This window comes from Lipophrys pholis, assembly GCF_963383615.2.
Source record: "Lipophrys pholis genome assembly, chromosome: 1".
Lineage (NCBI taxonomy): Eukaryota > Metazoa > Chordata > Actinopteri > Blenniiformes > Blenniidae > Lipophrys > Lipophrys pholis.
The window spans coordinates 17,293,157-17,437,335 of NC_137635.1; the positions used below are offsets into that span (position 1 = coordinate 17,293,157).

The following is a 144,179-nucleotide window of genomic DNA, read 5'->3' on the forward strand; positions in this document are numbered from 1 at the left end:
GTTTGTTTTGCTCAGGTTTCACAGAATGTGACTTTGTGTTTTATTCTTTAGGCTCTCATCGGTTTTCAGATGTCTCGGCCGGCTGTTTCATTCAGACAACTCAGATAAATCCCCTCCATGTGAGGAAATAAAGCCGATTGGTAAAGACGGCAAATAAATGCAGAGTTTCACTGCGGAAGACATGAATGTTTCCCTCAGGAGCTGGTAGAGACAAAAACAGAGTGAACTTGAGGCCAAAAAACTACACTCTGATAAATGCTGAAGCTTCTCAATGCGTGCTGATTTTTGAAAGTTCACACCATTTGAAAGGGAAAATTTGGACTGTGTTTATGAATTGCTGCATTTTCGAAAGATATAAAATGGAAAAGTTTGACCTTTGTGTACGTTCGGTTTAGACTTTCATGGAACGTGGGCTTTCAGACATCGGAAATGTTCGTAAAAATACAAAAGGACAAAAAGCACCCGGATTTGATGTGTGCGTCGTCCCAGGTAGGGCTGGAGATAAAGGGGCACATGTGAAGATGATGAGCAACGTGGCCTTCTCTCACACTCAATTGTTGCTAAGCAGCTTGAAGTGTGTCATCGAAATGAGTCAGCAGAATTCAACACTCATTAGACCAGGCAACAGTTTTATAGTCTTCCAGTAAATTGTAGGATAAATTTGTGTTCGGATTTTAACCTACTCTGTCTTCTTCCAGGTTCAACAAGTGTGTTAAAAAAAATGTATTGCATTTACAAGTTAATATTAAAGTTACCTTTATGTCTACTGGAACCGGTCTGGACGTCCTCCCTTGACATCTTCAAGGTATTCCTCACTAATTTCCAAACTTTTCACTTTTATGCCCACCTTGATCCCGCTCGGGAGTTTAAGCTCCCTCTGAAGAGTTTGGAGCGCTTCTCTGGTTTGTTCCCATTTTTAAGCCTTCGGCCTACTCAATACTCTTTTACTCTACATTATGCATTGTACTAGATAGGAATGTTTGTTCCTACATGTGTAAAAGCATTAGGGTTGCGTTATCATTTCATTTGTCAAAGTGCTATGGGGAATATTATATATATATATATATATATATATATATATATATATATATATATATACAAAATGATGTGGCTGATCAGTGTTAAAAGCAGTATTAAAGACAGAAAACCAGAAATATGCCAGTTTCTCTTGATGACTTTTAAAGCCGTGGAGATGCAGTAGATCTTTGAAGGAACGCTGTCGACACAAATGCGCAATGACATTTTCCCCCTTATACTGTGATGTACTAATTACGCCATTAAGTGGTTCACTCATTCTGAGGGTAAAAAGTACATAGGTGGCTGCAAGATTCACTACACCCATTATAGAGATTGCTTCTGAAATATCAGATTTGACAAGGAGACTAATGGATGAACAGACATTGATTGGAGAAGAGAAAAACGAGGGTGAGAGTTTGAAAGTGTCATGTAATTGAGGTGTAAAACTCATCAGACAGTACCTAATGTTTTTCTCTTTTTTTTTTTTTAAAGAACGTGGACTCGTCTGTACCTCAGCCGGTCCGTGTCCCTCGCTGATAACGCCCAGGCGTGGTAATCTGATGGAGAGGCTGCTATTCCCTCCAGTGTCTCCCGTCAGGCAGAGCAGGAGGCTAATTGACTGATTGAGATTAACCGAGCTCTCATTAACTCATCGTTTGCACTGCTTCACCCTCGCCCAGCAGGCAATGAAGATATATGGGAGGTATTTACGCCGTGGAAAAGTGTTGGCGGGGATTTGTTGTGATAAAGGAACCCACACATATGGTTTTATATAGAAGGAAATATGACCCTGGAGCATTTCAGAGCACTGCACCTGGGGATTTTAATGTTTTCAGTTCAGTGGACTGGGCATTTTTGGTTTTCCATCAATCCCAATTTCATAGTTGGGGTTAAAAAAAAAGAGATTGAGGACAACCCCCTTGTTGCTGTTTTATTAATGACATAAGCCATATAGAGAGGAAAAAAGTATTAAGGGGTAAAACTGAATTTTAGTTGGGGAAAGCTTGGGTGAAAGGGGGATAATGTCATTGAGAAGACATGTGTTCAAGTCTTGCGCTAATAAGACAGTAACTTAGTAACAAGGAGTTGTGACAGTAACTTATAGCTTATGTAAGTAACTTCTTTAATCTCACCTAATATAACAACAGTGATCTAACCCAGCCATTGTGCTGGTAAACCAATGAGTGACTGTTTTACAGTTCATGGCTATGCATCTTCTAAATGCATAATTCCAGAAACCCACAGCCTCTATATACAGTCTTTCTCTACAGTATAAATAATAAAGGTCTATTGAGGTATCCTGGAGGTAGAAGTGGTTCTGATTGATAAAAAAAACAAAAAAACAATAGCAGCTTTTCAAATGGACCGTTACCACTCAATGCAGACGGATAGAAATTTGAGTCTTACCTGCAGCTTCACCTTAACAGCATCAATGGTCATGACTTTATTCTGGAAGAAAAAAAAGATAATAAAACATCGCTTAAAATTATGCTTCAGATTACAGAAGAATTACGGTCACATGCAATGATACTTTCAGCTGGAGGCCTAATGTGTAAATCTGGGCAAACACGTGAAGGCTGATGTGTTCTGATGGGCTTTTGTTAAGCACATGAGGTGCAACAAGGGGTTGGCCTCTTATGTGACACTAGATATTAGCATTGCAATGGTGTTGGCACTGTGCTACTGCAAGCCGCACACCTTTTGTGAGGATGAAGGCCTTTGTTTCAGACAGTTGCATCATATACCAGTACCTCGGTTGCCCAGCTGTTTTGGCATAGGCCATCCACACACAAAGCACCTTGTGGCTGGTGTTGTTCTACAAGAACACATACATTTAATCATGATAAATCGAGTCCTACATTGTTATGCCTTACTCTATAATTTGGATCATAAACATATATCTTGTCATCCTGATGGTCTACATGTGATCTATCAGCTCAAACATATCACTGACTCCGAGCTAACTGCTTGTTATGCACCTGATGTAATGCTCGAGCTTTGATGATGAGCTCTTCAAACTTCATATATTTGCTCCCTACTTGCAGTCATCTCGCTCAACCTGCCCCCCGCCCCGAGGACAAAGGGGGCAAAATGTGCCGGTACAGTTTCTGCATGCAAATTCAAAGGATGCTCACACTCTGCTCTGCCTCCGATGATGAGGCAACAGAATTTGGTATTCATTGACATGCTCTGGGGTCTCTGCGGGGTGAAACCTCTGTGGGGCTTTTCTTACTGCACAAGCAGAAGCCGGTGGAGTTCTATTTTTGCAACAAAAACAAGAAAAAACTATTTCCACAGTGAATTACTCAGAGACGTAAACCATTCCGAAATGGAAAAAAAGAAGAGGCATTCAAGAAGTTGCTCCATTCACGCCAGCGCTATCAAAAGCTTGACAAGGGATTTCAAACTCAGGGAATAAAGCTGAAAGGTTAAATCAAAGGTCTATTTACTTTCTAGCTCAAGGTCAAGAAACACTCCACAAAAGGCATGGCTGAGAAGATATCCCCCCCATGGATTGGAGGTTGTATTTCAATTATCCACATAGAGATCAAACACCAGAACAAGTGAATGGAGTTTGATGACCATTTAAACGCCATTTAAACGTCACTCCACTCTAAATCAAAACACCAGACAAATATCAAGAGGGAAAAGTGGTGTCCTTTTCTGATGTAGATAATGAGATGGAGGCACAATCAGAGGCAACGTTGCCAGTAGTCTGTAAGTATCATCTTGAAGTGTCACACAGCCTATACGCACTTCTTTCACTTCTTATTCACTTCTAATCTCAACGGTTACTTTTGGTACTGCTTCACTGGCCTCTATCCTGGATGTGACATATTTCCATATTCTTTTCTCAAGTCAACCATGAATGAGCCTTCTTGTTTCTCAAAAGACAGATAGAAAGCATACTATAGTAATCCCCTTTGGGAAATTCCCTTTCCCACATTTACCCATCCCATTTCTAGGAAGCGATGGGCAGCCACATTACTACAGTCCAGAGAGCTGATGGGGTTCAAGGGTCTTAACAGGAAGCCACAGTGGTGACCTGTCTACTGTGGGATTTCAACCTGTGAACTGCTCAGGCCGAGGCCACCAATGTCCAATCAGAAGACGGGACAGGCATCATTGCTTGTTTAGTGGTGAAGTGTTTTCTTTTCTTCGCCAATGCATTTCTGCATGTGAAAGTGGCAATTTCATGATGGTCTTTGTCAGAAAAATAATGGCAGGATTGGCCGGGATCTTTCTACAGATAATATAGTGAATGTATCATTTCTTCCTTTCAGATCAGCATGCAGAAACTGAAAACTCCCCCAAAAAAACAAAAACAGCTGAGCTCAAGATACCTTTATCTCTAGTTACTTTCACCACTGTTTAGCAAAACCAACCACAGGTTAACAATGGATCATGGTGTAGACGTGCCCAAGTAGTTCATGGGAGTGAGGGACAGTAATCTGTTTGTTTTTTGTAAATACACACAGCATGAGTAATTTAAAAATGGGTATAACCCATTTGAACGATGCACTGAACAATCCATCATTACAACAGTAAAGGTGACCTTAAATCAAAATGAACCCTGGCTCCAGGTTCTGTGCTAATTTGTAAAAAAAATACCCATTTGACCAGTTGCAAATAGTTAGAAATACACTGACCTACATGACCTATTTTTAGAGTAGTTTCTCCCTGTACTGCCTGTTGCAATAAACCAGTATAAAGAATATGTTAAGAATGAAAAAAACATAGATTTTTATTATTGTGCAAACGTGTTCATAACACAATTTTGTGGATGTGATTCAGTGTCACTTGAACACAATGTCCGTGACTGCAATGAGGTCAGACAACGGAGTCATGGCTCTGCAAACACATTGGAGGTGACCGTTGACGACAGCAAGCGTAAAGGAGTGCGGGAGTTTTTCGAGTTCTATAAAGTGGGCCTTATTTGGACGACAGGCCCGTTTGCCAAGAATCCAAGGCAAAGTGTCTGCCACCAACATGTTCAGGATCCCCGAGGATTCAGCCACAGCACAAAGAGTGGGCCAAATAAACAAGGAACCTTAATGTTACAGTAAAGTCTTGTTTGCGTCTGTACAGTTAAAGAAATAGTTTGCCGTGTGGTGTCAGAGTCATCGCAGACCAGTAGAGGTTTTAATGAAACTGACGGCTGTTTTAGTTTGTACTATATAACTCACTTTTCACTATCTCATTACTTCCTGCGATCTGAAACAGCTTTGATAAATATATATTACAAACAACTGTGCAAAAAAGGAATGTTATGGATGTTGTTTCATTTGTTTTATGCACTTTTGCCACCGTTTCCCATTACCTTTACTGGATTATGACAATGGAGCTCTCCCTGCTGACGGGGAATAAGTTGTCAAGATGCACTTAGAAAATGAGAAGGAAAACATTCTTGTTTCAACTCGGAAGGTCAGAAATGTGACAAAATACTCAAGAACACACCATGAAGATGAGCCCATCTGATAAAATTGGTGTCATTTTTGCCTGGGTTATTAATATTGTGATAACATCAGTATTATAATACCTTTGGTCCACAATAACAAGTGAAAACCTGATATGGTGCCACTTGCAGACTTTTGCTGCCTCCCCAACGGATCAGCCGATTCAAAACAAACCACTGTTACGATTCGAGTCCAAATAAATGTTTGCAAACATTTGAGGTTCAAGCTGTGGGCATGGGGTGAATCTCAACTAAGCCTTTAGCTTTTTAACAACAACAACCACCTCAAAAATATCATTCAGAGGAAAAATGCATGTAAAGATTCCAGTTGATGGACCCCGAATAGCAGAATATGTGTGACTCCTGAGAAAAAGCTAAACGGCAGAAAGATTTGATCAGTTGGCCTTTTATTAGTGGCAGGGAAGTTATAGCTGCTTTACATAGGTAGATAAAAAGCCATTTTTCATTGAGGCGGTTGCCGGGATAGTATTTGAGAAGAGAATTCCGCATGCTGATGAAAGAAAGGCAGTAAATACAGAAGAACAGCAATCCTTCTGACGTGATAAAAGCATACCAACATGTGCAATACACAAAATATTAGTCTCCATTCAACAGACCTGCATGTCTGCTCGGCTCGGCCAAAGTTAATTGGCCGATGAGTCACATATCACAGGCTGGAGCAGCTATGTAGGCAGCCACTTCAATGAGTGGCTTACAGCGATGTTAAATTAGGTTAATCACAAGAACAAATGAGGCTAAACACAGAGTTCTCCTCCACTTAATGCTGCCCCGCCTGCACTAAAAGTTTCTTTTAGTCTAAATAAGTGTATCTAGAAACCAAGAGAAACTGAACCATTCAATAACATACAGTACTTCCCTTCATTCTTAATGCATTTCATCCATATTGTATGGCGTGTTGGGGTGATGGTTTGTTTACTTTACAAATGGGAAACACTTACCAGCTTCTAAGCTTCATTTCGGTGGCAGTAAAGAGCTTGGGAAGAGCGGAAGCTCAAGGACTGAAAGCAAACAACGAGCTTATGCAGTGCAGAACTGCTTGAGCTCAAAGAGGTTGGCAGGGGTCTTCCGGTGTTGATTTGTGCTGGCAGCAGATCACACATTGTCCCCTTAATTACTTGTCAAACACTTTTTCCAAGGCTACCTCCATTATGGCTGCCAAACAGCTCAATGAAATTTACATGAACATTTTCTGCAACCGAGAAAGGCCCATTCATCTTTGTTTGAGCAGCGCTGACGGGCCCGGTTCATGGCAATTCTCGGTTTTGGACCAGTGCAAATGGTAATGTGGCAGTAGAATTGGGCTACCAGGCCCTTAACCAGATCGTCCAATCGGCACCCTCTAATTTATTTGTCGAAATGCTGCAAATTAACGGAGAAGTCAAGTTGGAAAAACTTTAGGTGTTCACTGAGAGCAATTTCGCTTGTGATAAAATAACAAAAGACAACCACTGTTTCCATTTTTTCCTCATCTTTTGATCCCCCTCACTGTCCCGACTCCACCCGGCCAACACTGACTGTCGTTGTACATTCATCAGTGGGTATGCAGGCAGATTTGTCAAAGACTCGATATGATTCAGCAGAGTCCTTTCAAAGGAGTTCAGGGAACCATTGAGGGAAAACGTAAGACTAATGTACAGCCACAGCTCTTTGACCCACCTGCCATGAGATTGAGGGTCAGGGTGTTTCCATTTCAGGAGTTTGAGTGGAGTAATAGGTTTCAAGGGGGCTAAAGGTCGATAGGAAATTTGTCTTGGAGAGTGAACGAAAATGGTCGTCTGTGTCTCTGCAGCTGCTGTGTGAGTGACTGTGTTTCAGCTATCGCAAGCTGGGGACACTTACAACCTTCTCACTGCTCAAAGTTGGACAAAGTAGTCTAAAAGATGGAAGATTTCATTTCGCCTCAAAAAGACAAAGTTGATTTCAGCTGAATCTTTACAACGAAACCGATGGTGTTGAAATGAGATTGTGTTTGAATCCAGCAATGACAGATTGAGTACTTTATTCAAGCATTGAAGGCCACTAAGCAAGTGGAAAACATTGGCGAAGAAAAGAATTGAAGCGTTGCTGGTCAAACTGTGCATTTTTCTTCTCTCCCTGCTGAGGTCCAGGGCCTGTTGTTAGTTTGGCTGTCCAGCAGATTGAGAGTTTTAAACATTTATAGGTAACCAGTAATGGTTTTGTACAGTCAGCGGATATTCGTTGCAACTCTAACCTCACACGGGTTTTTCTTTATTCCAAAATCCGCCGCAGTAATATCTGTGGTGACGTCTGATTACTGTGAGACTAACAGGGATCATGGTAGAGATGTGACTCACAGTGTTACTAATGGCTTTTTTTTTTTTTTTTTTACTTTACTAGAGTAAAGATGTTAGCAGCACTGTGTGTAGGCTGGGTGTTTACATAACTGTGAGTCCACAACACCATCCTGCAGAGTGCTGAAAGCCTTACAGCGTTCCATGATGTAGAAATGCGAAGCAGCTTTTAAGGAAATTGCAGGTGAATGAAAACATGCATTTTATGAATATGCTTGTTTTAGTGTATCTGGAGGACAACTGTGGGTCGACATGTTACATGTACATAGAACAGATTCATCCTTTCTTTCGCCTGCCCTTCCGTTTTCCAGTTTTCATTTTCAATTTGGGATTGATGATGTGGTCTTTTATGGACAGCATGTTTTACTGAATGCAGAAAAGGCTTATGTCATTTAACTTCAGTATTTCCAACTTACATACAAGTTATTGTGTGATCAGAAAACATGCAAGGCTGATCATTATAGCGGAAGAATACAGAATTGTCTATAGCGTGCTACCTTGACTACTTTGCTTCGAGTCATTTGTCCATTCTTTTCTGCATTACAGAATCATTGTTTCTGCGAGAGTCCGTATTTTCTTCTGGCAGTCCGAGTTTCTAAATGTATCAACGCTAACAGCCACATCTCTGCATATCAAACGGTGAATGTTAAAGGATTTCTTTAACTGAACTTACATCAATGTTAACTTCAAAACTAAAGCGAGTTGCAGAAACCCTGTGGCATGAAATCTGAAGATCCAATCCTCCAGTCGTTCCGCCAGGTTGTCGGCCTTCCTCCGAATGTGAAATTATTTAATACAAATGAAGGAACATTTCCGCAAAGTGACTTCTTGAAAAAAGAAAAAAAAAAAGACTCAATGTAAATGTGAGGGTTTTATCATTCTGGAGAGGTTTGTTTCATGAGCTGGGCAGTCGATTCCAGAAGCACATCATTCATACTTAAAGAATTCCTCAAAGTAACTGTTACTGACCAACTTGTGGTTCGTAAATCCTGAGGTAGAAGGCGTTTGTCAGGTGTAAAACTGGAATTCTTTGAGGTACCATGGAAGATTATAACAGCTTTGGAGGTGACTGTCGACGTGCTTCTGACTCATGGTGGGAAGAGTGAAGCATTAGTTCATTGTTATTGGATTGAGAAGCCATTTGTTCTACATGTTACATGCACGTCACCTCAGGTTTTCAAAGACACACACACACACACACACACACACACACACACACACACACACACACACACACACACACACACACACACACACACACACACACACACACACACACACACACACACACACACACACACACACACACACACACACACACACACACACACACACACACTTTGCAGACTCCACTGACTCATCTCAACAACCAACCATTTCATCGTTTTCTCTTCAGGGTGGCAGAGAATGTGGGTGACGACAACACCTTGGGAGCACTTTCTTTGTTTCCAAAGGGACGCCAGTTTATGATTGCCTTTTTTGTTTCAGTCGAATCAGAACACGAGCACTCACACAAGTATCTGTTCAAAGATTGACGGCTTATAGATGGTATTGATTATCCAATGCTGGGCGTGCTTTGTTGCATATTCTGGAAAATGAGTCTTTGTCTGTTGGTTTATAGAAATAAAAAAATAAAGATTCTTGGCAGTGAGGGTTCCAAAGAAAAAGTTTTAGAACTACTGCTTTCGTGAAAACTGTTTACGGAAGCAATTTCTTATTACACCAAATGTGTTCTTCTGCTGGAGCTCCCAGAAGAACCACTTGTAGTTTCAGTTGGCAACTTGTATTTGCTCGTTTGATGAATGTTGGCCCAGTTCTTACATATTTTCCTCACTTCTTTCAAGCATAATAACATTTTTTTTTTTGCCAAAATCCCTCAAAACATTTGTTAAGACTCAGAATTGCCTATTCAAACAGACCATTGTGTTACCTCCATTTAACATTCCAGCATACACCACTGATTTTTAATTTTCATTGTAATCCTGGTTAATTTATTCAACATCCATTAAAATTAAGTGATTTTTTTTTTCTTTTTTTCAGAAAAAAAGTTGAAAGCCAATTTGGCTTCTATTCTTTGGGGGGGAAAAAAAACAAACCCTCCAACAACTGAAGTACAGTACAACACACACTCCGTTGCTTGTAGGCAATAATCTGCATGGCTGCACCGGTAATGATTTTTCACCAACCCGAGGCTCCAATCCCGTCTCGTCTCTCCTTCTCGCCCTGACTCTTCCACCCCCATGAACTTTTCCCCTACCTGCTGTTTCTCCCTCTCGCTTCACTCTTGTTTAAGTCCCATTATATTGTGATCAGGTCTGTTTGAGCTATCCAATAACCAATGCCAGGAAGGTAGAATACAGGAGTGCAAAAACTTCAAACTAAGCAAAAAAAAAAAAAAGGTGTGAAACAAGAACTTTCTTTGTGAGATTGAGTGAACTCGTTATTTTCCTCGCGGAGTCTGATATCTCGGTTCATGGCGACTCCTCTTCTCTCTGACTTCAACACTCTTGTGAAACAAACTGCCATCTGGTACACCAGAAAAACTACCATCTCCGAGGGGGACACTGCTGGAGGAACTCGTACATATCTCAGGCGATAACAAGCCCTCTGGACAGACCAGAAAAACCCAAAGTGCTCCGTGACAGCTTCGAGGACCTTGATTCAAACACAAGCTACACTGATGTGGGTCAAAGAGATCCAATTTATTCCAATAAAAAGAGCAACGTTACTAAACTTTTACTAAAGGTCTGAGTTCGTCTTTTTTTTTTGTGTCCGGATTGTTCAATCGGATGTGATTCACTACAACTGTGTTCAGTTTGGCTTAAGGCAGATCTTTTGAAATCTAATCTGTTCATTTTGGAGGCTGCAGCTCGCAGTGGTCTTAATGTTGACTAGCAAGTAGTGTATGCTCATAGCCAAACACGGCAGCGGTGCAGTGCAGCAAAATATGTCCCTGGTTTGGTTTTAGGCTTCGAGGCTTTTCAGTTTGAGCCCACAACACACGATATGTGCGGGTGTGTGGTGTGTATTTGCTCATTGTCACATCGTTTTGGTGTAATTTATCAGTTGTCAATATTTGTCCTCTTATGATTGGCTCATCAGCCCTCATCCTGCATGATAAGTAACCATAGGTATTAACCAAATGAGTAAATGCAGCGAGCACTAACTAATTAGAGGCAGAGTATATCGTTTGACATTAATGATCACAAAGGCTTAATTTGAAAAAAAATACTTAGTTTTATATATGCAATCCTGCTATGAAAGGATAGTTTGAAAGCCAAAACATGATATTGACATAAAGTGAGGAGAAAACAACACCTATAGTGTTCTTTGCACTCATTTCATTGATAATTACACAAAATGTCAAGTGACAATCCTACAAACATCTCGCATTGTCTGACATTTTAGCAGCGTTAACCAGAATCAGCACCACAATCCAGCAGTGGAAAGTGAAAGAGCTGCATACCGATATCCAGCACTGAAGTGCCCTTGAGCAAGGACTTTATACTCCCACTGCTCGAGCAGAGGTGATCAGCTCTCAATGTTGCAAAAAGGGATTTTATATTTTTTTTTTGCAAAAGAGTGCTATAGACTCCACAAAGCCTGGCTCTTTGAACAAAGGCTTTAAAAAAAATATGACATTAAAGCTTTTCAATGGCTTTTTATCAAGTCTTTGCTTGGATGTTTGTAATAAAACCTTCACCTGATTGATGATTTCTGAGGTTTTACTGGAGTGCCAGAAGAAGGCTGGAAACGTTATATCATCTTACCAGACATAGACCAGCCTATGTAAACTCCTTAAAAGCTATTTTCACAAACTTTCCCACAAGTACATTTACCAATTTATCGTACTGAAGGTCACACGGATAGAAAATACTGAATATATCAACACTTCCAGGTTTTTCGAGTCTGTTTCTTAGGTACTCCACAGCGGTAGGATTGAATGAAAACCAAATGCAGGTAGAAGAAATTTCTCAACATTTCTTTCCTTTCCATTTAAATGGAACGGTTACTGTTGATCACAGCGTCACTTTGACTTGAATACCTACGTTGGTTAAGTGTTTAGCGCCCTTCTTCCCGGTCTGTCTATGCGTCTTTGCTGGTCTGCTTGTTTATCATCCTTGTCTCTGGTATATTCATCTTTAATTCTTCATTTTGTCCCATTGTGGTTGAGCTTTCTTGGCCATTTGCCTTTTTGGATCCCGCCGCTTATTTGGTTTATTACATTTTACACCATCTTCACTTCCTGAGCAACATCTCGTGAATGAGCTACCATCACCCATCATCGGGAGTGTTGGGTCTCCAACATCAGACCCCAACTTGCTTCCAACCAGCAACCCACGGACCAGCCCTCGTAAGCCAAAACCACCTTCTTGGCTTTCTGTGTGACTTCAGTTTCAGCTCGGATAACCACTCTTGCTTCCTCTACAGAGTGAGCTTCCTGGAAAGCCCATGCGGCTCACTTCCTTGGCCTTTACTCGTACCTTTGTGCTTCTCATTGGTGAAACTGAAGACAGCCTACAGTTTGGAACCTGATCTGCGTTCAGCCCCTCTGTTCACGCTCCCTGACACAGTCTTGATAGGTTCTCATAATGACCTGTAAACATCCAATAAACGACATCCTTGCAGTTGACATTTCACATTTTACCCTTGTTATCTGTGAGCTTACAGTTTGGGATCTAATGAAAGGCATTTGGAGTCCTCGGTAAAAGCCGTGACCAAGTTTGATTAAATAAAATGTCAGCCTTTTAGAATGGAGCAGCCGATTTCCATGTTGGTGCCTCAACTCTCCCACTCAGTTCAGGGGGGGAAAAAAAGCTCCTTATTTTCTAAAGTGTAACCAAGACGCATGACTGTGGCAGATTTAAGAATTGGCTGTGACAGACTGGGAAAGGTTTGTTTTAGCTGTGCAGTGGAGGACTCACTCACACAAAGAGACGGTCACACAAGTGCATTTGCAAAGCCAATAATCATGTCAAACGACAGTCATAAAAGGGGAATCGCCATGAATGTTAATGTGTGCTCCACCTGCCCAAACAACTCCAAACAGAAAGACAAAACCATGGGTTAAAAGTCAAACACCAACACAGCCATTGACAAATGACCATTATTATTCAACAGGAGCCACACGAATCAGCCAGCCTGGAGCGACGTGTCAATCAACCTGCTAGCCATGCCAGGCCCCGCTTTGAATATTGATGAGCTCGCGGAACAACCAGGTAGTCCTCTGACCCGAGTAATGGAGAGCGATAGTGAAACTCTTCCACTGGGAGACCGATCAATAAGAGCGGCCAAATGATAAGCAAGACTTTGCTGCTTCTTCAGAGCAGTAAAAAAAAAAAAAATCACATCAGATGATGCCATGTCCTGTTCCCACTCAGGTTTTCCACCGCTTACACGACAACATTTCGAGTGGAAACGCATTGTTTTTGTCATTTCGTTTATGAAAAGTTTTGTGTTTGCGTGGCAGAAATGCAAACACGAAACACTGAAAACGATGTAGTTAGTAAGTAGGGCAAATACTGGGAGCTGTGGGTTTACGGACATTCGTATGGACAAAGAAGTTGTATTGCCATTACAGCAACTCTCAACTATGAAACCACTAAATCCCAGGAGAATATGGACTGGGAGTTACGACACCGGAGGCCGCCATTGTCATTGTTATTGACCATCTACTCGCGTATGTGCGGGCGAACTGTTTACTGTGGGCGTAGAGCGCATGCAAAGTGGCAGCGTTTCAGAAACAAAGCCTTTTACCCCAGCTACACGGAGACAACGTCAGAGCATTTTCAAAAAGTGGCATTTTCAGTGGCTCAGAGTACCGTTGTTGTGCCAATAGACACCCAAACACAACAAAGGTTTTAAGTTTTCACCCGAACATGTGTAAACAGAGCCTTAGCACTGTCTGACTTTCCCCATCAATCATGGTTTTTGTGTCCAAAACAAATTTGTTTTCCCTCACTGTCATGTATGAACAAGGAAAAATCTCAGCAACCTGCTGACTAACGCCAACCAACCTGCGGTAAAAGCTGCTCTGATACTACATGGCCCTCCCTCCAGTTGGCATTTTCTTGTTGCTTTCAGCACATCTGAAGTGATGCGTTTAGCGTAGCGACTCTTTTTCTCAAAGCAAGAAAGATGCCCTCCATGCCCCCGGTTATATGTTAACTCTGTTTTTTTGTCCACGAGCAGGGAATTACCCCATACGTTCAAACGGCAGTGAAATCTACCAACCAGCTCAATTTTAATAAGAAACAAACTTAGAGTGAAGTTTAACTGCCACCAGATGGTGTTTGAGATGACACAATTAGCAAAATGTGCAATTCTGAATACATTTACATCATGTAAAGTTATAAATATTGACACCATCTAATTAAAAGAATAGTTCTGTACAAAAATAAAGTAATTTGTGACTTCAGTCATTTCACTTCCAAAACATGTTAATTCCTTTGTAAATTTGGAAGTTGTTAAACACAGCAAAATCCTGTCCTGGTTCTTTTTAAGCCACAAATGTTAAAATGAACTTGGAATACACACATTCTTTGTGGGTCTCAAGATGATAAAGACTCATTTGATGTGTCTTGTCTCATATGACACGAAGTACAGACGTGCTCAGGTATTTGTGTGATATTTAAATTGATGAGCTGCTAAAACAAGCTATTATGCAATAACAACTTGGGCTGCAAAATATATTGAAAATCTGTCGTTTTCCGTATTTCAGCTGGCACAGTATGAAAACTCAAAAGACCCTCCGGTCTGCAGTAAATGGTAAGTTCCCGCCTGCACACACAGTACAACACACAGTATTTGGCCAATCGGATTGAGCGCCACTACCGTCGATGCTCCGCCCACCAGTGGAAAAAAACAAAACACCAACATAATCTAGTACATCTTTATCATGATCACAAATCATATTGTAACTGCAAAAATTCTACAACACATTCAATTTTGGGGCTTTTCTAACGCACCCGCCCACTTGTCAGTTTGAGTCCAACAAACAGCCGGGTGGTTTTCAGCAAAGTAGCACGTCAGAAAAACTTGTCAGACACAACGAAAAGTGCAAGTATTTGGCTTTCAGCCGCTGTTAACCCCAAACCCCCCCCCCCCCCCCGGGAGAAACAGGAGAAACAGCCAGCGAGCTCCAGCAGGATTTTACAACAAACACACTCTCACATTACTCATGCATGCCTCAACAGCGCTCTCGCTAATTAGTCCAGACTTAATGAGAGTCAATTATCTCAGCTTGCTGGCTCCTCAAGTTTTCAGGAGCAAACGAGAGCTCAGGTAACGACGAATTAGGAGGGAGAAAAATAAAACAAAAAACAAAAAACAAAAAAAACTTGGAGTGGTTCAACGAGAGATGAATGCAGAAGCTATTCTCGGGCAAAGCCTGACAGTGACAGATGGTCTCATAGTGGTTACTGAAATCAAAAGTTTAGAAATACAAGGACATCGAAGAAAGTTATTTCCTTTCGCTGGCCCTGGGTTCAAATAAAGCACTGTTGCATGAACACCCACTTTTCTGGACTGTCAAATAAATGAGGCTCCGACACAGACGGCACTTAATGAAGGAACCGCCGCACTGAGGAGAGGAAGATGAAATCAATGAAACCTTCGGCTCACACGCGGCGTAATCGGCTGAATATGCTCCACTGACTTTGACTGACGGGGAGATGGACTTTATCCTCTGAGAAGACTCTTTGTGGCGCTGAACTTCATATTAAAATAACTCACATCATCTTGATGATCCACCCGGTCGCTCCTGATTTCAAACGGATTGGAAGTTATTAGACTCTCTGGGCTTCACTAAAAAGATAACAAAATGTTGAAGAGATGATAAAAAAAATGTTACGTTCGTGCAATCCCACAATTCAATACATCGAATCAACTTTCGTAGCATTCATTCAGAGTAGGTTGATGACTCTAAAATGGACATTAGTTGTGAATTTGAGTGCGACCGCCGCTCTTGTTTGTCCCGTGATGAACGACAGTCGTTACCTGTCCAGTGCGTAACCTGCCTAACGGCGCCCAACGGACCCGAATCCGATACAGCAGCGTGGAAAATGGATGGCAGTTCATCGAAAGTAACAAAATTAAGTCTGGGAAAAAAAACCCCAAAAAAACCCTCTATAAACAAAATAGAAAGTATGGGAGAAAACAAATCATTTGTGAGCCCGTTCCAGTGAGTTTGACGAATAAAGCTCGGGCGTAACTGAAACAGCAGAGGTCTTTTTGTAACTGATCAGTGTCACAGTGAGTCATCTAGTTCTCATTTACTGCTAAATCAGATTCTTGCGGTCGGATTCATGAATCTCAAGCGCGTCCTGCTGCTTTTTGTGCGTGTTCGGTGGAACTCTCGGCTACACAACCACGTTACTACACATATAGCATCACAGCGGCCTGGAAGTTAAAAGGTTTCAGGTTCTGGAGGGATGAGCAGTCTCCGCAGAGCCGGATTGATCCTTTTCAGTTCTCACGCTGCATGTTCTCTCTCGGGAGTTTTGTACTTCCTGCTCTTGACACGGGCAAACTATCGGCAATAAAAAGAACTCCTCTGATGTGACTTAAGCCTAATTTATAAGCCATAAGCAAACAGTTCGTGAAGGCTATGCACCTGTCGGCTTTAAAACAAGTCCAACAACACAGGCCGTCCTTAAAGGCCAACGAGAAAGTGCATTCAAGGCGAAAGCACTTAATCTAAACGCAGACCGTATGTGTTTGTTTTCAGGTTTATCATTAACGGGGAGATTGCGTCAACTCTTTCCAGAGTTTGAAGTTCTGGCAGCTCTGAAAGTGTTTGTCAGCCGTCTCCCCTGACAGACCGACGTGGAGCAAGACGCTTTATGGGAGACGGCCGAAGCCTGATTCACGAGGCCGTAACACCATTCCCAGGTAAACGCTGAGACCAGATCTGTCCCGTGGCTCGATCAGACGCACCCTCCTCACTCTTATTGCGGCGGTTCAGCAGTGGAAAGCTCACACCCTGCATCTGCCAATAAGACCGGCTAATCCCGGATTTGTCACCCCTTCTGACTCTCTTCTCCACGTCCTCCTCCGCCTCTGTTCTTTATCCCATTTTCGGTCCCGTACATGCCTTTTAACTCGCCTTTTTTAGTGAAGCGCCCTCCAACCAGTGCTTTTCTTCGAAGATTTCCCTGCTCAGCCGCTTTTCTCCCTTCACTCATTCCCTGGCGCGGTGGCCTGCTGCGACCTCAGCCCCCCCACCCGTCCATCAAGTCTCCAAATCTTTAACCTCATGTTGCTTCCTGCAGATCAAACTCCCGGTACGAGATGCTCCACATGCCCCTTTCACTTCTCACGAAAGACCACCTTAGCTCTGCCTTCGATATGAAAAACGCCTCTCTGTCCAGCTCTCAGAAGTGTTGCTGCGAGGGGCTCACGGGGGCTTTATCGCTTCTTTCCCGCCGTCTCGCTGTCACAAATCTTGGATTTAGATTAGGGGGCAGCCAACCACAGTAAGTCTGACTTGTCCACCTTTTTAAGGCTGCCTGTCTTCCTGTCTCAGGAGGCGGCTTTAGCGTTCACTGAAACTTCTGTTTTTGCTCGGCTACTTACTTGTTGAAGAGGCAGAACAAAATTGTGATCGTCTTTGACGGGTTTCCATCACAGTGTCTTTCTTTTCATCTATTTGCTCTTAAAAAAACAACAATTTCTTTTATGATTAAAGGTAGATAATTAAGGTAAAAGCGAAGTGCGCTTGGTGATTAGCTACATTACTGAATAACACTGCCATTTTTACTCAGCAATATGCTTTTCTCATGGTAATACCTTCAATTTCCACTCTCAGATGTTTGGCTCTCTTTGTCTGATAATGTGGGGGGAATTATCAGATTATCAGACCCTTGTAGTCACTTTGTTTGTTGGATGGATGCTAATGGCACTCTTTATGGAGACTGAGTGTTTTTTCTTTTTCCTTCTCGTCTTCAGGTACTTCAAGCTTCCAGGCTCCTACAACAATAATAGTTTGAGTAACTGACCTTTAAAACTATAGTCTGAGTCGAGGTGTTTTGGTTTTTTTTTGTTGTCGTTTTTTGTTTCACCGGTGTAATACTGCAGCTTAATTAGGGAATTATGAGACGCTTGTTGTCGCAGTGGTTTGCAATATATAGTGGCTGCACCGTTCCAGGTCCTTCTTGTCCTGACTTTTGACTTCAAGCTTCCTCCCACGACCCAAAGACACGATACTTTGGATAACAGACAATTCTAAATTGTAAAACCTTTTTTTTTTTAACCCACAAATTTTGAAAATCCAAAGTGATATTGTGACAAGACTGAACTCTTGTTCGTGAACTAATCACTAACCCTTGGTTCTCAAAGGACTCTGACGACTTCAAAATCATCCAAAGTCTTCCTCGGTCGCTTTAACTGTGACTCTAAATCACCAATCAGCATGAATGTGTATGTAGCTGATTGTATATCTTTCTGTGTAACCACCTAAAAATGGTCTGGAACCTCAAAAGATGTCCTTCAAAATAAAAATGACAGGTTATATACCTTCATATACAGTTATCATAAATCAGAACTAGAGTTTAAGATGCAGTCATTCAACTTTCAATTCAACTTTATTTATCCAGCACCAAATACAACACAGTCATTTCTAGGTGCTTTTAACAGAGAGAAACCCAACAAAATTCATGAGAAATAAGAGTTGAGATGAATGGATTTTGATATTTTGAGGGGATTTAAATTGATCCATGGTGATCTAACGAAGGGGTCAGAATGTCATCATTGATTACCCGTGTCGAAAGGGATTTTTTTTGTAAAAGCACACAGTGCGACACTGTTCCTGCTGTTTCCTCTCAACCAGTACAACCTGCCACATTACACATAATCGTTTTCTCCGCTCGCTTGTAAAATTATTGATTAGCCCGACTTTAAGAGTTCACTTAGACAATTATTTAGTTCAATGAAGCAGTTGCGGGAAAAACAAACTCGTCCCCGGAGGAACTTATCTGCCGCCAGCTCCGTCTGAGCATGAAAATAGACCTCCGCCAAAACTCTTATTTAAAGTGTGCAGCATGTAATGCCTTATAAACCGCTCAATCCGTGCCCCCGATGTAATAGAATTATCCAAACAATAGGGTGGAAATCCTATTAGTTCTCCCAAATAAGTCCTGCAAGGCTTTGAAACTTTTGCATCTGACCGAGTGTTATCGTTGCATTTTAAACGACAGTTTGCAAGCTCCTTTTCGGAGGATCCGGCGAGCCTCCCCCAACACGTGATTCTGCAGCAGTTTGATGAGGCTTTGATTATCGTTGAGCAAAAGGAAGTAGAGGACGACAGCTTGATGAATAGCCACTGTGTATCTCTGCCGTCTGACGAAGACGAGGGCGCTCTCCTGAAGGCTGCCGTTTTCGAGACGCGCTCCTCGGCTTGTAGGTGTAGGAGGGGAGACGTTAATCAAAAGCTGGAGAGTAAATTAGTTTCACGTCTTGCCGTTACTTCCTCCTGCCTTTGTTTTCAAGGGAACCGGACTTTGATTATCTTGATTACCGAGTTGTGCTGGCATTTTTCATGGCGGTGGCGGATGGGGCGAGGAATGGTCGGAAAGAGAAAGAGGGAGTTAGAGATTACAGCCTGGTGATTGAAAGAAGTGAAAATACAAAGCAACAAGATGGAAACGAGGCCTCGTTGCGTCAGGAATCTTCATTTTGTGTGTGCAGTCACGCAGCTGGTTGGATTCTTTAGTGTGTACACAGTGGGTGTACATGTTTCTGTGTGTGTAACGCACTGCAAACCCCCCACAGCGTCCCTCCTCTCGTTCATCAGTCACTGTCCTGGCTCAGTGGTGCACTGTTGCTCTGGGATGAAGGAGAAGCCATTGCATAGCCAGCGCCCGCACAAACACTTTGTGTTTGATCAACTGCGTGATTTTTGTATCCGATGCAGTTTTGTTCATTTTCCTAGAGCCAGTTCTTCAATCGCGACTATGTTTTTAGAGAAGGAGCAGATTTCCTGACTCATTACTCTGCGGCTCGATACCGATACCGGATCGGCCCCATCCCTAAGTCCAACATGATAATGCATATCATAGTCATAAAAGAAATTGTAAATACACTAAAACCATGTTGTTTGTTCAAAAAATATAGCTGTTTGAGTTATGATACCTTCAATTCCCACTTGCCTTGGTTTCAGTAATAAACACTGCATTATTCCAGTTTGGTTCCATCCAGTTATACTAGACCAATATAATACCTTTTGTTTCACTCAGCTGGAACATAATTAACTGGCTTAAAATCTGAGATTTACTCCCTTTTAAGTTGTGCAACTGATGTATTTTCACCTAAAGTCTGACTGGCTGTATTTCCAGGATAAATGCATGCTGTGGCATGTCATTATCTTTCCCCAATACATTTGATAAAGCTACATCAAGACTCTTTTCCAGATGTATCATCCATAAGTGAAACACAAATTAAAGGGTACATGGGGTGTTGCTATAGCCACGGAGCAATGAGAGACAGATCCCGGTTGTATTAGCCTCAAAATAGAAAAGCTCCAACACAGAGCAAACTATTTTCAGCAGGATGTTGATGTGCTTGTCAGAGCTTTCAGCTTCAGTTCTTGTTGTTCAGATCAAATATCTTCCCCGTGTGCTCGGTCTGCACATATTTACACGCTGCCGTTACCTTACTGAAAGTTTACTATTTGCTGATAAAATACAAGTTGGCTGTTACGATGTGACGGGTGATGATACCACACAGTCATCATCATGTAATTGTACAGAAAAGAGCACCGGGTGTGAGGAAATGGTGCAGAAATGTTTCATTTTCCTGTCATCGTTCGTGTTTGGCGTCCTCCTTCGTGAAATCAGCGTCAGCCGCACTTCAAACACTGCAAAATAAGCTATTTCCTGCTCCCTGTCGCTGTTATTGCAGCACCATAACCTCCAGAAGACCCCGGGTGAATGAATGGGAGGATGTCAAGGCTGTTTTAACCCATTATCAGGCAGGTGGTACTTAGAAACGTTCTCATTGTAACACATCTCTGGCAAGTTAACGGTATAAAATAGTCAATAAACATGTGACGGAATTGTTGAAAGGTTATAAAAGATTTGACATTTGTTTCATTCCAAACATAGTTATAAAAACTTGTTGCTCCTTTGCTTTGACTAAGTACCTATAATGTGGTTTGAAAAATACTTTATAAAAACTGAGCATGTCCACTGTGTATATACTATGTCTAGTATGTCACATCGATAAAACCCAGCAAATTGTTCAACTTAATTTTTGTGAATGGTAAATGTTCTTGAGAATTTAAGAATTGTATTAGATTTAATTGAATTCAGCAATTCATTCTGAAATCAAGACTGAATTTAGTCAGTTTGACACTTTAAAGCTGATTTTATTACATAGTAATGCCCTAAAATAGCATTTTTACAAACTCAAAAAGTTAAGAAGTGAGAAAAAAGTTGATAGTGATTCATTTATTCTCATAAATATTCAAGGAGTCTCCTAAAATGTAATACAAAATTTTGATATTTGTCCAAAAAGGTACAATAAAATGCAATAACAACTGAGTTGCCAGCGGCTGGCTCATTTAAATGGAAGATGTACTTTGGTCTAAAGTAAAAATATCCTGTTACAGACTTGCACATGAACATATATTTTGTTGCTGAGAACTGAATGAAATTAAATACTGGCAACAAATACACATAAATCCTGGAGACCTATTGCTTACGGCCCTCAATATTGATACATATTTACAAAAAAGTGCAATGAACTCAGCATTGAACTCAGAAACCAACAAAGAGCAGTTTATTATTAATGTTGCGGATATAGTTAATTATAAAGATGAACATAGTTAGACATAGTTAAATTTGATATATTTTGATCCTCTGAAAAATGGAAAAACCTTCTGAGCTGCCTACATGCACTAACACTCATGCTGCTCAAAACCCTGAACAAACAAGTATTTCAGTAGTTTTCCGGGTTTTTGCGCTGCATTCCGCCAATGAAAATTAAGATTAGTAAAAATTACGACCCTGCTGTGGCCTTCAGCGAAAACTCGTACGCCACTATGATTTGTGAACATCACTGTTTGGGGATTGGGGTTGATTCATTATGGCCAGAACACCGAAGCGAAGAGGCAACTCCTTCATTCTCACTTTATTCTGCCTCGAGGGAACATGAATTGATCACCCTGGCACCATCTTGTCCCTCCACCACTTTAATAATAACAATTTATAAGGTGGAGGCTTGATCTATGACATGAGATGGAGCGAGACGAACAACACACACACATACACTTGTGTTATTTACATATTACCCTGCTCATTTGACGTCCTTTCAAAACCCCCTGCCGCACAATACCAGGTTAACCTTAGATTAAAACAAGGTAATGTTGTCGAGTATCGTGATGACAATATGATTCCAGATGAATACACTTAACTCGTGTCCTGGCATACTAATTACATTCTTTTCAAACGTCCTACGATGTAAATGCACATTGTTTTCAAAACATTGCTCTGTAGACGCAAAACTTTTCTTACACAAAAACACAAAAATGGTGCCTTTTCAAAATGCTGCTATGTAAATGGGGCCTCGGTATGAATGAATTTCTATATAAACACTTACATTGGCTTCAAATGACCCAAGAGTTTGTCGAATCGCTGACGTATTGATCTGGGATGTGACCTGAAGACCACTCAGATTGATGGATAAAGGTTGGTCAACCAGGGGTGACGCACAGTGACAAAAAGTGACAGCGTATTCGCCAGTAAAGCTCTTTAGTACTCTTTTCCCACAGATATCCGACTCCTCGGACTCTCATCTTTTGTATATGTGACATCATAACCACTAAATTGGAATGGCTGTAAACTGCAACATTGTTAGAAAAAGTGCTGTTCAAAGAAATTATGAAATAAATATGACTGGATGAAGTTTGTGGGTGTTCCGAATGAGATACAATAAAACCTCTGAACCAGGGGATCGCTGATTCACGACACTCAACTTGAAAACCAGAAACATCTGCTTCTACCAGTCTCTGAATATGCATGATCGCTATATGCATACCCCTCCGAACAAACCTGCCAGTGTTGTGTTTAATCTTCATATGCTAATTTGCGCATTCCGGGGTTGACTGAAGATCCTCAAAAGCTTGAGTTCTGAAAGTTAATTAAAGTCAAGATTTTTTTTCAGTTGAGTTCTTGTGAAGAAAACTTGGTCTTCGGAAGACAAGAAAATTTCAAACTGCCGCTTCACAAAGCCAACAAGCAAATGAAACAAAGCTTTTTCTTCTTTATGGCCATTGTGGACGTGCAAATTAATACAAATTATAGTGTGACTGATGGGAATTTTCCACCGATGTTCAGATCGAACATGACAGATTAAGGTTTACGTTTTTTGCAATAATATGCTGCACCATGTGTCCCAGTCTTTCTAGTGAAGTACATTTGAAAAAAGGCCCCGTCCGCACGGGCAGAAAACAATCTTCTTTCTCCTCGGTGTTCTCAAAAAAAAAAAAATAAATAAATAAATAATCCATTCACACGTCACTGTGAACACGGCTCAACACGAAGCCTAAGGGCATGTAGTACATATGCCAGGCCTTTAGGGGTGACTCACCAAATACACAAAAAAATGCAGAAGAAGACATGGAGAACATAGAAATATAGAAGTTGACTCCTGCTCACAGACTCAGAGTTATATATGTCTAGGCTCCTGCTCCTCCAGGTACTCGACAAATCCAACATATCACTTTATCATACCGACTCGTATCAGTAGCTTCTGACACCGCGGTGGGGGGGGGGAGAGGGGGCGATGACATCATCGTTTTCTGCAGATGTGTGCCTTGTCCGTCTATACCTCACAGCCGAGCCAGCGTTTTAGAATTTTGTTATTCATTGTGACACACACACAGACACACCCGGTGTAGACGATCAGCCAAAAATGCGTTTACATGAAATGGCGTTTTCATGTGGACAGGCTCCAAGTCTCAAAGGACTTGGCTTCATTCTGGCAGGCTTGATGACCTGCATAGTAGTTTGTTGGTTTGCACTCTCACCTCTAAGCAAGATGGCACCGGGTTTGAGGCCCCAATTGGGCCTCTAGAATTACTAGTAGCCTTTGCCCATAATCAGTTTGGATAAGCTTCACCGCACCGCAGTGACTAATTAGATAAAAGATTGGGTGGTGAGGCGTGATGAGCGTGGGAGTTCAAATTACAGGGATCAAATGTGAGTCCAAGTGTATTCTATATCTAATCCTGACATTCCTCATAAGAATGCTTTCACCTTTGACAGGCTACCAACCCATCGTAGGGCAAAAAGAGACGGATCGACAAACCTAATTACACCTATGTGTGGTTTACAGACAATTAAATACCTGAACAATGATGTATTTCACAATAACAAAGCTGTGTACAAGACGAACAGATGGATTTCCTTGCATCATAAGAGGTACCTTGACAAAACCCACTTGAAACACTGGACAGAACTAGTCAGTTCGGCTCTCAGAGTGGAACTTTTCAAAAACGTTCCATCTCCGTGGAAACGCTTGTTTCAAACTAGAACCTGCCTGCTGGGAGAGGCTTCAGACCCGCATCAACCATGTTTGAAAAAAAAAAAAAGCAGGTATAGAGAATGAATTCTCCTTATCGTGTCTTTTCAGTCAAATCTTTTATGTACTGAGGTAATAATCAGTATGCGGATGCCTCATTCTCTGCGGTCCCTTGCCATTTCTTCACAATCTAAGATCAATTTCTCTGTGAGATGATTTACAAACCCGACTTTTGCTTGTGATTTCTTACAGTTTACTCACTGGTGGCGTTTCGGAAAAAGCCAAGAAATCCCACACTGTTTCAAGCAGTCTGGAAGTGTTTTCCTCAATATGTGAGAATTTCTACTGCCGGCGCGAACACCATTTGCCGGGACCAAATGCGAGCGGCGTTGTGTAAAGTTGCGCTCGGGTGACACTCGGCGATAAATTTAGACGCGACACGGATCCATATGGAGGGACTAGAAGTGACTGCAGCTGCATTGTGATTTCTCATAAGCGTGACAAATTGCGGAGAGATTCCTCCCTCACAGCTTGAGATGAAGCCGTTTGGTTTACACCCTAATCCGTCCATCCATCTCGCACTCGTTCACTGACACCGGCACACAAACTGAACTGCTTCCTCACGTTGGAGGAAGTTGCAGATAATGCAGCTCTCTCCGAGTCTGGGGAAAAAGCGATTTCGGAACTCCACCTGCTCGCTGCAGAATTTCTAATAATAAATGACACCAATAACCTGGGGGCCAGAATTGGAGTTCTTATAGGGAAATAAAAGCATTTATATCATAAAGTGTGACGTAGCTGGTGGAGGTAAAATATGTCAAAGGTATGTTGTAAGAACCTTTGTGCCTGAAGAGTGTGAAAATTAAGCTTTGGTTTCCCAAACGTGGCAAAAGATTGTGAATGTGTCGCCACAAGCGTGTGGTTGAGCTCCGACGTGTCCGGGTGACAACCTCCGTTGACCCCGACGGGGTCTGAAGAAGCCACCTGCCGTCCTCGAGAGCAGTTATCACCCGTTCATTTCGGTGCTTTGTTGTTCCCGGTCCATAACAACCGTCTCCTGGGAACCCAACCTGCACTCGAAGAGGCAATGACGCAGAAGGGAAAAAAGGAAAGGTGAAGCCCGACAGACTGACCAGCTGGACGTCACTGCTTATCTGTACCTACGTCTTCAGTTTGTGTCCAAAATTCAAACCCAGAGAAAAGACACTTTATAGGGATGACATCAAAAAAAAAAAAAAAAAAAAAAAGGCCGTGAAAACCTTCAGGATTAGAGTGAAGAGGAAGAGTGCGTTATATAAGAGGACCAAAACAAAAATTTGGCTTTGCACCGTTTTCTGATGCCGCCGTCCCGTCGTGGCTTATTTGCATTTGAGAGCGCTTCATCATTTCGCTTATTCATGAATGGCAGAGTTCATCTACATACGGCTTATTTTCAGCCGACGCTGCAGGAGGAGAGCAGACTGCGATGCTGCAGACTGGCGAGGAAGCGTCTGACAGTTATGACGGTGATGATCCATTTACCTTCGATCTACTCCGTCGTTTTCATCCTGGTGTTTATTATCATGTCATTCAACCAAACCATCAAATGTTGTTTTGTAAATAAGAAGATTTGACGTCACGCAAAAGTCAATAATCAATTTTAACCCACCGTATGTCCCAAAAGATGCCTTTATATCATTTTTATTGTTGAAGAATTGGCCCGAGATGAATTCTGAGGACATGGCGTGAGCCCTGATTTTGAAAGTTTGATTGTTTTTAATGAAAGTTTTGGTAAAAACGCAAGTTGCATTTTCTTCTCATGCATTTTGAAAGTTTTTTTTTTATTATTTATTTATTATTTTTTTTTATTATCATACATTGCTCCTATTTTCTTAAATATTTTTGTGTCCACAAAATGGAATCTTTTCATTATTATTTTTGAATGAAAAGAAATTCAATTAAACTCTTTGGTTCTACGTCCATATGAGGAGACGCCGAGTTCCTCTGTGAACCAATTGCAAATCTCTGGGTATTAAAGATGCGATAAATCCTTTCTCTGTTGTTGCAGAGGCCATTAGGTCATTAGCAATGTTGCTTGTTGTTTGGTTGACTAAACTTGAAAGTGGGTGTAAGTGTGGTTCAGCTTCATTGGTATTTACACGCCTATCTATGCGTTGGTTTTCTAAGCGGTCTTGAACTGTGCTTTGATCTGTAGAACGAGTCGACTGAAACCAAACCTGGAAATGCTTCTTGAATCGACAAAAACTTTTGCAGGACTTTGGGATAAACGCACGCCTCTAAAGAGGAGCTCCTGAACCTTTTGCACAGGACTGCATATCAAGTAGTATTCTCACCGACCGAAACCTTCCCACGCGTACTCCATTTTATGGAAATACAATAGAAGGATATATTCAAATGAGGTTACAGTGAACGCCGCCATCATCCCTGAAAGCTCTGCTTTGTAGGAACGAATATATCAAACTCACAGTACTGACGGGAACTCATCAAGTGCCACACAAAAGTGCCACTGTATCAAGAGATTCTCCGTAACTGAGGTTATAGACATCTGAGCTTATATAAGCTTACATGTACAGCAAGGCCATGGTTTGTTTAAATCCAAGGTGAACGATATTAGATAAGGACAGATGTGTCCTTAAGTGTGCAATAAGTAATTAAAAGGGCTGAAGTGTGTGTGTGTGTGTGTGTGTGTGTGTGTGTGTGTGTGTGTGTGTGGCAATGTGGACGTTGGTTTGCGAGTATCCGAGCCGGAGAATGCATAATGCATGCCGCCTTTCACCCATTTCATATACTGGACTGAAAACTGCCTTCGGTGTACCTGTGCATCGTTACCACGGCAACCAAAATTGTCCTGTGTGGTCAGTGGGAAATCACAAAAAGGACTGTCAAGCATCCAGATCATGTCATATTTTTTTTTTTTTTTTTTTTTTTTATGCTATGAGTTGCCTGTGGTTTTAATTTCTCAGTCTTTACCAGAGAGATTAAAATTCACAGCCACATGAGGGGTAAAGAAGAAGAAAGAAATCAATGGACGGCGTCTGGGAGCCTGACAGGCAAATGAGGGACTGTGATCATCACTATCAGTCCTCCTTCGCTGCAAGAGCAGCATGTTCTCACATAGAAGCTTCATTTTGCTGGAAAATGCACACGCGCACCAAAACATGCAGCAACAAAAATCACTCTTATTTTTAATTCAGTGCAAAAGACAAGTTATGGCTGCAGGGAGCAATACCCCTCCAAAAATGAAGGGGGTAAAAAATATATTAAAAAAATGAAAAAATCAAATTAGCTGATTTAATTAGTGAGATTGTAGCCAGGAGATGTTGCTTCTTTCTCACAGCACTGCCAGTTCTAAAATTAAACACATCTCCCATGAACACTGTTGCTTTCCAGTCTTGGTAAATCGTGCTTAATCTCACAAGCTCAATGCAACAGTTTCAACTGTCCACCGAGCATCGACTGGAGCCAAAGGAGAAGCTACGGGTGATGACAACAGCAGGCAACTGATCCTCTCACATCTCGCTAATCTCACGGAAACAAACTTCCAACGGAGGCATCGTCTTTGTCTCCCGTGCCTTCGCAATCCTCCCATCACCGGCGATCTACATCAATTTTAAGATCCCAGGCTCCATTTGCTCTGGAGGAACAGCAATCTCTTCCAGTTTTGCATCATAAAGCAAATGAGGTGCAATCAAAAAAGTTTGGAGGCTGTGTGCGAGTCATTCATATGGGGCCTGCATCTCTGCAAGAAGTTGACTCAACTTTCTTGTTGAGCGATATCACGGACACTGTCCTCGTGTGCCTTCAGCCCCATGAGAACGGACGAGGGTGCTCGTTTGGTGCGGCTCAAAATTCTATTACGATGTGTCGCAGCTTGGGCCACGCATCTTTCTAAACGCTGCCCCAACTGACCACCCCCACATGGTTAATGTGTTTAAATGGCTACCAGCCGGATTAACGAAGCTATGAAGTATAAGCACAGATTAACAACGGCGGGAAAAACATGCAGTTTCTTCAATTCTGTAATGATTTTGCATTCTATTTAGTGTAAAAATGTGCAAAAATATTGATGCATCGGATGCTGGTATCCACACAACTGATCACCACACAACTATGAAGTATTCATGAGATGGAGACACCAAAAAACTCAAAGGTAGTTTATGGCGATGGCTTGCTTAAGCATAGCTCATTAGCCCCTATAGCTCGGGCCTTGTTTACACAACAAGTTGTGTGCTTTTGTTTCAGAAAAGTTTTGCATTTACACAGTAACATCTTGAAAACGATGTCCAGTAGAAATGGCCGCAACGCCGAAAACGATTGAAATGTTATATATATATATATATATATATATATATATATATAAGAACTACACACACATGCGCGCAGAGAACAACATGCTATAAACATAAACAATGGCGAGTACACAGACAATTCCTATGGACAGACGAAGGACACTCTGGATTTTGCCATTGTTGTTATTGTCCCTCTACCTGCAGCGAAGTGCTTCGGATCCACAATTCAAAGGGGGTCGAACTAGAAATGGCAGGTGTGGAAGTAACTCTAATGCAACTCTGAGGCTTGATTCAGGATTTTACCTTACGGTGACGCAACAATAAAGGCATGTTGTTTCAGGGCAAATGGCACTTCCTGTTTGTGATTCCAACCTTCCTCTCTAAATAACTTGGAAGGTGATGTGACGCTGCAGAGTCACAGGTGGTCGCGTGGCTTTCACATGGCAGGGGCGTGAAATTCCACATATTTCCTGGAGTTTTTGTGTTGGAGTATTTTCTTACAAAACGCAAGTATAGTGTAGGGAAAAAGTAGCATGGCAGGTCCCCCCCCCCAGAAAGAGACATTTTGTGAGATGTTACTGCATAAATGAATTCATAAAGTCACGGAGCTTCAGCACCTGTGCGAGGTAGCGACACCCCTCTCGCTCTCTTTTTTGTTGTTGTTGTTGTTGTTGTTGTTGAAAAATGGAACGCACTCACGATCCTGATCCTTTCCAGTGAGGAGAAACACAAAATTATTCTGACCAGATGTTTCAATCGTCGCGTTTCCCCAAGAGCTTCTCAAACCGTTTTCACATGGTGCTAAAAACTTCTACCAACACAGGCATAATAAGCCATTTTCATTCGGAAGAATTTTGTATTTTCAGAGCTCATAAAAGTCGATTAACTGAATGATTTGCTGTATTTCACTGAATCCTAACAGACATTTAAACACGATGACGTGTTTGACCCAAACGACAAATGCATGACGTACATAACACATTTGCAGAATTTCAACTTAAGGAAAACAGACTTCATCGAGTCACACGCAATTTTGACCGATCTGACCATTTATAGCCGATACCGTAGCACATCTTTATGTCTGAATCCATTTCCTTGGAGGGTCAGCAAAACCCACACAATTTTACCGGGGAGGCGGTCATAATGTTGTTGCTGATTTGGTGTGTCGTGTCAGCCACAACACACGATCAGAACTCCATCACCTAAACTACAACGGTTGTTAGGAGACATGATTTCATTCAGTCGTGTTTTCCACAGCTCCTCCTACCTCGGAGGTGATGCATGTAAACGAGCACATGTGCAGAACCGAGTCACATGGCAATTAGCTCTTAAAGGCCGGCGAGGGTGGTCACCATTATCCTCCTGTCATGCTCCAGCACACCGTCGCTGGCCCCACACACACACACACACACACACACACACACACACACACACACACACACACACACACACACACACACACACACACACACACACACACACACACACACACACACACACACACACACACACACACACACACACACACACACACACACACACACACACACACACACACACACACACACACACACACACACACACACACACACACACACACACACACACACACACACACACACAGAGAGAAAGCCATCTGTGCCAGCGCGGTGCTGTTTAATGATTAAGCGCTCCAACTGCCGCGCCACATCGTTTTTCAGAGCGAACGGGCGGCGAAGAGGAGGAGGAGGAGGAGGAAGAGGAAAGCCACACTACGGAGATGAGCGGGAGCACGCGCAATTAAGCGCAGACGCACACTAATCACAGACAGTACGGAGGAGGTGCGGCGGGGAAACGCAGCCTGCCGTCTCTCCACCCGTGGAAACATAAACCTCATCAGCAATTCAAAGTAAGAAGAGGGGAACGAGGAGGAGCGAGCGGCGTTTGAAGTTTGATTTCTGACTCATCTTTTTTTGGGAGCAGGAGGAATATAAATAGACATAAAAAAATTTTTTTAAAAAAAGCAGAAAGAAATCTGGCTGCTCCCTCCTCCGAGTATGCCCCCCCCCCCGACGGGGAGCTGACTCCTATTGCTCATTATCTTGAATGGAAAAGGTCACATTGCTTCACATTCCCGACAAAACCACAAGAATAAATCAACTTTTTGCTTCATAGCAGCACATCACAACATGTTTACCTGCTTTTGTGTGTTCTCAGCCCTGCAAATGCTTTTATATACACTTTTCAAAGAGGTGTGTGATGGAAACATTTACAAGCTCGGCTTGAGTGAGAATGAACAACCTTGGTGGGTTTTTTTTTTTTTTTTTTTAGTCCTGCTTATATATAATTCAGTATTCCTGGAAACTACTTTTTATTATCATGTAAATAAAGCCTTTTACGAAGGAAGTACATAGAAGTGTTAGCAATGTAAACTAAAGGGGACATATTGTGTATTTTCTACATCGTCACCAGCGTCCAGCTGGACAAAACCTTCAACATTTATTTGGAATTTGTTCCAAATTATACAGGCAAAAACAATGTTTATAACCAAAGCATGGCAGGATGAGGGAGGACTGCTCATGCTGCTGTTGTGGAGTTACTCTATATGGCTGTTTATGGGACGTTGCACACAGTTGGAGAAACAAATAACGTCTGCCAGTAATGTAATAATGTAAAATGATCATATTATTAAATTGAATTCATAAAAATCAGTACAGAGGGGGGAAAAAATAAATAAATGTACTCATACTCATCGAAAGTAAAAGTAATACAGCACATTCTGATTTCTAACTTCTAAGTGACCGTTGAAAGTAGCACAATATGCAACTTTGAAAGAAACTTCATTTCAAATCAAGCCTGGGGGTGAGAGCCACGGCGTCCTGTCAATTATTAATTACATCTCTTGAAGAGCCTGAACGGAGTCAATTAAAGATATTTAAACAGCCGTGGTCTTTGGGGTCTTGTGAAGCCATAAGACACTAAAAATCACCCATGTGTCCTTGGAGATAACACGCTGTGGGGCTCTGAGCTAACATTTCAAACGCAAGGCTGACAGCTTTATCCAAAGTGGGCGGGGTGAGGCGCAGGCATCTTGTTAATGGCATGTGTAATTAGGTCTCCCTTTTAATTAACTCCACAGTGGTAATGTAGCCGGGGTTTATCGTGCATGGGTGAGATGCAACATTCCCCATGTGGTGTATTTCATCTTGCTGGAAAGGGGGCAGTCAAGTCAATGTTTGAAGGGCTGTGTGGGGTACTTGTTGAAAATCGATGAAAACCTCGAGTAGATCCATGAATCTATCTTTTATACCCAATTTAGCCAACATGGAGCAGGGTATAACCTGGACTGATTACACAACAACTCATATCCATCTTGTTCTTGGATTGCGGGATGAAGCCGGAAAAGAAAAAGGCCTCATTGGACAGAAAGTTAGAAACGAGGATCCATTTTGGCTTGAAGGTTTTAAAAGCTAGAACAACAGACTATCGTCCAAACCGCCATTTCACTGTTTCCGAGCTTTACTTTGTCATGCGACAGTCATTCACGAAGTCTAAAAACGCAGATGGCTTCCTTCAGAATGACGGTCGGGTGCCAGTAGAGCGTCGCGCCGATCGATTAGTTATAGTTTGTCTCCAGTGAGCCATTCGTTTTTGTTGTTAGCAGCAACCGAAAAAAAAAGTTTTGCCAAGCTTCCGAGCGACGTGCGTGTCAAAGTGTTCACGATTCAGGCTGACAGAGCTTTGAAGGGACCGTCAAAGTGAGTTTCTTGCAGTATTTGGCCCAGATTTTCAAGCTGCTAATAATACATCTGCGACAGGATGACGTAGACTTTAAAAATAGATCTGCAAGACGAGGAGAGAAGGGCTCAAGTTTATCATGCTCTCAGCTTGTTGATAAGTATGAAACCTTGACCGCGACTATACTTGGCTCACTGTCGTCATTGTAAGAAACTTTCACAAACATGTGTGGCCACAATGAAGAAGACTGTGCTCTACGTTTGTAATGGGCATTAAGCAAGAATCCAAAGTATTGTACTCTTGTGAATGAGAAAGACAATACCGTAACACTGCGGCCATTAGCAACAGGTGACAGCCTTTTCAGACGGTGTCGGGAGTCACCACATGCAGGCCTGGACCGAATTCGCTCAGGAGAAAAACAAATTCTAAATTACTGACTGACGAAAAAAAAAGATGTGAAGCTTGAACGGCTCTGAACGACCCAATAAAGAATTCATCCCAATAATGTGGAGGACAGACGGCTCCAATGCGAACAAGTGATAATGAGGGTGGAAGCACGCAAAGCATTCTCATTCTACAACCATAGCTCGGCTTTTTTCAGGCAAACAATGACATAAAAGGCTTCTTTTTTTTTTTTTTTTTCCCCGTTCTTTTTTTTCGAGGTGGGCTCTATTGGGTTTGTTTAGGGAACTGATAATGACCGATTCTGCCCACCGCACAATCTCTCTTCCACAAACGCAGATAAAAGACCTTTTTATCTATTTTTACCTCCGTTGCCTGAATGGACCACGCCGCTGTCTTGAAACACAATCGGGGCCGTGTGATGCTGCATTTCCAAGAACCGCTGTCCTGTTGTTTCACTCGGAGAAGCATTAAGTTACAAAGTCGGGGGCTGATTTCGCCTTCAATTCTCATTGGAGCTCAACGATAATGACATGCAGTTCAACCAAGTTCCTTATGTCTTCAGTTTGTTCATAACTGCATTGCTTTTTCAGGCAATTCATTTTCTTTAAAAGAAATACAGTACATTTCACATGTTTCGACGACGGGTTAAATTTTAACAACTTTAAAGGGTAAAGAAGCAAAATTTGTTTCAGAGAGGGGGGGGGGGGGACATGAAGGGCTCGTCATCATGAAATCCTCCTATGTTCACGCTATATATAAAAAAAAGAAAAAAAAGAAGCCAAAACAACAGAAATGAAGCCAGGAGTTTTATACTTTAACTGCTTCTGTTAGCTCAGCACGTTTCCCCATCTCTGCAAAGAGTGTCAATTAATCCCCATCGCAGCAGACCCCGCTGAGACGCACTCAGCTCGCACACGTCTCCGCCTGCCATCCAAAGTCGTTCTACTGTCTTACACTTGTTCTGATGAGCGGGTAAAATGAAAAAAATAAATAAATAAATAAAAAAATAAAAGCTGCTCTGGCTGACAGCGTCGGTGAAACCGAGGCTCTGAACGCCTCCTCGAGGGGGGAGGCTTCCTGCAAACTGGCTGTGTCAGATTCTGCAGTTACAGGGATCAAGAGAGTAAAAAGAGTGAAACAGGTCAGTGCTTCGAGTCGGCGGCACTGACAATTTCACTGTTTTTCTTCTGTTCCCGCGCCGTGTGGCTGTGGCTCCCCCCCCCCCCCAGCACACAGAGCAGGGCACGTCGCAGCGACCATTACGCGTCAAAGAAGTCAAAAGAAAGATTAATACCAAAACTCAATTTAAATTTCACTTTTAATTAAGAGGACCAACACTTTCACTTTTAAAGCCTTGAAGTTCCAATATTTTTTTTGAGGGGGGGGGGGGGGCTCTAGCTCCCATTGACTGCTTCCATCACCCAGTAATCAATTCACAGCCTGGAGGAGGCGTTCAGGCTTTAAGGAGGTGGTGCTTTTACAGGTGAAGGTCAGCAGACTCCTGGAGGAGAGCACAGCTGAGCTGCTGAAAACAGCCGAAAACACTTTAAAAGTAGCACCGACACCGTCACCGTGATTTAACCTCCACACGTCTCCGCTGTGACAGAAAACCATCATTCTGAAGTCATAAACTAGGATTAATGTGGTAGAAAACCTGTCGTAGGTTTAATATATATTGACATTTTGGTAGGATTGAAAGAAAAAAAAGAAAAAATATGAAAAATTTGACACCAGCTGCTCTGATGTGATGATTGAACTCTTTGTGATCGAGAGACGAGATTGTACCGTCTCTATGAACATGATCAGCTTGAGGTGCAAGTACAAAGAAAATGTGCCAAGAAGATCATCCTCATCAGTCGGCATGGTCGGGTGAAAAGTTGCATTTTTCCCCACCGTTTCCACGAAGAGTCGGAGAGTTTTCTCAAAGTTGCATTTAGTTGCAGCATGCAAACTTGCAGAGGTTCACCCTGGTAATGTATTGGGAAATATTTAGATATTTGTGACTGATTGACTTCTTTTATTTCTTTTTTTTTCTATGAGAAACTAGGTTTGGCTTGATAAGAAAAGTAAACTCTCTGATCTAAAAACATGATTCCGATAAGTAAATGTTCAGTTTATGACAAGTTAGTTTGTTCCAAGTTTTGACGAAACGCAACTAAAACATCCTGAAAATGTGAAATTAATTAATGTTTTGTAATATTTTTTTCCATATAGGAGGTTGTGATTTGACTTTAAGAAAAAATGGCTGAAGCTGGATCACAACACTGACACCTAGTGGCTAAGAAGAGAAGTACTTCTTAGTCGGACACAAATTTACACTGTTCGGAGTCAAAGTCTCAGTTTACCTCAATAAATTTTCAGTATTGCAATATACTGCGATGCACACAAACACAAAACCCTGGACAATATGCCCGATACTGCCGGATTCTTAAAAAGAAAAAGAAAAAAAAAAGAAAAAAGAAGAGAATCTGCGTGCAGCTTACCCTGAAGTCGATGCCCACGGTGGAGATGAAGCTGCCGGCTAGAAAGGCTCCATCTTTAAAACGAACCAGCAGGCAGGTCTTCCCCACACCTGAATCCCCCACCAGCATCACCTGACAGAGGGCGGGAGGAAGGATTTTATTGGCCGATAACATTCAAAGCGGTGTGGGTTGGTGTGTCTGTTATTTGAGGGAATGGAAAGAGGGAAAAGTTCAGGCGAGAACTTATCTCCAAATACACAGGGGGGTTCAAGCAACTTACTCGCCATCAATAGAGGAAACTGCTTTTCTGCTCGGCAGAGCAGTACAGCCTACAGTTTGCTTCCTTCTGACTCACTATTTGTTTCATTTGTGTGTCCCCGCAACATAATGTAATATTTAAGCTCATCGAACTAAATCGACCGCAGGGTTGTTTTTGCTTTTCTAAACTAAGTCAAAGTGGAGCAGCGGTGCCGGTCGGACCCGCTGCCGGAGCGTTCGGTAACCGGACTGAGAAATGACTTCCTGCTGCCACCCACATGACGGGAGCGTGGATTGGCATATGCTCGGCGCAGATCGTCATCGTCAGTCTTCTTCATCTCCGTCTCAATGATTTAATTACGGATGCCGTGTGTCAGCGCTGAGTCATTATTTATCACTCAGCCCACAGAAACCAAAAAAAAAAAAGTGAAGTCCTTGAACGTTTCGATAAAATGACAGTTTAAAACCTCAGACGTAGAAAAGTTTAGACTTTACACAACGTGTTGAAAACGATGTCTGTTTTTTGGATGCCACTTTCAGGGACAATTTTCCCAAAGTGATACATTTTCTTTTATTTGCAGTATCGCAGTTGCTCGTGATATATATCACATGGAAATTCAGGCACCGAGATAAGTTTCCCTTGACCAGACTTTCCCCAATAGATCGTAAGGTCTTCTAAAATGTTCTAAAAACAACAATGATGTTGTCTTGTTGACTTGTATGGACAAAGACTTCTCGAGGAAATGTAAAGCCAATGTAACAGCCAGAATGAGGAGATGCAGAACCCGGTACAAAACCCGCTAATCAGACCTGCAGGAGACATTAAAAATTAATGCAACGGATGGTGCAGCGTCTGTGGTTTTTTGTTTTTTTTTCTAATTCATTCGATCAGAAAACATAAACATCAAACTCACTCATCTGGATTACTGGGTTACTATTAAAATGCGTCATCTTGATTTTCTGCAATTAATCCAAAAGTAAATTACCATTTGGTTGACTAACAACAATTACAACTGATAAGATCAATTTAAATAGCTCCAGTCTTAGTCCAGAGCCATGCATACCACATCGATTCAAGAATATACTGTTTTGCCCCAATGGACAAACGTCAGACAAGTTGTGGCGGTCTTGTATCTGCGATCTAATGCCACTTTCACGCTGAAACTCACCTGCTAAGCCAATGCTGCATGCAGTCAGAGTCCTTTCTGCAACACAACTGGCTGACGCGTGTTTAAATCACAAGAGGCGTGCCGCATCCTAACGTGAAGTCACGTCGCTGTAACCCTCTTTTTCTTCGCCACACATTTATTACAAGGAGACTCACTGACTGCTGCTGCCTGTCAAAAGCTGATGTATCAACGCGTCCAACATGGTGTGTTCACTTTTTAAACAAGGACGAGTTTTCATGCAGTTTGGTTTTGTTCCAAACAGCAGATGTGAGGTTAATATGGAGAAAGCTTTGATACCAACATATATTTATCTATTTGACACCACAGCTCTGCCAAGTGGATGTGTACAGTATATATATATATATATATATATATATATATATATATGAATCCACAAGTTGTATTCTTATAACATACTGCTTTATTGTTGATTGTGTTTATTTCTCTCTCTCTCTCACGCCACAAACAAAAAGCAGATAATTGGAGGTCAAACCCACAAAGAGCTGTTTGGCACAGGTGAGTTAATAACTGTGATTTAATATGCAGCCTCGGTTTGTGAAACACAGACACTCCAGGCATTAAATGATGGTTCTCGACTCCAAATTGTGTTTCTTTATGAACTCCACAATCAATTTTATGGCATCCCTATCATAAGACGCTGGATGTTGCTTAATAGCTGCTCAAAAGGCTCCAGATGCTTGTTTGGAGCACCCTTGCCCCAAACAATATCTGATAAGGAATGAGAGAAAAAAAAAGACACACGGAAGAAGAGAATCTGGTTCATCGAGTGGTCGGGACCAAAAACTGAAATCCCTCCCATTTAGCGGACATGGAGAAACAATAAAACGTGATTGTTGTTGGGATGTATGGAGAGTCGACCATCAGTCTGAGATCACTTGTTTGTTCTGCACCAGAGCGTAGAGAAGCGTTCCCACTCGCACAAACGAAGCGGTCTGTCCGAGAACGTGAACTGGTAGGACTGTGCCGATGTGAAAGAGTCCTTAGGCCCAACCTGAGGGTTCCTGTGGGTTCAGACAGGCATGGCACTGATCCGAGGACGGTATTGTTCAACATCTCCTACAACTGGTTTGTGTCTATATGTGAATCCAGAGCCAATGAGCGACAGTCTAGAAAGGTGTTGCCCAAATTAAAAGTCCAATTTAAGCCGTGAAATAAAGTTTCTTTTAAGTTTATGTGGCAGCTCTTGGTGGAGTTGGCCGCTTCTCAGTCGGCAGACGTCTCATAATTCGAACCCCCAATATGTGAGAATGTGTACGGATGTGACCAACTATGTAAAGCACTTTCCTCATACAAGTGAAACTAATTTCAGTCTTCTTGGTATCCTGCTTTTAACAGGTTTTTACATGGGCATTTTAGAGGTTGTTGTATTCATCTACTTTGATCTTAATCCTGTCGGTGAGTACCGGTCAATGTCTATGCTGTTTTAACTGCAATGTGTCTGTATGAATTGTGGGATGCCCTCTCCAGCTACTGCAGAAAATAAATATACTGTACCTACGAGTACAATAAAGTCACCTTGACCATTTATGGCACTGAGAACTTCCGTCTCTTCGATTTGAAACTCTTGAAAGCCGAAGTTTGGTCTGCTTCGACAAAGGTTGACAGAGGAGGTTGACAACGAGTCCACGGCGCACCGACAAAAGGCACGCCGCGGCTTCTGAAGCGGTGACTTCACTGCTTGGTTGATGAGTCATAGAGTGACGACGTTCCTCCAGCAAAGAGCATGTGGAGGAGAACTGAATGTTTACCCACAACACGGTGCCGTTTCTGCTTTATCCTTCACACGGTGGTGGACTGAGTAAATAGAGACTGACGATGCAAAGACCGGAACTTGTACAATGAAAACGTCTTCTATGGAGTTAATTCGCAGGGTTGGATCGTTCATTTCACCAAAAAACAACCGCCGAGAAAATGACTTTAACCAGCTCGCTGAAGTTTTGCCTAAAAAGCTCCTATTCTTGCAGTTTGACAAATTGAAACGAGGGAGGTCAGACACTTCTGACAGTTGTTCTCTTTAATAACCGGAACCCTTAAATGCTTTTATTCCCAAACTTCAAAAAAAAAAAAAAAAAAACACGTGGGAAATTGAACACAATTTCATACATGTTGGTGGAGTTCAGGGAGCCAAACATGAGTAAAGCAAAATGCTTCTTTGGGGAAATAAGCCTGAAATTAACCTTTTATTTTTGCGCATCGTGTTATTAGTTTTCCTTGAATATTTCATTTACGTTGCAACTTAGGATGGGCATGTGAGAGCAAAAATTAAATTAAAAAAATGCTTATTCGGTTACACTTTACACTTGTTTTCCAACCCATTTTCCTTGAATTGTCTCTAAATGCAATCACAACAGGGCCTGTACTGGTGCTGTACCACCACCGCAAGAATACACCCCCCCCCCAGTTTTGTTGATGGTTGGCGGAGTTAGTATATGTGGGTTAAGAGAAGGGTGGAGCATTTCAGCACTTTTAGCCGTAAAGAGAGAGATGCTAAATGAGCATTTTAAGAGTTGTACACACGATTTCATGAAGACAAAATGTTAATCCAATTAAAAAAATAAAAATATGTAAATACACAGAACCCTGTCTCCGCCCCAGAAAGGATGTTGAACCCACTCTAATATCTAAAAAGATGGAGCTCATAATGCCAGCTCCATAAATAGCAACAGTGCTCATAGCCAAAAGATTAGCACTACACACTGGAGGAAACCTTCTGGGGGCAACCTTGGCAAGAGCCCACCTAGTGGCGGGTGCCAGAATTACAGTCACGAAAAAAAGTGAGCTTTTGCCATCCTTCCATATATTCTGCGAAATTCTGACATGAAAAATAAACTCAGTTATTTAAAGATGACAACAACAAAAAATTGGACGCATGTCACGGTCGGAATGCGTCGAGAAATAGCACCGACATGTAACTTGGTCAGTCGGATCGTTGTGTGTGGACAAAACTGCAGGGGAGAAAAAGTTGTCATCGTGCAAGTTGATTCAGTAAAATACAGAAAAGAGTGTCGAAAGCGGCGAGCTTGAAAGTCAGCAACAAGCTAGAATGTTTAGTCCAAGTCTAGTCTGATTGGTCATTTACATAAAGGAGTCAATCTACTTTCAATCACATGGTGAAGATGGGCAATTATTCAGGGGTTTTTTTTTTGTACTGAACTGCCCTTGTTGATGTGGGGTAAGAAAACAAAATTTGAAACACCATTAACATGAATTATCAGCTGATGTTACGATTTAAACTTTGAATTTTATTGATGCGTTTTTAGATGTAATGACTGTTCTTTTCCTAAATAAAATGATATTTCATAGCATACACACAAAAGAATGAATATATTAATGAATCATTTCAAACAAAGATATGTTAATTCTAGTGTGACTCAATGAGAATGGTGTTACAGTTGATCTAAGAATCAACATCAAAACAAGCTTAATACTTAACATCTCTCAAGAAAATGTATGTTGCAAGTCCCAAACATTTCATCAGAATTGTAGTCAAGTACAAGTTCTTCTGCACTGCTTGAATTGGACTTGATTGCATGCGAGAACACTTCTGTGAAAACCATTTTAAGAAAATGAATACGTGTTTCTTTTGAACTATATTGGCAACGGCAGGCATGTAATTACATGTGTCAATCTCCGAAGGAGAGTAACAAAATAATAATTAATATAAAGACACCGTATGGTAAATAAATGTCCATATAAAGCTGGGATTTTCTCAGTTTGGCAGCAGAAATGTCAAATATTTTAATATTGATAGAACATTGCGCACTAACAACATGGTGCGCATTGAACTAATTCAGAAACCTAAAAGCTTAAGAAAGCCTTTAAATGTAACTTTTTTTCACATTGGTGTGAGTATTTGTAGTCAAGTTACTTCCATCTTTGGAATAAAACCCAACATTGTTGCTCGTTTTGATCAATTACATGACAAAAACTGATCACCATATGTTGCAAATCGCTTGAAAAAAAACCCCCATGTGGGCAGTAAAGCTACACTGTTTCCTACTTGAAATCTGACTTCATTCCTGCAGATGCAATCTAGATAAGACACCTCAATACTACTGCAAATTTAATGAGAAAGACTTTTCACCAAACGTTGGAAGAAAAGACACATGATCGCGGATGGTGTGCGTACTTCTCGCACCATCTGGCTCGTGCCGAGGCTGGTTTCTAGTGGCTGCTTCGAGCAGGTTGGAAGATTCACCTCACCTTGAAGGCGATGTCGTAAAACTCCCCGCTGTTGCTGATGGACGGTCTGCTCGGGTAAACCAGTCCGGAGGAGGGAGCGGCGGCGGCGGCCAGCCCCTTCCCCGTCCTCCCGCTGCTCGGAGACGCCTTGGGGCTCTTGGAGCCGCCTTTCCCCTTCAGCGCCTTCTTCCTGGACATGCTGGACCTAATCGGAGGAGAAGGACTGTGTGGAGATGCTTTGCTTTCAGTGGCACTTTCTTTTCTTTTTCTTTCTTTTCTATTTTCCTGCCTTCTTGTGGTCGTTGGGGCGAAGAGAAGTTCGTTCACCTGTGCGTCAAAATCATGGCTGTGCGTAAAAGCGTGAATCGAAGAGAGGAGAAGTGGCTGGAAAGAGAAGCAGCTGTTGTCCCGAGAGTGAAGCTGGATGACTATAAATCTGCAGGTCTGTGTAAACAGCTCTTTCCTTCCCTCTCTCTCTCCCTGCCTCTCTCTCTCTCTCTCCCTGCCTCTCTCTCTCCTGTTGGAGGCAGGTTGTTTGTTACGGCGCGTCGAAACCGGAAATCCACCCTAAACACTAAAAACAATCCCACACTTCTCCAAATGTGTTTGAACATAACCATCATTTGAAATCTGGATAATCATAAGATTGTTTTTGAGTCTGTGTGAAGCAAATTCAGAAATCGACCAATCCATCTATTATACTATTTTCACCAACCCAGGGTCCCTGAGAACTGGAGCCAAAGGCACAATCCTCTTTTGGCACACATAAACGCAATTGTTTACAGTCACAGATGCATGTTTTCCCACTCAATTTTGTATTCCTAGAGCACTTTTCAGAAAAGAAAGGCGCTATAAACAGTATAATGAGACCCCTCTCCAAAATGCACAACTCAGTATTATAGTGAAACACTAGCGTAAAACACATAAAGCTCAAACGTGACTAATTTAAACAAAGGAACTGTTAAAAACAATGACAATATAATGAAAAAAATATGGAAACATACTGAAACGATACTTTAAATTGATGAAAAATAGAAAAAAAAATTATAATAATGGATGGGTAAAAAGTTTTGAGCGTGAATCAGGTCTAGAGATGAATACATAGGTAAAAGAGTAATAAATAACATCAATGAATAAAAGTAAATCAGAGAAATGACATTAATAATTTCAGTAAATAAATGTTAGCATTGGCAAACCCCCCCCCCCCAAAAAAAACCCTTTTCAGCTGAAAAGGTCCACAATGAAGGATAACAGATTACAGCCTTGCAAAAAAAAACCAAAACTATTTATCAGCATTGTTATTTCAGTCAAGTTGATCGCAATTAGATTACATGTTCCTTTGTGAGCCCAATAGCAGGACAATTCCGCATGTTGGGGAAGATATGCATGCAAAGAGTCTTGAGATGCAAGAAATAAGTAAAGACTGTTGTATTTGAATATATATACAGAAGAAAGAAAAATCAGATGAGAAAATATATACGCAATATTCAGTTGTCCATATTTGTGCTACATCCTCATATGGTTGGGTAGCTGTGCCCGTCCGCGGGTTGATAAAACATGAGAACGTTGAGTTGTGGAAGCGAAGGGCCTCCTGGGTAAAGTACGCATGTTGGGACACTTTGACTTGATTGACGTATTTTCTAAGCTTTACTTTCTCTTCCCCCCTTACCAATCTCCACACCAGAACTTCAAAAAGAAAAAAAAAGGTGTCGACGTCTGACACCTGAAGTTTCAGCGTTTGATTTTGATGCCAACACACGGCCTCCTCCTCGCTTCCCCGCAGTCCTGTGTGAAAAAGTGTGTGTGACCCCGCCTGACTCTGCAATTTCATCCAATACAGGCCGACACCGAGGCTCAGCGAAAGCATCGTGGGATGTCACTCACATTTACCTGGAGCCACTGAAGTGGAGCCAATTTCAGTTTCTTCCTTGCTGCCCTGAAAGCAACTATGAATCCCGAAAGCTTTTTTAGAAAGCACAGACCTGCTGGCCATGCTGAGAGAGCACACGCTGATGTAACTACCCCCGGCAACACCAAGTCCCGTATTTTACACAGTGTCATGCTGTACGACTGCTGAACTTGTGCACCGAGGAGCTGCCTGCGTTACACTGGACTCTAGGCTGATGCAACATTGTGTGTGTGTGTGTGTGTGTGTGTGCGTGTGTGTGTGCGTGTGTGCGTGCGTGCGTGCGTGCGTGCGTGCGTGCGTGCGTGAAAAGAAAGCAAAGCCTCGTCTTTACAAGCTGTCTCACAGATCCCAGAGTCTGAAAGGCTGCCAGGACCAACTGCAACTTTCAGAGAAAAAAAATTCACCAAACAGCATGAAGGTCCTGTTTACCTGACACGTAAAAGATTTACATTTCAAGTGAAAGTGCAAAGTTTCATTTTTACAAGGCAACAAATTTTGCAAATTATGTAATTTTCCTGTAGGGCCACTAGTGGGTGCCGTTTCTCACATAGAGAATAATGTGATTCAACATTGCTACCGCGGTGACTCAACTATAAAACCACCTAGTCCCAGCAGAATATGGACTGGGAGTCCATGCTGTACAAGGATAGTCAAAGCATTTTCTAAAGGTTCCTCGTTTCCATGGAGATGGAGCATTTTCAAAAACTTGTATCTTGGGAGCCGTTGCATTTCCAGTGGCTCCGAGCACCATTGTTGTGTAAAAGAGGCCTTCGACTGATGAACCTTCACATTAGTACCCACTACAAAAAAGCTCATTACACAAATGAAATAAACACAAATTACCATTTAATACGTCTTCGAACCTACAAAAAAAAAAACCCTGCTATTTTGGATTATCTCTCAACTTACACCATGCTAGGATTTACCTTTTAAATTTACAACAAACTTGAGACTTGAAAGCATAATCAGAGGTTTTCTGGGCTGAAGTCACAGTTGCTTCCAGCCTTTTATCACACATACAATATAACCTTGCCATTGCTTTGGGAACACACAATAAATGAGCTCAATATAGACTAAAACTAGGCAGCAGCAAGCAAACATGGAGGAGGGATGACTCAACGGGCCTGACATTCAGCATTTCTGACAGTCAATTATATAGACCCCAATACGAGGTAAATGTAGGCTGGGAGTGTGTAGTCATACAGTTTGCTGGGTTGATAAACCAGCATTGCACATTTATCTTATTGAACCAGCTATTGATTCTGGTTTTACAGGACTGAACAGATTGGAGCTAGCTGGTTAGCATGCTAACATCGGTACCCAAACTTGTTGCACAATACGCAGACGTCAATGGGAAGACATTATAAAGGCTGTTTTTTTTTTGTTTTTTTTTAAGTGTTCCATGAGGATTATAATGCAATGTACCTTTTTAATATAATCCCATACTGGTATTCTTTTCATTGACACAGGCTAAAGCCAATTTTATACTCCATACCCAAAGTATAGGCAAAGGCGAGGGCGAGCCTCGGCATCACTGGAGGTGCACCTCAAACACTGGTTTGGTTGAACGACTCTATTACAAAAAGAAACCTAAAATAACAATGATTCTCAAATTGGAACGGTTACTGTCTCTGGATATAAGAGAAAGCGCCATGTGCTGAAGAGTGCTGCAGGCTGTACGAACACACCACATGACTCACATTTCTTCAGATTCTATATCAATACAGAACCTATTATCCTGCATCTTTTTTCTTTTTAAATGTAAAGATGAACAAAGGACGAGCCGTCCACTACACCGGTGACTCATCTGAAGGGACGTATAGTGTGTGTATGTGTGTGTGTACTTATTCTGAGAAGATTAGCTGAGCATCAAGTTCTTCCCCGAGCTAATTTAATTGAAACACCTCCACACTTACTCTGCTCGCAACCATAACTTAATAATATCGAAGTGATGTGATTCATTCTCCTGGACAGATAGTCCCAGCATGAAATCGAACCCCCCCCCCCCCTCCCTCCCTCCCCACCCCAATTTTTGGTCATTCTTCGTCTTTTAGACTTATTGCCACCGCCGCCTCCACTGCAATATTATATCACAGGACAACAGGGAAATGTGACCGAGGAGATTCATCTGTATCAAATCCCCGCTGTGTGTTACACAATCAGAGCGACAGAAACCGCCGGCCTTGCGAGCCGTGACTTAACATTCTGAGAAAATGACAAGAGGAGGCTTTCAGGACTGATTCAGGAGGTGGGGGGGGGGGGGGGGGGGGGTTGTTGTGTCTGTGGTCCAGAGGAGGGAGTGGAAACGGGATGCAGATGTGTTTGATGAGGAGGCTATTAAAAATACCCATGCTGCGTGAGTGGTGCACTGTCAAAACCAATGAGCTGCAATGGGGGGGGGGGGGTAACGTTACCACCTGCAGTCACACTGACTGAATGAGCTGCTGGAAGCCTTATCTGGCTCCTGCTGACCCACTGAATACCAGCGACTTCATTCAAAGGGAGATTATTCACCAAATAATCTAATCAATTAGTGTAACTTCCTGAAGTATTATCTATTTATCTTTTACATCTGCTTCATCCAAGATGGTGTTGTGGGAAGCTGGTGTCCACAGTGGTCCAGAAGGGGCGCCGAAATGCAAAAGTCCCATCAGAAATGAACAAGCCAAACATAGATGAGACTGTGTATGTAAGTGACAACGCAAATATAAAGAACACTGAAACGGTAAGAACCCACAACATGAATGAGATAGACTGTGGGTATAAAATCAATAACGCAAATGAAAAAGCCAGAACATAAACAACACAAACACAAACTTCACACCACAAAAACTAAAGTCACAACACAAATTAAAAAAACAAAAACAAGTCCTCACCAACAGTCACAACATACATCCAAAACCTTCAACACGACTACAGAGGTCATAAAACATCAACAAAAGTCCCAAAACCAATACTGACGTCAACACAAACGCAACAATGCCAATACGAAACCTTCGCCACAATATAGAAGTTACATCAACACAAATACAAAAGTCTTAACACAAATACACAAAACCTTCAACACTAATACTGAAGTCACAACACAATAACCACAACACAAATACAAAAGCTTAAACTGAAGTTTTAACACCGCAACACATCCAAAAGTAACTCAACTAAAAACAAAACGGACATTTCAACACAAACGCAGACAATCAAAACAAATACAGAAGCTGTAGCACAAATACAAAAGCTGGAACAAAGCTACATATCAATTGATCAAAAGTTGCAAAACACAATCCAAAATTATGCAACTCTAATAGGAAAAAGTAAACTCAGATACGTCACACAAATACGAAAGTTGCTAGAAAAAAGAAAAAAGAAAATCAAGCCGCAGGTACCAAAGTACAAAAGTTGCAGCACAGATATCGAACTTGGTTGATGAAGTATTGTTTTTGGTTTTAAAATGTGACTTACTGTACTTGTGAGAAGTACACGGTGAGATATAGGTCATCTGATTCAAACCTCCTGTCAGCCATCATGAAAGCCGCTTCTTGAATTGTGCGTCGATACCGAGCTCCGCTGTGGCGTTTCAGGATCGCGTTTCTACGCGGTTCCTCAGTCTGAAGGATCGTTTTCATAACATTGGGAAGGAGCAAAGACTGCTTGTGGAGACAAAGGTTTTTCTAAGTGCTTGCTGAGCTTTCTCAGCAGATTGCAACACAGAATCACGTCGGGTTTTAAAGCAGCGCAGCCTGAGGGCCTGGAGATCGCAGCCGTCCGATATTGGTTTTACAGCCCGGTCTTTTTTTCCCCCCTCCCCAAACCCTGCAGACGTCTGATAACAACACATGAATCGTGTGGAGGCCAGTGCCACGTGAGGATAAAGGATTAAGAAACACTCCTGATGAAATCTACGACTTTGCAGTCTTGCGTTGAGAAATGTTTGTCTACGCAGCCTTGCTGTTCCCAAGACACGTTTCCAATGAACCCACCGAGTTGCGAAGCGATCCACTTGGTTAAACACTTTATATTCAGCTTCATCGTCTCTTTAGGAACAAGTTCAGGGCTTTGATGCAATCAGTCTAGCAATTCCACCACAGCACTGCACTGACACAGGGTTTATCTAATGAACACACCAACCATAGTGTTATTTTAAACGATAAAGGGATTGTCTGTGTTCTTAAAAGGAGGAAAAAAAAAAACAAGGTTGTTATTGGTAATTACTAATCAATTATTAATCTATTACTGCCGGGCCCACACGAATGAACACAGGTTGTTTCACTTTCAAGATAATTAAGGGGAAGTGGATGATTGCAGAGTTAAGCGCCAAGTTAAAGGATGTTTTCATAACCTGTAGAGCAGCACCACCTTCTGGCCATTGTGTGTTACTGGACGAAATCGCCTTTCATAAGTTCATATTGATAGTGAAGGATTTCATAATTAATTAATTGTGTTTTGAGACAAGACTCGAACCCCGGCACAAAAAGTTTGAACATGAGACAATGTTTGCAAAGCACCCTGACAATACTGACTTGCATACGTCTCCGGTTCGGCTGGATGTGACTTGGCCATTTTTGGCTTCTGAGATTCAATTGCTTTTGTAAAAGAAAATGTAGCCAAACTGCACGCGGCTCTATCAGGAGAAGGACGCAGATCTCGTACAAAATAGGTCGAATGTTCAGCTTGACTTAACTTGGAAAAAAAGAATCAACAAGACTCATGAAACGGAACATTGGAGCTGGTATCCAAATAGACAGATGTAGTTTAATATACACATTTCAATCACTTTCAGTTCAGTACATTTACTGATGTTTAATCAAATACAAATGATGATTTGACCGGAAACCCTCCGGGTTGGGAGATATGTTAAGATTTCAGGAAAGAGTTTATCTGGCAGTTCCTGGAGAATCCCGAGGCCGTGCTGGAAGTTTGTACCCAAACCAATAAAACCGACCTTCTGGATCCTCTGATTGTTCCTACGCCTTGAGATAATGGAGTCTTCACTGCGTCTTTGCTGGTATGTGTGGGTGGGGCCAGTTCCTGGACTGGAAGTAGCCCCTGAGTCCCTGCAGGTCCACGGCGGGGAAGTACGCCCCGATGCGTTTCCTCAGCCACCATTTGCCTTGAGCTGCGCTGGCGCTGCCGGGCCGGCTGAACCTGTAGATGAAGTGTTCTCCTCGAACCCACCTGCCAGGACCACCAGACGACAACACTTTCATTTCCCTACATGCTTCTTCTTCTTCTTTTTTTTTTTTTAATTATGGCTTTCTTTTCATATTCTTTTCTTTGTTTTAGAAAAGGCTTTTTAATCATTACAAAAACAACTAACAGCACCATCTCGTGGCTCTACGTGCTAACTACATGGTTTCTGCGGTTGTCGTGTAAAACGGACGTCACTTTCAAAAACGTCGCATTGTAAACGCGAAACTTTACGGAAACACTAAAATGAAGTGTTTTCACTTGAAACGTCGTCATGTAAACAAGGCCTTAGCTGATTCTGGATTAATGTCACGTCACTGGACTTTTTCTTTTGCACCCATTTTCTTCTGTTCAGGTTCAATTTGGAAGTTTACTTCATGTCCTTTACTTTGATTAGTTTTGTCCATAGATTCATATCAGACAGCTCATATTATCGCTTTTTTTTCCCACCCCAAAAATGTTGGGTCGATTCCGAATTGTAAATACGGTTGTAAATAAATCACTGTATTTGAAAATCCTTCCATTTCATGTTCCGCACTTAACGTCCCAGATGTCTCACCTGTCAAAGCTGCAAACTTCAGACACACTTCTAAACTCAATTCTGCCAAATGTATATCAACATGTTTTCTCTCACACACACGCGTGTTTTAAAGGTGTTCATGGGAAAACGTGTACACACTTTTCATCCACCCTGCTCCATTTATTCAGAGTGCGCTCTGTTACCTGGGAGGCTCTCCGCCCTGGAAGGGGTTGTGGTGGAGCAGCGAGAGCACGGTGCTGTCGTTGGAGAGCAGACGTCCCGCCATGTGGATCACAAACTCACTCTGTTCGTAGGTCTATGGAAGAGATGCGAGCAATGTTAGAAAATGCCACAAGATAAAGGCAAAGTAACTTTGCCTAGTCATGCCACTTGTAGATGAAAATATATCTGCACACCCAAAAAGGGACCACTAGATGTCACTGTAGAGCAAGATAATGCTGCTATGGTAAAACGCCATTCCTGTGTTTTGACTGACGGCAAACAAAATACACAGAATTTGTTTGTTTTTTTGATTAACAAACGTTTTGGCAGACTATTCCAAAAAAGTTGTTTTTGTTGTATTTTTCTGAAACAAACAGACGAGAAAAATAAAGCATCTTCTACACTAGTGCAATGCATTCATGTGTTATTTTTTTTTGTTTTTTTTCCTATTATGATGCTTTTTCTGTCAGATTTCACCTAATGAATGAAATACTGGCCCCTGCTGTCAAACAGAAGCTTTCTCTGTCTACCACAGGGGTGTAACGTTCTAGTTCAGGGGCCATTTGCAGCCAAAATTGAGTGGGCCGGACAGGTAAAATATTGCCATAGTAACTTTTAAATTTAAGCTTTTAAGTTTGTTTTTTTTCTTTGTGGTGGCGCAGAGCATGTCCATATTTTCACAAAACCAAACAATTACCACAAAAAATAATCTTGATTCTTTGATTCAGGACTGGAGGCTTTTTGTGTTTGCGTGTCCTTCTTGAGCATATGAGGGGTTTTTTTTTCCCACTAACCAGGCAAGACTTTCTTACGTTGTCGATTTCTTGTTGCTTCAGCCAACATGACATCTAACTTGGATAAAGCAGGTGCAGCAGCTCAGCGTCTCACCTGGAAGGCAGCGAACCACATGAGCCAGTCCAGCCGGTAGTGGTACGGCGAGATCAGGCACGGCCGCCGGTAGACGTCTCCGGGCTTACACAGGAAGTGATACTCCTCCCAAACCGCCTCGGGGTCTTTGGGATCTGCGCTTAGAGTTCCCTGGAAAATCACCTCTGTTCGCTCTTTGGTGATGCTGCTCGGAGGAGGAAACCAGATTCAACCCTGACAAAAAACCCTTTATTCATCTTACGTCTGCACGACTTAATGAGGAATAACTGTGGCATTTAGATTCTCTTCATGTTTTGCACTGTTGAGGAGTTTAAATCTTTCATGTATTATTACATTAAATCAAGATGTGTAAAAATAACAAATCTGTGTCCGCAAGGAAATTCAGATATTAACTGAATGAGTGAAAATATTCAGAAATGGGTCATTAAAATAGCTCCTGATCTTTAAGATTCTCACCTGCCGTGATCTCAGAGAGTCGCTGCAGTCACGTAGGTGATAAGTAATCACATCGGATTCAAACCGTGTCATCTAAACACTTCTGATCACAGCAGATTCATCAGACTGAAATCACTATTACATCAGAGTAGTTAGTAGTTTTCCACTGGGCCAAATGTGTGCAAATGTCTTTTACGTGATTCACAACTTGGGGGTGGAAAAAAGCCCGTGGCAAAGCAACTGCCTGAGCCACGAAACAGGACAACGTGAATCATCAGTCCAAGAGAATCCAGTCGAAATGACGATCCCGTACCTTCCAAAAGCCCCGTAGGTGTTGACGATGCGCAGCGGGTCGAAGGAGGTGTTCATCACCTGTCTGGAGCTGAGCAGGTTCATCACGACGGGGACGCTCAGGCAGCCAATCAGGATGCCCAGAGACGCGTTGACCACCCGGCGGATCAACATACCTGGCGAGAGAAACGACGAGGGGCTGGGTGAAGTTACATTCACTGGACGGTGCATTTTCTTGCCTCGCTTTGTTGATCTTTTGAGGAAACGTACATATTTGTATATAAAATAGCAAGACCAGAGGGAGAGTTTGTCCTGAATCAATACGGAAAATTAGTATTTGTAACCGAGGCGACCCCTCCCTCACCACACATGTACAATTACTATGTTGAAGAACCTCATAACACACTATATATTAAAGACAGTTTCTTTGTTCTGTCCTGTAATAATGAGTTCATTTTCTGTGAGTGCTTTGAGTTTCCACACTGTCTCGGGGTGTTTGGTGGACTGGTGCTGCTTCAGCTGGCAGTTTCAAACTTTCATTATTCTGCTTCTTTTTTTTTTTTTACCACAAAAGATGCAGTCGGCTCTAAATTTGTCCATTGCTTCAATGAAGCCATAATCTATACAACTCTCTTGGGACTAATTCATCCTTCTCTTCAGTCCGACACGCTGCTGATTTTGCGAGCTCACTTTAGTGTCTATTGGAGACCCTTTATATTATGTTTTGAATAATGTTTTTCTTTTTTTTTTTAAACAAATGATACACAATGTAAATGCTTAAACTTAGTTTTTTGACATGAATGAATGAAATGCTGACTCACCTATTATCAAGACGTATAAAAATGCTGTGCCACTTAAAATCAAGATGGCTTCGCGGCCCCTTATGAATTCCAGTCAAAATGCACACCTTGGAATGCCTGCTTGAAAGATTCAAACCTTCCCTCACCAGGTACGTTTGATATTCAAGACACTAAAGGGTTTAAACACCAGTTATTCCCTTCGCTTTACTTCACCACATTGCTTTGAATCCCAATAAACCAAACGTGCCCCAGCTGTCCAGGTCCCTGTCATTCCCCATGACGTCCTCTCCTGTGTGACCAATACCTCTGCTCGGTTTATCGCTGCGGCCGGATTTCTCGGCGTTCTGTATCTCCAGCACCGTCCTCCTCGCTCCAGACCCGAACAGGAAGCCCAGCGCCGCGTCGTCGAAGCAGGACAAGCCGGGCACGATGGTGAGCCAGTTCAGGAAGCTGAGATTGCCGCTGATGATCAAAACCACCTGGGAGGGGAAAATGTTGTGAAGACGGAGGATTGAATTAAGAGACGTGGGATCCAACAGCTGCCGTGCATGTCGCGCCAATTTGATTAGTCTAATGCAGATGAAAATTAATGCAATTAAAGTTGCCGGTACATCAGCAGTTCAGCCTGTTTAATGTGATAATAATGCTCTGATGTGTCCATCCAAAGCAGTAAACTCATCGCGGCTACGTTGCTGTACACTGCAATGTGGGAAACTCAGAGGAGTGTGAAAAAATAAAAAAGCACAAATTCAACAAGAGGGAAAGGACAGCTGAATGAAAATCTTTTATAAATAAATGGATTAGTGGTTAAATATATGCCCAACAAAATATCAAACAACTCAGAAATTAAAACAAATCAAGACAAAAAAATATCTCCGCATGTCATGACTATTATCAATACATCAAATTTTGGGGTATTAATCCATGAATATAATTGAAAGTAAAGAGGTCTCTTTTTAAATGTAATTTCAGATTGCAAAAACAAGCCGATATATTAAGATTATTCGCTTCATAAATCAGGATTAATAATAGAAACTGAGGAAAAACTCCAGTGCCTATTTAAACCACAATCAAAACCTCTGACATTCCTCTTATTTGGACACATAAAGACAAATATAGCAGCCGTGGTTGGTCTTTTGTGCAAAGCTTCAACGGGTGAATATGCATCGGTTCACTGATCCGTTACCATCGAGCGTTCCGCGGTGGCGAGCCGTTCGCGTTACCTGGAAAAGGATCTGGACGGCGCCGTTCGCTGCGCACATCCGCCTGCCCATGAAGGTGAAGAAGGGCGCGACGAGCTCTATGAAGTGGTTGGACAGCGTCTCGAGGCGGTGGAACCACCACGGTGAGTGATGCAGGTAGTAGGAGACGGGGTTGGGTACCGGCTGGGTCTGGAGGTTCACACGAAGCACGGGTCGGTAACCTTTCTGATCAAAAGGGCCGTTCTCACAATTTCCCACCCAAATAAAATTTGTCTGGAGCCGCAAAGCATGCGTATCGTCTGAAATAGAGGGAAAACTTAAAAAAAAACAAAAACAAATGCTATACATACAAAAAAATTACATTTTTAGCTCTTGTGGCCATTTTTTAACATTTTTAATTTCCCCCACAGATTTTCCCACTTTAGCAATTTTATACATCTTGGCTATTTTAGCCTCTTCGGTTATTTCTAGTCGCTGTACATTTCACAATGTTAGAGCAGTTTTAGCTACACTCAGAATTTTTTTCTGTCTTTTTTCCTTTTTTAACACTTATTTGGTTTTTTTCTTTATTTTTCCATTTTCCTCTTCTTTTTTTATTTTCCTTTAGATTTTTTTGCTCTTCCTTTCTTATCAATGCTTCCCCTCCTTTTTTTCTATTTTTAAAAGTTTTGTCTCCTCTTTTTTCTATTCCTCCAAAGCTGAGACTGACTTAGCTGTTTCACCTTGTTTTTTTGAAAAACAGTGTGGAATGCAAATAAAATATAAATGAAAACAAATGTTTACTTACATGACATATTCTGAAACCCCTGACATAAACAAAACACTGTCGAGAGATCGGGGAAACCTGTCCGCACGATCCCGTCAAACTAATCTAGTTTTTCCCTTAGTTTGAAGGCTTTTTTTTTTAATGCCTTCAAACATTTTGGAGAGTAATATTTCCACGTCTAAATGAAGATGGAACTTTTATTCAAATGAAGGCAACCCCCACCCACGCGCCGACTCTGAGGCTTCACACAGCGCCGTGCCCTGTTTGTGTGATGCATGAGGTGGCTGCCTGCGAACCGTGAAATAGCCCAAACAGTGTCAGGTAAGGTGGGGGGGGAAAGTAAATATAGCACAGAAATAGGCGGAGGTTAAAAAGAAAACAAGTCTGCTGGCCTGCTCATCTGTACTCGCATTGTGTTTATGGAAAGAAAAAGAAAAAAAAAGAAAAAACTGCGAGCTTATTGAAAACAGCTCTGGAAATCTAAGGGCACGGGGCCTGGAACCTCAGACAACCAAACAACCCCACATGGCCCGTGGACAAACAGACCCGAGGGGCCAACAAAACGCCAACTATGCCCGAACTGAGCAGATCTGCAGGTCCTGCGTGGATGTGAAAGGGCGCAGTGTGCCAGCGGGGGTTAATAGGGCTTCACCTGGCGCCAGTGGCTTCCGGTGCTGCGTGTGGGAGTGTAAACCCACGTTCTACAGTGAAAGCAGACGTGCCGGACTCATTTTAGTCGAGTGGGCCAAACTACTGAAATCCAAATTATTACAAAAGTTTGCACTTGAAAACAGCATCGGTTTTCGTTTTATTATGTCAGGCCACTAGTTGGTGCTGTGTGCTTTGATTTAATATAACAAACCGGGCATGCAGGTAGAGGACAGTAAACATTCCAGAACCCTCAAACTGTCTTTCTTTCTCGTTTTGGTCAACTCAATTTCCACCGGTCAGTCTTTACATATCGTCTTCTACCGTTAATTAAAATCCGGTTTTGGAAGCAAATAATTCATAAAATTCAGAAGAACTAACAAGGGAGCAACAGTATAATAGGAGGCATTATATTTGGAAAATGTATTATAGTGTATTGTTCTTCGCCTGCACGTGTGTGTGTGGTTTCATTCAAAAAACAACCAACAGCGCCGACCCATGGCCTGGCATGCTCACTACATTGTTTTCAAAACATTGCCATCTGAATGCAAAACCCTTCTGAAATGAAAACGCAAAAACATTTTCACTTGGAACGTGTAAATGAAGCCTTACGTGGTTTCAGGGGCATTAGTTTACATCCTACAACCTTTCCTATATGTTACAATGATAGTTTTTCTATCGCTTTCTCAATAGGTTTTAACTTGTCTTCATTACATTTTCTATTGTTGCCTTGCAACTTCAATCTGTCGATTGTTTTTCTTTAACTATGTTTGATCACAATAGAAATGCTCAATCAAACTCAGAAATTTATAGTTGATTTATCTTCAAACGCTTGTTACAGGTCTTCTTGTGAATGACGATTTAACAGCAAGAATATAAAGCCTACTTTTTGGTATTTGTTTAGTTTTTACACTACTGTAACCAAGAGTCATTTGGTTGTCATGGCAACACAGGAAGTTCGCCATCTTACGATCATGCAGTGAATTTCATTTTAGAAAGTAGTGTTAAAATATTTGTTCTGTGGTATTTCTTAACCAGTGTGCACAATTATTTTAGCCTATTTTTTTTGTTTAGTTTGAGAGTGAGATCTAATCTTACGTCCCGTCCGCCTTTTTTTTTTTTATTTCTGTTGGTCATCCAGGCGAACACGGTAATTATTAACCTTTATATGTTCTCAGAAAACTACATGATTTGTTAGAGCGAAGCGAGAGACAAGGGGAATAGTTTTTTGCTGTTTTTATGAGTCAAATGTGTTATTGTCATGTTTGTGTTTATAGTTTTCCCAGCGTAGCACCAAGCAATGCAACTTGTATGAAGAATAAGCCTTGTGGACATCAGTATGAATCGTGGACTCTCAATGACCGACAGTTACAGCCACTATGGCCAAGATCTAAGTTTGCCTGTATAAAAATACAAATGTGTGGAAGCTGAGTTATTAAGAGAATGCATTGAGGATCAGGAAGAATTGCCGAGAGGAGTTGACGCCAATTGATTATTATAGAACAAGCATTTACTACATCTGAAAATAAGTGTAAACGAGGCCCTGTGACTGGGTTTTGGATGCGACTAATCCAATCACACCTCATGTGTTTCAGGCAGGAAGGACACTTCTCCATTTCGAGCATGTTCTGCCGGTGTAAGAGTGACGCCTCCGGCCGTCAGAGTCGGTGGACTCCTGCCTGTGGTAATTACATGAGGCAGACCCTCCGGAGTAGGTCAGAGCGGTTGAGACTCCCACAGGGGGAAAAACAAACACTCTGTGTGAGAGTTATTGAAATCCACAGCGGCGGTTAGCGTGATGTGCTGCCCCGGCTGTCTCGGGTTCACTCCCGTCTTGTCGTGATTCAGGACCCGGAGCCAAACGCGGATGTTTGAGCGCGTGCGCGCGCGTGCGTGCGTGTATGTGTGGACCAGACGGGTCCAGATTTCCTGGCAGTGACGGCTCGAGAGAAGAGTCGACCGCACTGATGATGTCCCAGGAAACGCTCTACTGTACACGTATTGTGATAACGATATATATTTGTTAGTATGTTGAAGAACCGTATACAGTTTTTCTGTATGTCCCAAAACAGTACAACTCCAACCTCTAGGAAACCTGTAAATATAAAGAGAATTATGTCGTCTTCTGTACCTCGTAGTGGTAATCCATGCACGTCAGATCTCGCCAGCATTTGTCGCCTCTGATTTTAATGAGACCCTAAAAAAAAAAAAAAAAGAAAAAGAGAAGAGAGAGAGAGAACATCTGTTAGACCACGTGTTCGCGACAGCTTCCAGATTCACATGAATTTAGCGGGGGAACTGTCAATGAGCGTGACTGATTGACTCCAGCTGCACACCTGTAACTGTACACCAGTCACCTTGTAGTGAAATTAGTTTAATCTGACCAATGGATATCATCAAATTAGTATTTAGTGGTCAGACAGGTTATATTGCTGAGGTATTATGTACATTACTGGAGTGAAGACTGCATTTGATCAAAAACTGAGCTAAATAAAAGACAGAGAAAAAATTCAATATCTGAGAAAATCACTTACATTTAAACTTATATTAACGGCCATTTTGATTTAAGGTCAAAATGTCAAGTTACAGGGAATTTGTTGAGCTCGCGTCCGTTTTTACATCACCAATGCGACGATATCTCATTGGTGTTGAGTTAGAAGGTCAAGAATACGGTTCTCCTCACTTAAACCCAAATTGAACATTAACATGAAATTTGTCCACAGACTCCAAATGAAATTGAAATATTCAAAGCTTTTATCACTCCCTCCCACACATTCGGCAGCAGCTAATGGTTGTTTTCACCACAGTGTTGACTTGTTTGCAGGTCATAAACTTCAGATTACTTCACTGAACCTGAGTATCAGTTTTACTGAAAGAAACCGACACGTACAATATGTGAAATGCAAAATTCGGTGAAAGAATAGTGAAATCATAAAAAGTTATGAATAACTAGCCAACATGTGAAAAAAGCTTTAGTTTGAGGAAGTTGTATTTTTTTTACCAAACGTGCTAAATGACCACTACAAGAAAAATAAATCTCAGGCAAAGTGATTGACACTGCATTCCACTTGAAAATGACATGTTTAAGACATAAATCCATCGAACTTGAACGTTCGACTTTTGATCTCAGTTGCTTTCTATTTGTACACGACATTCATTTTTTTTTTTAGCTTTCTTGCTTTTCGTTTTTGAAACAGCTCAGAGACGTGAACCTGTGCCGCATTTGCAGCAAATTGGGTTTAGGCGTGAATAAGATTCACTCTTGTCGAGGACATTAGCCCCACCGCAGGACAACCCCGTAACGGAAGATGCAACTGTGAAACGTGAAAATAGGTTTGCTTCATAAGCTCTACAAGTTCGGTCCTTGAGAAACTAATTGGGAAAAAAAAAGAAATGCAGAAAATCTTCTTTAGCAACCATGTGCTATCCAGGAGACCGTCGATACTGACACGTCGGTCCATCATGTGGCCGGCATGGAATGTAGAAGAAATTGCCTTTCTAACCAGATTAAAAAAATAAATAAAAAAAGCAAAAAAAAAAAAAAAGTAGGACGTTTCAATCCAATTATGAGCTCAGCTGCTGACGATGGCGCCTGACAATTCAAATCGGTCATGAGATCTTGAAATGGCATCAATCACAGTTAAATAATCTCGAACAATAACCACTGCAGTGTGAAAAGCCACAATGAAAGGACGCCAATAGAAATAAATTCGGCAGAATTTCATGAGAAACACAACTTATGGTGCCCATAGAAACACGTCGAAAGAAGACGGTGGGAGTTTGTGCACGACTTCCTCTCCTTTCAAAAGCAATAACCTGGAAATCTCCATTACCTTTACTGCCACAAGGATTTAATGAAAACAACTGTTAAACGTGCGTCAAAAACGGGGTGAGTTTGCCCATTCCAAAACAACTGGCGGTCTAACCACAGGCCCAGACGTCCAGGTACACCACGAGTTGGACGAGAACGCATTTGACATGAGGTGAACCACAGAGTTTTTAGAGCGAACAACTGGCGAGAAAAGGCTTGCCCTGGAAACAAATGCTGAAAGTGGGAGATTAGGTCAAGAAATCATTCAGAACTTGAGCAGTCAAGGTGTTTGTCCTCGTTGAACCAGTTCAATATAAGACAAACAAGAATTCACTCAATCGTAACAGCAAATTTTGACAATGTGTCTTGAAGAAATTACTTTTGTGGCTGATAATTATTATTATTTTTATTATTCTTTGGACTGACAGTTTTAAAACTAAAAAAAACTTGATTTATTGATATTGTCGGGCCCCCCGGTTGGGAATCACTGCTCTCGGGTACATGGTCAACAACAACCAAACGGTAGTCATACAGTCAACAATAAGCTAAAAAAAAAAATCACATTTCGCTGCAAAACAGTATTACAAGTAGGTCAAAAAGAGCTCAAGAAAAATCAATATTAGACTTCCATCCATTTCTGTTGAATGTTTGGCTAATGATTTACTTTGCCAACATGTTTGCTGAATCAGTCTTCTGTCCTGTAGTTGCCAAGTTGATATTTCTAAACGACAGTTTGCACCGGTAAGATCACATAAAACATCCTCAGTTTACATGTTTCAGCAGTTGATTTCAGCTAAACACCAAAACAGAAGGGAAAGCCGTTTTTCTTACCCTCCATTCATTTCAATGACCACTACAACATCTGATACCTGAAAGGTGGTTTTCCCACCAGATGTGTAGGGGTACAGTCCAAATTAATCTGCCAATTCCCAGTGTACGCCATCACCCTCCCAGCAAGCCGACCTTATTTAAACCAACATCATACTCTCGCCGAATGCCAGACGGCCTGTAAATACCAGCACTTCTCATTAAGCAAAGTATTCCCAACAGTTTAATGATGACGTTCCGTCCAACAGCACAATGTACTATCCGATTCAGAAATGTACTGCCGCTGGTTTAAACTGGAAAGAAAAACCTGTAACGTAGAGAATATTAATGAATCCACTTATCAAGAAGCACAAATTCAGTTCAAAGTACCGTTCACGATAGGCAAAAGAAAATCTATATACATGGCTCCCTTAACTCGCTAGATTAGCAAATCTAAACCCTCGGCTATGGTGAATGGACGGATTTTATATCTAATAGTTTCCATCTGCTTTCAGCTCATGTGAGATGTTTGTCTCATTCAGAAGATTCACATAGTGCTGAAGAAACCCTCCTTAAAGTAACAATTGCATGCCTTCTAACCTGTGGAGTACCGCAAGGTTCAGTTTTAGGCCCAATTTTATTCTTAATATATGCTCCTTCTGGGCCACATCATCCAGACCCACTACCTTATTATTCACTTCGCCAGAGACGACCGTTATCTCTGGTGTCTCTCCGAGCTGATGACCCAGGAAGCCAAGCTATCAGTAAAAGACCTGGCTGCTGGGGGGCCTAAAACATCCGTCAAATTAACAAATCCAAGTCTTAAATTATTCTGGTTTGATTCCACAAAGAGACATTAATCTCATTAATGGTATCCTTGGTTTCTCATGTCCAGTCACCTGCGTTTCTGTCCCGACAATTTACCATCCAAATACAACTTATTAAAGTTGTCCAGTCATGCAAACAAGCGCTCCTTCATTCAGACCTGGAAAAACTAACACGCTTAGTTATTTTCAACTACTGCATTCTGACAGGCGCAGACACACATCTCTCTCCCACCTCCAGCTCGTGCAGGATAGAGCAACTGAAGCAAAGTGCCTCAGTCACTTGGACATTTTCTCTGAGCACTTAAGCCTTTTGATGGTTTAGGTTTTGTGCTAAGCATAAAAACTGTCTGTGTCCTTGAATTCTATTTGTACGGAATTATACTTTGTCAAACTGAATGTGAATGTAGACCGTTTACCCAGCACTGTGAAGCTAAGAATGTCAAACCTTTCACAATGACTGTGCCAATTTAACATTTTTACTTGGCAATTTTGGTTTGTGGTGAAGAAAATGACCCGTCTTCTAACACGGTTATTGAAAGCCTAGTATTAAGGCCAATATTGAGGGTAGTTATCTTGTCTAAAAAAAAAAAAAAAAAATGCTAAGCAGTAAATACATTCAAAAATGAATCAATAATATTATTATTTAGAAATTTCATAAGGAGGTCCCCAAGGCTGCATTCTTGGCCCACTACTGCTCGACATCTTCATGCCCCTAATGGCTCAGATTTTGTTAACACGCGCCATCTTCCCTATGCAGATGACACACACATTTACATGACTCCGACTACAGTCTATTACAAGCACTGACTACATGTACTGAAAGGGGTTATGTAAATCCCTTTGAATCGCATTGCTGTTGCAATGTGGAATAGAAATCAAGACTGCTCTGCCTTACTTTTACTAGTCTTGGATCATGTTGGAAGTCCTTGTTATCTGTGGCCTTCAGCCATACCGACTAGACTGAGCCACCAGAGGCTACATTACTGCTTAGAAGAGAAACCAAAATGACTAGGAACCACAGAAACATGACCACACCGCTGAAATATCCCATGTCAATGCAACCTCTCTGAAAGTGAAGTCCGAAAACATTATTCCTCCTATGTGTACAAGCCGGAGGTCCGCTAACCTCATGATGTATCATGAAAGAAGAACGTAAAAGGTCGCGTATCAACCAGCACAAAGAAGCGCCGCTCCTGACTCTCCCCTATTTAAAGTATTTACTGTATTTCACAGTTCATGAACCAGAGCGGCAGCTAAAATCCAATTAGTTTGGCTACGCCTGATTACCCTCACAGTCGACTGCTGCTGTAAACAAGCTGCCGCCATGCAAATTAAAAAGCATCCGAGCAGCCCAATACCCTCTCCCCTCACAACCTGCGTGATTAAAAAAAAGAAGAAGAAAAAAAACACACACATCCTCTCATGCTAATTAGGACACCCACGCAGGTAATTAATGCATTTATTAGCGACTGCGTCAATCTCTTGTTTAGCATAGCATATGGTCTGCCGACATTTGTTAAGACATTGTTTTTTGGTTGTTGCCGTGATTGTGTTCGGACAACCTGCTGTGCCTGGTATGATGGAAGTTCCCTGCTTTTTTAATGAGCCAATTACGTCGCAATCAAAGCGCAAGTTCAGGTTTATATAACCGAGAGATAAAAAAACACAACAAGGAAAAGAGTTATTGTTTCCTTTTCGATCTACTTTTCTTGGTTTTCATGTCAAAGTGACCGGCAATGCTTTCCCACATTTGCTCCTGCATATATAACGTTTCAGTTGTGGGCGTCGGTAATAAATTCAACGTGGATCAAACACATGCTAAAGTAACTTCCTTGCGATGAAAGTTCAGGCTTCAGACGACAGGAAATGCTCCATTCAGACAAGGTCAAGCTCATCACAGATTTCATACGGCGCTCTTTGAATTTTAAGAGTTTGTCCTTTTTCTTTTTTCTTTTTTTTACTTGACGGAGCCATACCGACACATGCAAAGCAGGGAACTGAAAAGACATTAATGGTAATGCACATTATTGGTTTTATGACATTTCTACCAAACGTGATGCAATTTTCAAAACGGGCTATGTAAAACTGATGAGACAGACTATCCACTCCCTATCTGCTGTAGGTCTTAGCTAATGTTTACACGTCTAAAGTGAAAAGGCAGACGATAGGCGACGTCAGCAAGATTGGAATCTGACTCGTCATAGTCAGCAGGCAGAATTTGACCACCACACCAAACGACCGAGCTATAGACTTATTGTGTCAGAACGTTCTTCCCACAACGATCCATAATGGGCTCATCACAGTGAAACGAGCGCAGACGGTAGAATCCACACTGACGTCAAAGCTCGCCTCCGATGTGACTTCTTCACGACGATTGCTCCGTGACTCGTCTCCCCCAATTAACATCTGGATACACTCTCCTAGCAAAACTGACTTCCAATCACTCCAACGCCGCAGTGTTATCAATGAGCAATCACAACCGCGGGGCCTATTAACAAAGTGCAATCAGTCGACCGCGCTCTAGTTTCTGCTCACAATAACACTGAGGTGTTTTCAAAGAGCCTCGGCGTGGCGGTGGCTCCGTGTACCAGTGACTGGCGTGAACTCCTGCTCCACTTGTGGGAACTGCAGTGACTGACGGATAAAACATGCCTGGTGGTCTGAAATCTGCCGGTGGAAACTGTCAAACAAGCAGACGTGTTGTTTAGCCCGTTGTATATTTGGCTTGGCTTTACCAAATAAAAAATAAAAACGCTGGCAGAGAGTCTTACAGCAGAGCTGTGCTCCCTAAAGTCACGGGATGAAAAATCCGGAGGGCAAACACCGGGAGACCCGGGGGGAACTCTGCCGCTGGAAAACGGTCCCGTTCCTGTATCCTGGTTTGTTTACGAGCTTTTAACGCGTTTGACGTCCTAAACCACCTGCTGCGTGATGTACGAGCAATAACAAGGAGAAGAGAATATCAGGTACATATATATATATATATATATATATATATATATATACTTTTTTAAGTCTACAATCTCTGTGAGTACTCACAGCTCCCAGCATGATGCGAACAATGAGCCATCTGAACGTCCAGATGCAGATGACCGAGGGGGGGCATCGGCGGGGGAACCGGGACAGAGTCCACAGCGGACACAGGAAGATGGCCAGGAAGCCCGTCTCCAACAGCTGGCTCTCCCAACCTGCACAAACAAGCATTGTTACAGCGGGATCCACGTTTCCCGGAGCTTGCTGCAGCACAGAATAAGAAATAATCCCTGAACCCGGTGTCACAATTCTGTCGTGGACACAAACGAGACGACGAGACGAGACGACGACGAACTCAACAAAGTGTCAGAGGAGTTTTACAGTTTGCTGTCCGCTGCGGTGATATTATCCTGAGTATGCGAGCTGAAGTTGTTAAAATTCCACTTCTTTACCCAAAGATCACACCGTGACAAGAGCACTTCCATCTGGATGAAATATCTGAAGTATAGCTATTAATCAGATATTATTTTATGGAGAATTTCCAACTGAAAAGATTATGTTGTGATTGTATTTTATTAATGTGTGTTAATACAAATCATGTGTTCATTTTTCTCAATTGTCTCGCTCATATTAGATAAAAAAAATAAAAAATTTAAATTACATATCGCAGAGAACTAATACGAGGGCCATGCATTTGTTATTACGGCTTTAACAAGCGTGTTTTAGCCTTCACGATCGCGTTTTAGCTTCCATGTTTACGTTGTGGCTTTAACGACAGTCCATTTTACACTTGTGTATTTGGCATTTATGCCTGTAATTTGCATTTGTGTGCTGGCTCTTGTGTTGTGGTGAACCTTCTGGTCTCGTGTCGGAGTATACAAAATAAATGGTTATTATTTTTATTTGTGCTCGAGGAGAAGAAGAAGCGACGGCACCAAAAGTTCTGAGGAAGTTCAGATGTCTCTCCTCTGAAGACCGCTGCAGACTGCAGGATTCATCCTCTGGAGACCGTGGGGGTTTTGGACTAAAATCTCAGGCACCCAGTTGGTCCAGTATTTGTTGAGGTGTCCATTTCAGTCTGGACCAAAATTATGGGCTATCGCTGCTAGAGTCATACGGCTAGTATCGTGAAAATTATATTCAAGTTCATCTTATGAAATGCAATTTTGCAGCTTTGAATTTGTATTTAATGTGGCTGCAGGAGAGCGACGTCTGCCACTAATGTCCTGAGCAGGAAGGAAGAAAAAAGAAAAAAGAAAAGGGCCTTTGGGTTTTCAGTCTAGACTCAAACAATCAGACGAGCTTCGTCTGCAGATTGCGAGAGTCAGTCCAAAGTGAAAGAAGGGGGGAGAGAGAGAGAGAGAGAAAAGGCTCAACCTTTTTTTTCTTCTTCTTCTTCTATGTAGTGTAACAGAAGCCACAGCTCCCAACCACAGACACTGAGCTGGCGTCTCTGACTACAAAGTGTCATTAGCCAATCACTGACCGAGCCGCTGATCTGGGCCGAAGCCCCCTTCATGAGCGAACCTCCGCTTCATACCGTCTTCACTACGACACGCATCGTAGTTTTACTGGGTTCGTGGTTGAAGCTTCCTTCGATCACAGGCCGTGTTGGAGCAGCCGTGAAAAGGTAAAATAGATATCGAGACACCGCAGCTGCTTCGACAAAGCATTCTTTTACAGTTCAGGACGGATCTCATGTGTCGCCATGCTTTGAACTAATAAACTCCATTCACAGGGCATGCATTACTAGCACAGCTAGGATTTAATGCTCAGATCTGGTGTTTGGGTTTGGCGGGCGGAGATATTTTTGAAGAAAGCGGCTGATATCAGGTTCCAGGACCTCACAGGCAGCAAGCTGCGGTATCAGGGCAAGAACTGGAGGCTCCTGCGAGTTCCGTGACGCGACGCAGACGGTAAACAGGAACCGTGTGTCTGTGTGCTCTCTCTTCTGCTAACATAGGAGTGTGTATCACTTTGACAAGACAATAGAGACTCCTTTAAAGGGTTGAGTAGGTTTTAAGATGGAGGCAGGTTTTTGGGTCATTGTGCAGTAGTAGTTTAGAGTTAGTCAACGTAAATCAATATATTGACCATGGAAAGTGTGTGTGTGTGTGTGTGTGTGTGTGTGTGTGTGTGTGTGTGTGTGTGTGTGTGTGTGTGTGTGTGTGTGAACCAGAGCTTCACAATATATGGCAAATGTATCTTGAAAGCGACATCAACAAGCACAATGTACAGTATTTCTAATGTGTCCATGAAGTAATGCTCTGACGAATTAAAAAGGACAGACTTTGAAATACGAAAGAAAAGTGTGACAAATGATGATTAATTGAAAAACCATCGCTGTGAAAATTAGGAGCACAAAAAAAAAATCCATCCACCCATCTTTCAAATACTGCTTATCAGGAGCCTTAAAGCCAAAGCGCCTTTTATAAAATGACGACTGATGTAGAAACTCATCTCACGTGAACACTTTGTGTTCGATCCCCGTCTTCTTTTCAAGCAGAGACAGAGGAAGCCTCGGCGGCGTGAGTCGAGGTTCACTTACCAAAGGAGTACCTAGAATGAGACAAAAGCATCCGTGAACCGAGGGAACAGAAGACGCACACAAGATCTCTTACTAAACACAACTAACACAGGTCACTCGTCATTCTTTAAAACTACAAACCGGTGCTTTTATGCTTGAGTTGGAAAAAGGAGGGAATGTATCAAAGTCGCGTTCATTTTGTGTTGGCACATGTTACATTGCGACATAATTTAACAGCGTGGAACGGTTACAGTTAATTGTTGTTGAAATGTTTGATATTAACTTAAAAATGTTTGGTAAGCGTTTCGGAAAAGTTGCATTTCCCCCGGCTTCCAAAGGATCTCACGCCGTCTCCATGGAAATAGAGGAAAATGCAACTTTTTGAAAAAAGAAAAAAAAAAACTCCCATCTCTGTGGAGACAGGGAAAAACATAATTCAGGAATAAATATTTGAAAATGACTCTGTGGAAAAGAGAAAAGCACAACTTTTTGAAAACGCTCAGACGCAACTTTAAAAAAAAGAGTCTCCCTTGCAGTGGAAATGGGGGAAAATGCTGGAGCATTTCAAAGAGTTGCATTTTCCCCCATTTCCACTGCAAGGGAGACTCTTTTTTTTTTTTTTTTTAAAGTTGCGTCTGAGCGTTTTCAAAAAGTTGTGCTTTTCTCATTTCCACAGAGTCTGCTAAATTTTCAAATATTTATTCCTGAAATATGTTTTTCCCTCTCTCCGCAGAGATGGGAGGTTTTTTTCTTTTTTTCAAAAAGTTGCATTTTCCTCTATTTCCATGGAGATGGAGTGAGATCTTTTTTCAAAAGTTCCACCTTGGGAGGGGTTCTCAGTGCGTTGCGTTTTCACTGGCTCCGAGCACCGCTGTCGTGTAAATGACCACCTAAAATGCTACGCACATTTTTAATTTTTACTTGAAAAGATTGTCTTGTAAACGGGACCAAAGAAACGTGGAAATTCTTTTGGACACACTCACTCACACGGAGATCAAAATAAAAGTAGTTTCCCAGTCTGCTCTTGATTCCAGAAAGTTGGTTATTTTTTGATGTGTGCAAATCCAATTTTAACAACCTCCTAGCGATGAATGACCGGACGACCTCCCGTGTCCTCTAGTGTCCTGAACCTCAGGCTGAGAAATCGCCGTCCTCCATCACACTCACCACAGCTGTCCCACGTTGACCAGCGAGTGGTAGAGCACCCACAGCGCCGCCATGATCAACATGTTTGCCGTCCCGGTGACCAGGACGAACCCGGATAGCGTCATGCCTGCCAGGGCCACGCCGTCCAGGTTGGCGTCCATGTCGCTCCAGCTCAGAAACCACAGGACGGACGGGGCGTAGGCCAGGGCGGCCGCGCCGATCTTTCCTCCCACGTAACGCTTGACGCTGTTCAGGTAGCTTTTGCAGGGCATCAGGCCGTGCTCGCCGATCAGCTGCTTGTTCTGATTGTACGCAACGCTGAACGCCACAACTATGAAAAGAGAAGAGAGGATGGGATTAACTTGTGAGGCCTTGTGTTTCTGCACAGGTTCATCAATGATCTTTTTAGACCAAGTTTTCCCAGGTACTCAAGGGCCGTCTTGGTCTTGAGACCAGTCACATTTTCAAGGTCTTGGTCTAGATTCAGTCGTGGTCCTTAAAAGCCTTGGTCTTGGGATACTCTCGTCTTGGTCTTGACTTGTTATTTCATCTAGTTATGAACCTTAGTGTGTTTAGGAGGTCGTCTTGTGAAAACGTGTGAGTCCAGCACGAGTTTCTCGACAGAATGCTGGTTTTCATTGAGAAATCGTCAGATCTGGCAACCCTACCCACGCCCCCATCTACTGTAAACAGAGAATCTATGGAATTTAAAATGAACCATTAAAGTTGTTGCAAACTCAGGAATACAGATTGATCACTACTCAACACACTGAGAATAATATGGATTAAAATAAGTTTGAAATAACGTCGGTGAAGCCGTGACGCTGCGAAGGGACTCACAGTAAATAAACGAGACGGAGCGCAGCAGCACGATGCGGGTGAGCCAGTAAGTTCCGGGCCGGAGGCGCAGCTCCGGGACCCGCCGGTCCTTCTCCACCTCTCCGCCCGGGTCTGCTTCATTTCCCCCGCCGCTCGGGGCACAGTCCGCCTTGGTCCTCCAGCTGTCCACACGTCGCTTCCTCACCTGGCTCTCCGAGCTCTCCCCGCCGGCCGCCATACTTTCGGATGTCCCGGTCACGTGATAGTGGGCCGGGCAGACGAAAGAATTGTATTCTTATTCTTATTTTATTTTATATATTACTGTAAACGTTTGTTATCTTTAAAATCCTTCAATCATTTTGATAAAAGTCAAAAATTAATTAATAATAATCATCCCGGTTATTACTATGATTATTTCACGTTGTCATGTGATCCGGATGCTGATTTATTATTATTATTATTATTATTATTATTATTATTATTATTATTATTATTATTATTATTATTATTAATACTACTACTACTACTACTACTACTAATAATAATAATAATAATGATACATTTGGAGGCATGACTACTATGAACAACACTAACCTGCATTAAAGGTGCTATAGACAAAACAAAGTTTTACGTATTAATTGACCTGTCTATACAACAAGTACAGCATCAAGTAGCATTAATTTAAGATACATAATTCATACAGACTCATCCGAACTTTTGAATTATTCCAAACCTCCATACAAATTAGTTTCACGCATGGTGATCTGTTTTCTCTCTGTGGAAAAACTCCAAAGCCAGTCGGGTGCCAATGGGAGGAGAGACATAAATGCATAAAAAAGGTTGAAATTGTTCAGTGGTGGGTCAAACGTTGCCTGGCTCAGGAGTGGAGGGGTGTGTGAGAGGGAATGGAAAATTCAGCTCAAGAAACCTGGGAGTGTACTTGTTTTCGTGGTGATGCTCTCTTCTTCCCTCTGAGCCGCCGTGCGCCTTTACGCATTTGGAGAGCTTCTCTGGAGTTCAGCACGCAGTAGATCACTGTGATTCCAAACATGACAGAAGAGAAGAAGCAATTGGCAGAGCAGCCGTGCAGCCCGGCGGACAGCGACGTGTCCACGTCCCGGTCGGATTCAGAGCCCCCGACCTCTCCTTTGGGGTCCGAGGCGCAGGAGGCGCCAGGAATGATTTCGCGCGGGGCTGAGAGCTGCACTGAGGACGAGCGCTTTCCCGCATGTATCCGGGACGCGGTGTCTCAGGTGCTGAAAGGCTACGACTGGTCCCTGCTGCCGGTGCCAGGTCAAGGGGAGCGGGGCCAGAAGATTAAACCGCACGTGAAACGGCCCATGAACGCGTTCATGGTTTGGGCGCAGGCGGCGCGAAGGAAGCTGGCGGACCAGTATCCACATCTGCACAACGCGGAGCTCAGCAAGACTCTGGGCAAACTGTGGAGGTGAGGGGTCTGACATGGTCAGAGTGATCAAGAAACACTGTTATAGAGCCTTAGGTATTCACATGTTGAAAATACTTTAAAGTAGGGCTTTAAGGCAATAAATCCAGCAAAAGCAGGGATGTCAAACATGAGGCCGGTGGGCCAAAACTGACCCGCAAGAGGCTCCAGTCCGGCTTGCCAAACCACAAACATTTTCAAGAAAACATCTTTTAAAAGTACACTGAGAAAAAATAAATCAGAAGAGAGGTAAATTTAACTTTTTTTTAAAAATGATCTTGTAATGTTCATTCAGTATTTCAAAACATAAATTTCTACAATTCCCATAAGTCATGAGCGTTCCAAAGCCAGGCAGAATGAAGATTCACAAAGAGGCAGGGGTATTGCTTCATTGGTGGAAGATATACAAACAATCAATCAAACTCCAGTTTATACAAATGGATATAAGGATCCTGAGACAGGATTTATTTTTTTAATGTCAAAAAAAAGAAAAGTAGTTTAAACAATGAACCATCTCGCTCAGCTGCTTGAAAAAGAACAAAAGAAGCAACAATTTTCTCATGAAAATCATTAAAATAGTTTTTTTGTTGAGATGGCAGTCATTTTCCATAGTCATTTATTGATGTTGTGAAAATCTAAACAATCGCATCACTTATACACTGTCCCACAACAAAGAAAAATGTTAAATCTTGAATTTAAAAGTTTTTATTTAACTTTTTACCGGTCCAGCCCACTCGTGTAGAAATTTGTGGCCCCTGAACTAAAATGGGTTTGACATCCCTCGTCCAAACTGTGGTATCATGTAATAGTCATGTAATAGACCCCGCGGCAGTCTGCAATTCAATATGTTTCCCAAGTATTTAGTTTTCATCACAACATCGCCCTGTGTTAAGAACTGTAAACACTCCAAGTCGTTTTTCACCACTCTTGGTTTGGAAACAAGAAATGAAGGTCAAGGTGCGTCGCCCGTCCATTAACTCCTTCCTGTCCTCCTCAGACTTCTCTCAGAAACCGAGAAGCGTCCCTTTGTGGAGGAGGCCGAGAGGCTCAGGCTGCAGCACAAGAAGGACTATCCGGACTACAAGTATCAGCCCCGAAGACGCAAGAACACCAAGCCGAGCCAGGCGGACTGTAGAACCCTGCCGGTGCCTCACCATCACCATCAGCATCAGCAGGGCTTGTATAAGACGGAGCCGGGGGAGGTGCAACACCACTTCCATCCAGACCGGACAGGTGATGTGAATTATATGCCACGGCAACACGTCTTTATAGTTGGCGAGTTTATTACCTGAAGGATGTTGTCTCTTGTGTGGAAAGACTGAAATGGGATTGCCTTGATTTCACATTCCAGGTCAGTCCCACGGACCGCCAACGCCTCCCACCACTCCTAAAACTGAGCTGCACCTCGGCCTGAAGCACGAGGACCGCCGGCCTTCTGATGCAATCTCCGGTTCCGCTCCTCCTTTTCCCGCCAGCCGTCACAACATCGATTTCAGCAACGTGGACATCTCGGAGCTCAGCACCGACGTCATCGGCACCATCGATGGCTTCGACGTCCACGAGCTGGACCAGTACCTGCCTCCAAACAGCCACGGCGCCACAATTCCCACCCCGCCTGATACCAGCAACCATTCTGGGTCATTTGTCCCACCCAGCACTCTTTGTCACCCTCATGGGATCTCGAGTTGGGACCCAAAGTCTTCCAATGGGACGCCAAGCAGAACGTCGCCATCGTCGTCCAATCGAGACTCGAACGGGCCGCGTCGGGACTTCAGCCAAAAACCTCACATCAAAACTGAGCAGCTGAGCCCAGGTCACTACGCCTCCTCTCCCACTCCTCCCTCACCATCGCACCAAGCTGAGACTCCCGCCCCAAGCTCAGGAACCTCCTCTGTCCGTGAGTCAGAGTACACTGACCTTCAGAGCGCGGGCATCTTCACCGCTTTCTCCGGTTACCCTGCCAGCCTGTATCAGTACCCATACTTCCACTCTTCCCGCAGGTCGTATGCGGCACCGCTTATCAACAGCCTGGCCTTGGCGCCGCCTCCGCACAGTCCTCCCTCCGGCTGGGAGCAGCCGGTCTACACGACTCTCACAAGGCCTTGAAATGGATGAAAACTATAAAGACAGACACGAAACACTCAGATTGATGATGTTAAGAGATTTTCGAGGACAATATTTGGATTTATAAATAAGAGATAATGACGTTTTTTTTAACTGTCTTGCAAAGAGCGTCTCCATAAGATGGAGAAACCTTAAAGTTTGACGCTTTGTTAAGTGAAAACTACTTGCAGGTTGACATTTCAACCCTGACATCATGGCATGGCAGTGGCACCTATTTAAAACTGTTGATTTTTTTTGTTTTCAGCAATAAAGCTAGCTGATTGAAATAGTTTTTCAAATTTTGAAAGGCATTACACCATTTCTATCGAGCAGTAATATGACAGGTCCCTTCTCGTTTCCATTAGTAGAGGTAACAGAGAGCAAGAAGTGAAGGTCTGAAGCATTTATTCAGCAGGAATGTTACTTCTCCCAAAGGACCGACCTTAAAATTACAAAGACATGTTCTCAAATTCACATAGAAGAGTAGCTCCACCTAAAGTGAGAGCGCCTGTTTTTGTACCTGTGGCTCCGGGGCCAGCGGACGACCCAGTGGCATTGCACTAAGTCAATTTCCATTGAGCGGTTCCTCGTCATCGCTTCATTTCCAGGGTGTTGCCAGTCAGACGGGTTTCCTGTAAAGAGATTAGGCCAAGTTTCTCTGTCCTGTTGGTGTTTCTGCAGGGTCTGATGGACGCAGTAACCGGACCAGACTTTCCAGAGGGATTTAAGGAAGCGCAACGCTGAAATCGAACAGAAATTTTTTTTGATTTGTTGTCGTCAACGAAGGCTGTTTTGTCTCTAGTGTCAATAAAACTCATCAGAGATTCCAAACAATAGGCCATTTGAAATGGGAGCTAATGCATTTTCAATCTCGGAGCATTCAACCGTCGACTTATTGAAATCACACTTGCAGATTAATTGAAAAGGACATATTATTTGTCTCTAATTTTAATCAACGTAAACGTCTGTTATATTTTTACCTCTTCGACAAATGGCTGAAGGGCCACATAATATGAGGTTCAGAGAAAAAAAAAGTATTTTTCATTCTGGTGAGTTTTACTTGATGGATACATTTAAAATCCAGTAAATAAACTTTGGAAAAAACGTACTTGAGGAAAGAATTATACACATAAAACTAGTGCAAGTTTTCAAATATGTGTCCAATACTTTCTGTATGTCGGATATTAGGAGTAATACATTATATAGTTGGACGGAGGTGTTCAATCGTAAATCCAGTTGATCTAATTTTGAGATATCTGAAGGTAGAAATGGTGAATTATGTGTGATTTATGTGTGATGTGTGTGAATGACACATTAGTGAATTTTAAAGTTACTGTATTAAGGTTTTAACATATGACTCTGAGACATGGCAAGCAAAACAAGCTACAGTCACAGAAAAGCCCTAATTCAACCTTTCAGCATTGAAATGTAAACTGGAAGCATCATTTTATGCATTGCAGAGTTGAAAATGAGATTTTTCTACTTAATCTGAGAATGCTCTGTTTGCAAATTGTGCTACTACAAAGATACAGTCTACCAACAAGGTGGCATTCAGGGTTACAGGAAATTCCCAGTTTTGTGGTAGGTTTCAGGCAGTGGTGGATTTTTCATAATCTCTTAATCCTTCATTGGATATTTATAGAAAAAAATTTGAATACAAAAATTCACTTTGTAAAATTCTGTTGGAAGCTGTAAAACGTAACAAAAATTATTTTGTGAAAATGAGCCGAGCCTGTTATATCCAGTAATTGGTGTGGAGGGGGAAGAAAAAAAAAAAAAAAACCAAGCTTGGCCATTAATAAATATTTCCTACGGGTTGCAGCACCACACTGACCACATTATCTTCAGGACAAACAGCAGCGGTGGGCAGAAGTCGCACCCTGTTTTAAACCCTTCCTGTGCGAGTGTGTCTGCAGTGAGCCGTCTGCCAACGACACACAGAGGACAGAGGACACATTGACAGAGCCGGGAGAGGCCGTCAGGTGACATTTACACCAGTGTGAGGAAACGTAGTAGAAAAGCTGTTTGAGATACTGACTTTTCCTGCTTCATCCAGACTGGTGCTTTTTGCCTGGAGGTCCCCGTTCACGCGACTGGCTGACTAGTCTGTGTAAACTAACATGAAAAGCCAGGGCAAGAGTTCAGTTGGCTAATCTGATGCAAAGTGGGTTTAAAATTCAATATTTATCACTTTTATTTTGCTCAAAACACTCGCTGTGCTTATATTATGGGGCATATACCATACTAAACTCGAACATAAAAACACACGTGGACTAAAAATGATGATTCCTGTGCAACAATTTCCGCATTTGAAATTGTATTTTCACTTCAAAGTTGACATGCCTTTGGTTTGTGGTCACATTTTGCTCATATAAATGCATGTCTGTAATGGTAAAGTGGTCCTCGCTTACTTTATGTCATATTTAACCGCAAGATGTATTTTTCTTCAGACAACAGCTTGAATTTTAAATTTGTTTTATAAAAACCTGAAATACTGATGCATTTCATTAAAATCTCTCAAAACCGTTTGAACCATAGAAACTTTTGTAGAGATTTGAAATATCAATCAAATAAACTTTTCATTTTTGGGACTGAGTGCAACAATGTTAAGTTGGAATATGTTTTCATTTTCTTTCATGAGAAAATTAGCGCAATGCTGATCGACTGGACAATTCTTTGTAGATGTCGAAGAAAGAAATTAAAATACTATTGATTTCTCACATGTGGAACTACTCCTTTAAGTTGTCAAACATTTCTATAATGGCTTTATTCTAACTTAATGAGAACCTTATTAATAGTTGGGAATCTGCATTTTCTCTAGATCTGGGATATCAAATATAAGGCTTGTGGGTCAAAAGCGGCCTGCAAGAGCCTCCAATCCGGCCCAACAATCTACCTCATTTCGAGTAAACTAGCATGAGCCTCAAAGCCATGATATCAGGGTGAAATCGTAAAAACATGCATAATGCAACAGCTCCTATGGAGAAGATTTATTTTGAGATTTCACTATATTTTGCACTAGACGTCTTTAAAAAAAATTTATGCTGGGATTGGAGTCATTGTTTTGTGTGAAAATATAGACATTTCCATCATGAATACTCTGAAATAAAAACTTTAAAGTAGAAATTCAAAGGTTACTATGGCTCTATATGTGGAACGATCTAGAGCCTTCCTCACGTTTTGTCATGAAAGTGCTCCCTCTGCTGGATAAAAGTGAAATCACTGCAGTACGGTGGTGGCGTGAGTGGATGAAAAACTCCACAGATGAGTATGTACGTAAACAAAGTGGCTTAAAAAGTGTGATTGCACATGTAGGCAGTTGATTTTCGGCGTGTTGACCCGGTGTGATTTACATAATCCACACACTGCTGCTTCGTTTCCAGCTTCATCTGTATTGATGTTAGGATTTCCATCATGAAACAAACATTCACTGTTGGTTTGGAGGGTCAACACGACGGCGGGGTTCTCTCGGACAAGATGCGTCATACAGACGCTACAATCCTCGATCAATGTATGTTCAACAGTACAAATAAATAAAAGAGAACAGCTGTCAGTTTGAGGTTTTTTTTGTTTTTTTGTCCTCCTCCGGTCGGCCACCTCTGGTTAACAGCGACGGTGTTCACTGAGAGTTTTTGCCTGTGTGTTTCGTATGCATATTTGTTGTTAACAGCACTTGGTGGAGATATCGGGTTGTACCGGAAGGAGGAGGAGGGGCTGAACTTGGGGGGGGGGGGCTCAACTTTACAGCCATGAAAAACACACACACACACACTCACACACGCACATACATACAGTAGGTAAGCCACTGTCATCAAAACTGTACATTCAATAAATTAACATCGTTTCCGTTAAGCAACCAGTGGGACGACTCTAGATTACATAATTACATTAAATTACAGGCAGAAGGGACCATTCACAAGACAAAAAGGGGGGCGGGGGAGGGGACGACGCGGCAGGGGAAAATGTACAGCAACAAGGTTGGTAGGCGCAGTAGTGATGACATCATCGAGCCTTTGGCCTCGTGTCGGCCCGCGAGGGGCCCAGAGTCCCTTTTAAAGAGTTCATTTCTACACATAAACAACACTGAAGTCCTTTTGTTGTTCATCTTCACACATCCTGGCACGTCCCGCCCTCCCGCCAACCGCCGAGGATTCAGCGTCTCCGATTCCGATTGAGACCGGCCCCATCCAGCTGAGTCTCCGTCCTGAAGCAGGCATCAGGGCTTGTGTTTGAAATGGGCCTCCACTGCAGGGGAAACGGGCACAACAGGGGGGGGGCAAGTCATGATGAATGAAATCGCTGTCTTGTTGCCCTGCTGCCAAGAAGATATTCAGTTTGGTACCAGAAGAGGTTTTGCTTCAGTGTGTCAGAAACAGGAAAATAACTGAAGTCTCGGTGGAATTGCAACACCAAGACAGTCCCTCTGCCTGAATTGTCCCATTAAATAGTCTCACAGTCACTGTTAACGTCTCAGACCTGTCATGAACCTTCGAGATTATGTTTCCAAAAGTGCAAGAAACGAGAAATGAGTCTTGATCTAGTTCGACGATCAAGCAGCTTCTGCACTTTTTAATGAGACAGTACTTAAATGGTCAAGGATTTTCAGTGGTTTTGTCTTCCTTTCTCACGATCCTTTTTTGCATTTACACGGCAACGCTTCGAAAAACGATGTAATTAGCATGCCAGGCCACAAGTTGGCGGTGTTGTTTTTTTTTTGTAGTAAAACCCACACACACGCGTGTGCGCAGCGAACAATATGCCATTAACATTAACAGTAACAGTAACAATGGAGGTGCAGTACGCATGTTTTTGAGGTGCACAGCGTTTACTCCAGATACTTCAGTTTTCAAGGACAATTAGTAGTTTTTCTGCCCCCAACGTCATGACCTATTCACCATTTCCGAATGTATAAGTTACCAACCTGCGTATTCCTGCGGCCTCATTGGCCGGTTGATGACCCTCTGGAACGCGGCGATCCAATCCCGCTGTTCGGCCTCGGTCTCGCAGGCGAAAAGGAACTTCCTGTCCGGCGTGACGATGGTGATGCCGTGGCTCCAGTGGTGCCCCTGAGTGGACGGAGGCAGGCCGGACAGAACGGTGTAGCTGTTCTCCTTGCTGCCGATGAACACTTCGCCGCGGGCGTAGGCGTCCTGAGAAGCAGAGACACACACACACACACACACACACACACACACGTGGCAGTCCGATAAACAAAAACCAAGCCGCCAAGGAAGGACACATCACTGGGATCCAGGAGGCGAAGGTGGGCTCTTCTCACCAGAGGATCTTTGAAATACATGAGCCGCCTGTCGTCCATCGTGAACCAGCGCTTCTTGAAGCCCTCGGTGTGCTGCGTCCCAGCAGGTGGTCAAATTATGTAGAACATTCGAGAAAGAGAAAAAGATTTCTTCAACCAAACATTCAGTTTAAAGGATTTTGTGGAAACACTTGATTTGTTTGAAAACAGCTAAAATGGCTAATCTGGTAAAAAAGTTTAAAAAAACAAAACAAAACAAAAAAAAGGTCAGTTTTATTTTGTTGGGAAGTAGGTACAAATGTGTCTTCTCGTCATAACGGTTGAAGTTCACCGACACATCTGACATGTGATCCCCGACAGGGCTGAGATTGGACACCAATTGGACAGCTTCAATCTACTCGATCTAGATCTACAAGGGCGAAGAGCAGCAACAGAGTCTTTACCTTGGCGATTGGACGAGAGAAGTCTCGAATCCAGGCGCTTCCTAATATTCTTGGAAGATCTATTTGGCAGCCAAAAACATCCTCCAGGAATATCAAGAATATCACGACCCTCTATAAAGAGGTGCATTGAAACTCAGCCAATCATGACTCAGGCTTAATTTTGCTGAATAAGACTCATTCGGCTCTTGGTAATGAAATATGTACTTAGAAAGAAAAGCAAAAAAAACAACTGTTCTGATCAGTAGACTCTTTTATATTTTTTAGAATATTTGCAAACTCCATCGCTTCAAGAGTAAACTCAAACGACTCCTCAAGAGAACCGTCTCACAGACTAATGACACCAATTATAGCGCTTCAACCCGTTGCCATAGAGATAATGCATTTCTGGGAAGCAATGTACCGTACAATCTGTGGACAGTTTGGCGCAATTTGGGCCTCCGTGAAACTGCGGCGTAATGGACACCATTAATCCTGATTTCACTTCAGACAGGTGTTAATACACAGCGGAGCAGGTCGAGCACAAACCTTTGGCCCCGTTTTCTCCATGAAGCCCTCCTTCATGAAGTTGCGGGTCAGTTTGGGCACGAGCTGGAGCCAAAAGAAAGACAATCATATCGAAAAAAACGCAGGTATGAAATATTGAAAAGTGGATTCGTTTTATATAACGCTGGACTTTTCTGTTGCTTGACGCTGTAATAATTAAAGATGCCATGTTTCGAATCCTTGTGATTCGACCTTGCAACAACCAGTAATGTAATGACTTTAATAAAGCCCACAATGGGAAACATTTTTTTTTCTCCCAATACTGTAATAAGCTATGGCCTAAGTGCAATTCATCCACCCAAAAATGTGTGATAAAGGTATTTAAAAACTCTTAATACACCGAAAGCTGTAATTAATAAATTTCATTAACCTTTATTTACTCAGGAGAACCACATTGAGATTAGTAATCTCTTTGAATTCAAAGCCATCAACAGATACATACCTGTTTGTTTTTATTGTTCATCAAACCTTCATCACAATACTCAATCTCAGTGTGGTATGTTGACATCATGCAGTTGGAATTGTGATTGACGAATAGCTTTTTTTTTTTTTTTTTAAATAAATTAGAGGAAATAGAAGTAAAAGAAAATCACGATCCATCTCATCATCGCTCACCTCTTCGTCACTCGCTCCAGGGAAAGCGACCTGCAGGTAATGAAACCTGGCTGCTCTAATCGCGTTAAACCAGTCGACCATCTCCTGTAATCAGAAAAACCACAAACATTCAGCAGGGATTCACCTTTTGTGGATGTGTGTGCAGTTTAAGGGCTTTAAGGAAGTGTGCCCCCCACCCCACCCCCCTTTCCCACCCCACCCCGGTTGCAGTGATGTACATTCTCGACACAGTAAGCTGAAGCCTGAGTGGATGCTGAAGCCTTGTCGATAACTTCCACCACAAAACCAGAGTGGAGGCGACGCCGAGCGAACCCGGTGAACCCTTCACTGTCACAGGCTGCAGTAACAGCGCTCCACCAGCAGAGAGGGCAGCCCCACTACACTCTGTAAGGCTATTAATACCCCCCTCTTTCTTCCTCTTAAGCTTCTCTTTTTTGATTAAGCCTCACTGCCTTGCTATTTTTGTCAGATTTATGACAAATTAAGCGGCTTTGTCAACCACGGCAGTGACAAAACATTTGTCGGGAGACAGTATGGGAACATATTGGCGATGGGGGTTAAAACACACCAAGTCGACAGTGTTTCTTGAACTGCGATGACTTGCACATGCAAAAGTTGATAAGTCTATTAAAGTTGTTGGCGCAAAAGCTGAAATGGCTTGTTATTATTGGCGTGGGGCAAATAACAGACTCCATGGGACATCTGACCGGTGATATCTGACACCTCGATGTGGTTCGTGTGATTGTAGGAATAAAAGATGCTTCATGCGTGTATGACAGAAGTGAATCCAATGGATTATCTGTGTGAAATTGCGCGAAAAAGTCATTAGCAAGCATTCTTTTAACAGCTTTGACTCTCACGACAAAGAAGAAAGCAAGGTTGGTTAAAGTTGTTGACGTCCCATGATATTCTTCTGGAGAGGCAACAAAAAAAAAAAAACCACATAATTTTAAAGAGGTTAACTAATTAATCACTACAAAGTCTGCTGGACACTTGATGCGTTTACACTGATCACTCATATCCTGCTTAATATTTTCCCCTTTTTTGCAGCAACCCCCCCCCCAACCAGACTCCACCAGATCCCTGAAGCCGTGCTGTGGTATCTGACACCGAGATGTTGGCAGCACATCCGTCAAGTGCCGTAATTAGCGAGCTGATGCGTCAGTGAGCGTCGCCTGCCCTTGACCCCGGGACCACTTTAGATGGATAATGACCACTGCAGAGCAATGAAATCCCACTCGAGCTGCAGTTTGGGGGGGATTTTGATCATTCATTGAAATCCTCATATCTGTATCTCACCCCCAGATGTGGGCATTATAAGGCCTTAAAGTGTGGAGTGAGAAACAATCACTCAATGACAAATTAGTGGACATCATTAACACACTACAGCTGCAACAAGATATTGAGCTCAAAGTAAAAGAAATCGTTGATGCTGAATGAGTTTTTAACAAACTATGGTGTTGCACACAGCTTGTCAGTAAGAGATTATTGTCATATCAAGCCGGAGTGGAACACGTGGCCCACTCTGGAGAATTAAATGTCCACCAAAGCAACGGAATCAGGTCAACTTGGACTTGCCACTTCTTCCAAGACATATGCACAAATCAAACTAACCTGGTTCAGTTGCTTTGAGATGCCAGAAGGTTTGTCCACCAGTCAGTGGTCACCGTGTTATCGTCGAAATAGCTTTAAAAATGCATCATTTTGTGTATTATACGGGTTCTGTCAGGCCGATCATCTCATCGTTAAAACTTATTGATTCCTTAGACGATGCAGAAGGGGTTAAACTATCTTTAAGTGGGGATTCACTCCTTTCAGTCTTTGTACAGTTTCCATCATTATTGCTCTTAAGCAGTTATTTTTGGCCATCTTTTCTTTTTTACCAGCACCCACTCAGGTGTGGGTGGGATTCAAACTCTGCTAATGGGAGGTCATCCTCTCATAATTTAACCCCCCCAAACACCAGTCTTCTTATAATCTAGACCAGTAGTCTGCAATGTGGTCCTTCAGCCCTTCTGTAGTGGCCCCCTTTAAGATTTCACCAAATTATATGTGCATTCCTTTTTTCTTTAATCTGTTTTTTGTTTCACTTAAAGGCCAAACTCTAATATTATAAAACAAAATGAGCTAACAGGCAAAACAGGGTGGCTACAAATGACGGAAAAAGGTCTAACATGGCTATAATTACCCCCCCCTCCCCCCCGCCCAGAATTTTTATTTATTTTTTAAAAAGGTCTTTAAAAAAAAACAAAAAAAAGAAACTTCACTGCAAACAAAAAGATAAGTAGAAGAAAGTTGGCTAAAACTGTAAAGAAATCCCAAATTAGACGGACTAAAATGACTAAAAAGTGTAAAAAGCTGAATCCACTAAAAACGGGGGGGTTAAAAAAAAACACTGCACTCATACAGTTTTAGTCATAAAATGTTCTAAATGCAGCAAAAGCTCCCGCTTACGTTTCATCAATACAACTTCACGAGCTTCATTTTGAAGATTAAGCAGGCTTTGCGGCCCAAAATGAATTTTATTTTGGGGCGAAAGCAGCAAAAAGGCCTCTTCTGGTGACGGAGACTGCAGACCCCTGGCTTAGATCCTGATATTTATTTTGCGTTTATGTCTAGAATTGAGGTCACACACTGGAGTACAAACACTTAAAAGGTTCAAGTCCACTGTTTCCAGAGGCAGAAGATTCGTCTCATTAAAAAGGCTGTGACCTTGGCATCGCTGTGGTAGACGAAGATGTTCCTTGTGCTGTTGTCTTTCAGGTAGGTGATCTGCAGGCCGCACGGGTTCCCGATCTTGGCGGGCTGGAAGGTGGCGTTGAGGGTTTCGATTTTCATCACCGCCTTCGGATCCCGGGCCTTGACGAGAGGAGACAGAAACCACAGTTTTTGCACGAGTTCTCATGTTCACCGAGGTGAGCGAGAGTTAAAAAAATAAAAAATAAAGCCTCGTCGTGCTCACGTCCTGCTTGTTGAAGTACTTCAGCGCCCCCTCCCGCTCCGACAGGACGAACTTCCGGCTCAGGAACTGGCCGTTGTCCCTCCCTCGTTTCCAGAGGAACCCCTCTCTGTACCCTGAGCAAAAGTTTGAGAGACATGTTGGTCTTCAGGTGTAAAACGGAACACGTCCGTTGCGTTCCGGGGGTCTGTTTACATGATAACAGTGCTCTGAGCCGCTGAAAATGCAACTTTTTGAAAACACTCGGACTCCGTCTCCGTGGAAACGTAGGAAAACACAACTTTCCTGAAACGCAGCAACAGCGCATGCGCCCCACAGCCGCAGTGGTTTCAACACAAAAACAACCAACAGCACCCACTAGTGGCCCAATGTGAAAACTACGTCCGTCTTCAGTCTTACTGCCGTTTCTGTGTAAGCGGACACCGTTTTCAAAACGTTGCCGCGCAATCGAAAAACTTGCATGAAATGAAGAGGCGACACCGCTGCGCTTTCACTTGAAACGTCGTCGTGTGAACGGGGCCCAAGACGAAACACTTCAGTGGAGCTGAAAACAAAGACTTTCACGGGAGGAGATGAAAGAGACGGTGGCGTGTGACTGAGAAAAACACAGAATTTAACAGGAAGTGAGTCAGTGTTTTTTTTTACTCTTTCTCTCCATGAACCATCCTTTTACCATGTTAATGACGCGCTGCTCTATTTATAGATCCTAATGTCTTCTTCTTCTTCTTTTTAGGCTCCTTTTTGTAAAGCGGCCCACTCCGCCTCCTTTTTCCTCTCGTTTCTCTTCCACCGTCTGGCGGCGAAGTGTTTTCGGTCTAATCGGGGTGTTTTTCTGTGGTTTGAATGGAGCGGAGGATGTTCGTGCATAATCAGGTGCCGCTCCATAGAATAGTGCTCGTTTACATTCTGCCCCTGTGCCTCGATGCCCGGGGCTTATATTTATGTGTGCTAATTGCTGAGCGAACCACTATCCCTGCACTAAAAATGCTACCAAAAAGGGCCAATGTGCCATTATTGGTTTGAAGGGTAAAAAGGTGGGGTAAAAGAGTATTTGAGTATCATTTGACATCCAGGACTGAATTTTTGCCTCTATTCCAGTCATAGAAGCGTTAAAAAAAAAACCTGTGTTTTCAATTATGTTTGTTTGCAATCTGCTAGAAATGAGCTTTAATAATAATTTATGTTCATATCTAACACTAAAGGGCAACTCTGATGCATTTTATCACTATTTTTCTTCACATTTTGGAGCTGTACTTTCATTGATTCAGCTTTAAAAATGTACTTTGTCCCAACAGAAATACACTCGGAGGGCCAAACGCAGCACTGAGCTGTTGGAATTTGACACCAGCCTCACGCTTTAACCAGCTGCTGCTTCGTGATTGAAAACTAAAAGGAGGATGTGAAACTGACATGAATATATCAGTACTTTTAAACATAGAGGACCCGATTTAGACAGAGTTTGCATAAAATGTGCCGAATTGCTTATTCAAGCAAATAGATGGGACACATCTCGTCATATCTTGTAATCTGTGGGCGTGTGCTCTGTGTGAGTTTGTGAGTTTCTGACATGAAACATTCACCTCTGCTGGCATTACGTCATCGATCAATAGCCCCCCCCCCCTTGTCCCCACCCTCATCTCCGTGCCTGACACTCTTTTTCTTCCTCCTTTTGCATACGCGATCAATGCTGCACACTGTGGAGGCCAGGTTACTGCAGGCAGTCAATCTCAGCCACCCAGCAAAACACACACACACACACACACACACACACACACACGCTCTGAACACAGCGTGAATGCACAAACGGGGATGACAGAATGACTCATATGATTACACTGGGTTTATGTGTGCATGTGAGTGTGTGTGTGTGTGTGCACGGTTCTGCTCCGTAACAATAAACGGGTGAGGTCATTCCGAGCCAATCAGAGAGCTGCACCTCCGACAAGATGCGAAATGTATACGAGCAGATACAGTACACACATGTATGAAGCCGACGCATTAAGAATTACGGACTTCAGGCACACACACACACACACACACACACACACACACACACACACACACACACACACACACACACACACACACACACACACACACACACACACACACACACACACACACACACACAGCATTTTCAAAGTTCTGCCTATCGAAGGGGAACCAACTGAAGCCCAACACGCTATCAGGGAAACCAACTCAACTGCATGGAACTGAAACAAACAAGGCTTGTGAAAGTGGCTGCGCATGGTTTTTCTACCCTATCAAGACATGAGCAGTATATGAAAAGGTATTTTCATTTGAAAAGAGGGCTTTTAAGGTGCAAAGATCACACACTCAGAAACCCCGTCAATGCAAACATTAAAAAGTACATGACGGGAAAGTATACTTGCTGTCATATTGTAGAAAATGAACAAATACCAAAAGATTTGCATTTTGGGTGTCTGCTTGTATGAGAACATTGCTCAGAGCCACTGAAAATGCAACTTTTTGAAAACGGGGCCTTCGTCTTGAGATCAAACTCTTGACGTTGTGTCTATTTTCCTTGTAAGTTTTGAATTGAATCAGTTCTTCATTTCATTTCCTGCCTCAGACCCAGTGAAATAGTCCACAGCTAATTCACTTTAGAGCAACTCTAATTAAAAAAATAAAAAATAAATCAAATACAAAAGCATTCTTATCCGTGTGCAGTTACCTGCGGAGTAAGGCTCCTGCTTCTCGATGAACTCGAACTCGTTCCGTTCGTACTTGGCTCTGATCCACTGCTCCCTCAGCATCCTGCAGACGACACACAGGGAGCTGTTATGTGGACTACACAGTCATCAGCGGCCCACGCTAACACACAAAACTGTATTTTACGTGTCGGTGACTTATCACACAGTGGCCCTGTTTACTTTTCCCCAATAATAGTTCAGGAAATGAAGCTCCTTGCGTGCTGTAAGTGTGTAACAACTGTATGCGTTCACAAATCAATAGAGGGACGCTTCAAAAAACAGGGAAATTCATTTATGATTTAAAATGAAATCATTTGTATTAGTTAGGACGATGAAGACGTCAACTTATTGAAATGTTTAATGGTCTGGTCATGTCCTTTTCAATATTTTCAATTATCTGTATGACTGTAGGTGAAAGGGAAGTCTCCGTTTGTAACATGTAAAGCACTTTGTGTTGCATTTTACCGAATGGTAAGTACGCTATGAATAAAGGTGGATTGATTGACTGCGATGGGCCGGCTGATTGAATCGCATTTCACCCAAGAGGATCTGTCAGAAAGTCAAAGCTGTGGGAAAAGAAGAGCAGCAGAATAGAAATGACTGAAAGACTTAAGACAAGGGGGCACAACAGGGAAAATATCTTATGATAAAGATTAACCCGAACCCATTGGTTGAGAAAGGTGTTGATATGTTACGTAAGCCTCATGTTACTGGAGAGTTTGCCTATTTTCTATATTCCTCAAAACTGTGCTGCACTGAAGCATCAAACCTGCCTCCTACTATGACTGCATCTCCTTCTTCGGTGTGAGAAGAAACAAACAGCAACAGCCTGCATGTCGCCATGCCAACACTCTCTCTCTCTCTCTCTCTCTCTCTCTCTCTCTCTCTCTCTCTCTCTCTCTCTCTCTCTCTCTCTCTTTCTCTCTCTCTCGCCCTGCTTCTTTCTGTGCCTCGCTCCACGCTTCAGTCTTCCCCTCCGTAACGTTCCCATCCTCCCGTCTCTCTCTTAACATTACCCACTTTTAATCGCTGCCCCTCTCAAGTCGAGACCAAATACATCGACTGCTCTGTCGGTACCGAGAGGTGGAAGACGTACGTCTCAGACGTTTCTTTGAGTGACGCCCTCCAGTGATGCGGGGGGGGGGATCTTAAACGCTAGGACCACGTGGCTCTCGGGGGAGCCGAGCGCGCCAGACACCGATGGCTCAGACGCCAAGGAAGACGTTTCGCTTTCATTTCAGCTTCCCTCTTTGTAGTTCTGGCCCTGCCGACGTTCATTAGACTGACAGAGGCGCAGAGGTGGAAGGGTGGGCCAACAAAAGTAAAAAAATTTTAAAAAAGCCAAGCAAAGTCAAGTGTGTCACCGTTGTATCACGTCAAATTCAATCTAGTGCAGCCCCAACTTGAGCTTGATCTTCAATGGCAGCAGAATGAGCTCGGAATGCCTACAAATCCAAATGTTTTCCCTCTGCTGTATGGAAGAAATGTGTCTCCACCTGTGATCCAGACGGTGCAGTAAATGTACACGTTGTTTGAGAAGTGCAGTTAAATTCAAGAGACTGAGCCGCACAGACGCTCTGAACTCCTCCAGTGATATTGTTGTTGATCTACTCACACGCGCTGAAGGAATTCAGACAAGTTGTTTTAGAATCTCTGGAAGCCAAATTAAAAAAAAAAAAGTAACATTTTCAGTGACTCAAAACAATATTTTCCAAATCAACAACCACTAAAGTTTGCAAATGAATGTCGTTTTCTCAAGAGAATGAGATCATATATTATGTTATAATAATATAATACGGAGGAAATGAACTTTTGTTTCTCGATATAACGACGAGAATAACTCAAGATCTGGAGAAGACTACTGAATTTAACATGAAAATGGAGACAATGAAATACATTTAATCATGTCATTTTATGGCTTCCGTACTTTTATCCTCAAAAAAAAAAAAGGTGTAACTTCAAAACTGTCCCACTTCTGATGCAAAATTCTCTTCGAATTTTGTACATACTTCGTGTCTACATGAGATCACAAACCCTGTCCAGCGCAGTGTTTCTCTTCAAGCTCACGTTGGCAAAAATCTGTTGCTTCTTGATGTACGCAGCATGTTTTCAGAAATACACCCTTAATAATGGTCCGTGCTATTACTATTTCGCTTGACTCGGGTCTTAGTGTGGTGGTAACGTCCAAGTACTATGTTTTCATTTGAAGACGTTGTCGTGCAGACGCGGCCTTACGGAGCTTATTCACCTACTGTTCATTAATGGGAATAGATGACACTACAATGATTTGAAACGTAGATTTTTGCCACAGCTGCAAACCTGAACTGACACTGAGTACATTCAGGACAAAAAGTAGTAAAAAACATGAGTGAACTCGCAGTCACATTTGGCATTTTGGCCAATAAAGGTTATAATGTAGTTTGACACGCACGCACGCACGCACGCACGCACGCACGCACGCACGCACGCACGCACGCACGCACGCACGCACGCACGCACGCACGCACGCACGCACGCACGCACTGATATTTAAGCAACGTGGTGCCATCACAGAAGCTCATAGGGGAACATTAGTTTTTTTCTAGCGACAAACATAAGAGTTAGAAAAACAAAAACAAAAAACAACAACAACAATAGGGGTTACTGTTATGTTCATGGCCGAAGGCTACAGTTCAAGTACTCGAGCACTTACTTGCAGTCGGTGTGTGTCGGTCTGTAGTAGAAAGCGGGTACCTTCTGCTCATATTTGGCCTTGGCTGCACTGTTTCCCATCGCAGCCATTAACTGGAAAGAAAGGAAGCAAAACCTGGTCATTAAAACGGCATTCAGAAAATAAAAAATAAAAAAAACCTTGAGAAAGTATATTGTCAAAGATGGAAAGATGCAGTTGTGACATTTCAAGGTGAGATAACTTTACGAACGCTCACAACCGAACCACAAAGGAAAAAGAAAGAGCTCTCGGTGAGATGTCTGCCCAATGAGCGGCAGCGTCGAAAAATTTCATTATATCTGAATCTATTCACAACAGCTGGATTCATTGTGGGAAAGGCTGCACGGCACTGTCTGCTGTCTGCACTTGATACCCCCCCCCACCCATGGTAACACCCAGGGATAATCCCTGAGCCCCCGGTCGCATTCGACTGAATCCTCCAAAACGCCTCCTCTCATCCTCCGAGGGCCTCTGGGAGCACAAGCAGCACTTGTGGTGCTTTTTTCACAAAGGTCAAAAAGCAGCAAGAAACTTTTACAAGTGACTCTTCCATCACCGAAATGTGACAAGAACATTGAGGCCTTGTTGACATGTCAAACGATTGACAGGAAGAGACTTCGTTTTGCGTTTTTTAGTTTCAGAAAGCGTTTTAACAACAATTGCCAAGCACATGAAAAAAACTAACTGTAGTTCTTCATCAGGCTATCGGTTGTGTTTTCGCGTATTACCACCAGCGGAAGCACCTCCAAACTGTCTATCTCCATCGTATAACTTCCGTCAGTATATGCTGCATGAAAGAAACGTGTCTCTACGTACGCAGATGATGGCGTGGTAAATGTACACGTTCAAAAGAGTGAGCAGCAATAAAAACTCCCTAATCCTCCATTGTTATTGGTGTCGATTGACACATATATGTGCAGAAGAACTATTGATTGTGACCGTGGTGTGCATGTGCAGTACTCTACATTTTGGAAAAGTTGCATTTACAAGGAAACAGAGTGGTACATTTAAAATAAAATTGAATTTTTTTTATTATTTTTTAAGAACAGACTAAATAGGAAAGACTGTGCTTTTGAAATAATCACATAGTATAAGCTTGTCTTCTTAGCACACTTGATTCCTGAGAAGAAAACTGAGCATCTTCTGTCGATAAATCAATCTTGACAGTAAAGGCTGCTTTAATGGGTGAAACCATGGCGACACTAATGAGCATATGAAGAGTCTCGGTAAAGAATGGGAAACACTGGAAACCTTTCTGGTTTGTCTTTTTGTAGGTTCGGGTTGATTAGTATCTATTCTTATGACCGCACCTTTTTTACTTTAATATCAATACAAATAAACCCAACACATGTGTTTCTGATAGCATTAGAGTAAACATGTTCTCCATGTGCATAGGTTTACCCACATAAACTATTGATTCCAGGCAACTTGTGACTTCCGTTAGCTGAGGGGGACTCCACCACTGTGACCCTGAATTGGCTAAAGTGGTATTGAAGGTAGCTGTGAGATATGATAAGCAAAAATACTACAAAGTGAAAAAATAAAAGATCAATGCATCAGGACACGTATGGGAGCATAGATAAAAAAATTGAAAAAAAAAAACATTTCATGAAAGAAACAGACTAAACCATCACTATCCTGAAATCCTTTTAAAGCTTAAAAGCATCCAGATCATCTGATACATGTTCGTCCATTTGTGGTATTGTGTATCTCTTAATATCCACAGCTGTATTGGGTTACTCCTCCATCCTGTGTGAAACACCCAAACCCTTCTCTCCTCATTACATCTCATTTATTGTCCTCCCTCGTCTCCAGCCTCCTGTTTTGCTCTGTGACTCAGCATCAGCGTGGCCTCTCCCATTGGTTCCCTCAGTCACAAATTGCTTCGTTTAACCCTTTGACATCCCCACAAAGACTTATCTGGAGGCAGAAACCAAAGTAACAATACAATTACAATTTTGACTTTTCATAATCAGCTTACTTACCATTGCTACAACACATTTTTAAACCCATCTCTTTACAATGCCTCCTATCTCTTTAAATCAAATATACAATTCAGACTTGAACTCCAAAAACCAAGTGTTTTAACCGTCGATGAACTCTTTTTACCAGGTCTTTAACTAAATTACAAGACTCCTTTTACCTCAGTCCAGACTCTTCAAACCAGATTCTTTAGATCAGACTCATCAATTCAGACCTGCCATTTCTAAAGTAAATGAAGAAAAGCCCAGGCGTGTAACTCCTAACCCAAGCTATTTAAAGACCAGACCAAGCATCTCTGAGCTCCAAGTCTATAATAATGGCCTAATCTAAACTTCATTCTTCAAACCTCTTTAAAGTACACTCTTTAATCCAGACCTGTGCTCCTGACCACTTAATCCAGATGGATTATTTGGATCTCATTATAAGAGACATAGGTTGCATTTACACAACATTTCATGTGAAAATGCATCATTTTGCGACACTGCCTACCTGCACTCTTTAAACCAGGTCCTGGTCGATAACAAAAACTCAAAATCAGCTTTTCTGTGTTTAGGATTTGTTTTTGCAGTGTACACATATTTCTTGCCAAAATGTTTCTGGGTTGTTGTTTTTTTTTTTTAACGTCATTTCGTCTAACAGCCTAAGAGAAAAGTGTTATTTCACTTGTAAACTTTATAGATCCCTGAAGTGAAAGTTTAAATATCAATAACCTGAGAATTCTGCACTTTCAGTATGTGTCAGCATGTAAAACTGCTTCGGGTTCGCAGTGGCATCTCTCCTCATTTGTCATATTGTTAGGCAGACGTCCCCTGACTGGGCTGTTTCCATGGAAACAATAATGGTGTTTTGGATTCAGCAGTTACCATGGGCTTCTTAGTTAGTGTTTCTTGTCTGTGTTGTGTCACACATTTGGTCTGGTCACGCACTAGATATGAATAATCACGATGCACATACGGATATTTGCACACAATTAGCGTGGTTTCAGTTCATTTCAATATTCTGGGCCTCAATCAAAAACCCTTGCATACGGAATAATGAAGTCCAGCATTTTATAACCCATTTTCTAATATAACATAAAGGAAATAAAAGACGATTGGCTTGATTGCAGAGTATTTTTTTGGGAGAACAGGGTGAATTTGTGGGCTCTAAACCAGACAGATAATTAGAGATGAAAATTTACAACGCCGATGTTCTTTGAGACTCGTCTGGTGAAAGTTGTTATAATGTCGTACTCGTACAAATGTTTTCATCATGAGAAAAGTCACAAAATTACAAGAAAAACATTTTTCATTATTGAACTGTGTGTGTGTGTGTGTGTGTGTGTGTGTGTGTGTGTGTGTGTGTGTGTGGGCGGGGGGGGGGGGGGGGGGGGGGATTACACATTTATTTAAAAAAGAAAAAAAAAATCGACAAGAATATTACAATCCTGTCTACATTTGAAATGGTATACGTATACTGGCAAATACCATCTGGCACCACAAGAGGTCACTGCATGACAACTGAAATGAATGCCGCTAAAGTACCACCGAAACAAGTGAAGTACTACTGTGTTTGACTGACAGCACAAGAAAAATGTCAAGAAATTCTAAACTGCAGCAGCAGAAAATGGGAGAAACAAAAACATCAGAAAGACTTCAGAGTGTGTGAGAAACTAGTAGATTAACTGTGACCAATATTCACAGAAGGTCCCCGGAACAAAAGCTGCATGTAATTTATACTCCTGAAAATACGGTAATTCATATGTTTTCTTTTGTCAGGATTTCTTCTCAAAAAAAAAGACCTTCATATTTTGTTTCTTTTGCACTAAAGCCCCGTTTGCACACTTTCAAGCAAAAACGAAAAAGTTTTGTCGTATTTTGTGTGATCATTTTAAAGACAACGACGCTCGGAGCCACGACAAATGCACCTTTTCAAAAACGCTCCAACGCCGTCTCTGTGGAAAAATGCAACTTTTTCAAAAACGTGAAGCTTTAATGTAATCAAAATCATGTGAATGAATGAAAAAAGAACATAGCTTCAAATTTTGGATTCTACTTGCACAAACTACGTTAGAAAACCGCAACAGATGCTGTGCTGCCCCAACCCATGTAATATTCTCCTGACTGCCACATCTTCACGACCCCCTTTTTCCCATCCAGCGCTGTGGAGGCGTAGCAAGAACAGCGTGTTCCCGCGGCGATCTGCCTGCCTGCGAGAGCCTGAGTGGCGCAGGACGCCGCGCAAAAGATGCCAGGCCATCTCCTCCTCCTCCTCCTCCTCCTCCTCCTACCTCCACCTCGCCGCCGTCCCACGTCTCGTGGACCGCCTTGACCCGGCTGATGTGCGGGATGCTGCGGTGCAGGAGCGAGCAGGCCTGGCAAACGAACACGCCCAGAGTCAGAGACGCCCAGTCTGGCTCTGCGGGTTGGGGAGGGGGGGAAGGAGAGGAAATGTGTGCAGGGAAAACGAAGAGAGGGATGAAATGAAACCGGGGGGCATGAGGAGAGGAAGATGGATAAATAGGAAAGGAGAGAGAACACCGTGTTAATAACATGCTGCAACAAAATCAGAAAAGAAGCTCTAAAATCAGGCCATGAACACTGAAATATGAAGCTGTTCGGTTGTGCAACTAACAATCAACAATAACAGTAATAATTTTGGCAATTTTAAATGAAATGAAGCCAATAACACAGTAACTTTCCAATATTGTAATAAAATAGTCCCCCCAAAAAAAGTAACAAATCAGTGTGCTGCATAGTACTATGTTCATATATTATACGTGTCTAACAAAGGCTCTTCTGTTGCATTATGACTTTATTATCGACATTTGTTTTTCAAAGGATTGTTAAAATGATGCTATCATAATGCGTCTAATATTCTAATAACCAGTCAATAATGTCACAATTTATAAAAATTGCATTACCATACTGGCCCAAAAATATCCTGATGCAATTGGCAAGTTATTGGTCATAGAGATGTTGGCTTTATTCAATTTTTTAATTATTCAAATGATTAAGACATCGGCTAGCAATACATTGTGGGTTTCTCAATACTGTGTGGCAACATTGTAACTCGGCAATAAATTGATTATTATTATTATCGTGAGTATATTTTTTTTCAAGTATTATTATACTATGGAGGTAGCATTTATGTTATTTATTTACACTTGCATCATGACTTAAAATCCAGAGACGTGTTTAAACTGAAGAGAAAATATAGAGAAATATAATTAAATGTAAAATAGGGAAAAGCATCAGATGAAATGACGCAATCACTGCAGCCAGTAATTGAATGACAGCATACATACATATTTTTTTGGGGCAGTTTTTGAGCAGGTTGCCGACTAAAAATGTATATATTGGATACATACAATGCATCATTAATTATTATTAATTGGGACGCTATTACATTATTGGCTTTCATCCATTAAAAGGTCAATTTTATGCAAAAAATGTATCCCAAAGTGCTTTACATGATTTAAAAAGATGCTCTCCATCCACCGGTCTTTATTACATTACTGGTAGCTGTAGAGGGTAAATAAAGTAAGATAAATGAAGCAACTATTACGAGATTCTCTCTTTAACCGTGTCCCTGCTCAGGAAAAGAGAGCGGAGAAGCAGGATTGGACTCATTTTTGAGGCAGTGCAGAATCCTGTTTGGCGTACTGACAGGAAACAGACCACCTGAGATGTGTTTAGAACTCAGGCGAGGTAGTTATCGGGTTATCGGACGCACACACACACACACACAAACACACACACTGCTCATCAGCAGTCAGAGAGAAGAGGAGCTTTCTTTCGGCAGCGGCAGCATCCGTGGGCGGTCAGCAAAGGTACATCTGAGTCATTGTATTTGATTGAGGCGAGATGCAGACCGAACGTGGAGCTTCGGGACGACCGAGTCACATACCGCCGTTACAGGAAGGCTGGCTAAAGAGTCGCTAATTGCTAATCCTGGCTCCTGATCAGTTCGCCACCTGGCGATGAGCAGCACTGCTCCGTCCAGGTTCTCTACGTTCGGTTTGGTGCATTTAGCTCGAGAAATGACCGTCACTATCGCCACGATTGTTGGTGGATCCCTGCTGTTATTAACCACATGGCTTTTATTCTTGAGCCAGGGATGACGTTTTCGGCTAGTTGCCGTGACAACCGGTGGATGGATTGGCCCAAAAGATTTTATGAGTTAAAAACCGAAAAACTTCCGTTGTGTTTTGGGTGTCGGCTTACGCGACGACGGAGCCATTTCCGAACTTTTTGAAATCGGCCCACGGGGTGGAACTTTTTTAGAAATGCTCCCACTCCGTGTAAAAAAAGAGAAAAACGCAACTTCTCTGAAATGCTGCCCATGGCCATTATTCATGTTTATAGCGTATTCTTCTAACGACATAATTTTCAGTGTTTATAAGCGGACACGGTTTTCAAAACGTTGCCATGTAAACCCGACATTTTCTTGAAACGAAAACGCAGAAATTAAACGTTGTCGTTTAAATGGCGCCTGAGCACAGACATTTTCCCGAAAGGACTAAGTGTGCTAATTTCTATTTGTATAACTAGTGTCAGAGATCAGAAAGAAAAGCCAGGAACAAAAGCAAGGGCATGTTGGCATGCTAATGTTTTGACATTTAAGGAAATGTACGTCGCATTCTTGACCAAAAGAGACTTTTTTTTTTTTTTTTTTGCCTTTTTCCAACAAATAAAATATACCAAATATCTACAATATAGAAAATGAACATTTTATTATCATTTTGAATTTTTCAAATAGATATAGCTATTAGCCATTTTTAGCCATTTCACTGCCCTGTTTATATACTTTTACTTTTTTAGCTATTTTAATGATTTCAACTGTTGCTGTAGCTCATTTGGCCATTTTAGCCATTTACCACTTTCACCTTTTGTTGTTTGGCATCATGTTGGGATATAATGCACATTACAATTGACAACTACCTAAGCATTCTTTTATTTATGATTCAGAGTAATTCTAAAAATAAGATACACAATTTTTAGAAAAGCTACAGTGACCCACTGAAATAGGTTTGGAACCGTATATTGTTGTAAAGTCTCTGGTATGTTTCTGTTAATGTTGTGTTTAGTTTATTTTCGGGGGGGTATATACTAATTTCATATCAACATCCTGGTATCGTGACACTTTTACGCCAATGGCGCTCCACCGAGATGGCTCTGTGACGTCGGCCGACACCTTCCAACATGTTGAACCTCATGCATGGCCACAACCAAAAAGTATCCTCTCTGGGTGACTCTGCAAATTCATTCTGCTCTTCATGCACCACAGCCATGTGAGCGCACAGCGTGCAACACCGAAGGGAATCATATGGGAGCCAAGAGAAGCAGAAAGAGGAGAAAGAAGGACGGAACAAAATAACACCATTCCTGCATTTGTGTTTCCTCCCGAGGACGCAGAAAGCACCGACGAAGAGGCCACGGGAGCCCGATAGAGGAGAGCAACGGTTTAGGAACAAGAGGAATGGAGGAGGCGGAGAGACGACGGGAGCTCACAAGCTCCCCAGAGACTCTTCCCAGCATCTCAGCTAATCTCCCTTCGATTTATCTGTTTTTAACCCACGGCGAGTCGGCAATTCTTTCATAAATGTCAACTCATCCTTTAATCATTCGGGATTGCGATCGTTCAGAAAGCACCGGAGTCTCTGATGCGAGGGAATCGAAGTGGCCCTCTTTAAGTCTGTCTATGTCTCCTGAATGATAAAACACACACACACACACACACACACACACACACACACACACACACACACACACACACACACACACACACACACACACACACACACACACACACACACACACACACACACACACACACACACACACACACACACACACACACACACACACACACAACCCAGTCATCGAAGCGGTGAGGTCATCGCTGTCTGAGTCAGGCCTTACCAGAGAAGCAGGCAGCACTCATGGAGATTACTGTGGCCGCACGACTGAGTAACACATATGCACACACACAGACACAGACACAGACACACACACAGACACAGACACAGACACAGACACAGACACAGACACAGACACACACACACACACACACACACACACACACACACACACACACACACACACACACACACACACACACACACACACACACACACACACACACACACACCACACAGGGGCTTCTTTCTGCGCTCCACATTAGCTGGACGATCCTTCTGGACAGGATTGCTATGAACAACAGATGCACATTGGCGGCGAACAGGAGGTGTTTTACGTTTCCTCATGTACCGTGACTCTGCCGTCTCTCTCCTTGTTTTCCCTTCACAGAACATACGCTGTTTTGAGATATTTTTTAAGTATTCCCGCAGTTTCTCTCTCTCTCTCCCTCACGTAATTCTGAGCTTTGGATTCCACCTGTCGTGTTACGGTTGACGTGGGATGAATGCATGAACAGATGTGAGAGCGTTTGCAGGCACCGCTTTCTGCACATGGACGAGTTTCATTTGTGCGCCTGCATGCCTACACTTAGTTCCCGCGTCGTGCTGGTGGTTGACAGATAGACCACACTAGGCTGTGACCCTCTCATGTCTTGGTGGAATCCCTCCGGCACTGATGTTGTGTGTAATTTGGAGTCAAAGAAAAACGCAGGAGGTGTTCCTTCACACGTTTCCAAACAGAATGCATTGTCAAGACTAAATATAGTGAGACATTAAGGATTCCTCTTCAAACACTGTGAATCCTGTTTTGTTATTCGCGACCATGACAACAGAACCATAGGCAGCCACTCGTGGTTAATGTCTCCTGATGCATCTGCTGAGAGGTACCGAGGTTCAAATTTAAACAGTACGACTGTTGGTCCATTAGTTTAGTCCTATGTGATGGACCGGTGACCTGTGGCAAATGTTTCCTGCTTCTATTCATTGTTGCAACACAAATTCCCTCTTTCTACTCGCAATCATCAAGATAAAAAAAAAAGGATAAATCAAGTTGGCTTCCTCGAGTATGAAGTCCACTGAACTGTTTTAGTTCCCAAATCCCCAGGAGAAGACTTATGAGGAATACCGTTCTGGCTGCTCCCTTCCAGAGTAGCATGTTTATGCTGGATGCAACTTCCTGACACAATTTCAGCCGTTTTGTGTTAAAAGTCCTTACTCTGGGACACGCAATGGGACTTCGCAGGTTTCTAAGTAAAATTGTATTTATCAATAATGGTGAAACTACGTGCCACAAACAAGGGTCAGAATGTCCTCAAATTGTGAGATGGATTTTTCTTTACGGCATTGAATTGCCCTCAGACGGCCCTTTGCAAAGGGAAAATCCACCATTCCACCCACTCTCTTCAGTCAGCCAGTGTGTACGCCGGCTTCGGCGACAACAAAACGCACGCAAGGAAAAATGGCAGATCAATTAAGGAAGTAACTTAAGGTCTGCCTCTTGGCTTGAAAAGCTTGATGACGAATCTTGACCTCAGTGTTGGCTCACCACAAATGTCAATCTTGAGAAATAAAGGTTGCTCCTTTTGACATTCATGTGAATTTTTTTCGAACAATGGTCTCTTCTTTTTCGCCTGCATGCCGGGGGCAAACCGCACTCGGCAGGCCTACCTGTCAAGAATACATTACTGAAATGACTACATTTGCATATTCTCCCCGCTCTAGGTAAGGCTTACTGTCCATGACCAAGGTGGAAGCTGTTACTTATGCAAATGATTGTTGAACTCCTTGACCCGCCTGTTGTAAAAGCTGTTTCTCTGGCTTTTGGATTTCAGCTTATTCAAATCTCATTTTTTTGGTGGGGGGGACTTTACACAGCTGGGAAGCTTAGCGGCACCGCAGCGTTTACCGCCCTCCATTCATTTCAGGACATGATTTTGAATTGCCCCAGTCCTTGATCACGCTTCAAGAGCTGGAGTTCTGTCTTACTCCTGCAGAGCCGCCATATAAAGCCGTAATTTCACATCCGTGCAAAAGAAAGCTGAGACAGATGGTGCACTTGCCAGGTTGTAAGAAACTCTTCTCAAGTCTAAATGGAATTTTTTTTTACTTATTACTGAAAGTCTCTGCAGTTTAAAGGCAATTTCCAAAAATTTTTTGGTAATATGCTGATTTGTTTGTATTTTTTTTCTACATTTGATTAAACGTAAAAGCAGTCTGGCTGCTACCAAGTGTGGAATTCGAGAAATCGGAACCAAAAGTCACAGCATGATTGTCCCAACTGAACTGTTTGGTCTTGAAGTCAGAAAAATAAACGCCAGTAGAACAGACTCGATTCGTGAGGATGAATTGTTTATTAAAGTCATAATCCTATTTAACGTGAAACGATTTGGGATTCGGATTGGGAGATTGAAGAGAGCCAACACTGACCAAACAATGGAAGATATCCCCCACTATTTTCCCCCCCAGTGACTTGTCTTACTTGGTTTTGTACAACTAAAAAGAAAATAAGTATTTGCTACCTTTTTCCGGTTTGTGGCGATGTTTTAATCTAAGCTCAGTGAAACAGGAAGAAGAACTAAGATAACAAGCAAAAGACTGTGGACTCAGAAAACAAAACAGCCGTGGAGGTAAATCTGACTCTCAATCAGAAATCTTTTGTTTTTGTTTTTGGTGTTTGAAAGGATCGATATACTTTCACCAAATGTAGCATTGGAGTATTTTGACTTTTTCTTACACATGAGCAAAATTCAATCACCACATGGAAGTGTAATAAAAGTGCAGATTTCAAGCCTTTATCAGTCCTGGTCTTAGGCGGGAAGGGTTTTCTGCCAGTGGAATACTTACCAGTGTTGCTATATCTGCTTTTAACAAGCTGCTTCAACATCCTGCTTCTGATTGGCTCCGATTTCGATGGAAATGAAAACCATGGATCAATAAATCGGTCTATTGTTCATGTCAAGAAGTGAGTGAGGCAGATTTAAACGAATGTCGAGATAGAGGAGTGGGAGAAACGGAAAAAAAACTAAATTTGCGCACGTTTCATTCAAATCGTTTTGACTTATTAATTTGTTTGTCAAAGCAGGAGTCCTACTTCTTGCTGAAGAATAACACCGTTTTCTTGTTTTCTACTTTGTAATTGGCGTTAGGATCATTCACTGAATCTGCTGAAGACAGTTCTGGTGGTAAAAATCCAACCTGCTGTAAAAAAAGTTTTAAGATTTGAAGTCACTATAATAGAGGCAAAAAATACAAATCATGGCTTCTCTCACTATCCCCCGAGTCAAACTTCAAAAGGAATCGGCGAGAACCAGGAGTGAGTCGCCTTTTCCTGCTGCTCTTGCTTTTCCATAAACAGCTTCCTCGCACCTCGGAGGACTGCTGAGGCATCTCTCTGGAGGGGAAGAACTCATTTGTGTGTCCTTAGCAAAGGGCAGAACTCCAGCGCTGCCGAGGTACGGAGAAACCCTGTCGTATATAAGCTCCTGGCTCAGTCCTCATCAGAGCACAGCAGCACAGAGGAGATATAGGAAAGAGAGGGGGGGGGGGGGGGCAAAGGTAAGGAAGGGCAGAGTCAGGATGACTAAGCAGAGGAAATACACAAGTTTTAGTGCTGCTCTTTGTGATTAGGAGCCAATTCCAGCAGGTTGAGTCCCTGGTTAATGGATAGATGAGAGATGGGAGGATAAAGGAGGGCAGGCAGGTCAGAGCTGGTTTTCACTGGGTTAACGTTTGATGGTCATCTTCAGGCTTGTCTTTTTACGACTATTGAGTGTATTGATAATCCAGTATTCTCCCTGGAATCCAAAGCCACCAGCCCCTGAGACGAAGGGAAATCTGTGAAATGTGCGTGCGAGATAGTCAAGAGGGTGGCTTTGGCCTGTGCCCGGTGGCAGCTCACAGTCCGCGTCACACAACCTGAACGCGTTTCCAGCACTAGTGCGTCTTTTCTTTGTTCTTTCAGGCAAACTAAAAGTCCCTTTTTTTTTTTTCTCTCGCCCAAATGTGTCTAAAATGCCCTCGGGGGGGGGTCCATAAAAAAAGTCAGCACGCTGTTAAAACCAGCCGGCGTTTGATTTCTGGCATCCCCGTATTTTAAATGTCAGCCGGTCATTAACTGGCATTTACGTAGAAGCTGCCAGATAACATCAGGATTATAAATTCATTCACGCACAGTCATGGGATTGGTTCCGTTTATTTAAGTGTCTTTACTTTAGCCCTGTAAATCACATAGGTAAGTGGAAAGAAGAACTTGAAAACAATGAATAAATTGTTAAAATTGGTTGAAAATATTTAGAAACAGCCACTTCTATGTTGATCGATCAGACAGGCTGCAAGTCAGTGAAGTATCGCCAGGGGAAAACAGTTATTCATCTTATTTATGCACCGTCAGCATAATATCGCTTTGATTCGTCACCTGACCTCTGGAAGCAGTGCCACACAGCGTGACCTCCACCCACTCATGGAGACGACCTTTTCGGTCTGGAGGTGTTCGAGTTCACGTTTGCTGAAATCCCCCACACGCGCTCCTTCCCGTCTCAATACGGACGGAGTGCTGCTACATGTCTGGCTCGGCTTTAACAAATGATTCATGCAAGTCAGGTTTTAATCACTCTGATAGCAAAGAAAAGAACTATTTTGAGATAAAATAGCCTCCAACTGTTACGTCCAAATGCGCTTTTTTATCGCTGGCGCCTCATCAGGAACACGAGATTCTAGTTTTTATCCGTTTGAAGGTGTGATATCTGCAGAGGAGTAACACATTTTACAGTTTTTTCCTCTTCCTTTTACTGAAGCCATAAAATAAAGAAATTCAAATTTTCGGTGTCATTCGTTTATGTATATCCCCCTTATTTGTAGTCACTGTTTCAAGCACATCAGATTATCCTCATCAAAACAAATCAAGACGCCGACACAGCTCGGTTGGGTGCATGCTTGTGTTGTTGTTGGTTTTTTTTTTCTCTCCGCTGTGAAATACTGGTGTTTTTCTCCCTTTCTGAAAAGGCCACGGAGATAAGATCCTGTATCCATCGAGGGAGCGAGACACGGACCGACATCAATAATTCATCTCCATGACCATTAGGAGTTGTGAATTATGAGTTTGGGAATCCCTGGCAGCTGGAGGAGCGCCAGATGAGTTTGGTCGATTCAAAGAGTTTTCGTCCATGCAGCCCGTGCTCCTCCCAAACGTCAAGAAACCAGTGATTGGACGTGCGAAGGTTGCTGGGAAACCCCCCAGCAACCTGTTGAACACATGATTCCCCTCATGCCATTTCCCACGTGTGTCTCCTCACAGCTGTGCAACACGCAACATCTGTCTCACCTCGGCTTCACAGAGGTAAAATCCGAGCGCCTAAAAGACCCGCGGAGGTGAAACTGCTGCACTCTGCCAAAGAACACTGACAAACAGCCTCAAGCCGGGAGCGTTCGCGGCCCCTTTTTTATTTATTTATTTTTTGCCCGAGGCTGTTGATTTCTGCAGGAAAAATGTTTGTTTTGAAAAAAAAAAAGCAACCTGTAGAGTCAAATAAGGTTGTGCCTGTATTGTTGCTAAACAGTAGCCGGAGGCTATAATGGAGCGAGCAGGTAAACGTTCGAAAAGTGACGTCAAACTTATCAGGACTTCTTTGAAAGGTGATAAGAACATTCCAGATTTACAAATTATCGCACACAGTGGGGTTTTTTTTGTTTTTTGTTTTTTTTTAAATTGAAAATTGTTGAAGTGCAGATGAAGCTCGTGGGATTTTCAGGTAATAATCAAAAGTAGTGGAAAAACACTACTATTGTCCAAAAATGGTACAAATTAAGAAAAAAAAACCAAAGCCAATGAGATATTCTGACAAATGTCTGTACAAAATCTTTTTCAGTCCATCACCGGAAGAAGTAAAATGGTGCGAAAGTCAAATCTAAGATTCTTGAAATCCCTACATTCCTCTATGGTATCTCGAACTCAAAGGCAGCTTACACTCATTCTCTTGTTCCTGGAAAATTTCAAATATATAGCTGCCAAAGACGTTAGGATTCATCCTCTGGTTACAATCTACACGATCAATTCAAGTGATCATGAATATTGTGTCTGGACGCAGTCGGCCAACTAAATAAACCACTAAGACTGGAATCCAGTTTTGGACGTTTTGTTTAGATAAAAGCCTCTCGGGGCTTTCTAATAGGCCGAGTCCTGTTTTATAAGTTAGTGTTACAGAAGGAAAAAAAGACCCCATAAAAATTTCAGATACTTTACAGCCGCGACAGTCGACGGAGACTTAAAGCACCGAGCTCCACAAGCAGCATCCCAGTGCTCGGTTCTCAGCTCCAAATCAACCCCCCCCCCCCCCCCACCCCCCCCCCCCCCCCCCCCCCCCCCCCCCCACCCACCCCGCCCCCACTAAAGACAAAGCTATCTAATTCTGCAAGAGAGCCGCTGGCTCTGCTGCAGCCAGTCCTCAGAGGGGCTGTAACCGAGGCCAAGAAACAAGGCATCCTGGGCGGGCCGGGCTCCAAGCGCTGGGCGACCGGCCCGCGCTTGGAGCCTCTCGGTGACCACTGACTGGTCCACTGCCATTTCAGCAGGGAGGAAAGAGAAGGGAGGGGTGGCAGAGCCAAGGGAGGAGGGAGGAAAAGGATGGAGAGAGGAAGAAAAGCAAGGAAGACACTGAAATAGTCAGAGGGCCTCATGTGGAAAAGGTGAAACGAGGTTAATGCACGGTGCGCAAGTACTTAACACACTTACGGCGGCTGTTTAAGGCAGGGGTGTCAAACATAAGGCCCGTGGGCCAAAGCCGGTCTGCAAGAGGCTCCCATCCGGCCAAGCAAATTGTAAAAATGACATAAATTTTTTCAACAAAATCCAGACGAGTAGCAGACACAACACAATACTGAGATATTGGTGATGATGCCATGAAAGATGACAAACAGCTTCAATACCATGTTGCCAGGGTGAGTTAGTAAAATCATGCATAAAGCAACAGCAATAAGAGATGTTTTATGACATTTCATTGTATTGTGTACCCGAATGTATTAAAATCGGCTTCATGTTGAGATGGTAGTAATTCTTTGCAGTAATTGTTTGGTATTGCAAAATTATAGGCATTTTTATTCCGGACACTTTGTGCCACAATAAAGAAAAAGTTAAAAAATTCAAATTTAGATGTTACTATGGCACTATTCAAGATGAAACTGGGCTGCATGTGTCCACTGAACTAAAACATGTTTAACACCCCTGGAGAAGAAGCATAATGATAGCAGAATACACAAACAGAAAATAGCCCGAGCGTTTTATGCCTTTATGGCCTTGACTTTAAGGTCCAGAGTCCAGTGTGTTGGGTCTACCTGCAGGAATGTTCACAGGTACCCAGGCCCCTTTGTCACCAAGTCAGACCGACCATGCATTGGTGCAACTGCATCTGCATGTGTAAGGGTGGTGGTGGTCTGGGAGGAGGGGTCCCCTTACCTGGATTGCCGCAGTCCGCGCACGTTTCGTTGCCCGGTCTCGCCTGCACGTCCTGCAGGAGCAGCTTGTTCCCCTCCGGTTCCAGAGCCATGGTGAGTTTATCCGTCCAGCCTCACCGCGACAGGGCGACAGGACTCCTGACCAAGAACATCCGCCGCCGCCGGGCGGGACGAGACAAGACGAAGAGAGAGAAGAAAAAGAAGAAGAAGAAGAAGAAGAAGAAGAAGATGATGATGATGATGAGGCGATCACCTGTCACCTCCGATCGGAGCTGGACCGAGAGGAAAGGACCGGAGGAGACTGAGCGATCCGAGCCGGGAGACACCTCTCTCTCTCTCTCTCTCTCTCTCTCTCTCTCTCTCTCTCTCTCTCTCTCTCTCTCTCTCTCTCTCTCTCTCTCTCTCTCTCTCTCTCTCTCTCTCTCTCTCTCTCTCTCTCTCTCTCTCTCTGATAGCTCTATTACCAAGTCTCGCTCGCAGACTGCATAATAATCAACCCTACATGTTACCATCACCTCCTCCTCCCTCTCCTCCTCCTCCACCACCCCTTGAGTCTTTTAGGAAACACTACCATCTAGTGGCGGAATTTATGTAACTGCACATCTAAAAGCTTCTTTCTTCCTTTAACTTTACATACACAACAATATCAAAGCATTAGGTCATACAAAACATTTTATACATGTTTACTTGTTTATAATCTTACAGTATAAGTTTTATTATATTCTTATTGTAACCTCATTGGACTTGGGACTGTGAAGTGCAGTTTCGAAAGTCCACGTTTGCACAGAATTAAGAGAAAGCACCACATAAGTCTCATTCAAGAGACAAATTAAAACATCTATCTATCTATCCATCCATCCATCCATCCATCCATCCATCCATCCATCCATCTATCTGTCATCCATCCATTTTCATCATTGATATATCCACCAGTTTTAAATACAACAGACCTTCAGCTGATACAGTACTTCAGCCAACAATTACCACATATTCTGGAGCTGCCCAAAACTCACATCATTCTGGCATGAATTCCATAAAAGTTTAGAAACTATACTCCAAATAGTTATCCCATTTGACATTCTCACATTGTATCTGGGAGCTGTAGTATTTCATGGTGAATCTGCAGCAGACAGATATTTATTGAGAATATTGCTTGTGGGAGAAAGGGAGGGAAGAAAGCCCAGACAAAGAAGTGGTTATGAGTAGACGCACCAACATCAGATGGTTGGTACAATATTATACATGGCATTCTTTATTAAGATGCAATCAGAGAGATTTCAGAGATGCTGGAAAAATGGGTTGTGTATATTAGTCCACGGAGATGAGATTAGCTTCAATTTCCCTTCTATGAAATAATGACTCGACAGGATTACCAAATAGATCGTGCTTTGAGTATACTCTTAAAGATAGATGAGCGAGATTGACGGCCTTTTTTGTTTTTGTATTTATTTTTTGTTCCGTTTTTGTTCCTGTTTGTTTGTTTATCTGTTTGCTTTTGTGTATCATTCAGAAATGTATATAGTCGATTAGAAAATGAAATATAGAGCAATAGCTGAAAGAGCAATATCATTGAAACATGCCTTGGACTATTAAATGATAATACAGATGATATATATGTATATAGATGTGTAAAATTTGAATGATTTGTATTTGACATAAAAACTGGATTGTATGCTCTTTCCGATTAAACAAACAAACAAACAAATACATACATAAATAAATAAAAGCTGTAGTGACCATGCATAATGTTGAGTACGTGTTGAGAACACAATGTTTTCATAACTGCAAATGCATCGGTCTCTATGAATCTAGTTGAAAATTTAAAGGAGCATTATCAGCAATAACAGTTTTATATTTATTTATGAGATTTTCTATTTACATATACTATATTTTTTATTTATTCTTTATTTTTTTACATTAAACATATTTGTATTCAAATGGTCTATATACTATATTATAATTCTATTTATATTTTATATTTTTTGTACTATTTAAAATTTTCATTATTTTATTTTTATGTTGTTTTATTTTTAGATTTATTTATTGTGATATGCATTATTATTATTATTATTATTATTATTATTATTATTATCATTATTATTATTATTATTATTATTATTACTTGAATTCCTCTGAACGTCTGACTGAAGTCACAGCCCCGGATGTGACGTCAGTTTTAGCGGTGAGGTCACACACGGCGACTTGTTCAGGAGCACTGCGACAAACACAGGAAAAACTTCACAAATAACTCGCTTTAGAGGGAAATAATCATGTCTACTGCCATGAATTTCGGTTCGAAGTCCTTCAAACCCCGGGCTCCGGATAAAGGCTCTTTTCCTCTGGATCATTTCGGTGAGTTAAAGCTCAAACTGGGACGATTTCATGGTTAAATAACACTAACCTCTCTTAAGGACACGCTCGGTTTACATAGCCGATTTAACCATTTTAAATACAAGTAAATGTTAGCGCGTAAGTAAATTGGTAGTTCAAAGAATAAACTATGATTCATGAGTCATAGAAATAGACATATTTACACTCACGCTTTGACTCTGGATCATCCTGGCCGCCATATTGGATGAGGACTTCTTCTCTAGTGCGTTCATTCCTACATTTATGACATACAACAGAGTCACTTGCTGTAATCTTTAATCAATCTGATGATCTGGGATTTCTATCAGCAAATTCATCCACTAATTACCGATTATACATGATGAGTACAATGTAGATGATGTACAGTATTTATACTAACATGTTTTGTTTCAGGGGAATGTAAAGCCTTCAAGGAGAAGTTCATGAAATGTCTGAGAGAAAACAGCTTCGACAATTCAATGTGCCGACTGCAATCTAAAGACTACCTGGAGTGCCGGATGGACCAGTAGGAAACTTGCATACTGATTCACCTTTTTCATTTTTTTTCCCAAGAAATTAAGGAAGTTCATTTGATATTCCACACTTTGATTCCACACTTATAGGCACAGCGTGCATATTTTTTTATTATATTGTATTTTTATCTGCTTTTTGTGCAATACATCCACCCCCATATTCTGTACATGTCCACACTTATAGGCACCGTGTGCATATTTTTCTATTATATTGTATTTTTAGCTGCTTTTTTTTTTAGTTCCTGCTATGTGTGCGTCTTTCTCTGTACCACTGCAAATTTCTCCACATGCGAGATAAATAAAGGGATATCTTATCTTATCTTATATTTGTTTGTGTTTTGCAGTCAGTTGATGACCAAAGAGCCTCTGGAGAAACTGGGCTTCAGGGACTTGATGGATCCGCCTCCCAGCCAGGCGGACAAAGACTCCAAACCTTGAAGATCTGTAGCCTGAGTCGGATGTTGCAGAGTCAAATGTCGTTGTGTACATAACGTGAAAAAAAAAAGTTTAATATATATTTAAAACAAATGCTCTTTTCCATTGTTAATACATCTTTTGTATTTAAAAGTGTTGTGTCGATTTTTTTTTGCAATGTTTGAAAAAAAACAACCTCAAACTGATATGCGTACCATATATTTTAAACTTGACATTCTTACAGCTCTAAAACCTGCTTCCAGCATTTAATAAAATTAGCTATATGGTTGATCTTTTGTTGTCATAGAAAAGCACAAAATACTTCAAATTAAGGAATTTACTTGTTGAAATTTACAGATTTATTTTTTTGTATGTGTTAAAAGACATCGATATAAAACATGCTTCATTTGCTTTAATCAAAAGTCAGATGGCGCTATAGTACTGAACTGCGCTGGCTGTTTTTTGAGTTGTACAGTACATGATGATGGTTGTAAGATAAACGTGGCGTAAATGACACCCGGATGTCTTCAGTCTCTCACAGGACTCGGCAACAGATTCCATTCTGTGGAAAGAAACAAGTGAGAGATTAAAGGAATCATTTTATTATTCATGACATTTACATATTTAGTATTCAGATTTAATGCCATTCTCTGCTTTTTCTTTACATGTAAAATGTGAAAGTTTTAACTTGATTGCAACGAGGTGAAACCATTTGTGATTCGGGGAAAAAAAACATCCAAATCTATATATTGCTTACTATAGAGTGGATTGGAATATGAGTAAAAAAAAAAGAAAAAGAAAGCATGGCATTGCTGCACTTTCAGCCGTAAAAAGTTGAATTCTGTTTACATTTTCTAATCGTTCAAAGCGTCTTGGGAGCCACTTCGCTGCCGGGTCCACGCAGTGTTTCTTTTTGCTGACTGTGGTAAATCTGGAAGTTTTCACATGAAAAAAAAGTGAATTAGAACTTATGACAAAAAGTTTTGGCAAATCAATTGGAAAAAAAATAAAAATCTACAATATTTTGTCAACATTTTTCCAATGAAGAAGATGTTGTCCTCCGGAGACATCCTCACTTCCACTCAGGGAGTTCCAATGAATGCGTTTCCTTACATGAATGCATCCACTCCGCAGTGACGAAAGGTAGTTGCCTTTTGCTTGAAGCAGGACTTGACCTCTTCTCTGAAGGGTCTCACAGAAACATTGGCACAACAGGAGGGAGATATCAGTTTGTGAGTCCTGGGCGTGACCGTGTAGCACTGAGGTCGTCCTGAAAGACAACGGATCGACACGGGTGACCTTAAATCAGGGGAAATCGCCTCGGTCGTTCTCCGCAGCGACACTCGAGAACATAAAATCTGCACATGCAGGAAGGTGTGCCTCGTCTTTTGTCACCGACACGTGACTGCTGTGTGGGGTTTTCCGTAACATCCAAACAATGAGTCCACAGCGTTTCAAAGTATTTACTGGTTTCTTAGTGGTTGTGTGACAATGATGACTCTATTTCTATTAACACAACATTTCTAATTAGTTCCATGGACCTGGATTTGGTTCCATCCTCTGTGCCAAAATATCTTCTGACATGGGTTTTAACCTTCAATTTCTCTAAATCCATGATCCCTCTTTGGCTTGCAGTGGACTGGAGATTATCCACAAATAACAAGGAGGAAAACGGGGATAAATAATCCAAAACACACACGTACTCTCACCTACAGGTAATTTAGAGTCTCAGATTGTTCTATTCTGTCTTGTCGCGGGAGATTTAATGGGGTAAGACCATGAAAACTCCCCAAGAAGGGCCCAACCTGCATCCAAATTTTCCATTGGGCGGTGAGAGTGTATAACACTACATCTCATTGCCACATAGAGGTTACACCGAGAAAATGTTTTGTCTACATTGTTGTTGTCTTAACCATTGTGGCCATTAGAGGGCGCCACTGGGATGGACTGCTGACACCCTTTAATTGTGCTTATCCCGGATACCTAGAATAGACTCCAACATTGGTAGCATTTAAAGCTGGATAAAAAAGCTTGGAGGAGTAAAAAAACAAAACAAAAAAAAAACTTGAAGATTCGCGGGCGGATGTCTAACCTCAAGGAATTGCCTTGGTGTAGTTTTAAATCTGCAGGGGTATTTAAATTAGGTTTTTTTTGTTTTGTTCGTAAGGCCCTGCTCGTAACTATCCCCTCGAAATGGCATAGTTTGTTTATTAGAATTAAACTCCTCCCTGGATTTTGTGTGACTCGCCCGATATTCCATAGTCATGAAGGAAAACCTGTTATTTTCACTGTCAGACACGAGCACCCTGCCTTTAGTGGGCCTCAAAGCTCAAGACTTTCCTGCAGAAACTGGATTCTTTCCTGCAAATTCCCCCAGCCAACTTAATCTCACCGACTTTCTATGCAACTGCAAGTATAAGATCATTCATTTACTTTTTTTCTAACAAGAAGCGACTACTCATGACTGACTTTATGGATTACATAACAAGGACAGGAATAAAACGGAACCATCTTCATTGAGTTTGCCGTTACTCACCTTGGTGAAGAAGCATCAGAAGGACGGTGAAAAGTATGAAGCACATTTTGGTTCCTGGTTTGAATCCGTTCAGGAGAGACATGGTGAAGAATGAAGACTTTGGATGTTGCGCAGCAGACAAAAAAGCCAGCAGAGGCAAAGTGTCTGTGTGTGTGTGTGTGTGTGTGTGTGTGTGTGTGTGTGTGTGTGTGCGTCGCTCTGCAGAGGCAGCTGCACAGCTAGAAGGTAGAATGCGTAAACACATCTGGTAAGGCCATATAAGGCGAGCTCCTGCCAAGACAGGCTGGATGAAAAAGTGTGCAAATCCTCTGATATTTAAAGGATTATTATATAAGTGTCTCCATTTTTAAACGGCACCAAGAAACATACAAATCTGAACTTTTTTTTTTTTTTTAGGAATTTGGAAGACTTGATAAGAAGTGATATCATCTGTGCATTGCAAATACATGGAACACACAGACATAGACACACACGTTGGTGTTTGTTTTTGCTTAAAGCCTACATTTATTAAAAAACCTGGCTAAAAAAAAATTTAAAATCATTAAAATTGCTGAAATGGTAAAACAGCTAAACTATCTAAACTCATTAAAACAGCCGAGAAAACCAACACAACAGATTAAAAAAAAAAGGCAAAAACAGAGTGAGAGTGCCATCAATTGTTCAGTGTTTCTTTTATTAAGAGATAGAAAGATTTCTATAAGTTACATCATCGTCATTTTAAATGAGATAATATCGCTTAGAAGTCATTGGAAGGTGACATAATCAAGTTTTATTTTGACTTTAAAGATGTTGAGTTTAGTAGTTTATCGTGCATTTAATGGTTGGAAAAGTGGTACAAGTCGATTTCAAACTCATGAAGAGGAGAGGATTTTGTTCAATTAGGAAGTAAAAAACACTGATATCCACGTTGTTCGGACGGTGGACTTCAAGCAATCGCCAGTGCGAGACTGCGTCTTCATCTTGATAGAAGACTCTCTCTCACAGTACTTTGCATTGTATTCCCTCCTGGTAGGAAAAATAGGAAACATTTTCATGTGAGAAAACTATGAAAAAGGGACGAAGATGGTGAAATTCAAATCCCAGGCTGGAGCCTGGGCAAATTTCTTTTTAAATGTGAATCAGCAGAGTTGAATGTGTGACTGACTTTGCGTAGTTCCTCGAGCTTTTCGTGGAGCCACATTGCGGCTGGGTCCACACAATACGATGCGCCGCTGGCGGCTGTTAAGCTAAGGAAAAGATCAAGAAAGAATAATGAAAGCTAAGGAAAAGATCAAGAAAGAATAATGAAAGAGACAAACGTTTAAGGCCTGACTGCGGTGTCGGTTTAATTTCGCTGCGGTGGTTTATTAAGAATGTTACCATACTTCTCTGAAGTAGTACCATATTATCTGGACTTTAAATCTCAGCGTTTCCTCAATCCATCACAAGTTTCTTACACACTAAACTGTTTTGCAGCATATTTGATAATTTTTTACTTCAAATACTGCATTTTTTTTTCTTCTTCTTTTTGGCCACATTGATCTAAAATACAGTTGTATTGGAGGCTTTTCCGTGGCGCTGTAGCAGCTTTCAGTTGTCATATAGTGACATCTACTGGTCCCAGATGGTATGCACGTACATGAGTCACACGACCAGTCAAACGACTCAAAACAAAAGAAGTATGGCTTATAGTTTAGCGAATACGGTCTCGTGTACTATTACATAGTTGGCTGAAATGCTACGTTTGAAACAGACTAATTACATAAATGGGAATCATTGCAAGTGTGAGCTGAAGCAAGGGTCAAAACTGTCGAGGCCGAAGACATTTGAAGACGTTATTTAATCATTTCACTTCTGTCGACTTAACAAAAAAAAACTAAATAGTAAAAAAAGTAACATTTGCAGATCACTGAAGATGATTTCATTAATGCTGAAGGTGAACATGGCATCTTTATTCATATTTACCCATTTAGTTTAACAAATGATCCCCCTCTCCAACAACAATACTCACATGTATGCATGAATCGGACAGATTTTGAACATGTCCGGCTTTTGCTCAGTGCAAGCCTTTATGGCTTCCTGAATGGGGGCCGTGGAGGAATCTGTGCAGCAGGAAGGCATTACTCCATGCGGGTTCAGATAGATCGGTATACGGAGTTCACTCCCTTTGAAAAGCAAAGCACGCCAGCTGTAATATGGGTGGAACTCATAATAGCGTTCGTACTTTTTTTTTTTTTTTTTCCTGTAATCCCATTTCACATTAAGTCAAAATCACACTTACCATGCACCGGAAGGGAGAGAAGAAGAGTCACACAGAGAAGAGACGGTCCCAAATGGCTGAAGAACAACATCTTAGGGGGCAGCAAGTGGTGACCTTATGGACGCTTCGATCACTTTCCAGAGGAAGAGGAAGAACCGGTCAAAACCTGCCTTATAAAGAAGCGCCCGTCCCTTCTTGAGCAACATCTTACTCAATCTTCTCTGGAAAAATAAAGACGACGCTTTGTGTGGACTCATGGGAAACGAAGCCGATACACTCCCAAATACTTGACTTTATTGTCACACCGCAAGATGAACAGTACACATTCAATACAATCTCATAAAAAATCAGCTGATTCTCACTCCCATCACAAATCAGAGGGTCACACGGAAAGGAGACACGGGGGTGGAGAGGTCACACCTTCCTGATGCATCGCTGATTCCTTCTAATACATTTTTCTTTTTTTAAAAAGGTTTTCGGTTGTGATTTACAATGAAGCGTCGTCTGAGTTACTGTGTGAAAGATCAGCCCCCGATAAAGAAAAAGAGTTGTGTGCAGGGAAACTCAGTACCAAGGTTGACACGACGACGCTTCCAAGTGAAATCGCGTCCTTTCCCCCCCCCGATTTTTTGTTTCCGAAAAAGTTTCGCGTTTACACGCAATGTTTGGAAAACGCTGTCCATTCACACGGAAAAACGGCAGAGACGCTGAAAACGATGCAGTTGGCGTGCCGGGAGACGAGTTGGCGGCGTTGGTCGTTTCACGGACTAAAACCACGCACGCGTACGCAGAGAACAATTCACGAGAAACATGAACAATGGCGAGTACGCATTCGTATGGACAGATGATGAAGTTGGGTTGCCGTTACTGCTGACTCGGCTACGAAACTACCATGTGCCGGGAGAATATAAACTGGGAGTCATGACACTGCGGAGGCCACCACTGTCGTTATTGTCCATCGACTCATGCATGTGCAGAAGTGGCGTTTTAGAAAAAAAATTGCGTTTTCCCCAGTTTTTTTCTGAGACGGAGCCGGAATGTTTTCGAAAAGTTGCATTTTTCCACGTGTTCAAAAAAGCTGCCTTTGTCCTGTAAACCCAACCCCAAAACGCAGCGAAAACGTTCCCTTCTCACTTGAAGACGTTGTCGTGTAAACGGAGCCTGATTCATTGCTAAAAAAAAAAAAATCGGTATTAAAACGATCATAAACATCTGGGCCCTGCCAGATAAGATTCCACTCTGTAACTCGTACGATTCACTGAAAAAAAAAAAAACAACTTCTGATTCAACCGACAGTTGAACACTAACACACTTTAAGGCACTGCCCATCATATAGCCGACATGGCAGCAGCTGTATGCTTAAACAGTGAGGCAGGTGTCAAATTACCCACAAATCAAAGACGATATTATTTTTTGGGGGGGGGGGCTGGAGTGGTGAAACCTTTTGTTGATGAAAGTGAGAAGAGGTCTGTAGTTATTGCAGTTATTATGAGGCTTTGATGGGAGAATTCTTGGTGCTTTTGCCAAACTGATAAAGGTAAGAGTGCCTAATAATAGCGCAACTAATAATTCACTGGGTTTTTTTTAAAATGCAAGTTTAGATAAAAAGTTGCCGCGTAGCTTCCCCCCCCCCCCCCCCTGAGTTTGTATTTACAATATAAAACCTCAAATACAATGTATCATGGATTATTACATTTCTTTTACATGTCGATACAAAAATCTCAAATGTGTCTTTAAACCTCCAGCGTCACTCCGGCGTTCAGCCCTTTTTTTCTCATGAGAAGGAGTCTTTAGGAGGCAGATCATGTTTCTTCAGTAACATCTTAAATTTATGTCTAAAATTGGGTAAAAAAAAGAAAAGAAAAAGAAAGTCTCCTACAAGGTTTAAAAAGCACGCTTTTACTTACCACAGAAAAAAAGAAGAAGATATTTGTTTTCAAACTACAGTGTAAGACACAAACTTGTTTGTCCCGCCATGTGTACAAGTGAAATCTCTAAGGGGAAACGTTCTAGTTGGATAGTTGCATTTGGGCCAATATTAAAACAACACTCACCCACACAAGCTTGGATTGAACTTAAACAACATTTCAGATTACATTTGAAGTGGGGTGAAGTCTTCGGGTTCGAACGCCAGGCTCGTGTACGACTGTTGAATGTACTTCCTGTACAGGAGCGACAGGTATTTCATTACCACTTCACGAGGGAACATTTCTTTTCCTGTTTGGACACGACAGAAGGGCAGGGGGACAGGAAGAGGAAGGTTCTGCCGTGGATTAGCGGGAGGAGTTGGAGCTGGAGCGGGACCGGTGTCGGCGGCGGCCGGGGGATCGGGACCGGCGTCGGACTGGAGAGCGTCGGCGGGGCGAGCGAGACCTGAGAGATCGGGACGGAGAGTTGAACACACAAACACAAAACCGAGAGCTGAACTCTCTCCTTTGCGCTCGTTACCTCCTCCTCATCCGAGGCGGCGTGCGGCGCCACATGGGCGGCGGCGGCGGCATCCTGCGGGGAGGGGACAGCCTGCGAGGAGGCGGACGCACGGTGGGCGCGAGCACCGCGGTGACCGTGATCTCCTGCCCGTCGATCTGACCTGAAACACACGATCATTCATCCTCGGTCCTGAGCAGTACGTTTGCTACACTCGGCTGCGCCTGTGCTGTACCTCCACCCATGTGCTTCAGGGCCTTCTCCGCCTCCTCGGGGGTCTCGTACTCCACGTAGGCGTAGCCTTTGGACAGGTGGGGGTGCATGCGGTTCACGGGCATGTCGATCATCTTGATCTTGCCGTAGGTGGAGAAAATCTCCTGGATGTGCTCCTTTGAAGGGGGAAAAAAACAAACTGGATTTTCTTTCCAAAACGGAATGGATTTCCATCGTCTTCAGAGTAGGAGCTAGTCATTGTCGTTCTTGTACGATGAAGAATTTACCTTGATGACATTCCTGGTGAGCCGTCCCAGGTACACCTTGGTAGGTTTAGGCGGCGGGCTCCTGCGGCGCCGATCCCGGTCGTCCTTCTTTGCCGACTTTGACCTACAAACACGAGCGTGATCATGTCGTTATCGACGAAGGACTCCCCGACTTACAGCACATGGAAAGGAGGTCCGTTTGCGTGCGTACTTCGAGCGCGAGCGCCGCCTGTTGTTGTGGCGCTGGCGGCTGGCGCTCGGCGAGGACGAGGACGAGGACGAGGACGAGGAGGAGCGGGAGGAGCCGGAGTGGCTGGAGCCCGAGGAGCTGGAGCCGCTGGAGGAGCCGGAGCTGGAGCCCGAGCTGCTGCTGGAGCTGGAGCTGCAGACGGGAGAGACGGGGTGGAATCTGAGCGTCAACTCATTCCATCGTTTCATTCAGCACTATGACAATAATCAAGAGATTTCAAAACGTAGCTGTGTGAATGCAAAAGGTTTCGGGAAACAAGAACACCAAAAAACCCCCCCGATGTGTCATCAGTTAACCTCACTTGCATGTTGTTTGGACTGTAGGAGGAATCATAGGGAGAACATTCCACCTCAACACAGAAAGGATCCCAATGATAAAATGTTTTATTCTGCATTTTTTTCCCCAAACCCTTTTTGGGAAAAGGCATCCTCCACTCCCCCACACCGACCTGCTGCTCCCACTGGAGGCACTCCTTCGGGTGCGGTTCTTGTCCCGCCCCCGATCTTTGTCGGCGCCCTCCTTCGTGGCCCCTGGCTTGTCTTTGGTGCGCTGCTTGCTCTTGTCGTCCTCCTTCCTCTTTGCAGGAGAAAGTGTCCTGAAGAGAAGCGGAAATCCGATTCATGTCTTTTAACAGAAATACGCGCGGATGGATCAAATACACTGAAACAAGGCGATTCAGAAAAGAAAAAGCTTTATCAAGATAGAGCGAATAAGTAAAATCTATTGTTTGATTGTTCAGATTTTCAGGACGTTTGTTCTACAGGTGACGGGCGTAGGAACTAAAGACTGCTTCACCTTGTTTCTTCGGACTCTGAACTCTTAGTGAACCTCTGCCTGAAGACCTCGGGGGTCTCAGTGTTTCATATTTTACGAGTAAATCTCAGGTGAATTCAGGCCCAAGACCATTGAAATCTTCATCGATAAGAAGTGAGATTTTGAAGTGGATCCTTTGACACACAGGCAGCCAATGCAGAGGTTGAAGCTCAGAGGTCTGTACTACGAAGCGGGATTTTTGATTATGGAGAGTTAAACTTGGCTTGTCCGTACTGACACACAGGTTCACTTTTTACTGAGGCAAACCACCACGGCAACTCCAGCCTAATGGAAATAAAGACATGAACAGGTTTCTCTAAATCTCGCTCAGTCTGAAATCCTTTAATCCTTGTAAGGTTTTTCAAATGAGACAATTTTAGTTTTTATGTGGCTGTTGAACTTCAGGTCTGAGTCCATAATTACAACCGGGCTTCATCGACTATGTAGGATATAAATAAGAAAAACGACAATGACATGCTGTGACTGGTGTTTTTGTAGCATTATTAAGTTATACTTGTTGGACCGCACCGTCACACAGTGAGTGATGCAGCGGGCCAGCGACAGTTATGAAGGAATGATTGACAGCTACCAGTTATTAAGTGAGCACTGTAAGTGGCCACCTGCAGTATCGTTTTTGTTTTGTTGTCATTCATGTTCTGGGGTTCACCCCGCAGGCAATTCATGTTTCCGGGTTGTACCTTGCCTACAAATTGTGACGTCACATGCGGGTTTTGACAGTTGATGCACACCGAGACTGCTATAAAAACATAATCGATATGTAATCCCAGAAGATGTCACAGACACGCGTTAAATTAAACTGTGACATACATGTGTTGCCCTGTGTTCTTGCTTAAGGCAAACTCTGTTGGAGTATCGGGATCATTGAGGAAATGAGGACCGGTGTTTTGAGCCCTTGGTAGGCGAAGCGAGGTGTGTACAATGACAGCGCGTCTTTTTGTTTGCTATTATGAGTCGGGCACTGTGTATTATTGTTAGAATGAATTGTAATCAATTACATTGAAATGTAATGAACTAAGTGAACTGATGTATTTGTATTTCTTGTTCATAATATCCTGCAGTTTCATGGTGCAAGATGCACGGTGCTGGTGCCTGTTCTGAGGAACAATGGAAGAAAAGAAAATTAAACGTTTGCACCCGTCGAGCTCCACGCTTTCTTCTTGATGCCAAGGGCAGCAACAAGCACACTTAAGCTTTTATCCTAGTGGGGCGGAAAAAAAACGAAAGGAAAAGGATAAAGGTAAGGCATTTGTTGGTAATGTTGACTGGATAGGAAAGGTTGAACGCAGAGCTTTTAGCAAACTTGTTCATTTGTCCCTCCAGCTCGCTCAGCCATCCTCGGCTAACGAGCTCCCTAGAATTTAGTTTGTCATAAACCCAGCTTTAGTGTTTGTGCCAGTCTGTGTCACTGTTTAATGGAAATTGTCTGTCACTGATTTGATACTTGACATTGCTTATCTTTGCTTGGCAGTAATAGATCTATTCTTGTGTGTATTGCTTAGGGCTCTAATTAGAAGTGTGAAACTGTGTTATCAGTAAAACATTTGAAAGATTTTTAAATATTTGAAACAGCAAACATTATTTCATACCACAGCGGCAGTGGATCATTTATCTAATATATAACTCACATATAACGCCTCAAAAGCGACCATTCTCTAATTGGGTACATGCTTTAAAAGGATACTGGACATTCCAATGTTTAAGATAAAAACAAATAAATTTGAAATGTTCTCTAACTGTATCCCAATCGGAGGATTGCCCTGAGAATGGCCTGCTTTTCTCCGAGGAGCTTCACAAAGCTGAAGCTCATGGAGACCTATCTAAGGTCATCCATGGGACAGGGTCGCCTCACTGGTCTTGCAACAATCAGCATCAACCATGAGATGAGCAAGCAGCTCTCATATGATGACATCATTGATGACTTAGCCAGGAAAAGAGTAAGGAAGCAGACATTTTGAAGTCGATACAGTGTGTCTGTACATAAAATGGGTTATTAATAACGCTACTAAATATATTAAGTGTAAGTCGGAGACTGATTTTTAATGTTGGTTGGTTTTCATCATCGCACTTTAAATTAGGTGTTGGTTGTATTTTATTATGTGAAGTAAACTTTAAAAAAAAAACCCTCAGTATCTGTTTTATTAACGGAAGTATGGAGGATTGTTGTTTTCCTTGCATTATATCTATATCTATTTAAATCAGTTTAACTTGCCTGAGTGGCTCAACATGAGCAAATATTGTGCCTGCCTTAGTGGCAAGGCGCAGAGATTAGTATCCGAGGCGGACGTTTAATTTTATCATAATCATTATTTTCCTGCCGTTCTTTCTTTGGGTATAAAGACAAGTAATTGGCAGACTGGAAGCCGACTTAATACCGAGAGTTAAGTCGGCTTCTTGTATGCCAATCGCATAAACATTAGGCAGTAGAGCAAATAAAATATGTTTCTATCTATATAAAGCCTAAAATAGTTCGAAAAGAAACACAGGAAACTCGATATAATCCATGATCATTCGTAGAACGGCACCACCATCTCGACTTTCTGCAAGGCCAGCTGCACGCTGTACGGTAATAAATACGTGTCTGGGTGCTCACGCCGACGCACACGCTTTGAACACACATTACCTTTCTCATAACTAATGACATAAATGAATAAAACGGTGAATATTAGCACATTATTTACTTACATTTTTCTCTTTTCACCTTTCTCAACGTCTGCAACAGTCGAGGGAAGATGACGTCATGACGTTCAATTTCGAGGTTAGCCAATCAGCGCAGGCGCTGAGAAAGCCTGTAGACTTACATTTTGATCCCATCTTTCAACTGACAGGCAGGGTAATCTTTCAGGATGAGGTAAGCGTTGCTGTATAGATGCCGGGTTTTTGTTAAAATAGTTGAAAGTGATGAAAACGTTTGTTAAGGACAGAGATATTGTGGCGAATGCACGTATTTTTGTGTTTAATTTGACAGGAAGTTGCCTGACAGCCAATCCTCTGGGTTATAGTTAACTCTCCACCGGCAATATTATAAAGGACTCTTCCCTCGTTTCATTTCAAGGGTGTTGATTCATAACGATCTTATTTTAGGGTGCAATGGTAATTTATCTATGCCATCTTTCATTAAGCAACAAAGCAAAGGCTCGAATTTATGTTGTATGACTGACTGAAGCGGGTGCGTTTGTTTCCCTTCTCCAGGAACAGCCGGCTTCCAGATGAAGCCCACAGACGATCCAGAGCCAGAGGAAACGAGACGATCCACAGGCATTGCCTGGACTCTAGCTCTAACGGTCATCTCAGCTGCCATTGGAGGGACCTTCCAGTATGGCTACAACATCTCAATCATCAACTCCCCCACTAGCTACATCCAGGTTTTCATCAATGACACCTACATGCAGCGCTGGGGTTCGGGCTTGGATTCGCCTCAGGTGACCCTGGCCTGGACTGTCATTGTGTCAGCATTCCCATTAGGTGGGCTCTGTGGGGCCCTCCTGGCAGGACCGATGGCGGTGCGCTTTGGCAGGAAGAAGTCTCTGCTCTATAACAACGTCTTCCTCTTCATTGCTACAGTGCTTGTGCTTACATGCAGAATGGCAAAATCATTTGAAATGATTATTCTCGCTCGTTTCTTCGTGGGGATAAACTCTGGAGTCAGCATGAATGTCCAGCCAATGTACTTTGGGGAGAGTGCTCCGAAACACCTGCGAGGCGCCGTGGCTTTTTCCTCAGCTGTCTTCACTGCATTTGGGATCTTCTTGGGCCAAGTCGTGGGGCTCACTGAGGTCCTTGGAGCGGAGCCTCTTTGGCCCTACTTGCTGGCGAGTAACGCTTTGCCAGGGTTGATTCAGCTGGTCACCCTACCCTGGTTCCCCGAAAGTCCGAGGTACCTACTCATTGACAAGGGAGACAAGAATGCGTGTGTCAAGGCACTTCAGCAACTGCGTGGCGGACACGCGCCTGTCCTGGAAATGGAGGAGATGCTTCAAGAGCAGCAAATGTCTGCGGTCTTGAACTCTGGATCCGCAGCTCCTGCCAAGACGCCATGGTCGCTCTTTAAGGATCCCGATCTAAGATCTCAGCTGAGGACCGTCATGGCTGCCAGTAGTGCCATGATGCTCTGTGGCAATGATTCCATCTACTTCTATGCCTCGTATATTTTCCTTGGCGCAGGGATCTCAGCAGAGAAAGTTCAGTACGTCACCATTGGAACTGGGGCATCTGAGTTCCTGGCCTCAATTTTAAGTAACATCCTGATCGAACGCGTTGGGCGCAGGTACCTTCTCATTGGAGGGTATAGTCTGATGACTTGCTGGAGCGCGGTCTTCACTATAGCCCTTACCCTCCAGGGTCGAGGGGTGGCAGGGATGCCGTACCTCAGCATGGCGTGCGTGTTTGTGTACATCCTCAGCTTCGGCCTGGGTCCTGCTGGAGTGACGGGCATCTTGCCGGCTGAGATCTTCGACCAGGCGGCTCGGCCAGCAGCGTACATGATCGCCGGTTCAATGATGTGGATTAGTCTCTTCTTGGTGGGGATGCTGTTCCCCTTTATCGTCAACAACCTGGGGAACTTCTGCTTCTTGCCCTTCATGGTCGTGTGCTTGGTGTCGGCCGTGTTCTTGGGGCTCACCATGCCGGAGACGAAAGGCAAGACGCTGGCGGAGATCACTGACGAGTTTGATGGAAAAAATGGAAAGAAAAAGGAGGAAACTAAAGACATGCAGGCAGACGGGACCCCGATGAACCACTACCAGCTGGGTAAAGCTTGCTCGTTCACTTCCTTACCAAATGATCCTGAGCCAGAGGCTAGAATTGAAAACTGAAAAAGAAATTAAAAATTATTATTATTTATTAAATTTTTTGCACTTTCATTGTTGATTCAATACATGATTGAATGAAGGTTCTCCGATAATTTATCTTAAAGTTGTTTTGAAGGCTTTAAACTCATTTTGGGGATCTCATGAATTGGAAACTGATTTTCGAACAACTGTTCGAGTAACTTAAAACCAGTTCATAAGGAAAGCTTGCTTTACGTAGAATGCAGTTATTGTGGGTATGAGTAGTTGTGACTATATTACCTGGCGTCAGCACGGCACCCACACCAAAGCAAGGCAATATATGACTGTGCGCATGGTAAGCAAAGAGACTGTATGCAAGCAACCTCAAAGAAAGTCCATTAAAAATGGATATATATATATAGTCGTAGCAATTATTTAATATATTCTCACTGCCTTATTTTGGATAAAATCTCCTCAGCTTGAGGAAGTGATGTTTTCTACCGAGCTTCCACATCACAGGACACACACGTCCTGACCTGCAGCTGCCTTAAAGGAAAAGTTTGTTTTGTTCAACGACATGGAGCCAAAAGTTGATCCAGCTCTTAGTTGTGGAGTTTTGTAATCACGATATGATCCGTGATTAAAAACAAAGACTTACATCAAAGTCTTTAATGTCTTTGAGATTTATTTTTCCAGAATAACTTTCTCGTTCAATTCAAGTCAACTTTATTTATACAGCGCCAAATACATCAACACATTCGGGGCACTTTTGCAGAGAAAACCCTTTAATTTACCACAGCAGTTTTTTTTTCCACTTTATTTTTCCATCAGCAACATTTTCGAAGTGATGCAGTTTGTTCATTTAGTTTATCTGAGTAATTTTTCCTTAATTTTTGTGCTCCTGTCTTCTACCCTGTAGGAACAAATTCAACTGTCAGTCGAATCAGTGTTTTCCATTAATTGTAAAACCTTGGTCAACATTAATGCACTTTGGATAGAACCATGATTTACCTCTTGCGATGCACCAATACTGAAACTAGTATCAGGCATCTAGTCAGTGCGTGGGTGAAGTTATTCTCGTGTAGTATTGACGTAGAGGCTGTATGGAGGTGGTTCGCAGCAGCGCATTGCTTTTGCATATGGTTTTCCATATGGAGTATAAATTTGTAGTTAAAGATTAGTACTTGCACTGTGGTATCGATGCATCGCTATCTATCACAGTTCCATTTTTTGCTATATGTATCTATTGCACATTTTGATATTGTAATACATTTTGCCATATATCGTGCTGCCCTCGGTCCAACAAATTATTAGGTGATTGAAGTGGATGAGCAGGTGTGGATTTTTCAATACGGTGCTAAGTGCACCTGAGACAACTTCACATCACATCTATACTATAACTGTCGCTGCCTCGTGTATGAGCGTACAAAACAAAGCATCCTGACAAGCCAAATTGAAAGTAATCCTGTGCGTAGCTTCGTCCCACCAGTAGTTCAAACACTGTAAGAGAAAGATGAAATACTTGTCAGCTCTGTATTGCAAGTGCTTGCACTAAATGACCTTGACGTGTTGTTCAAATGTGACAGCAGCTTTTTAAGCTGACGTACCTTCTCCATATGATACATATATTTCCAAAGACGATATTTATTTGACTGTTCAGTTTTATTGTTTTCAGTCTACGCAGGTCAAAGAACCATTGTCTGTATGCTTTCATATTCACTGATCCAAAGCCAGACTGAGGGTTCTTTCGTCTTGACGCTGTTTATGCATGAACTGCACACCCAAACTCAGACTCAAGGGTGTTCATGTGACCTTTCGGCCATCTGGACATTTATGGTTTCCTCATACCAAAAATCATAATTTCCTCAATGTGATCTGAGTCTTTAAAGGCAGCTCCCCGGAAAGTCCAATAGATGTCACCGTTTCCCTGGGTTTGCTGTAAAGTCTTGACTGTACGCTCCTCAGTAGCTCCAGAGTGAGTCAGACATGAGAAGCCGGGCGAGGGAGACTTCTGTTGACCATCTGCCCCAGCTTCTGCTGAGTCTGTGCTGCTTCCAATGAATCAGATTCACATCAAATATATAATTGCACTATATTCGCATGTACCAGGTACTGGAGCACTGACGGAGTGAACCTGAAATGGATGTAGCATCTCGTGACAATCCTCGCTTATTGTATGGGTTAAATAAAAAAAATAAAAAAGTTGCTGTACAACTCACAGGCCAGTATAAGCACTTTCATTTAATAGCAAGAAGTATATTCTTTTATTTTCTCTGGATGTGTAAAAAAATATGTAACATATTTGTTATTGATTGTATTTGTTCAATGCAAAAATGATAATCAGAATAAAGAAAAAAGTACAACCCCATGGCCATGTCTTTGATGTGATTGGGTCAGTTTGATGGATTCCACCCATCTCGGACGACTGCTCTTTTTAATTACACTTAACGACATTACTTTGGCTCCCTTCACTCCCAGCCACTTTAATCCAACAGCTTGTACTTGCTGCTCGCTGTTTATTCAAGGAACTAGTGACTGAATGAGAACATGCCACTCGCTAAAGGGGCAAACGCTCAAGTGCGTTTTCATTGGACTCAGTTACATGGTTTCTGTGTGAGTCAGGCATGGGGGGGGGGGGGGGGGGGGGGGGGGGGGGGCAGTGGAGTCAAGATGTGGTATAAACCCTGACAAGTTGGATTTCTATTTGTAATCCCGTTAAGAAAACACAATATTTGTGTGCTTAAGCTTGGCATCCAGAATCCATCGGTTATTTCCAGCAACGCTTTCGAAGGAAAGAGATTATGAACCAATAAAATAAAATAAAAAATTTAATAAAATCCAGCCTGTAATTCAGAGATCCAGTCCTGAGAGACGGAGGAGACAAACACAGGAGCATGTCCACACATGCATCAATACAGTCGTCTGCACCAGGTAATCCAGGCACACGTTGTGTGTTTTGGAGGATGGTTAATGATTGTGGGGAATTTGTGAGTTTCTTCGGGGCTCCAGTGAAAGCCCTGTGAAGGACATCCAGTACAGGGCACTCGGTGACTCATTATATGAACCAGGAGGAAGAAGGAAAAAAAAGAAAAGAGTGAATGACATTTACTGTGTGTGCGTGTGTGTCCTTTTCCCAATTATAATTTCTCTGAGCTGTGGTTAAAATTCAGAGCCTCGGGGAAACTCTCAGCCTGGGCGTTACACGTATAATGTGATGGTTTTTTTTTGAGGTCATCTTTCCGAATGGTGTGTTAAACAAGGATCTGATGGTTAGTTTATCTTATCACAGTGATCGGTAGATTCAATTAAAATCCTTTCATTGGGCCTGGCTTCAGCTTTCCTGGCTGTGTCGCTGCATCCTTGCTTACATTAACAGAATCGCGGCCCAGATTGGCAGTCCATGTTGAATTTAAATACAACAGTCAATCCCCAAAATATAATTTGATCTTTAAACCTAACAATGATTAACTACAAAAACAGTATAGTTTGTGAATGAAACTGTAGGTTTTTGCTCCAACTAGGACATATTCTACCAGCTGAGAAAAAACAACAACATAAAAGTTATGTTGGAAGGTCTAAAACCACTTAAAACTGCTTAAAATGAAAACAAAAAGTTGAATGGATTCAAAAATGGCTAATAAAGGTAAAATGGCAAATGCAGTCAAAAGACTACTACTACTAATCATAATAATCATAATAACTTTAATAGCTAAATTGCTAAATCAACTTAAGTCGTTTGAAAAAACGCAAAACACCTGGAGAGGTAAAAAAAATAAATCAGCACAATGTCTTTTGTTCTAAATTGTCATTTAGAAAATACTACAGGTTTTGCATGTGTAGCAAAACGACACCATTGTGAGCTGCGCTATCTTCATCTGGAAAGTTGAATATGCGTTGTGGTTGTGGGCAAATTGGATTTGGTGTAAAGTGCAAAACGTCTCTTTAGCAAGCAAGTCTTTGGATCACGGGAAGGAGCCAGAGGACCTAAAGAACATTCAAACTCCACACAGGAAGCCCTCAACAGTACAGGAACATGAGGTTCCACTTGTCGCTCAATAAACAGATTTGAAGTATTTGCATCTGGTGAAGGACTTCTACATCTAATTATTCTGGAAACTCAAAGCCAATGAACTGGACCTCATTATCTGAATTCTCTTGTCCACCCATCTAAAGGGAGACCACTTGTGTTTAAAGCATGGCATTTAATGCTGCTCTGCTGAAAAAGGCGCACACTGAACGTTCCATTTTTAAAGTGGTACTCCTGTCGTTCTCTCTCCTCTGTCACCCTTTGTCGTACCATAAAAGTGCTCTGGCTACTTTGTCCCGTGTGAGGTCAACGTGAACTTGGCAAGTTGGTACTAATTCAGAGCAGCAGAAAGGAACCTGGGGAGCGCAGGTTTCCAGGTGAGTCATGAGTTACTGCAGGAAAGTAAAAGATGTCTGCTGGTACTTGAGAAAGCATGCATGCAGAAAGACAATATCAGATCCCGCTGCCTCTCTGCCTCAAGAGTGTTACGTATGTGCTTACATGTGTACAATACACAAGAATATCCTGAATAATAGATGCCATCTAAAAGGAGTAACCTGCGCATGCTGCCTCGCAACAATCCAGACTATTATGAAGCAGACGGGCAGGTCACAGTGGGCCGCTGCGAGAGTCTCACCATCATCATTGCCACTGTCTTCGACGCAGGCTGGCCTGTAACTTCCGTATGAGCAGATACCGCCGAGAAATTGAATGGTTATTACAGTTTGACCTTTTGTCTCGGGAGGTGGAACACATGGCATGGCGCTACCTTATTAAACAGGGATTGAAAGACACAATACAGCAGTGCGAAGAAGAGCCATGACTCAGGAATTGGTGCTGACCTCGTCTTTAATTGTTTTTGTTCAAGTGGGTTTGATCTTATTTCCTTAACCCGGGGGTCTGCAAACTATTTGAATAAAAGAGCAGTTTTCCCCTACTGTCCTCCACAGTATTCAAATGAAATGAAATTTCAAGAGCTGTTGACATTTTATCATTTTTGAACTGTTTAGCTTTAAGCCAATTTAACGATTTTGACTGTTTTACCCTATATGGCCATTGAAGTAGTTTATACCATTTTAGATATTTCAGATGTTTAGTCACTTTAGCAGTTCCAGCCATCAATGTTTTGCCCTTTTTTAAGCAGTTCTCGCCAATTTAGCAGTTTTTAAGACATAACCTAGACCAAGATCTTGACAATGAGGCCTTGAGGCCAAGACCCGTTGAATTCACCATTGACGATTTCACCAAAATTGCTCATTATTTGTCTTCAATGGCAAAGATCTCCCGGGGTGCAGCTGCTTTAACGTGGATTTTTGTGCCTAAATCAAATATGACTGTGTTTGCCTTGTATCGAACTGAGCTGGAATCAGCTCCAGCAATCGTGAAGCTAAGCTGGACGAAGTCGTATCGAGGATAGAGTGACTGATGGATTCTCCAGACATTACGTAACATTTACATGGACAGAGAGAGCGAGTGAAACACTTTGATCCACTCTCTTCCAGTGTGGCGCTGATCTGGCTGTGTACCACTGCAGATTTTTTTGTGTGTGTGTGTGTGTGTGTGTGTGTGTGGGGGGGGGGGGGGGGGGGGGGGGTAATCTTATTTAACCAGAGCACTCATTTCCTGATGGGCTCATTGATCTCTGATAAGATGAAATGAGAATAGATAAACAAAGAACTGAATGGAGGGAAAAAAAAGAGAAAAACTGGACCAACCTGAAGATTTTCTCTTAAATGGCACCTGTAGCTGTTTACATTGGGAGGCCTATATTAAATCAATACATACTGACATTGACATTCTGCTCAATACTCCGTGGAGGCCCGGGGTGGGGGGGGGGGGTGGGGGGTTTAGAGGACATAACTAATGCTGTGTTAGCCAGAGCGAATGCAGTTTCAGCAGTCGTGAGGCTCCTTGATCCCCCCCCCCCCCCCCCCCCATTTCCTCGCATGCTTCCTTGGATATCATGGCAAGATGATGGAGAAAAATAGCCTCCCCTCTCCATCACTCACCCCTCCTCACCGCCCATCATTGGGAGCGAATGCATTTAGCAGCAAATATGAGCCATTGCCAACATAATGAGGCACCTGGCAAGCTCTCTCGACGGCTGATTTTCATCCAATTTGGACATAGCTGTCATCAGCTCAGCATAATGGAGACCCGTCCAGTTGTGTGGGACGTGTTTGTGCAAAATGTCTGGATGTCTGGATTGTGACACTAGAGTGGTATCAAAAACACGGAAAGACCCCATTTTACATTTTTACATTTTTGCCATGCGCCTGAAGTTCCACCTGTGGAGAAAAAAAAAGCCGTTCCTGGATCACAAAAATACAAAATGTATCCTTCCTTAAAGAGCTTCGCGTCAAGCTTTCTGGCTGTCACGTTGTCCACATGACGGTCATCCATGTGCATGTGATGATCAACCCGCCCACGTGTTCGATAATTATTGTATTCATATGATAATTTATCTCTCGGACTGATGATCTGTCACCTAAAAAGCCCATAACGTACAATAATTTAATGATTTTTTTTGCTGAAGTGGATCATGATTATTCATTGTATTGTTGTCATGTCAGTAATGATTTACAGAGCACTCACTGCAGATGTGATGGTCAGAGCCCAGAATACTTTATGTAGACTTTTTTAAAGTTGAATGTATGAATCTACTAGATTCTGATCTCAATTAGAGTTTTCCTTAGTTAAACAATGCATACATTAAAAAAAGAAGAAGAAATATTTGGGTTTTGGGCAGTTATTGGACAGAAATGGACATATCTCATGCTAATAAATTTTTTAATCTTCACAATTCTGACTTTAACAAGGAAACCCAAAACATATATATTTGACTTTATATTGACTGACTGCTGACTGTTATTGAGTGCTTAAAAAAAACGGTAAAAACAATTAACCTTTAAAACAATATTTGAAGTTTGTCGTTTGACTGATTTTAATTCAGACGTGTCTTCAGTCATCTTTGCTCTAAAATCTAAAATCCAATAGTGAAATTAAGAATTTGGCTGCCATAGGTTACCTTTAAAATTTTCATGAGACGATCTGAATAGAAGGGAGCCTGCTCGGAAAACTTTGGATGAACAGTGACGTGAAACTGGAGCATTGTTACTGAAGACGTAATTCTTCTTCTGTTATTATATCCAGGAGGGAAAAGGAGCCATAATGAGTGATGAATTCAGGAGATAAGAGTTAATTTCCAATTCCACACATAACCCAAGCTTCGCCGAGCTTCGAAAGCGTTGAAAATCATTCATCTGCTTCGGCTGATGAGGCAGCGAGACTGCTCATCTCTTTAATGTGTTTCTCTCAAACAGCTGCGGTACAATGAGATTTACTGTCGTGAAGAAAAGTGCGTTGTACATTTTCTTTGGATGTCGATGATAATCAGATGTTATTTTCCCGTTGTTTTAACTTCTCTCTGCCTGATACATCGCAGTGAATGGAGTCAGGAGTCCTCTTAAATCTAATGCTAAACCATTAGTTTGACTCAAGTTGGAATCATGAAGTGGGTTACCCAAGGAGCGATGTTGGGAATCGCTGTGATTTACCGCCTCCCCTCGTTCCCTTGGCAACTTTGTGCGGGCTAACAGTAAGTAATCGGTGGCTTCTGGAGCGTTCACGTGTGTCCACTCCATGACAACCTGCCTCAGGAATTATACCTCAAAGAGAAAGTAATTACCTGCAGTTCAAAATAGAAATGCAGTGTAGGAAAAGAAAAGACTTCTTGTTTTCGACGAACATATGCATTAGCTAAATAAATGCGTGTGCGTATTGTTTATTTTGGCTAATGCTTATATGCTTGATAAATACCCATATTGTAAAAAAATAAAAAATAAAAATATCTTCTCTGAAATGCATTGTGTGTATTAAGAGCCATTTGAAGCATTTAATTACAATCTTCAACAAATACATTGGATTTAGAACACTGCTAAAGTACAAGGGATTTGCTCCAGAGGTTATTAACATTAGCACATGGTTTAGCACCTACCTGAAGGCTTCATCTAAGTTACGCTAAAGCAGATCTTTTGAGTTGATTAACTTTGTTATGGTCTAAGAACAGGCAGAAAAATCGCTCGAACAATGTCAAACTCACCTTAACGTAGCCAAATGTAGTCGTTTGGTGCAGGTTGGCATACAAATATTTGAGTTGTTGTGAACCGCTACGCTTTGTTTTCATTTTCCAGATTCACATTCTGCCATACCACGCTGGTTAATCATGATAACATTTGTTCATTTCCAAAAGGGCTGGTAACACCAAACTCCCAAACACTGAAGCGTCTCTCTCTGTCATGTTAGCTTTAGCATTAGCTTTGGCGAAATGGTGACATTTCTGCTAAACTCACGTAGTCAAGTTTCAGGAATTCAGTCCACCAACAACATTTCGTGCAACTGCAAGTAACATTAGCGTTTGCCTTTAAGGCATTTCTTCTTTACACTGAATGATTGTTTTATTATATGTCGATACTTAATACAGATAAGTTGTTTAATAATTGTTGCAGACTTGAAGTGAAGGACATTCACTTTTAAGAACCAAAGCAATCGAAATAGGAGAACATCTTCCTCTAAATTGAATTTCAGTTAAACCTAATGACTGTTTTTAGGTATTACACTGACCTACAAAGTGCTGATAGCAAAACTTAGGCTCTGTTTATATGACCACATTTTCAAGGGAAAATGGAAAGTGTTTTTCGCATTTTGGGTGTCCCTTTACACAACAATTGTGCTTTTGGGAATTTTTTGAAAATGCTCCAACCCCGTCTCTGTTTTTATGGGTTAAAACTAGTGCTGTCAATCGACTTACATTTTTTTACGAATTAATTGCACAATTTTCTCTCATTGATTGCGATTAATCGCATTGTTTTTCTACTGAAGACTGAAGCTTGTAATATTTATACAGGGAAAACCACAGAATAATGTCGACTCAACACACAGAGACTATGTTTAAATTCAAAGACTATTTTTATAATGTCCTTTTAGCTTTGCGTGAAACTATTTCTCTCCAAGATCAGCAAAATAATTAAAACATAAATAAATAAATTGCTAAACATCTAACATAAGTCTGGGTCGTGTGAGAGTGCAGGCCCACCAGTTTGAGAATTTGAATACTTGTAGATACAAAGTTGTAAACATATTACATGGTCAAAGTGGCACTAATATACTGTAATATACACTGCTGGAGTAAGAGTAAAAAATAACCCAGAAGTAAACAAAACTAAGTTAAATGTTTCAAAACAATTAATTAAATGAACATGTTATTTTTGACAGCACTAGTTAAAACACAACTTTTCTGAAATACTGGTGCCATGCATGTGCACCACAGCAGTAGTAAACAGTTTTTCTGCACAAGTGCGAATAGATGGACAACAACAACACTGTTTGCCTCCAGAGTATCATGACTCCAAGTCCATATTCTATCATGACCGGGGGGGGGGGGGGGGGGGGGGGGGGGGGCAGATGCGAACAGATGTGTTCTGCCAAGATGCAGAACACACGAGACAACGTTGGACAGATTTGAAAGTCAAAAACTCAAATCTTTATTGGGGGATCCTTCAGCTCCCAGACAACCACCGCAGAGAAGCTTCTCCACGGTGCAGGATGGGAGAGGATGGTGAGGACCGGGAGTCCGCAGGAAAACAGGAACTGTTGCGAGCTCAGGGATCATCACCAGGGGGAAAAACTCTGACAAGGGCGCTGGCACAAACGACTACCCTCACAGGAGTACGGACTGGCGACGACCACTGGCAGCTCCAGGCCTTTAAGGGCGGAGCCGCTGATGAGCCACAGGTGTAACGAGTTATCCTCCCCCACGGCTGCGCCTGCTCTGCTGTCAAAATGCCAGGGGGAGGAAGGAACACCACACACAGAACAGAAAGACCACACCCACCAAAACAAACAGAACACAAAACATAAAACTGCCAGGACCGGACCCACCGAACCCTGACATATTCTTCTGGTACTTTTGTGGTCGAGTCAGTTAGGAATCCAACTTTGATGTTTGCCCATGCAAAGTCGCCACTGTTAATGTTTATAGCGTATTATTTTTTGCACTCATGTATGGTTCCATAATGAAAACGACCAACAGCGCCAACTCGTGGCCTGGCATGCTTACTACACCTACATCTACTTTTCAACGATTCTGCTGTTTCCATGAAAATGGACATTATATTTAAAATGTTTGTGTGTAAACACAAATAGTTTCTAGAAGGAAAACACAAAAAAATGTTTTCACTTGAAATGTTGTCAAGTATGTCAGAGAAATATAACAATAATATTATTATATGCACATTATCAAGGCAAGCCTAAATAAGACAGAGTGAGCTACTTTGTAACTTCCTAGTTATTCATACAGCAAATTTTTGCGAATATCACATGTGCATTTTCTGGTTTGCCCTTCAAGAAATGAAGACGAAGAGCTCACATCAGTTAAAACATGATTTAAATTAGGCTTTCATCAACACGATTATAGGGATGATTGCGGATGCAGATTTTTCATTGCTCGCGATTCTCTTTTATACGAGAAACAATCAAATCTTTTCCAAACTTTTAATGAGGAAGAAACGAGATGCGTAGGAGCATGCAATAGCTGTTCATTTGGGGCAATATAAATGAGTGGGTTTTTTGGGTAGTTGTTTTTAATATGAAGCTTCTCACAATGAGAGTTTTAAAGAGTGAAGGAAATGGAATGTTTGATTAGTTTTCTGCCGGTGCTGGCTTACTTCTCGGGCCCTCTTAATTTTGCATTAATTGGAAAAAAATGCTGAAGAGAGGAGGGCTGTTAGAGGACTGTAAGTTTCCCCCGTCGTTATGAGCTAACTGTGAAGCAGCTGTCTCAGGTTTTTAGCTGTGGAGTAGGTAAAGCATGTACAACAGAAGCCTGGAGCAACAGTTTCTGCCAGCCAGATGCCAGTTTTTCTCCCATTTCACCATTTCCATCACTCTAGATTGCTCTGAAGAGATGCTGAAGTGCAAAAATACAACTGACTAACACCAGGGAGCAAAAGGTCTTGATTCAGTATCTGCTAAGTGAATCAATACATGAGCAACTAAAGAGTTCTACACATCGTGGCTATTGTCAAAACCACCCACGACCATTGTAGTAGTGTATTGATTTTCACACTTGTATGCTGTATGAAACTGGAATTGAACCACATAATGCTATCTGACTCCGAACAGTAGCATGACCTCATAGGGAAAGAACCCACAAATGAGACTTTTCTTCAACTATTAAAAGATGGAAAAAAGGAAGGAAGCTAAGGCCCAGTTCACATGAAGCAAAACAATCTTTTTTCTTCCCATGGTTCCCCCCCCTTTCACATGTCACTATAAAAACTACCTTATGTAGTGCACATGCCAGGCCTATCGGGGGGTGCTATAACTCTGGAGGTGCAGTAACTCTGCTACAATAATACACTAAGAATGGAGGGGAAGACACAGAGAATTAAGAAAATCCGAGATTCGAGAAAACCAACAAATCGGCTTAATAAACCAAATCGCATCAACAGCTTCTGCAGCACGGTTTGGAGCATGGAGTCCGCCATTGTTGTTGTTGACATCGTGTTGTCGCACCATGTGAATGATCGGCACAAAATTATGTGGTTATATGAAATAGCGTTGTTGCGTGGACAGGGCCTAAATCATGGCTGTTACTAAACTAATGCAGGGAAGTTTTAATAAAAGCATGGCTTTAACAATGGCTCTTTTAGTCAATAAAGTTTGTAAACCCCTTTTGGAGAACCAATGGTTCCCAACATAGGGTCTGAGTCTCCTCAGATACTTGAGAAAACCAGAGCAGATTTAGGAAACTGGATGTGGTTTATTATTTTCCTTCTTTTCTGTGATATTTTGGCAAATAATAGACACACCAAAGAAACTCACCTGTCTGAGGTTAGGAGTCATTGCTTTAGATGGAAGCATAAACAAAAGAAAAGGTTGCATCTCAGTCTGGGTTCATCAGGCCTGTCTAACATCAGACAAACACATGAAAAGACATCAATAAACAAAGCATTAATGCCATATATTAAGTGACAGAATTTCCGTAGACATTGATATGTGCCTGGCTAAAAAGTGTTTTTACCGACAGAGGCCTCATATGTCGCTTCAAAAGATACATAAAGGAGACAAATCTGTCATGGTGTACATATTTGCTCCTCTCCAACCAACATCTAGGAAAGTGTTGATTACTGGATGATTTAAACGTGAAAGTACCCTCTCCATCCATGCCTCGTGAGGTCTCGGTCCACTTGCTCGGTGTCCACCAAAGCTTGACTATCAGCGCTTGCACACATGAACCTGCACTGTGGGTTTGTTCACACTTGGCAGGTTTGGTTTGAATAAAACAAACTCTGTGATTATTCTGGCAGATCATAGTTTCCCAAAAGTACTAGTTCTGCTGTTCTCAAATGCTAAAAAGAAAAAAGAAAGCGAGAATTTTACCATTTCTCAGATCGACACATGCCAATGTGGTTATTTTTGAGGTTCTCTGACATAATGTAAGACATTTGACGGTGAGCCTGTCTACATCTTTTTGGCCTGATGCACTAGAATATGATTTGTTTCAGAACCGTGAATGAACTGTGGTGGAACAAGGCAGATCAAGCCTTCCAAATGCAAATAGTTAAAGGATATAATGACTATTACTAAAAGTAAAACAAAATTGGAGTGGACACAACTTGTAAGCCAAGGCAGGGGATTGCTAGAAAGTAAGTAAAACATTAGCACTTGATCAGAGACGTCAAACAAATAATCAGACTACTAGACTTACTAGAAGCATTTCCAATGCCTTTTTTTGGGGACTTTGAGCTCGGAAGCCAAAAGTACAAACTCCCAGCTCTCTTGGGATGTCTGAGTTTCTTACCCTGGTCCATCTCCTGGGACTGACTGCACATAAATGTGTGAAACCCGGCTGTAATAAAACAAAACACTTTAGAAGAAGCTACTGTTTCAACCTCTGCTTTCTGCTGGTTACACTTGTTGCCATCCGCCATGTCCCGAATCCAGCCATCTGGACACACGGGCATTGGTATGCACGCCATGATCTCCAGGGGGAACATGTGCTTGAAAGCATTTATCCTGACCACCACAATTTCGGGTCTTCATGGTGAAATCACCAAGAGAAGGTTTTGCAGAGTGATGAGCGGGAGTATCAGGGAAAAAAAAAAAAAGATGAGGAAAGATAAGAAGAAAAAAAAAAGGGGGGGGAGGGGGTCATGAGAGCGAGGAGGCTGGGGATGACAAATCGACCTGTTCTATGGAGCGTCGATGGAGAAACCGGATCGAGGACGAGACAGCTGCACGAAAAATTACCTTCCTGGACTCCAACCGATGAGTCACCAGAAAACCCGGTGCAGCCTTTAATCTACACTGTCATCCTTAGGCAACCCTGCACATGCTCTTGAAAAGTTTGATTGAGGTGATGAATGGAGAAAAAAACTGGTGCATCTGAGGACTCAAAGATTAAAAAAAAAAAAAAAAAAAAAAAAAAAAACACCCAAAGAAACTAAATGACCTTAATCATAATCCTGCTGCTGCAGAGCAAATAAACAGAAAAGAGAGAGAGGAAAAAGAAAAAAAAATCTAATTGCTGTAAGCGAATGGACCTTAATTATGAATAACTTCATTAATGTTGTAAAACGTGATTATTAAGGTGTGGAAATTAGGCAAAATTATCAATGAGCAGCATTTGTCTGCCGAGTCAGGGACAATTACGTCGAGGGATAGATCAGTTGCAGAAAAAAACGTCTGTGGTTAAATTAAGCAAAAAACACTTGGGTTGTTCGAGAACCTCTCAAAGAATGAAAGCCACAATGAAGAATAACTCGATAATGCTTATTCCCTGCTAATAAAGACATACATGAATGGCCTCAGCACTGAATTAGTCGGTGCTCCATGCATTTTGCATCTGTTTGAATGTTTCTTTTTTCTAAAACCTGATTTTAACTTTCCTGATAGTGGTGCATGAATGGAGCGGCTAATGGCGTTGGGTTCCCAGAATGGATGAAACCAAAGATTCAATGATGCCCGCTAATTTAAACACCCATTGCTTGGTTTTTGTTGATTAGTAAGGTACAAGCAGAGACTAGAACTTCCAGTGGTTGTAGTGATCATAAAAGAAATGGTCCAAGATATGTAGAAGTAGGAACTCTTTGACGGGGTGAACCCAAGGGACTGAAGACTCAGGAGACTAGTGTTCAGTAACCAGTTGATAAACAAATCATCACATTGATTATTGAACCAATCAAAGCAAAAGTTTCCCAAATTCCGTTAATGTTGATGCAATCGTTCAACAAAGTCATCGATATTTTCAATAAACGGATGTCACCGTGATATGAAAGTATCTCATTTCAGAAAGATTTCAGGAGTTTACTATCTGAAACAGGACTTTATGAGAAACTGTATGTCGCTTTTCTCAAGTGAAAACACAAAACATTGTTAAGTTTTGAATGTCTGTTTAGATGACAACGGCACCGAGAGCCACTGAAAAATTCACCTTTTCGAAAAGTGTCCAACTTTGTCTCCATACGAGCGGGGAAGAACACAACTTTTCTGAAATGCTGCCACGGCACTTGTGCGCCACAGCCTCAGTCGATTGTTCTTCTGCAACTGTAAACCACCACTTGTGGGCCTAATTCGGTGCCATCCCGTCTGACGGCTTTGAGAAAACAGAGCGAGAGGGGGCGTGGAAATAAAAACACTGATGCATCACCAAATCAATAACATGCTCAGCAGGGTTATGTAGGTGAAACCCATTCAAGTGCTATACATCCTGAGACATCAAGGCTTTTGCTGCATCGCATGTTGTTGGCCTTCTTTTTGTTATTCTCATCCAACAAAGCAATGTATTGAGGCAGCTCTGAAAGGGCCTTTGACCGGATCCTGCTGCTGAATTGTATTCTCTTATACTTCACCGTTCACATTTATTGTTTATTGACGGAATGCGGCACAACCCTGACACTGACGTAACTGTGCAGGGTTAACTTGTTGATTAGCATGCATCTGGAGTCTACTTCACCTCACTCGTCTTCATAAATGAACAGACGGGAGTATGATAAATTAAGTGTTACTATGAAGGCCAGAACTGATTTGAAGTCTTAAAACAGGAATACTTACAGACCTTGTGTTGACGTATCAAATTGACTTTTTTTTTTTTTTTGAAAGGACGTGATCCTATCGTGACAAGCCTCAACAAACTAAGAAGACAAAACAAAAAAGGAAATTACTACAACGTGAGCAGCAGCATTAAGACAGCAAATCCTGAACATTTGGGAACAACAGCAGGAAAACTAAACTCACCAAAACTAAATGGCCAATACGTTCTTTGTACTTCAATGGAAAAGATGAATAGTGTTTGTTTTAAATTGACATTTTCTATCGCTGAGAAGCACGAGGAGACGTGTGAAATTTTCTGCCAGCTGTCACTCTTCATTACAGCTTCCCCACAGCTTGATTCGGAATGACTTTCGGCGTTTTAAACAACAGAGCTTCATGTGGGCTCTGTTTGGGAATCCATCACATTTATGTGTCAGCCAGATCTAAATACATTTCTTCACTTCCAGCTGGCGCCTCAGACAGAGGACCAGGTCTCCAAAACAAAAGACATCCTTTGATAGAACTGTGGAAATCAAACAATCAGTCTGTCAGTCAAGACGAAGTTAAACAGATGACCAGAATATCTAAGATAAACAAGGCTTTGATACACCAGAGTAAAAAGAATAGACTAATTGGCATAGAAGCAAAGGCACGGATAACAACAATTGAGTAATCAGGGAAGGAGAGGCAGAACCGAGGAAAACACGAGGTGGCGAAAAATATGGAATGTGAAATCAGACATAAATCAACTGAAAATTGAAAACTTTCATTGCATCTCGGGTGTCTGATTACATGGCATCGGTGGTCAGAGCCACTGAAAATGAAACCTTTTTGAAAAGGATTTCGACGAGGGGAACTTTTTTTTAAAGCGCTCCCAACACTGGGGAAAAAATGCGACTTTGTCTGAAATGGTGCTACTGCGCACGCACACCCCGAGCGTGATAAATAGTTCTTCTGCACATGTGCAAGTAGACGGACAACAACGACAATGGCGACCTCCAGGGTGTCATGACTCCCCGTTTCTATTCTCCTGGGACTTGGTAGTTTTATTGTCTACCAGAGTTGCAAAACCAACTTCACTGGATCCGTGTACTCGCCATTGTTGATATTTATAGCGCATATTCTGCGTGCATGTGTTTTCGTTACAAGAACCAACCAACAGCGCCAACTCGTGGCCTGGCATGCTGACGTCGTTTTAAGCATTCCTGCCATTTCCGAGTCAACAGATGTTTCCAAAACATTGCCATATAAACACTAAACCTTTCTGGAATGAAAATGCACAGACGATGAATTTTCACTCAAAACGTTCTTGCGCAGACGCAGCCCAAAACCTCAAAATAAAAAAAGGAATATGAAATACAACACGGAATTGTGGTACAATCACAGCATAGCTGATATAATTTTCAATCAGATGCCCAAAACATCAGTGAATTAAGTGTTCGTAGTATGTATAAGTTGGAATTACTTGGCCACTTAACAATGTGTACAATTGGCTGTGATGTGACTTCGAAAATCAATCCTATTATTTTGTGTTTTTCAAGCAAATCAGATTCTGTTTTTTTCTGAGCATCACTGCCACGTGTAACACCAACACATGCCGTACATTACATTTATGATATGGCATACCAATAGTACATGAATCATTCATACTGTAGCAGAATACATTTGAGTATTTTCGACGAGCTGTTGTGTTCTCTTGCAAAGTGTCTGTGCACCAAATCAACTCTGACATTTCTCTGAGCTTTTGTGCACTTTGCAATAATGCATTGTAGCTGGGAAGACGGACAGCTGTTTTGTGCCGCTTTTATCCGAGCTGCAGCTCAAATGACATTTACAGGAAAATCTGGGCGGATGGGCGGCAATTCACTACCAAGGGTGCCATTTCATTAAATTTTCAGCAAATGCATTACTGTCACTTCCTCTACTTCTTCTTCTTTTTTTTTTTTTTAAATGATCAAAGGCCTTTCTTTTCCATTGCAATTTGTGATGAAGCCTCGTCATGTGGCATGTGAAATGAATCTTTTCTTGGCTGCTTCAGGCGAAATAACATGAATGGGAATGCCAAAACGTGACGAGATTGAAAGACCTGGTGACCCACTCATTTGTATATGCACATATTTCTTTGAACACATCTGATGAGAGTCTCATCCTTTGTGCACGCTACAGACTAGGATTGCACTCCTTACAGAGGAGCTGAAATATGAAGAGGCATTGAAATCTGTCAGTGCCCAAACGCACCTTCACCATCAGGCATCAAACAGAAGAAATTTCCTCGACAGAACACATGTATGCACATACATACACAATACAGACAAATCCTCAAGCCAATGCTTGATTTCCGTCGGCATCCTCCTCTGAGGGTATTACGGTGAGCTAACATATGCAGCTACCTCCCTCCTCAACACTCACAGAATATAATGCATTATTCATTAAGTCTGAAATCTCGCAAAAGAAAAGACAATCCGTGAGAAGTGAATGAAAATAGAATTAAAGAAACAAATAAAAAAAAAATAAAAAAGTCGTGCAGCCCATTTGTCCACGAGAAGGTCCCATGTATGAGTCATCAATTACTGCAAATTGTGGCAAGGCTTTCCTGTCTCTGTTTCCTTCACACTCCCTGACACAAATAGACACAAACACAAGCCCGACTTATCTTCCTCGTTTTATTTACCTAATTTCTCAGGTGGATTCTTGCCATGGCCAAAATAATGAATGTAATAATCGTTGAGATGCTGGGGCTGTGATGAAAGGAGAACACCTGCGTGTGTTTGTGTGAAACATACAACTATTCATATTTTGGTCTTTTCCAAGGGTTACAGATACAGATGGTTATTTGAGCTAACATCGAGAGAAGAGTAGAGTACCCGGAGAGGGCTAACAACAGGGCTAATTTCATGCTTAGAAATGAAGGTTACCAGTAATTCCGAAATACACTGTAAATCATAACCATTCAAGTAGCATTGACAATAAAAGTGGTCCAGACGTTGCAGCTCTCTTGGAAACGTTGATAAATACATGAACCCGTGTGACATTTCAGATACAGTGTTGTCTAATAATTCGTCATGCCGCCTAAATATGTAAAATATTCCCTGTGTTTGTTGGGTATGATAATGTGTACCATACTTCACATGAACAATGGGGAGAAATGAAGACTTTTTGGACCAGATAAGAAATAATTGCCTCGCGCCTGAGGTAAAGGTTATGGGACTGTATCCGGGCCACGGCTGCTCATACACAGGAGGAAAACCGATGCCAGACTGAGCAGAGGCTGAGGTTAGATCGTTTTACGCCTCAAAACCGATACTGTTTGACCTCCAAGGTGGAAGTAAACCAGTGTTGCCATACTTCCTTTGTTCCTGAGGGAGAATCCTTATGAACAGATAAAAATAAAAGCAATTTGGTGAGTTGAAGTAGAAAAGACACAAAAGGAATAAGCTTTAAATTATAGGACGTTTGCTTCTAATGTCTGTCCAAAAATTCATTCTATTTGTATCTAAGTGCAGACATATCAGACATGTATCTCATTCAGGCAATGAAGTAAACTCAACAGAATAAGTCTCTTTGTCACGCCACTGCTGCCCTGTGCAGTAATATTTGCACCTGTTGCAAAGTGTTGGACAAAACCAAAGTGCCATTTACGCGATGTTTCAAGAAAAGAAACGCATCATTTTTGTGTTTTCGTTTGCCCAGAAATGGCAGGAAGGCAGGAAAAAGTTGAAGTTTGCTTGTACGGCCACGGCGGTATTCAGTGATTGGTTCCAAATGACCGATCAGCAAAACAGAGATGGAGGGAAATTCAGTCATTCTATATTCATCCTTCTGTTTTCACCAAATAAGTCGATGATTTTAATATTTTTCTATTTAGTTAATGTCGTGCAAGCATTTGGCACTTCTGCTGCTGTCCATCCGTAACTGTGTGCAAATGGGTGAGGAGATCAAGGGCTTTGCCATCGCTCAAGCTGGGGAATGCAAATGTACTTTGTAATACTCAAAAATATTATAATTGAAGTTTTGTGACGATCTCTCGATCTTCGGTGTTGCAGAAGATGCTTTGGCCCAACGTCCTTTCTTTATTAGGCAAACCTGGCTCTCCTTGATTGTTCATATATTTTACAATTACGAGGATGTGTCAAAATGGCCAGACATGAGATTAATATACAACCAGAAATCTAAAGTCTTCCACAAACCAATACCCGAAGATTCTTTCACATACAGTCCAATGCAGTTTCAGAGGCGCTTGTCCTCGAAGCCAACCCTGGATATTGTCCCTCGCCGTGCTGTGACGTTGTGCGCCGCCCAGCTCTTGCAAGACACTTGGGAACAGGAGGAGCAGCGTGAGATTCTCAGACAGCGGAGGGGTAGACATGATAAAGAGAGGGGCAGCAGCATGAAGCCTGGCTAAGCCTGGCTGTGTCGACATCCATCTTCCAGACAGGAGGTGTGATTATCGAGGCCACCTGCTTCATCTCCATCCTCTTTCTTCTGTTTAGTCGGGCCAGGAAAACCATTTGGCTGCAGATCCTTCCGATTTTGTATTATTAAAGATCTTATGCGGGGAGGTTTCACTTTGGGCATAAATAATACCGACGATTTTATTGATTTTCACAAATAAAATACTCATTATATTTTGATGTCAAGTTTTCAGGTACCTGGCACCAGTAACTTCACGTGTGCTCCACAGTCGGTGGCTCACACAACTGCTACAAGCTCCACTGACGTCATTTCTATTAGCTCTCACACCGCTTATACTCTCAGGTCAATTTCATTAACCTGAGGCTGATGACTTAAATTCACCAATATTTCTAGTGTTTAAACTCACTAATCCGATCGTCACGTTTGGGTTTTAACTGCAACATCAAGCAATATATCGGATGTATTTCCATGAACCTTTGATGGGTGTTTACTGTAGTAGATGCAGTTTATTATTTTACTAAAACCAGGCAATAGCTTGACTCCAAACATAGGGCCTCACAAATGGGCGACAAGGGAACCACAAGACCCAAAATATGGACTCAATTTACAGTTTTAAAACTAGTTCCTGAAGCACTTAATTCGTCCTCACTCTGTATTGGAAACATTTCTTCTTTACTTTCAATATATTGTCGTTACCTTGGATACAGTGGACCGCAATATAAATAGCTGTAGATTGCACCAACACATGTCATATTTGATTGTTTCGGTATAAGCGCTGATGTATCTTTAAACGTCTCTGACAAAGATCAAAAGTCATTCTTCTCAACAAACTGAACAAGCTGTAAAATAATCGTGACACATCAATCTATGAGTGAAAACAGCATGCAAGTGAGTGAAATATCATCGCTCCCAGGAATAAAAAGGTCAATCCCCACTCAAACCACTTTTATTTGCATTTTGTAAACATCAAGCGACGAGGATGAGGCGTCCATTAAATGCCACGCTGGTACCTGCCGGTACCAACCTCATTGAGCAGCAGGCGTGATTCAGCGACGAGTGTCACAAAACCCCATGGAGACGGTTTCTGTGTTTAAGTGCACTAGCGGGGGTCGCCTCCCACATCTCTTGATACCATGATGAACAGTGATCAGGCCATGAACTGTTTGCGAGAGCGTCTTGTGGCATCACCGAGAACCGGGGGCGTAGGTGCGGAGGAGGCGCGTAGCTGGAGATGGATCGCTGCCGCGTGACAATTGTGTGGCATAAAACACAATGCAGACACCGTGGAAAATGAGGATCGTGAGATTGAATGTCGATGATGATTTATTTTTCTTTGCTTTTGAGAGTCATTATGTTTTATGGTGTAATGAAGCACAACCGTGACCAGAAGGCTTCATCTGTTCCCAAAGGCCACTAACACATAGTGAACCGATTCCATTAACTTACCAAAGGTCATTATTGTATAGATCAGACTAAGGCACTGTTTGAGTGAGAATTTTTTTTTTTAAGTGAAAACAGAAAACATGTTTTGTGTTTTGGGTGTCAAAACTGCGTTTTCACTTGAAAAGTCTTGTAAATGGGGCCTAAGGATGTGTAGCTCAGATACTGTAAATAAAGATGTATAACACATCACCTCCCCCAACATGATGTGACTGGTTGGCAACATGAAACCAAGTGAATTCCATATTAACCTAATTTGATCTTAAAAAAAAAAAAAAAAAAAAAAAAAAGGAAGAAGAAATTGAGACCTGTGTGGGTCAGATCTCAGTGTTGTGACTTTGCCAATGCGATTCGTGCAGCCCAAACTCTTATTCCTAATGAACCCTACAGGGAACACAGCTCCAGTATCAACACCCTTCCCCCGAGGTCCTTCTGCTTCTTCCTTGGTCCACCCACTGTCGCTGACCGCAAGGTCCAACAGGCCGGAATATGTGGGCGATGATGGCTCCACATGCAGAGTGTTAGGAAGAATGGGACGAGGAACAACGTGAATTATAGAGTGAGCTGACGATAGCTAATGAAAAGGTGAATTGTGGCACGATATGGAAATTTGGAAGAAACAGAAAGAACACTTCCTGTTTTCATTTAGTCGTCAACGGTTCATTTTCATGATATTTGTAAACTGGTGGTGAAATGTTGCCCAACCATATTGCCAACAGATTTATAAACTCTGATGTCACCGATCTAAATAAAACCCAGTATCAAGCACTGACACATTGAAGTTTAACATCAAAAACAGCAGCCTTTCCAAAGTGAGTTTTGAGAAAAGTTGCCTTGTAACCTAAGTTACATGAACCAGGACTAGTCTGATTAAACACAATTGGCCCCTTAGAAAGATTTAAAAGACACAGAACAACCTGGAACAGTGGAGCTAAGTCTTCTATCTTCAATCCAGATGGGCTTCCGAATAAAACAGGGCGTGGAATCACAAATGGGCCAGATCACAGTGCAAAAGCATCTCTCAGTCTGAAGATATTCAGCAAAGTTGATTTGAAGAAATTGGCTTTGTAGACGCTGGAAATGTTGGAACGTGGTGCTCCTTCATCTCGTGGAAAACAGAAAACAAACTAGACACCAGACTGTCTCATTACACCCCTGTGAGTTGATAAGTAGTAAAATGGGAACACAGCAACGTTGGCTTCCTGACTAACCTGCCTAGATTTCTCTAGAGCACAACAAAGATAGCATCATGATTGGTATTCCCTTGCATTTTGTGGATTGTTTCAGGCTATTTATAATCTTTAAAACTAAAAGAAAAACAAAAAACAATACACAATAAACGAACCAGCCAGCTGCTCATCAAATGCATTTTTACCATTTCAATTTTTCTGCAATTATTTTAATGTAGGTTTTATTTCACTCCGTTTCAGCTCTGTCGCAGTTATATTGTCTTTATGGTTTTATGGTGCGCACTCGTTTTGAGTTATCGGTGGCTTTCCAGTGATTTGTGAAGCCAACTAAACTGCCCCGGAGCAGCATGGAAGCTGCAATACAAACAATGTGACTCTTTGATGTTTGTGGTCAGCTCAGTAAAGATAATCTTCAGCCGGTTCACACAGTTCTTTCAGCGACCGGTGGGCGGACCACGAGGGGAGATATTCCCGTCTGCCCCACACGGGAAGACAGCGAGAGAGTGTAGGTGCAAAGCAGAGGAGGCCACTTCTCCACAGACCGAAGTGGAGGAGAATTTCTCGCCGTGACTTCTTGTTTTCACACTTCGTTAAAATGATCTCATTGCACAACTCACACGGCTCCTTCCTCCGCACATGTACACATGAGATAATGCCTACACACTGTTAATCAGCAGCACTGCTGCAGCTTTTTGGTATTTTTGATTTTTTTTTTTTTTTATGAATCCCGACACAATGCAGCAAGGGTAAGTGTCTCATCCATTAATAATAAAATTATACCATTCACAAGGCTTCTGAAGATTCAGGAAGCGCCTTTTGTAATTCATGAGCCAGTGAGACAGTGATGGACTTGCTATCTATGTCGCATTTGTAAGGCGATTCAAACTCATCAAAAAAGAATTATTCAGATATTCAGTGTCGGTCTTGTCAGCATGTAAAAAATCCCACTCAGTCATTCAGTTGGTCCAAATACTCTTGGACCTGAGACTTATTGGTAAATCCCAATCAGCAAATATAAAGACATCCTCACAGGGCATTGTTGGCATATTTTTCCAAAACAAATTAATTCACGTTGTAATTTCAGTTTTGGTCATCAAAACACCATCAGTTTATCTTTTGCAGAAAGTGAACTCCTGTTCCAAATTCCAAATAATTCCCTTCAGGATGATCCAGAGATGTCGAGTCAACAAGAAAGAATGGACCACCTAAATAAGCACCCCGGCCCGAGACAGGTTACTGTTCAGATGTATGTAAATGTACACACTGGGAAACTGCAAAATGAATTGCCCCCTGTGAGATAAATAAAGGTGTCTGAATCTGAATCTGAAAAGTTCAGAGGCTTAATAGTAATTGAAGTCGCGTTCCATTCATTCGTCTTCGGAGTCCAATTTACACTTGCAGCTGACAATGTGCCAAAATGTAAGGCGCATTGGACAGATCATCACTTCATGTGTAAGACTAACACAGAGACATGTGCTATCACCCATCCACACATTGTCACCTACGGGTAATTGAGAATCATCAGTTACCACAAGTATGCTGCCTTTGGATTGCAGGAGGAAGTTAAGAATCCCTGAGGACAAAAAATAAATAAAAAAATAACCCAAATATAGCAACAATATGCAAGCTCCAGTATCTCCTGCTAGAGGGTGAGGAACAGATGTGGATATGGAAAGGTTGACTGAGTATGTTATGTATTTTATTTTTTTTTCCTGAGGGACTTGCATTTCTCAGCCTGGTTGGAATGGAGTGAACAGTTCCTATGATTTCTTCACCTGTTTTCACCATCTGCTGCAGGGATTAGAGGTCAGAGGTCTTGCGGTTCAGACTGAGGCTGCTGTCCGTGGTGCTGATGTGGTGAAGCTTCAAAAGAAGCAAAAAAAAAACCAAAACAAGGAGGTCCATTTATTTATTTCTTTTCTTTAAATCTTCTAGTTAACCTTCATTAATCCAATATTACTGTCCTATTGCACTGAAGCTGAGTTTAAGACAAAAAATTGGTCACATCATGATCTGGATGACTAAACATCTGTACAGATACAACAATCCGCCATCTTTACCGCAAATGTAAGCGGAGATTTTCACTTCATGTGTCTACAGTTGAGTTACCGGTGACATCCGTTCATCTTCGTCACAAGCTTTATCAACCACTGGACGACAGGGGGCTGAAACCGATTAAGCTGCCATTAAGCAACAAGCAGTGTCCACCCTCGAGGGAACTCCAGTCCATTAAACACACACACGCACGCACGCACACTCACTATGGAGTCACCATGTAACCTAACAAACATGTGTCTGGCTTTTAGCATGAAGCCGAAATCACTCAGGAAAAACACACATATGGAAATCTAAATGGAAATTAAGTGATTATGTAAATGTAATAACCTCTCAGATTGAGAAATTCTGCATCAGCTCATTGCTCAATGATGAAGATAACATAGAATTCAACTACTTGGCATGGTACAGATATGTTTAAGATTAGGTGGGAGGCCGAGAGACATTTAGAGGCGAGTGTGCCCAAATTGTTATGTTACAGAATTTCTATCAATCAGATTGTTGGAGGGTCTCACAATCAAAAGGTTGATATATAACATTGTGTCTCCAGCATGCTTAGAGCAGTGTGTAGCATCTACATGGGATTGATCACAAAACCACATGAAACTTGTTGGTAGTGTTTATTTCCGGTGGCCATTTGCAGTCACAATGAGCAATCTGGCACAAGGATGGGCAGTGATGCTGTGAATTTTCCTTATTATATCAACATCAACCTGTTACATGGCTCGAGTGGATTTCTTTCGGTACTTTTACAATCCCGTTTTATCCGTTGTGTTGAACTTGAGTGATCAGTAAACTTTTCCACATCTCAGTGGAAAATCAGACCCCATTTACAAAACAATATTGTTAAGTGGAAATGGAAAACTTGGCCCAACAGGAAAACTACACCGTTTTCAGCGTTTCTACCACTCCCGCGTAAATTGACATTGCTGCACAAAACACAAAACACAAAAGCAATGCATTTGGAGTTAATTATGGAGACACAAGTTTGCATCTTTTATTGGTTTACTGTGTGTATTTCTTAAAATAGCGTAGTTTGACAATAAATGCTGACATCAGCTGATTTTAAGAACAAGAGATTATTCCACCTCAACCACCTATTTGATATGTAAAGGTAAATACAAAACGAAAAAGCACAAACAAATGTTTTCACTTGAAATGTCATGTAAAGGGACCCTCCTTTTCCTCCCAAAGTTCACATGCATTTTATGTTAATTGATGACTCCGATTTGCCAATGCTGTGAATGCGAGTGTCTCTCTCTGAATTTGCCCTGCGATATTTGTCCATGATATATTCTGCCTTCATCTTTAGCTCTCTGGGATTGACTTCAATGCCCTGTGATGCTGATTCGGAGAAAACAGTTTTCAGAATGGCCTGAAGTCCAAAAGTGATGCTGGTGGTCAGATTTTCCTCCAAGCAGCTTTGCCGAATGTGACGAGGAGATTTGCCTTACTCAGAAGGAGCAGAGTCACTGCTGGGCTTTTCTTGGTCTTGGTTTCATGCGAGATTATTCATGACAGAATGTCAAAGTCACTTAGAATTTTTCCCATTTTTTTAATATACTATAATATTAATATCCCGTTGAACATATGTATTTGCATATTATGTCTACCATTCAATTCAGAGTGATCGCTAACGAGTCCAAGGCTGGGTAAAGCCTGCTCGTTCACTTCCTTACCAAATGAGCCTGAGCCAGAGGCTAGAATTGAAGACTGAAAAAGAAAAAAAGAAAACATTGTTATGCTTTGACCTTTGGGTGAGTTCAACTCTGTCTTCTGAGTGTGCGTGGATGGAAAATACTTGTCCTTTCATGAACTTCAGTGAACTTTTCATACATCAGAGAAGGTTTCAACGAACTCTAAACACCAGAAGTCCAAGGTTTTGGTTGGGTTCTGGTCTCCAGCTCGGGCATAGAACAGCGAGCCAGGCTGTCCATGCAGTGAGCCGTGAGCACCGATCAACATCCAACTAACAACAGGTTAACTGACGTCACTCACTTATATTGCACCGCTCGTGTGCACGAACGCAATAATAACACACCATAACACAGCAATAATAACACATCTCATAAAGGTACAAACGGGGTCAATCAAGTAATTCAATGAATGATTCAATATATGATTAGCGATTCAATGATTGTAAAGGAAAAATGTTGGATTGATGAGCGGTTGGCTGATAATTTATCTTCAAGTTGTTTTGAAGGCTTTAAACCCATTTTGGGGATCTCAGAATTGGAAACTGATTTTCAAGCAACTGCTCGAGTAACTTAAAACCAGTTCATAAGGAAAGCTTACTTTAGGTAGAATGCAGTTATTGTGGGTATGAGTAGTTGTGATTATATTACTGGGCGTCAGCACGGCACCCACACCAAAGCAAGGCAATATATTACTGTGCGCATGGTAAGCAAAGAGACT

At 42.1% G+C, this 144,179-nt stretch overlaps 7 protein-coding genes and 1 long non-coding RNA gene across 10 annotated transcripts; 3 read left to right on the forward strand and 5 right to left on the reverse strand.

Annotated features, from left to right (window-relative positions):
• Window positions 1-35,032: 35,032 nt before the first annotated feature.
• rab26 (RAB26, member RAS oncogene family) lies at window positions 35,033-41,310 on the reverse strand (the record flags this gene model as incomplete). The annotated part of the gene is made up of 3 exons (XM_080481729.1): window positions 40,849-41,310; window positions 35,219-35,329; window positions 35,033-35,053 (listed from the first exon to the last, which is right to left on the reverse strand). Exons 1-3 carry the CDS (start codon window positions 41,023-41,025, stop codon window positions 35,033-35,035), a joined length of 309 nt encoding a protein of 102 aa, XP_080337855.1. The 5' UTR covers window positions 41,026-41,310.
• Window positions 41,311-47,444: 6,134 nt separating this feature from the next.
• On the reverse strand, window positions 47,445-66,850 carry lmf1 (lipase maturation factor 1). The gene is made up of 11 exons (XM_080476929.1): window positions 66,624-66,850; window positions 65,805-66,114; window positions 64,659-64,669; window positions 62,177-62,325; window positions 55,824-55,889; window positions 52,300-52,467; window positions 51,381-51,555; window positions 50,299-50,452; window positions 49,551-49,734; window positions 48,644-48,756; window positions 47,445-47,908 (listed from the first exon to the last, which is right to left on the reverse strand). Exons 1-11 carry the CDS (start codon window positions 66,838-66,840, stop codon window positions 47,722-47,724), a joined length of 1,734 nt encoding a protein of 577 aa, XP_080333055.1. The 5' UTR covers window positions 66,841-66,850; the 3' UTR covers window positions 47,445-47,721.
• A 610-nt stretch (window positions 66,851-67,460) lies between these two features.
• Window positions 67,461-70,977, forward strand: sox8a (SRY-box transcription factor 8a). The gene is made up of 3 exons (XM_080485676.1): window positions 67,461-68,049; window positions 69,044-69,279; window positions 69,398-70,977. The coding sequence occupies exons 1-3, from the start codon at window positions 67,652-67,654 to the stop codon at window positions 70,150-70,152; spliced, it is 1,389 nt and encodes a 462-aa protein (XP_080341802.1). The 5' UTR covers window positions 67,461-67,651; the 3' UTR covers window positions 70,153-70,977.
• A 2,546-nt stretch (window positions 70,978-73,523) lies between these two features.
• On the reverse strand, window positions 73,524-101,097 carry LOC308119625 (arf-GAP with dual PH domain-containing protein 1). The gene is made up of 11 exons (XM_080479770.1): window positions 100,720-101,097; window positions 89,643-89,770; window positions 85,373-85,464; window positions 82,662-82,744; window positions 79,970-80,082; window positions 79,720-79,866; window positions 77,008-77,091; window positions 76,375-76,437; window positions 75,428-75,499; window positions 75,071-75,299; window positions 73,524-74,394 (listed from the first exon to the last, which is right to left on the reverse strand). Exons 1-11 carry the CDS (start codon window positions 100,808-100,810, stop codon window positions 74,366-74,368), a joined length of 1,131 nt encoding a protein of 376 aa, XP_080335896.1. The 5' UTR covers window positions 100,811-101,097; the 3' UTR covers window positions 73,524-74,365.
• A 1,790-nt stretch (window positions 101,098-102,887) lies between these two features.
• cox19 (cytochrome c oxidase assembly factor COX19) lies at window positions 102,888-104,529 on the forward strand. The gene is made up of 3 exons (XM_080479782.1): window positions 102,888-103,070; window positions 103,482-103,593; window positions 103,945-104,529. Exons 1-3 carry the CDS (start codon window positions 102,989-102,991, stop codon window positions 104,036-104,038), a joined length of 288 nt encoding a protein of 95 aa, XP_080335908.1. The 5' UTR covers window positions 102,888-102,988; the 3' UTR covers window positions 104,039-104,529.
• Window positions 104,219-106,775, reverse strand: LOC308119642. The gene is made up of 4 exons (XR_013935971.1): window positions 106,551-106,775; window positions 105,128-105,284; window positions 104,864-104,945; window positions 104,219-104,576 (listed from the first exon to the last, which is right to left on the reverse strand). It is a non-coding gene; the product is annotated as an uncharacterized lncRNA (long non-coding RNA).
• A 429-nt stretch (window positions 106,776-107,204) lies between these two features.
• Window positions 107,205-115,541, reverse strand: LOC308116082 (RNA-binding protein with serine-rich domain 1-like). 3 transcript variants are annotated; one of them, XR_013935749.1, is made up of 11 exons: window positions 115,462-115,502; window positions 112,394-112,540; window positions 111,907-112,077; window positions 111,717-111,819; window positions 111,452-111,605; window positions 111,238-111,374; window positions 110,981-111,162; window positions 108,811-108,922; window positions 108,541-108,694; window positions 107,695-107,776; window positions 107,205-107,555 (listed from the first exon to the last, which is right to left on the reverse strand). XR_013935749.1 is itself a non-coding variant. In XM_080474065.1 (7 exons), coding segments are annotated over exons 1-7 (819 nt in total). In that variant the 5' UTR covers window positions 115,464-115,541; the 3' UTR covers window positions 109,823-111,062. The 3 variants fall into 3 exon arrangements, 2 of the variants coding, with proteins under 2 accessions (XP_080330191.1, XP_080330190.1); XM_080474065.1 differs by lacking the exons at window positions 107,205-107,555; window positions 107,695-107,776; window positions 108,541-108,694; window positions 108,811-108,922 and having other exon boundaries at window positions 109,823-111,162; window positions 111,238-111,379; window positions 115,462-115,541; XM_080474064.1 differs by lacking the exons at window positions 107,205-107,555; window positions 107,695-107,776; window positions 108,541-108,694; window positions 108,811-108,922 and having other exon boundaries at window positions 109,823-111,162.
• A 16-nt stretch (window positions 115,542-115,557) lies between these two features.
• Window positions 115,558-117,590, forward strand: LOC308120867 (solute carrier family 2, facilitated glucose transporter member 11-like; the record flags this gene model as incomplete). The annotated part of the gene is made up of 2 exons (XM_080481753.1): window positions 115,558-115,627; window positions 115,969-117,590. Exon 2 carries the CDS (start codon window positions 115,986-115,988, stop codon window positions 117,588-117,590), a length of 1,605 nt encoding a protein of 534 aa, XP_080337879.1. The 5' UTR covers window positions 115,558-115,627; window positions 115,969-115,985.
• Window positions 117,591-144,179: the final 26,589 nt, after the last annotated feature.

Excerpts from the sequence above, each read along its gene's own strand:
- lmf1 (XM_080476929.1), bottom strand. The coding sequence starts at position 66,840 with ATGGCGGCCGGCGGGGAGAGCTCGGAGAGCCAGGTGAGGAAGCGACGT. Across the intron at positions 52,468-55,823 it reads GCATGGATTACCACTACGAG|ACCCAGCCGGTACCCAACCC; the intron begins GTACAGAAGACG and ends GTGAACCTCCAG. Across the intron at positions 49,735-50,298 it reads ACCTACGGGGCTTTTGGAAG|CATCACCAAAGAGCGAACAG; the intron begins GTACGGGATCGT and ends TCCTCCGAGCAG.
- sox8a (XM_080485676.1), top strand. The coding sequence starts at position 67,652 with ATGACAGAAGAGAAGAAGCAATTGGCAGAGCAGCCGTGCAGCCCGGCG. Across the intron at positions 68,050-69,043 it reads ACTCTGGGCAAACTGTGGAG|ACTTCTCTCAGAAACCGAGA; the intron begins GTGAGGGGTCTG and ends TGTCCTCCTCAG. Across the intron at positions 69,280-69,397 it reads CTTCCATCCAGACCGGACAG|GTCAGTCCCACGGACCGCCA; the intron begins GTGATGTGAATT and ends TTCACATTCCAG.
- LOC308119625 (XM_080479770.1), bottom strand. The coding sequence starts at position 100,810 with ATGGCTCTGGAACCGGAGGGGAACAAGCTGCTCCTGCAGGACGTGCAG. Across the intron at positions 80,083-82,661 it reads GCAGGAGCCTTACTCCGCAG|GGTACAGAGAGGGGTTCCTC; the intron begins GTAACTGCACAC and ends ACTTTTGCTCAG. Across the intron at positions 77,092-79,719 it reads TCTACCACAGCGATGCCAAG|GAGATGGTCGACTGGTTTAA; the intron begins GTCACAGCCTTT and ends TTCTGATTACAG.
- cox19 (XM_080479782.1), top strand. The coding sequence starts at position 102,989 with ATGTCTACTGCCATGAATTTCGGTTCGAAGTCCTTCAAACCCCGGGCT. Across the intron at positions 103,071-103,481 it reads TTTTCCTCTGGATCATTTCG|GGGAATGTAAAGCCTTCAAG; the intron begins GTGAGTTAAAGC and ends GTTTTGTTTCAG. Across the intron at positions 103,594-103,944 it reads CTGGAGTGCCGGATGGACCA|TCAGTTGATGACCAAAGAGC; the intron begins GTAGGAAACTTG and ends TGTGTTTTGCAG.
- LOC308116082 (XM_080474064.1), bottom strand. Across the intron at positions 112,078-112,393 it reads GCCTCCAGTGGGAGCAGCAG|CTCCAGCTCCAGCAGCAGCT; the intron begins GTCGGTGTGGGG and ends TCCCGTCTGCAG. Across the intron at positions 111,375-111,451 it reads CCTGAAGCACATGGGTGGAG|ATCGACGGGCAGGAGATCAC; the intron begins GTACAGCACAGG and ends GTTTCAGGTCAG.